The following is a 109,683-nucleotide window of genomic DNA, read 5'->3' on the forward strand; positions in this document are numbered from 1 at the left end:
TTTTATTAAATGTTTTTCTATTAATTTTAGAGTGCTATTAAGCCTCATCCCATTGTTCTATTTTGTCACGGCCCGTCTCGAAATTCATTTATCAGTAGTGTAAAATGACAGCTTTATCCCTGGACAGGAAAATGGTAGTGTGTATGTGTGACATATTGAGACTTAGAGGTTGTTATGTGGTCTTGGATTGGTGACCACGTGGATCACACACACACCACACTTACTCCTTCTCTCTTCTTCCCATGCTCTCTCTCTCATCTCTCAGACTCACTCTCTCATTCTTCTTGTACGAACAAACACCAAGGACTTCTCAAACCTCACAGATCGAGGAAGAAAATGGTACCATTGTGTTCGTGAGGACCCTACGAGTTCAAAGGTATCAATTTCAGGTAAGGAAACCTTCGATTTCACATGGAAACCCTAGCCCCGATTTTGGTCACTATTCATGTGGACGTAAATATGTTGGTTTCAGGGAATTTCAAGCTCATAGAGAGTTTTAGGAGGTCCTAAGGAGGCTCGGGGTGGTTTGTTGGATAAATTTGGACGTCGGGATAGCTAGTTTCGAAGTTTACCGGATTATCGAGCTTCCTCAGGTAAATTCTAGTGGATTTCAAGGCTTAAAAATGGTATAACGTGATTCTACATGTTGTTAGCTTTCCAATTGTTCAAATTTCATGAAAATGGTGCAAAAATGAAGAAGTTAGGATGATTTAAGTATTTTTCCAGAAACCAGCGAAGTCACCGGCGATCGGCGACTCGCCGGAGAAGACAAAGAATAATCCGTCAGTTTTGACGGAATATGCTGACGTCATCAGTTAGTTTGGACGGTTACCGTTGGGTTTTAACGGAATATTCCTAACGGCAGTTAGGGAATCCGTCAAGATTCCCTGCGCGTGGCAGTGTGTTTTGCCATGCACTCGCCAGCGCGTGGGGGTGCGTGAAGTTTCCAAAACATTTTTTGAAAATTTAGGGATGATCCTAAGGTTGTGTAGGTCACTGTGGTATATTCATATACCCAATTTAAGCTATGTATGAGAAGTTATTAGCTAGTTTTGTCTATGTGCTTTAAAATAACGTTTTTATAGTTAATTCGCATATATGTGAGACTTATCCCAAGGACGAACGTATCCACGGGCGACTCGGGGGTTACGACCCGTCGACATACCAGTGAGTAGGCTTTTGATTTTCAATATATATTTATATACTTGATATTTTCCCAGAAATATGTGTTTAAATAATAGTATGCCATAAATGCCATGCATATAAGTTTATAATTCATACGTGAATTGGTATGTGATGCTTTATATATATAAATGTGGTGCTGTGAACGCTCAGGTAAGCTCAGGTAAGTTGGGTTTGGTTATGTGAATCATCGATGATATGATATGTGATTGAATAATGTTGAGTAGGGGTGGGTTCGATTCAAATCGGTTCGGTTTTTTGCCAAAACCGAAACCAAACCGAAATTTTGGTTTGGTTCGGTTCGGTTCGGTTCATTGTTTTTTCGGTTTCTTTCGGTTCGGTTTCGATTTTTTGTTTTTTTTTATTTCAAAAAATGAAAAACATTGAAATTTTAAATTTTAACATCTCTAACACAATCATAACATAAGCATTCTAACTAGAATCAAAGACAATGAAAATAAACATTTAAAGTTGAACTAAAATCATCAATCAAGTCTTCCAAAGTCCAAACTAACAGCCTCACAACACAAAAATCGTACAAATGACTTAGAAAAGTTAAATTGTATGATGTTGTTCAAAGATCAGGGGTGTTAACTTGTAACTGCATGTTGACAACTTGATTAGTAAAAGTAATGTGTGGATGGATTTATTTAGTGTGTGTTGGATTCTTTTCCATCACAAATTACGCAAGTAATCTACCCGAAATAAATGTTTATGGATTCTGTTACATGTTATATGAGAGTAGATTTGGAAAAAAAAGTTGGGGCAAAAGTAGACAGTGCTATGGAGATGGATATAAGTACTTCAGGATGAGGTTTGGTTCCAGAACCTTATATGGGGGAGAAATAATAGGTTAGGGTTTAGAGTTTTTATAGGCCTTTTTTAAATATTTTGAGCTTAAAGTTTGGCAACACTTTGGGTTTAGCACATTTTAACTTACAATTGGGTTTAGAAAATAATACCCAAAACAAATAATTAAATAAATAATTTAATTTAATTAATTCGGTTCGGTTCGGTTTGATTCGGTTTCTAGATCACTAAAACCGAACCGAACCAAAAGAATTCGGTTCGGTTCGGTTTTTTCAATTCGGTTCGGTTTTTTCGGTTTCGGTTTGGTTCGGTTTTCGGTTTTTTGAACCCACCCCTAATGTTGAGCTCATAAATTGCACTTAGGGTGATTGTGATTTAGCCATAGATATGGCCCAGGCTCGTTTATTATGTCACCTTCCGCACCGTATGCTCATATTGGATCCAATTTAGGTGTACAGTCTTGTCGTACAAACCTTATTTATGGTTCCAACTCGTAGGTGACTAGCGATTTATCACCCAACTATTATGTGAGAGTAGTATTGAGCATAATTATATTACACCCATTATTGTCGTATGGACTTTTTTGTGTGGTTCCGACTCTTGTGCAGTATGTTGTTGTATAGGTTATTGTAGTGACTCCGGCTAGAGTAACTTTTGAGCTATGAATTCAGCCGTACAGACTACCATAGGGGTTCCGGCTCACATGTTATATTTCTATGAAACTATTCTTACCTGAATTGCTTCCTCTATTATATCTTGGCATGACATACATTTGAATATGATTATGTGAAGTATAAATTGAATTGATATGATTTCATATATATTTATGTATATGCTTATATCTTGATTCTGGGAAAAATTATACATATTTTACAGTGAGGGGTTTGATATGTTATTAAATGAAATGGTTTTGTAAAACATTTGTTTTTGCCCACTCACGTTTTCTGTTTTGCACCCCTCCAGGTTTAAGGTAAGCTTGTTGTTGGTGGCTTGAGGGCGTCGGCAATTCTGACCTATCTAAATAATAGTGGGACATTCCTGATACTGTATAACTAGTACTTGTCCTACTAGACTGTACCTAGACTTATTATGCTCTGATTATGAGTGTTTACTTTTGTAACTAACTTCTATCACTTCCTATTTAGTAGTGCACTTTAGTAACTTGGTTTCCAATTATTCGTATATTTCCTATCATTATTGCTTCCGCACTGTGCACATGGCTACGTCACTCTTACGTGACGGCCAGCATGCATTGATCTCGATCGGGGTGTGTCAGTTTGGTATCAGAGCCTAGGTTTAGCAGTCCTGTATAATTCTTAAATGTTCTAATCCTTGTGATGTCTTACGTCAGAACTATGCCGCCTCGTAGAGAGTCCCGTCACTCAGCTGAGCCTAGTTTCCCTGATAGTACTCAATTAGGGGAAGCTATAGTGGCTGCCCTTCAGACTGCTTTCCGTCCTCCCTAGAAGACACCTCTTAAGACTGTGTACAACCTGAAACTGAATCACTTCATTGGAAATGAAGGTCATGAGGGGGCAGAAAAGTGGCTTAATCATATTGAGAAGATCTTTCTTGTGATGCAGAGTCAAGGGAATCTTTTTCCTGATAAGTGGGTCGAGACGAATACCTGGTTTTTGAGAGAGCGACCTGCATCCTGGTGGAGACATGAGTCTTACTAGTTGACCCTAGCAGAGATTGCGGACTGGGGAGTATTTAAAAAGTTGTTTTGAAAAAGGTTCATTCCTCCTGAGTATATTGATCGTAAGAAACAAGAGTTTACTCATTTGAAGCAAGGAAAGATGTCAACTAATGAGTATTATAGGATGTTTACTGATCTGTCGAGGTATGATCCAGAGGTTGCTGCTAATCCGGTTGAGATGCTTCGTCGCTTCAGATTGGGTTCTAAAAAGAAATAGTGTTCCATAGCGACATCGACTCACTGTGCCACTTACCAGGAGTTTTATGAGGTTTTATTGCAGAGTAAGGACTCAGAAAACATGCCCAATGAAAGTGAGGATGAGGAAGGAAAGAATGGGGGCCAGAGACGAGATGATAAAGGAAAAGGGCAAGCATTTCAGGGACCTCGCAAGACCCAGAATTTTAAGATGAGTGGTGGCAGTTCCAACTCTTCTAGCAGGGGATTGAGTTCCAGCTCTTCCAGAGGCAGAGAGATTTTAGTGGTCCAGGTGGTTTCGGTGCCCCTTTATGCCATAGGTGTAATAATAGGCATTTTGGGGAGTGTAGGAGAGGCAACAGTGGATGTTTTACTTGTGGTTAGATGGGTCATAGGGCTGCTCAATGCCCTCAAAGTCAGCAGAGACCCCAGCAGCCTTCCTTCCCACCACCTGCACCGACCCAGCAAGCTTTAAGATCTGGTGGTTATACTCAGACTGGGCGAGAAGGTGCCCACCAATATCAGGATGATGCCGCTCCTTACACCTCAGGACAGTAGCAGTACTCCCAGGATCCTCAGTATCAGAGTAGGTACCCTTAGTACCAAGGAGGATCTATGTCTTATCAGCCACATTCAGCCGGAGGATCTTAGTGGTACCAAGGGGGACATCCCCAGCAGGGAGAGATTGCTGTTAGTAGTGCAGGATCTTCGAGGCAGTCGGGTTAACAGAGGCAGGGACGTGGTGTTCATGCCAACAGAGGTTGCGGTAGATGACAACAGAATCAGGCGCGTATCTACAACATGTCACTGCAAGATGCCCAGAATAATCCAGATTTAATCATGGGTACGTTAAATATTCTTGGTCATTTTGCTAGAGTATTGATTGATTGTTAAGTGACGCAACCCCATCCTGGGCATCCCCATCCTACACGTTTTGTTATTCTGGGCATCGTGAGCCAAATATCCCCATCCCCATCCCTGACAACCTTTTGACAACAATACGACAGCAGAATCCTACACATTTTGTTATTTCTCATACATTTGCTCAAGTGACGCAACCTCATCCTACACCTCTAAGATATAATTTAGAGTTTTCTATGCCAAGAGGGGATAAATGTTTTGTGGATCGGGTATATCCAGGATGTACAGTGATAGTAGAGGATGTTGTCATGCTGACTAATCTTATGCCTTTGGATATTATGGATTTTGATGTGATTTTAGGCACTGATTGGTTGCACTATAATTGTGCCAAGATAGACTGTTATAGAAAGATAGTCACATTTCATTGACCTGGATTACCTGAAGTTACATTTGTAGGAGAGCCTAGTGGGGTGAGGCATGGTATTATTTCAACCATGAAAGCAAAAAGATTGTTGTCAAAAGGTTGTCAGGGATATTTGGCTCATGTGGTATTGAACGATGATACTCCTAGTAGTGTGGAGGATGTTCGTGTGGTCAGATATTTTCCAGATGTATTCCCTGAAGATTTGCCTGGATTGCCGCCAGTTAGAGATGTGAAGTTTGTTATTGATTTTCTTCCAAGTATGAATCCTATATCCTTAACTCCTTATAGAATGGCTCCTGCTAAATTAAGGGAATTGAAAGTTCCGTTGCAAGAGTTAGTGGATAAAGGTTTTATTTAGCCTAGTACTTCACCTTGGGGAGCTCCAGTTTTATTTGTGAGAAAGAAAGATGGAACTTTGAGGGTGTGCATCGATTACAGGCAATTGAATCGGGTAACCATTAAGAACCGTTATCCATTGCCTCTTATAGATGATTTATTTGATCAACTCAGAGGTGCCTGTGTATTTTCTAAGATTGACTTGAGGTCAGGTTACTACCAGTTGAAGATTAAAAATGAAGATGTCCCTAAAACCGCATTTAGGACTCGATATGGTCATTATGAGTTCCTTGTGATGTCATTCGGGTTAACTAATGCACCAACAACTTTTATGGATTTGATGAATCGAGTATTCCAGCCATATTTGGATAGGTTTGTTATTGTCTTCATTGACGATATTCTGGTATACTCTAAGTCTAAGGCTGAGCATGCTAGACATCTGAAGTTGTTGTTAAGCAGTTTGAGGGAACACCAGCTATATGCTAAATTTAGCAAATGTGAATTTTGGTTGAATCAAGTGGCATTTTTGGGACATGTCATTTATGCTCAAGGCATTCAAGTGGATTCTCAGAAGGTGGCAGCTGTGGAGAATTGGGAGTAACCTCAAACCGTCACCGAGGTACAGAGTTTTCTTGGCCTAGCAGGCTACTATAGACGTTCGTTAAGGATTTTTCAGTGATTGTTTTGCCATTCACGAGGTTGACTCGAAATGATGTTAAGTTTGAGTGGAATAATAAATGTGAGCAAAGTTTCCAACAGTTGAAGTACTATCTCACTCATGCACCTGTTCTAGTACTTCCAGATGATAGCGGTAATTATGAGGTTTATAGTGATGCTTCTTTAAATGGTTTGGGTTGTGTATTGATGCAACATGGTAGGGTGATTGCTTATGCTTCGAGACAATTGAAACCTCATGAGAAGAATTACCCTACACATGATTTGGAGTTGGCGGCTATCATCTTTGCTTTGATGATTTAGGGACATTATCTTTATGGTGAGAAATGTAAGATCTTCACAGATCATAAGAGTCTTCAGTATCTGTTTACTCAGAGAGATCTTAATCTTCGACAACAGAGGTGGATTAAGTTACTTAGTGACTATGATTGCACGATTGAGTATCATCCTGGTCGTGCAAATGCAGTGGCGGATGCACTTAGTAGGAAGACTCCAGCCAGACTTAATGCCATTTATGATTGTCATGTTCCTCTTCTATCAAATTTGAGATCCACTGGAGTGGAGTTAGGAGTGGAAGATCGAGAAGAAGCCTTACTTGCTAATTTTCAGATTAGGCCAATTTTAATTGATTGTGTGCTTGAGGCTTAGATGAATGATGAGGAGACACGTGATATAATTCAAGCAAGGAATCAAGGCAAAAAGAGAGATTTCGGGATTCGAGAATCTGATGGTATGCTTATGCAGGAAAGTAGAATGTATGTGCCGAATAATGCAGAGTTAAAGAAAGAAATTTTGGATGAAGCACATATTTCAGCATATGCGATGCATCCAGGAGGCACTAAGATGTATCATACCATTAGACCATTTTATTATTGGCTGGGTATGAAAAGAGAAATTGCCGAGTATGTGAGTAGGTATGCCATTTGTCAACAAGTTAAAGCTGAAAGGAAGAAGCTGTTTGGATTGATGCAGCCACTTCCCGTTCCACAGTGGAAATGGGAAAATATTACTATGGATTTTGTGTACAAGCTTCTTCGTACACAAAATGGATATGACGACATTTGGGTGGTAGTTGATCGGCTTACGAAGTCGGCATATTTCATTCCAGTGAGGGAGAAGTATTCGTTAAGCCGATTAGCTAAGTTATCTATATCACAAATTGTGAAGTACCATGGTGTGCCAGTTAATATTATCTCTGATCGGGATCCTAGATTTACTTCCAAGTTCTAGATAGCATTCCAGGAAGCTCTTGGTACGAGATTGCTTTATAGTACGACATATCACCCTCAGACAAATGGACAATCTGAGAGGACGATACAGACATTAGAAGATATGTTGAGATCTTCAGTGCTGCAGTTTGGAGATAGTTGGCATGATTGTTTGGATTTGATGGAGTTCGCCCACAACAACAGTTATCATTCGAGTATTGGTATGGCACCATTTGAGACACTTTATGGGAAATCATGTCATACACCTCTATGTTGGTCAGAGGTTGGCGAAAGAGTTTTAGTGGGCCCTGAGATTGTAGATGTGACTACTCAAAATGTTCAAGTAATTAAGTATAACTTGAAAGCGGCCCAAGATCGACAAAAGAGCTTAGCAGATAAGCAGACCACTGATCGAAAGTATAATGAAGGTGATTGGGTATTTCTGAAGCTATCACCTTGGAAAGGTGTTGTACGATTTGGAAAGAAAGGAAAGTTGAGTGCTAGGTACCTTGGACCATATATGATCATCGAACGAGTCGTTGAGGTTGCTTACAGGCTTGAGTTGCCTCCAAAGTTGTGCAAAGTGCACAATGTGTTTCATGTTTCGATGCTTCGACATTATGTTTCAAATCCTTCACGTGTGATTCCTCCTCAACCTTTGGAAATTAATCCGGATTTAACGTATGATGAGGAACCAGTGACTCTTTTAGATTGGAAGGATAAGGAACTAAGGAATAAGACAGTGCGTTTGGTAAAAGTGTTATGGAGAAATCATTCAGTGGAAGAAGCTACTTGGGAGACAAAGGATCGTATGAGAAAGATGTATCCACGCTTGTTTTATGATTATTAGTGGATGTATTTGTTATGTATAATTTTGAGGACGAAATTTTCTAAGGTGGGGAGATTGTCACAGCCCGTTCCGAAATTCATTTATCAGTGATGTAAAATGACAGCTTTATCCTTGGACGGGAAAATGGTAGTGTGTGTGTGTGACATATTGAGACTTAGAGGTTGTTATGTGGTCTTGGATTGGTGACCACGTGGATCACACACACACCACACTCACTCCTTCTCTCTTCTTCCCGTGCTCTCTCTCATCTCTTAGATTCTCTCTCTCCTTCTTCTTGTACGGACAAACACCAAAGACCTCTCAAACCTCACAGATCGAGGAAGAAAATGGTACCATTGTGTTCGCGAGGACTCTACGAGTTCAAATGTATCAATTTCAGGTAAGGAAACCTTTAATTTCACGTGGAAACCTTAGCCCCGATTTTGGTCACTATTCATGTGGACGTAAATATGTTGGTTCCAGGGAATTTCAAGCTCATAGAGAGCTTTAGAAGGTTCGGGGTGGTTCGTTGGATAAATTTGGACGTCGGGATAGCTAGTTTCAAAGTTGACCAGATTATGAGCTTCCTCAGGTAAATTCTAATGGATTTCAAGGCTTAAAAATGGTATAACGTGATTCTACATGTTAGCTTTCCAATGGTTCAAATTTCATGAAATATGGTGCAAAAATGAAGAAGTTAGGACGATTTAAATATTTTTCCAGAAATCGACAAAGTCACCGGCAACTGGTCACTCGCCAGAGAAGAGAGAGAATAATCCATCAGTTTTGACGGAATATGCTGACGCCGTCAGTTAGTTTGGACGGTTACCGTTGGGTTTTAACGAAATATTCCTAATGGCAGTTAGGGAATCCGCAATTCCCTGCGCGTGGCGGCGTGTTTTGCCATGCACTCGCTAGCGTGTGGGGGCGCGTAAAGCTTCCAAAAAATTTTCTGAAAATGTGGGGATGATCCTGAGGTTGTGTAGGTCACTGTGGTATATTCATATACCCAATTTAAGCTATGTATGAGAAGTTATTAGCTAGTTTTGTCTATGTGCTTTAAAATAACGTTTTTATAGTTAATTCGCATATATGTGAGACTTATCCCGAGGACGAGCGTATCCACGGGCGACTCGGGGGTTACGACCCGTCGACATACCAGTGAGTGGGCTTTTGATTTTCAATATATATTTATATACTTGATATTTTCCCAGAAATATGTGTTTAAATAATAGTATGCTATAAATGCCATGCATATAAGTTTATAATTCATACGTGAATTGGTATGTGATGCTTTATATGTATAAATGTGGTGCTGTGAACGCTCAAGTAAGCTCAGGTAAGTTGGGTTTGGTTATGTGAATCATCGATGATGTGATATGTGATTGAATAATGTTGAGCTCATAAACTGCACTTAGGGTGATTGTGATTTAGCCATAGATATGGCACATGCCTGTTTATTATGTCACCTTCCGCACCGTATGCTCATATTTGATCCAATTTAGGTGCACATTCTTGTCGTACAAACCTTATTTATGGTTCTGACTCGTAGGTGACTAGCGATTTATCGCCCAGCTATTATGTGAGAGTAGTATTAAGTATAATTATATTACACCCATTATTGTCGTATAGACTTTTTTGTGTGGTTCCGACTCTTGTGCAGTATGTTGCCGTATAGGTCATTGTACTGACTCCGGCTAGAGTAACTTTTGAGCTATGAATTCAGCCGTACAGACTACCATAGGGGTTCCGGCTCACATGTTATATTTCTATGAAATTATTCTTATCTGAATTGCTTACTCTATTATATATTGGCATGACATACATTTGAATATGATTATGTGAAGTATAAATTGAATTGATATGATTTCATATATATTTACGTATATGCTTGTATCTTGATTTTGGGAAAAATTATACATGTTTTACAACGATGGGTTAGATATGTTATTAAATGAAATGGTTTTGTAAAATATTTGTTTTTGCCCACTCACGTTTTCTGTTTTGCGCCCCTACAGGTTTTAAGTAAGCTTGTTGTTGGTGGCTTGAGGGCGTCGGTAGTTTTGACCTATCTAAATAATAGTAGGACATTCCTGGTACTGTATAATTAGTACTTGTCCTACTAGACTGCACGTAGACTTATTATGCTTTGATTATGAGTGTTTACTTTTGTAATTAACTCCTATCACTTCCTATTTAGTAGTGCACTCTAGTAACTTGTTTCCAATTATTCGTATATTTCCTATCATTATTGCTTCCGCACTGTGCACATGGCTACGTCACTCTCACGTGACGGCCAGCGTGCCTTGATCTCGGTCGGGGTGTGTCATATTTTCCCACCCATCTTTTAATAAAATATTAAGGCCATTTGTTTTTTTTGTGGTCCCTGTAGTGACACGCCACTTTCAATGTGACCCTTGTGGTGAAAAATCTATTCATTAAACCCCCTGTGGTGAGCCCTGCTAGCAATTGAGGTTCAAATCCAAAGTTCCATTAATCTTCCGTTAAATAAAATCATTGACTATCACATGTGTATCGGTCAAAATTAAGTTTATTTATTTCGGAAAATAAAAAAAACAAAAACATGATTGAATTAAAATAAAATTACAAATAAAAGAAACTTGTAAAGATAAAAAAAAACCCAAGAGTTCCCGTATCTCATCTCAGGCTCCTAGCCACCACCATAGCCACTAATGGACCTCCTCTACCATCACTAACCATCACCCACTTTGATAGCGCATGTATCTCAACCTATATAATGCAGAAAAATCACATATGTACAATAATAACTTAAAGAGTTAAAGACAATGGGTGAAATGCAATATATATGCATTCAAATGGGTGAAAAGCATTGTAGAATTAAAGACAATGGATGAAAGGCATTGCAGAAAATTCAATCTTCATGTCCGCCCTCCACATATGAACTTCAAGAGAGTAAGAAAGTTAAAAGAATTAAAATTCAAAGAAGATTAAGAAAAAAAATGGAAAGGTTGTGTACTGGCCAACTAGGGCCTACATAAAACCACATTACCAATTAAAGACAAAACTGAAAGGCATTTATGCATTCAAACTGGTACAAATTGATAGAAGAATGAAAGTTCAAGTAAGACTAAGACTCTAACTCATGATCAAAGACGTGTTGGCATTGAAAAAAAAAACAATGGTATATTAGAAGTATTAGGATTTCCAAACAAAATTAAACCATACCTAAGAAATTAGGCGCGACTTCACCTTAATCTCTTCTCCTAGCCATAGACGTGGTTTTAAAGGTTTAGTTTCAATCTTCGCATTCAAGCTTCTTTTTTTTAACTTTTTTATTTTTTTGTAAAATCTAATTTCAGTTAAACCCTAAATTATACTAGATGTCCATTGAATAAGATGTGATTTGGATTGAAATGACGAATTTGACCCCTCATGTGATAGTCATGTGAAATTATTTAACAGAAGACTAACGGAAATTTGGATTTGAACCTCAATTGCTAACAACACCCACCACAAGGATTAAATTAAAAGTTTTTTTACTACAAGGATCACATTGAAAATGGTATATCACCACAAGAATCACGAAAAAAATTTGGCCAAATATTAATAACATGTTTACTCTTATAGAAAAAGAACTTTAAGCCCTTATCCCCTTTTTCTCTCCCCTTTGCTTCTCTCTCTTCGGCTTCAACTGCTCTCGGCTACATCGACCGCCACGACATCTCCACCATTGGCCACCGTCTCTCTCTCTTCGTCCCCTGTATATATTTGTGTATATTAGTTCCTCTCTCTCTCTCTCTCTCTCTCTCTCTCTCTCTCTCTCTTCGTCCCTAATAAACGCCATGAACATGATGACACTTTTTAGGTGTCATAGAATTATTTTTTATGGCATTTGATCAACGCCGTAAATCTTTCTTTCTCTCTCTAAATCTGACTTTTCACCAATTTCACTTTATTTTCGAATCTGCAATTTTTCTTCGAAGTTCATTAGATTAGGTTCCATCCAATTTTCTAGGTAGCTCATTGTTGAGTGTATTTGGAATTTTTCAGAATTTTGGAAATATGAATTTAGAAAATTCTTCAAATTATTTCAGAAATTTATGTTGTATTAAATTAGTTTCCATCCAATCATCTACTTTGTCCTATTGACTTGCAGTATGTTGCTAAAAAGGAAGTTCAAGGAATTAGGATTTATAGGGGTGGGGGAATAAGATTTTAATTTTTTTTTTTAATTTTTATGGTGAGTGAGTTTATAAAATGGGTGAAAAAATAGAACACTGAAGTGGGTCTATTCATCAATAGCCACATGGGCCTTGGCCAATTTCCTTTTTCTGGTTTTTTTTTTTTAAAATATATTTTATTTATTAAATTAGATGGTAATTGGAATTTAATCAATTGTTGCGGGTAATTTCCCCATTACCAACTAGGGGTTCTTCATTTTTCATTATTATTTTTTATTTGACATATTTATGTATTTTTCAATTTAAATCCATTGGCATTGACCCTTTTCTCCACCTTAGCAAACTTTCCTTATTAGGATGACATCAATTTTAGTTAGATGGAAGGGAAATAAGACATTTTCAATGGGAAATTACTTATATGAATGGAGAATTTCACTGGGGTGCTCCTATTTCCCTTCCATTGTTCCTTCCTTCTTAATTAAAAGGGATTTCAGTACATATATAAGGAAAGGGATCCTCTCCGGATCCCTTCCTCCTAATCCACGAAATTCATATTGTTGAAAATTGATCCAACGGCTACAAATAGGAGCCAACTTTAAAAGTTATAATAACTTCAATCATTGAATCAAATTTTAACAGCATGGATTCCCTGATTTGGTTGATTAGGAGGATGAGATCCTGAGAGATCCCTTTCCTACATATAAATTCATAACTCAGCTATATATATATATATATATATATTCAAAATCCGTCTTTAATTACATTTTACTGAATCATTCGTACATGTCTACTCTTTGTTCTTTATTCAGAAACATATACCAGAAAGAAAATGAACAAACAGATATTCGGATTTGCATTCAAACGAGTCACATCCCCTAACCGCGCGACAAGGATGCTTCCTAGGCTGAACTCAAACCTCTAATTTCAAAACTTCATGTTGTGTGCCACAACTTCTTAATTTCCTTTTCGGAGTTTCCTATCAAGTCTATTGGTCAGAAGCCAGAGTTTTTTTCAACTCTTTCTTGTTCACCTGCGATCAGATATACAATGTTAATACGCCTTACTAGTCTACGAGTAAATAAACAAGAGAGTACAATGCTTTTACAGAAAACATGGAAATCAAAAAGTAAATTACCTTTCCCATAGCATTCCGAGGTAGTGAATCCCACAGAATCAGTTGCGTTGGTATCTGGAAACGTGTAATGTAGATCCCGTTATTTGTAGTGCGAATATAGTTCCATTGTTTGAAATATATGTGTTTGTAAAGGATACGTTAAATGCTTTTTCATCAAGAATTTGTTTAGGTAATACTGTTTTAATCCCCCACCACCTCCATTAACCCTCCCCAATTACAAAAAGGAATAAAGGTACATGGATGAAGGCGGGGAACTTGACCTAGCAACTTCATACACTAAAAGGCATAGTGGAATTGCCGACTTTACTTCATGCTGACAATAAATAATGTTGGAGCTTTTGGAAAGGGGCTTTGTGTTATGAGATGAGCATTTGGAAGTTAATCATGATTCATGGTATCATCAGTCATGATTATTGAATGTTTATAACTAGATAACTGAAGCGAAGGCTACAATCGACAAAACAAGAGTGGTCTTATAGCTCTAATTGGACGAAGAAAAACAAAAAGTGAATGATGATCAATAATACCTTGTATGGTGCAAGTTTGTCTTTAGCCCAAAAGGATAGTTCCTCCAAGCTTATAGCAGGTTTCAGTTCTTCCCTTTGCTTCCTCTTTGTTTCCACCTCTGGCACAATTATTGCACAAACAGCTTCTCCATAGTCTTTGTTCGGTAAGCCCAACACACAACACTCCTCCACAGCTGGGTGCTACACAGAAACGGGTGGTTTTAGTTAGAAAGATTCAATGCTTCATTCATCACTTTACTTGTTTTTTGTTTCTATAGATTGACTCGCAAAGAAAACAAAATTGTTGCACATCTATAACAAAACAGCCTAAACAGGAATATAGGTGAAAAAACCCACCTGTAAAAGAACTGATTCAATTTCTAACGCAGATAACTTGTATCCACCAACCTTCATGATATCAGCACTGGTACCTGATAAACGTCATAAAAAAAAGGAGAGGAGAGGAGAAGAAAAATGAATTCATAAGTTAGAGGTCCTTTAATTATCTGCATTGTTAACCAACAACAACAACAACAACAACAACAAAGCCTTTTCCCACTAAGTGGGGTCGGCTATATGAATCCTAGAACGCCATTGCGCTCGGTTTTGTGTCATGTCCTCCGTTAGATCCAAGTACTCTAAGCCTTTTCTTAGAGTCTCTTCCAAAGTTTTCCTAGGTCTTCCTCTACCCCTTCGGCCCTGAACCTCTGTCCCGTAGTCACATCTTCGAACCGGAGCGTCAGTCGGCCTTCTTTGCACATGTCCAAATCACCGGAACCGATTTTCTCTCATCTTTCCTTCAATTTCGGCTACTCCTACTTTACCTCGGATATCCTCATTCTCAATCTTATCCTTTCTCGTGTGCCCACACATCCCACGAAGCATCCTCATCTCTGCTACACCCATTTTGTGTACGTGTTGATGTTTCACCGCCCAACATTCTGTGCCATACAACATCGCTGGCCTTATTGCCGTCTTATAAAATTTTCCCTTGAGCTTCAGTGGCCTACGACGGTCACACAACATGCTGGATGCACTCTTACACTTCATCCATCCAGCTCGTATTCTATGGTTGAGATCTCCATCTAATTCTCCGTTCTCTTGTAAGATAGATCCTAGGTAGCGAAAACGGTCGCTTTTTGTGATCTTCGCTAAATTGCTCCGGTCATTAGTGTGGATAAGTATATAAATGGATAGAGATAGGAAAGCAAACACAAGATGTACGTGGTTCACCCAGATTGGCTACGTCCACGGAATAGAAGAGTTCTCATTAATTGTGAAGGGTTTACACAAGTACATAGGTTCAAGCTCTCCTTTAGTGAGTACAAGTGAATGATTTAGTACAAATGACATTAGAGTACAAATGACATTAGGAAATATTGTGGGAGAATGATCTCGTAATCACGAAACTTCTAAGTATCGGAGTGTGGTATCATCTTGACTTGCCTTATCTGTCTCATAGGTAGATGTGGCAGCTTCTCTGGAAGTACTCTTCCTCCATCCAGGGGTGGTATCTTTAACTGGTGGAGATGCACAAGGTAATGTATCAATTTCACTTGAAGCTTACTTGTAGTTTCAGGCTTGGTCAAGCGCGATACAAACCATGTAGTAGGAGTCCCCCAAGTCGCCGAGCTAGGGGATTTGCTGAAAGAGGTGACAGACAAGGTAAGCAATCAGAGCTCCGGCTGATTGTTCACCTTCTCCCCATCTTGCAGCAGCATGAAGGATAAAGAGAAGAAAAATGAGAAGAGATGATATGGGATACTTTTGCTTTTGAAGAAGTAACTTTCCACAGGCTTATTCTTGAACTGAGCTGGAGGGTTTTCTGGTTTCCTCCAGAGTATAAGGCCGACTGAAGAATTTGAGGGTCAAAACAAGTCCATCAAATCTAGAGTACGTTCGACCTTGCTGATATGGGATACTTTTGCTTTTGACAGAGTAATGGATGGATCGGCACGTGTGCTGTTACGCTTGTCTCCACATGCTTCCTTGTATCCTTCGCACTTGCCCTATCTGTTCCTCAAGCAGATGCGGTATCTTCCCTGGCAACATAAGATGTTGAAGATGAGTACTCGAGAGCAATGCCAGGTAAGTAATCAGGTAAGGGGTTCCAGGCTGTCAGTTCCTGGCTGGGAGCTTGATTTCAAGTGCTGACTGATTGCTCTCTTTCTCCTTATCTTGCAGGTAAAAACAAGGCCAAAGGAAAAGACAGGGAAAAAGCATGATATGGGATACTCTTGCTTTTAACCCTGATGATATGAGATATTCTTGCTCTAGTATAGCTTGTTTGCAGAGGTATTATCGGGGGGAAAGAAAGCTGAATATTTCGAAAGGCTTCGTTGGGAGTGCCCTCTCAGATATGAGGAAGGGTTGAGCATTTTTGCAGGTCTGCCTGTCCGTTGGGGATGGAGGTCGACATATATAGGAGTCTCCCTAACAACAAGTAGTAATGCTATTCCTTTACCCTGCTTGGTCATAGCACGGTAGTGGGAGCTGCCAGCTTCACATGTTTTAACTCTGTCAGAGCACTTTGAAAAAGTGGTATGTGGTATCTGGCTCTCGAGATTCGGAGAACGATGCTTCTTCGATTTTTGAGAAAGCAATCATGGTGGGGGTCTGGCTCTCGAGATTCGGGGAGCAGTGTCTCTTCGATTTTTGAGAAAGTAATCATGTTGGGAGTCTGGCTCTCGAGATTCGGAAGGCGGTGCCTCTTCGATTTTGGAGTAAGCAATCTTGTTGGGAGTGTTTTCTCGGATGTGAGTAAAGGTTGGGCATGTTTGCTAGTCTACCTTGCCACGAAGCACGGAGGTTGACACACAGGGACTTTCCAATTATCCAGCAGTGGTACTGTTCCTTTACCCTTGTGGGTAATAATATGGTAGCTAGACCTTCAAAATTTATGTGTCTAAACTTTGTTAGTGCTGTTTCTTTGCTATTCTTTTACCTTTCTTGGTCAGAGCGATGTAGTGGGAGCTGCAAGCTTCACGTGCTCAACTTTGGCAGAGACTTTGACAAAGTTATCTGTGGTACCCATGAGCTATTGTTGCGTGTGGGAAGTGGGTGATTGAACAGTAAGATTCATGTGCTTTCTACTTCACCAGAAGTCTTCGACAGAATGCCCATAATTTCCGCAAAGCTGAGTGTGCGTGTGACAGGTGCTGACAAGGCTAGAAAAGAAGGTGCCTCTTCGATTTCTGAGATCGGCCCTCGTGGTCTCTGAGCAGCCCAGCTTTTGAGAAAGCGAGCGCCTCTTCGATTGATTCGGAGAACGATGCCTCTTCGATTTTTGAGAAAGCAATCATGCTGGGGGTCTGGCTCTCGAGATTCGGGGAGCAGTGTCTCTTCGATTTTTGAGAAAGTAATCATGTTGGGAGTCTGGCTCTCGAGATTCGGAGGGCGGTGCCTCTTCGATTTTGGAGCAAGCAATCTTGTTGGGAGTGTTTTCTCGAATGTGAGTAAAGGTTGGGCATGTTTGCTAGTCTACCTTGCCACGAAGCACAGAGGTTGACACACAGGGACTTTCCAATTATCCAGCAATGGTACTGTTCCTTTACCTTCTCTTCGATTTTTGAGAAAGTAGTCATGTTGGGAGTCTGGCTCTCGAGATTCGGAGGACGGTGCCTCTTCGATTTTGGAGCAAGCAATCTTATTGGGAGTGTTTTCTCGAATGTGAGTAAAGGTTGGGCATGTTTGCTAGTCTACCCTGCCACGAAGCACGGAGGTTGACACACAGGGACTTTCCAATTATCCAACAGTGGTACTGTTCCTTTACCCTTGTGGGTAATAATATGGTAGCTAGACCTTCAAAATTTATGGGTCTAAACTTTGTTAGTGCTGTTTCTTTGCTATTCTTTTACCCTTCTTGGTCAGAGCGATGTAGTGGGAGCTGCAAGCTTCACGTGCTCAACTTTGGCAGAGAACTTTGGCAAAGTTATCTATGGTACCCATGAGCTATTGCTGCGTGTGGGAAGTGGGTGATTGGATAGTAAGATTCATGTGTTTTCTACTTCCCCAGAAGTCTTCGACAGAATACCCATAATTTCCGCAAAGCTGAGTGTGCGTGTGACAGGTGCTGACAAGGCTGGAAAAGTAGGTGCCTCTTCGATTTCTAAGATCGGCCCTCGTGGTCTCTGAGGAGCCCAGCTTTTGAGGAAGCGAGCGCCTCTTCGATTTCTGAGATCGGCTTTCGTGGTCTTTGAGCAGCCCAACTTTTGAGAAAGCAAACACCTCTTCGATTTATGAGATCAACCCTCGTGGTCTCTAAGCAGCCCAGCTTTTGAGAAAGCAAACGCCTCTTCGATTTCTGAGCAGGCGCCTCTTCGATGTCTAAAGCTCCGTCGAGTGCAGCTTTTTATAGGGGCTGGCATTAAGTTCCAAAGCACACTTGAATCTCCACCAGTAGAAGCTCCATTCTTGCACTTCTAAGATCTTGATTTGTCCGACCTCTTCTCTCTTCAATACCTTTGAAAATGTCTGGCCCCTCCGACCGTCGTTTTGACTTGAACCTTGTTGAAGAGGCAGCCCCGCCTTCTCCAGACAACATATGGCGCCCATCCTTCGTCTCCCCTACTGGTCCTCTTACCGTTGGGGATTCCGTGATGAAGAATGATATGACCGCTGCGGTGGTGGCCAGGAACCTTCTCACTCCCAAAGATAACAGACTACTTTCCAAACGGTCTGATGAGTTAGCTGTTAAGGATTCACTGGCTCTCAGTGTTCAGTGTGCAGGTTCTGTGTCTAATATGGCCCAACGCCTATTTGCTCGAACCCGCCAAGTTGAATCATTGGCGGCCGAAGTGATGAGTCTCAAACAGGAGATTAGAGGGCTCAAGCATGAGAATAAACAGTTGCACCGGCTCGCACATGACTATGCTACAAACATGAAGAGGAAGCTTGACCAGATGAAGGAAACTGATGGTCAGGTTTTACTTGATCATCAGAGATTTGTGGGTTTGTTCCAAAGGCATTTATTGCCTTCGTCTTCTGGGGCTGTACCGCGTAATGAAGCTCCAAATGATCAACCTCTGATGCCTCCTCCGTCTAGGGTTCTGTCCAGTACTGAGGCTCCGAATGATCCCCCTCTGATGCCTTCTCTTTCTGGGGCTCTACCGACTGCTGAGACTTCTCCTAAGCAACCTTTGTGAAGGCTCCATCTTGTTTGTTTATTTTGACTCATGTATATGTACATATTTGTAGCTTATCGGGGATATCAATAAATAAGTTTTCCTTCATTTCAACGTATTGTGTTAAATACACCAAAGCCTTCTTCGCTAAGTTCTTTGAATTTTCTTTTGTTGAAGCTTGTATGTTGAAGCTTTCTGAGTGGAGCATGTAGGTTGGGGTAGTGTTCCCTTAATTTTTCGAGTGAGGAAAACTTCTCGGTTGGAGACTTGGAAAATCTAAGTCACTGAGTGGGATCGGCTATATAAATCTTAGAACGCCATTGTGCTCGGTCCTGTGTCATGTCCTTCGTTAGATCCAAGTACTCTAAGTCTTTTCTTAGAGTCTCTTCCAAAGTTTTCCTAGGTCTTCCTCTACCCCTTCGGCCCTGAACCTCTGTCCCATAGTCGCATCTTCTAATCGGAGCGTCAGTAGGCCTTCTTTGCACATGTCCAAACCACCGTAACCGATTTTCTCTCATCTTTCCTTCAATTTCGGCTACTCCTACTTTACCCCGGATATCCTCATTCCTAATCTTATCCTTTCTCGTGTGCCCACACATCCAACGAAGCATCCTCATCTCCGCTACACCCATTTTGTGTACGTGTTGATGCTTCACCGCCCAACATTCTGTGCCATACAGCATCGCCGGCCTTATTGCCGTCCTATAAAATTTTCCCTTGAGCTTCAGTGGCATACGGCGGTCACACAACACGCCAGATGCACTCTTCCACTTCATCCATCCAGCTTGTATTCTATGGTTGAGATCTCCATCTAATTCTCCGTTCTTTTGCAAGATAGATCCTAGGTAACGAAAACGGTCGCTCTTTGGTATTTCTTGATCTCCGATCCTCACCCCTAACTCGTTTTGGCCTCCATCTGCACTGAACTTGCACTCCATATATTCTGTCTTTGATCGGCTTAGGCGAAGACCTTTAGATTCCAACACTTCTCTCCAAAGGTTAAGCTTTGCATTTACCCCTTCCTGAGTTTCATCTATCAACACTATATCGTCTGCGAAAAGCATACACCAAGGAATATCATCTTGAATATGTCCTGTTAACTCATCCATTACCAACGCAAAAAGGTAAGGACTTAAGGATGAGCCTTGATGTAATCCTACAGTTATGGGAAAGCTTTCGGTTTGTCCTTCATGAGTTCTTACGGCAGTCTTTGCTCCTTCATACATATCCTTTATAGCTTGGATATATGCTACTCGTACTCCTTTCTTCTCTAAGATCCTCCAAAGAATGTCTCTTGGGACCCTATCATACGCTTTTTCCAAATCTATAAAGACCATGTGTAAATCCTTTTTCCCATCTCTATATCTTTCCATCAATCTTCGTAAGAGATAGATTGCCTCCATGGTTGAGCGCCCTGGCATGAACCCGAATTGATTGTCCGAAACCCGTGTCTCTTGCCTCAATCTATGCTCAATGACTCTCTCCCAGAGCTTCATTGTATGACTCATTAACTTAATACCCCTATAGTTCATGCAATTTTGTACGTCGCCCTTATTCTTGTAGATAGGCACCAAAGTGCTCGTTCGCCACTCATTTGGCATCTTCTTCGTTTTCAAAATCCTATTGAAAAGGTCAGTGAGCCATGTTATACCTGTCTCTCCCAAAACTTTCCACACTTCGATTGGTATATCGTCTGGGCCTATTGCTTTTCTATGCTTCATCTTCTTCAAAGCTACAACCACTTCTTCCTTCCGGATTCGACGATAAAAAGAGTAGTTTCTACACTCTTCTGAGTTACTCAACTCCCCTAAAGAAGCACTCCTTTCATGTCCTTCATTGAAAAGATTATGAAAATAACCTCTCCATCTGTCTTTAACCGCGTTCTCTGTAGCAAGAACCTTTCCATCCTCATCCTTGATGCACCTCACTTGGTTTAGGTCCCTTGTCTTCTTTTCCCTTGCTCTAGCTAGTTTATAGATATCCAACTCTCCTTCTTTGGTATCTAGTCGTTTATACATATCGTCGTAAGCCGCTAACTTAGCTTCTCTGACCGCTTTCTTCGCCTCTTGCTTCGCTTTTCTATACCTTTCACCATTTTCATCGGTCCTCTCCTTGTATAAGGCTTTACAACATTCCTTCTTAGCCTTCACCTTTGTTTGTACCTCCTCATTCCACCACCAAGATTCCTTTTGGTGTGGGGCAAAGCCCTTGGACTCTCCTAATACCTCTTTTGCTACTTTTCGGATACAACTAGCCATGGAATCCCACATTTGGCTAGCTTCCCCCTCTCTATCCCACACACATTGGGTGATTACCTTCTCTTTGAAAATGGCTTGTTTTTCTTCTTTTAGATTCCACCATCTAGTCCTTGGGCACTTCCAAGTCTTGTTCTTTTGTCTCCCTCTTTTGATATGTACATCCATCACCAACAAGCGATGTTGATTAGCCACGCTCTCTCCTGGTATAACTTTGCAATCCTTACAAGTTATACGATCCCCTTTCCTCATTAGAAGAAAATCTATTTGTGTTTTTGACGACCCACTCTTGTAGGTGATCACATGTTCTTTTCTCTTCTTAAAGAAGGTGTTGGCTAAGAAGAGATCATATGCCATTGCAAAATCCAAGATAGCTTCCCCATCCTCGTTTCTCTCCCCAAAACCATGGCCACCATGAAAACCTCCATAGTTGCCTGTCTCCCTGCCCACGTGTCCATTTAGATCTCCTCCTATAAATAACTTCTCCGTCTGAGCAATTCCTTGCACCAAGTCTCCAAGGTCTTCCCAAAATTTCTCCTTCGAACTCGTATCCAACCCTACTTGAGGTGCGTACGCACTAATCACATTGATAAGTTCTTGTCCTATTACAATCTTGATTGCCATGATTCTATCTCCTACCCTCTTGACATCTACAACATCTTGTGTCAAGGTCTTGTCCACGATGATGCCAACACCGTTTCTCGTTCTATTTGTGCCCGAATACCAAAGGTTAAACCCTGAGTTTTCTAGATCCTTTGCCTTACTACCAACCCACTTAGTTTCTTGTAGGCACATAATATTTATCCTTCTCCTCACCATAACTTCCACTACTTCCATAGATTTTCCCGTTAAGGTTCCTATATTCCACGTTCCACGTTCCTAAACGCATCTGCATTGTTAACCAGAAGCAACAAAATCACAGGGACGCGACAAATTTTTTATGCCATCATTTTTTTAATGGTCCATCTCGTACAGGATAATCTGAGACTTGTAAAAGTAAAAATTGAAAGAATGCATCAATTGGAGTATCATGCGCGAGTTATAGATATCCTTACGTCCTAATATGATGTAGTACCCATCTTCGTCCACTGTACCAGCATCTCCAGTTCTGAAATACCCATCACTTGTAAATGATTGCTTTGTTACCTAGACTACGATCACAACGGTGTAAGAGAAATTTGTTGAGACCCTTCAAAATATCATTCTGCCATATATGTATAATAGATATACCCCATTTTACAATCTTCAATCAGAAGTTAATACTATTGGACAACTCACATACATATATGCGCAAGGTGTGTGCGTGTGTGAGTGGGTGTGCAGTGTATGGGTATTTTATCGCATGTAGCATCAACTTTATGATATGAGAAATCACCTCAGGAAGCTTCCAATATTCCTTGAATAATGAAGGACTTTTGACACACAGCTCACCAACACCTGTAGCATCACTTCCACTTTCATCTTCAGCAACAATCTTTACCTATAACAGATGATGATTTATATAGACAAAGTCCAACATAAATATATGTGTGTGTATATATAATATGTATATAATTTGTAGTTACTTCTTGTTAAGATGGTATAAACTCCAATCTGTGAGACATGACACCACATTCTATCAACAATTTACTGGATGTTTAGAGGACCAGGCTAATTATTCTTTGTGAATAAGCAACAAGAAGTCCACCAATTAAATGCTCATGATTTCGCTATTATCAGTGGTTTCCTTCAGTTCGAGGGCCACTATTAAAAATTCTGTATAAGCAAAAGCTTCCTTCACAAGGCTTTTAAAAGTTATACTGCTACCAGAAGTATATTTTGCAAACTGTAGCCCACTCACCTCCACACCCGGAAATGGTTTTCCTACCGTGCCTGCTTTCCGCTCACCTCTTAAGGGGTTTGATATTGCCATGACAAACTAAAAACATCAGAAACCATATATATATAAGCTTAGCTTATCTTTTCAGTTTGGAAAATATTAAAGAGCATGAACCTCTTCAAAAAGTGATAATAGTAATTAAAAGTAAATGAAACTAGATATCGCTTACCTCTGTCATGCCATAACGTTCCAAAAGACGATGTCCTGTGATGGTTTCCCATTTTTGCATTACAGGAAGAGGGAGTGCAGAGGAACCACACATCTATGAGAAAGACATAAGGTTCTTAGCCATGGGCATTCACCAAAGACTCTAATACAGAGGAAGGACCAAATCTGAATTTAAAGAACAATTTGCACAACAGTAGGGCAGTTCACTGCAGGCGTTATAGCTGTTAGTATCTAAATAATAAACTGTCATATGCATTTCTGGTAAAGATCCAGTAATAAATATTTTAAAAAAAAACATCTTACTTCATAATACAAATTAAAAACAAAAATGTTACTGGGGCAAGAAACAGCTTTCAGGCTACTTACCATTAGACGCAACTGTTTTGCAGCATAGGCAGAGGCAACTTTTAGCTCTTGATCCATTGCATTGTGAGCTTGTATCAATCGAGCATACATGGTTGGAACCTACACAAAACAAAGCTAATATAACTTGCAGTCCAACTAAATAAAGATAACTATTTTGCAACTAAACCAGTATGCAGAGACATGCAATGCAATAGATGCATAACAAGTTTACTCTTCAATTTACGTATTGAAGATTATAAAACAAATGAACAACCAGCAGATAACTGATATAAGATGACATTTCCCAAAGTTTTGAATTCCTATGAAATTATAATATGTGCAATAGACCTTCATGTTGCATGCAATGCAATAGATGCATAACAAGTTTACTCTTCAATTTACGTATTGAAGATTATAAAACAAATGAACAACCAGCAGATAACTGATATAAGATGACATTTCCCAAAGTTTTGAATTCCTATGAAATTATAATATGTGCAATAGACCTTCATGTTGCATAGATAGCGAGTTTCTTTAGCATCAAAATCGTTGACATACAAAGTGCACTTACTCCAGTAAAGACTGTTATGCCATCATCTGCATTAGATCCACTAACTGGATATGCTTCCCGCCACCTCTGCCAAATTTCCCTTACGCTAAATTTTGGCATAAACTCAACCTTCAACAATACAAACAGAACAACTAGAACTATCATGAATAGCGCAGCAAGACACGTGCACAAAAACATGCACGCACCCAAGAAGACAATGGAAAAGCCTACAATTGACAAAGCAACCAAAGGAAAAAAAAAGACTCATACCGTGGAACCTGCATAGAGGGGAGCAAGTACAGCATTAAAAAGCCCATGTACATGTATTTTATAGGTCAAGGATCCATTAAAGCATGTTTCAAACCACTTATCCAATCCACATACCAACTAGATCCGCAACTAAAAATTTCAAATCAAATTTCTAACAGAAACAGAAGACATTGAAGACATCAGCTAAAAGTAAGCAAAGACTGCATTTGAAAACTATACGATTTTGCAAGCAAATACACAAAAACTGAAGGATATGATGTAGAGGTAAACAATTCAAAAATTGATCGGCAGATGTATACCCCCAAGCTTCTGCCAAGGTTTGGACCTGAAATTGAGTCAACATCAGGGAAAAATTGAGAACCATAAGTAACACCAATCGATATCCTACACCTAACCAGACAACTATTCTATTGGTGAAACAAAATATAGCTAAATCTTTGCTTGAAAGGATAGATAAAGTGCATACTTGTGCACCGATGCTTTTGTGCGTGTGAACAACTCCTTTCGGTTTTCCTGTTGTGCCACTAGTGTATATGACTAATGCAGGATCCTCACCTGCGCAACAAAAAATGAAAGCATGACAATAAAAATGACAGCATCCTAATACAGAAAATAAATTCACATAATTCTTAAAGACAAAATATCTCTCTTACTTGTTTGTTTTATATTCCGGTGAAAAATTGCATCTGCATCGAGTCCTCCTGCTTGTAAACTACCAGCTGCACTTTCTGGTGAAGAACTACTGGGAACTGGTGGAATAAGAGAGGTTTGGGCAGTACATTTAGCAGCAACATTTTCCATGAGTTGCATATGATCTTCAGTACTCAGTATCATTGAGACGTCCTGTAAATGTAGATAATGATTAAAGGCCGGTAGATTTATGACCAAAACAAAAGGCAAAAAGGCAGGATGAAGATAAGGTACGGCGGCATGAACTAAGACTAGTTAGTGCATATATAGCCTTTTCTATTTCCAACTTAGGACATGTGTTTCAGAGATCATACCAAGTTAATCTATACAGCAAGCTTTCTGAATCTGCACTTAAAAGAAAATTTAGAAACAAAAATATAGAAGAAACTCTTATCAAAATACTAGTATGGTATCAGGCAGACATAATTCGGTTTGAATATGAACAACAACATTATTGCTCAAAACCCATGTCCGCTACAACAGTTTTAAATCCAAGATTCAAAATTTAGAGATCATGAAAAATATGTTGCATCCATAAAAGAAAGAGAATAATTTTTAATAAGAAACTAATTCAATTAATAGTGCTGAGAAAAACAAAAGTTGTTGAGACAGAAAAGTAAAAAGACGGGAATTTGGGGACTCACTGAGTCATTTATGACATGCAAGAGCTCAGCTTCAGGATAGCTGAGAGCGAGTGGAACTGCAACACCTCCACAAAGCCATGTCCCAAGTATACCAGCGACAAACTCAGCCGAGGGCTTAGCCACAATTCCTATTCTAGCCCCTCCAAGATGCCCTTGTCCCTTCCCACCATCAATCAATGCTGAAGAAGTCTGTACACCAAAGACACCAAAGATTAAGCTAAAATATTGTTCCGAAGGGGAAGAATGGGGCGGAGGAGGAGGGGGAAATAATAAATATTCGAGGGAAAAGTAAAAACTAAAACTCACAGCATTAAATTCACCGGTAGATAACAATCTGGATATCCTTGATGCAGATGAGATTAGTTGGTTGTAACTGTAACTCTTGTGATTAGATCGAATAGCAATAGTATCATGAGTATCAGACCCTTGATTAGCTACCTTTGACTCCTCCATATATGAACCAGATTGCAATGCTGCAATGGATTGAAAATGCAAGAAAAAAAAAAAAAAAAAAAAGGAAACAGCTAATTATATAGAAAACTAAGTTTGTAACAAAAATAAATACATAACATCTAATTTCTAGCTTCCTATAGGAATAATGATAAACAATCAATAAGCAAACATTGCACCTGCATTTTCGATAGAGACATAAAAAGAGGATTCTTTACAAATTATGGTATAACATGTATCTCCAAACTTAATTCCGCAGTGTAACTTGAAAACTGAATTCCACTTCATATTCACAACAAAGTGCACTCCTAGCAGAAACAAATTTTGGAGAAGGGGTGAAGGACATTTGAAGGGGCACATCGTGTTCATCCGAAAATCCAAAGACAAAAATAAAGTTTCAATGCGTTAAAGTAAAAAATTCCAAGTGACTGGTGCATCTGATAGAAGATATCAACAATCAAATATCGTGCTCAAGGGAATGCAGTAAATTTGATCAACTAGAAGCATCCAATCCAACAGAGGTAAACTAAACTTTCTGGGTTCAAACTCCTAAAATGTGAAGGACTTTTTATTAATTGGATTAAAGCTAGGAGTTCAATACTGAAAATAATTCAGAGCAAAACAGCGGCAAAATCTTGTTTGTGTTGCTACGAAAACATCGAAAAGAAAAGCAGTTGGTCCGTCTGGAAGAGAATTAAAACACAAATTTCCCACAAATGATTCGTCCTTAATATTCACATGCAAGAAATATCAATCCTCTGTTTGATTACCCACTGAAAACATATTATCGAAAACCCATCACGATGGACCACAATCCAGAAAACCGATAAACCCCAATCCTATCCAGACAAAATGATTCGTCCTTCCCTCCAATTTTTCCCAAGAACAGAAAAAATGACAGCATTTCCCCTCATTTTCTTTCATTCTCTCCAGCTTTCTCAGCAACCAAACAAGCACATTGGAACTAATAAACCAACAACATAGAGTAACGAACTTACAGGAGAAATGCGGAGAGTGTGACCAGCAGAGCAAAGGGTGGGTGCGTCTGAGAGAAGGTGGGTAGGAGGAGGAGGAGGAGAAGAGTGACCTCAAAAGTTGCTGGTTGAGGTGATTAAATGGCGCGGTGGATCGCAAATACAGGTGGAGGTGGAGCATATTAATGGGTGGCAGATTTTGGTGTGTGTCACTGTCAGTGAATAATCAATCAGTTGATGTTGGTTGTTGGAGTCGTAGGTGGAGGGGAGATTGGTTTGGCCGGCATTCAAGCCTCACTCGAGAAGTTCATGGTTTGGTTTGTGAAGGACTTGTATACCGTACGAGATGCTGCTATAAAAACACGCAACCTTGCGAGGGGACCCGGCATTATATGCGTGTGCTTAATCCCTTGGTTTTGCTTGTGATGGTAGGCAATTTGGTATTTGATAGCTTTTTACTAAAACGGTTTTATTGGGTTTAGAAAGTAGCAAGCTGTAAAGTAAACCACTTGAACGTTTGGTAAATTGTACTTGCAAGTGTTCTAGATATGCAAAACAGTGTCATGACATTTGGGCTTTTTAGCCAAAATAATCTTTGAGATTGGTCGAACTCTTTATTTAGTATTTTTGAATTCGATAGAATTAGTCGCTGAGTTTATTCACCGTCAATCATTTTGGTATTTCATGAAAAATCTTCATTAAATAAAGATAAAACGGCAAAAAACTCTCAATTTTGTCAAATCATTTTGGACCATTATTTTTTTAAATTGAGAGTATTTTGTCATTGTGATCCTTATTTAACAGAATGCTTTACGGAATGACTAAAATGATGAATGCTGGACAAACTCAAGGACCACTTCTATCGATTTCAAATCTTATGAACCAACGTGAGGAGTTATGTCAATCTTAAGAATCATTTTGGCTAAAAAGTCTAACTTTTGGTTGAAATTGACTTGCTTTTGTGGTTAAAAGGTGGGTGGCAAAGGTAGTGGAAGGTCAGTGGGTGGCGATGATGGTCAATGGTGTTCGGGTGGCATGGTGGCAAAAATAGTGGTGGAGGTTGTTAAGGGTAACGGTGACGCTAGTCATGTTTTTGTGGTGGTTGAAATGGTTAATTGTCATGTAAAGGCAACATTGATTGTGTGGTAATGGCAACAATAGTGGTAGGTGGTGGGGGTGCAAATGGTGGAAATTATGCTTGCCGCCAAATTTTTAAGGGTGTGTTTGTTTGCCCTCACTAACTTTCATTGGATATGATTGAACTAAGTGTTAGTATAGTCCCTTACTTGCTTCTCGCATGGACTAGCTTTAATGAGATTCGTCTCGACTAAATTCAACTAAACACTACGCTAGAGGGTCTTAGAGAAACTCCCCGAAATCGAGCACACCGCTAATACCAACTCTGCTCGGCTTCGCCCCTCCCATCTACTTCTCTCTCACTTCCCAGAACCATTTGAAACCCAATCCAACACCCAAAATTCGAACCTATAATACCTAGAAACCCCAAAAAGATTTGCAATGGGATGAGCTTGAAATCAACAACTACAGACCTTCCCCATCTCCAGAAAATCCTGCTTGCAGACTTCCTCATCTCCCACCTTCAAACCAATCACACATGCACTCAACCTCCAACTCTTAAATTTTCAATCTCTTTCTTACCTCATCCCTTTCCTTCATCTCAGAAGAGTCACCAAGTCTACAATTACCCTCAGCCACCCACTTCCCAAACCAATAGCCACCTCCAAATCTCTCTCATCTCTATCTGAACCGATAGAATCCGACGCATAAGGCACCAAGCCCCAATTGACCAAAACCAAGTCGCAAAGTAGTAGGGAAGTATGTGATCATGTGTGGGTAGATAGACCCCCATCTTCCTTGGTTCATGTTTTGTGTAACGATGGTCTACCTTGTCCCCTTAAGGGTTTATGGTAATGCGTGGAGGGACGCTCTAGCATTAGATGCAGCGTCGTGTTAACTCTGTAACCTCCTCGCACTACTCTTTCCTAGTAGTTATTGGTTGTTTGCCTCGGTGTAGGCTCTCTTTGTACTGATTTGGCATCTTTGCCCGCTTATTGATATTTCCTGATTTCAAAAAAAAAAAAAAAAACCATCCACATCAAAGCCTAAGAAGAGGAAGACTAGAGAGTTGTCGTCCCAACCATTCAAACTCCAAGTTTGAGCCTTTGCATGAGGGCATGGGTTCAAATATCGTCAGTGACTAATCTAATCTCTAAGCTAACAAAATCTATCGTTTGACAAAAAGAAATCTCACTATACCAAACGCTTTACTAAGTCAGTCTTGCCTTGTTCACATCATTAGTTGAATATTAATGAGGAGTTTTCAATAGGGATTTTGAGGGATTTTAATGGTTAAATGATTTCTAGAGATTTTGTATAAATTTTGAGTGAATTCCCTCAAAATTCTTAGGGGTAGAGGTGAAATTGAGAATGTTTAAAATACACCACGAAATCTTTCTAATTCCCTCGAATTCTCTAATTTTTTTTTAAAAATGCCTTAAAATCATTTTCTAATTGAATATACCTAAAATTTTATAATTGAAAAACTTACTTAATTATTCTCAAATATGTTCTTTTAAATAATTTTCTTATATTTCTATTTTTTTTAACTTGTTCAATATTCTTTCTAATTTAATTTGTACCTATATATATTTTTTTGTCACATTTGATTTTTTTAACTGTGATTTGTACCTGCACTTTTAAATTGTGTTATTTACCATATTTTTTAATAGGGTCTTTTCATGTGGGCCCAACTTTATAAACCTGTTTTAAATGAAACCACTAATCTTACACAAACAAAAATAGGGTCTAGTAAGTACAACAATCATCCATGTCAACAATTAAAGTACACATAATTTAAAAACAAATTACATCAATTGTCATTAAATGTTTTATCATGACTCTTGCAGAGATAAGTTACAAATTAAATCTCATTGTTTCTTCAAAAACCTTATTTGACTTTTATCTTTCAATTTTTTGGCATTTCCTGCGAATTCGTAACCAAAATTTGAGTTTTAAATTTGTATGAAAACTATAAAGCTCTTCTCTGTAGATGCTGAAAACAAAATGTACGAATATCTGATTTTAGTTTTCTAGTATTGGATGCCTGGATAAGAGGTGTTGCAATTTCTCACACTATTTGAATTTGATGTTTTCGATCTTGATACCTTGATAATAAGTACTACACTCCCTTGTACAATTTCAATAAAAGTATTTGATACCTAGTTAGTTTTGTTTTTTTTGTCTTCTGTTTTAGCTGTTTGGATTTATGCTTTTTTTATTTGTGAAGTTTGATACCTGGATTACAGACATTGCAGTTCTTTAACCAATTTCAATACGATATGTATTGATACTGAACATCTCACTTTGTTTATCTGGTTGTTTAGTTTGATGTTTTTGGTATTTGAAACCTAGATTATAGGTAATTAAAATATAAATATAGTTTAGCCTATAAAGGTACTTATATGATAATTAGTTTAGATTGTTAGATTAGTCTCTTTTTATCATTACTTATACTAGCATATGGGCACACACAAAGTGTGTGAGAAAATTTTTTATTTTTGCTTTTGAAATAAAAGGAGAGAGGAAGAGAGTGATAGAGAATGTGGGAGTGGGAAGTTTTATTTTTTTATTTATAATTAGAGATATATTAGGATTATATGTAGGTGAGGCTTTGAAAAAAAGCTGAAAAATTTGGTTGTGTGAAATTACATTTTTGCCTATATTTCTTATTCATGTTCTATTTTAATTATAGGGTTAAACTGGTAATTTCATAGGTTTTGGTTGACAATGGGTGTTTTATTAATTAGTAAAGATAAATATGAAAGGTAATTTGGCTTGATATGTCATCCTTTTTTTTTTTTTTGCATTATTTAATATGTTTTGGGATAATGTTGTTTACAACATACTTTGTTTTGCTTGTAGTTGAAGATGTTTTGCATAGAGAGAAAAAAAAAGGATAAGCTTGGAGTACATGTCTAATCGTTTGAACTTTCGTCATGTTATGGAAGAAATGAGAAGTAGTGTGACAAATGTGTATCTGAAGTTAATGGGTCATACACCATTTGGGGGGTTGTTCAAAGCATACCATGATAACTTGATCATTGATGGTGCTTCCAGGAAATGGGATGCAAATATCGTGTCGATATTGAAGTGCTACGACCTAGTACAAAAAATATTTAATTTTGGTGGAACAACTACAACAATAATTGCCAAAGATGTAGCTGAGATTTTTGGTTTGCCTGATGAAGGGAATAGATCAACCTCAATAGTAGGAAAAGAAAAAGTGTGTTGACAAGTTTTTATGGGAGAGGTCTTGCAAACATCAAATATATAAGTAAGAAGATTGGAAGAAAGGATTTTGAGAGTGGTTAAGTTGCAGGTAGTGTTCCTGAGGGTGATTTTGTGCTTGACATTATTTTCCAGTACGAGTGAAAATAATTGATTACTATGGGAGAACATTATGAAAGTGTAATTGGTTGTGTAATTGGATCATTGGTATGTTAATATATATATTAATTGATCTTATTCTATTTGTGTATGATGAAATAACATTTTAATATGTTATTGATGCAGTTCTGGTTTTGAGAGTATGCCCATTTGATAAATCTAATTAGCAGAAGGCAACATATACCTCTTAAGGTTGCTAAATAGAACTTGTCGAATTGTATGCAAAGATGAAAATTATGAAAATCTATGAGTTGGAGTTATATTGTGTTTTTTTTTAACTCATTATGTAACTAAAGCCTTATGTGCTTTAATAAAAATAATCATGGTGTGCTTATGTTAAAGGAAGTTGTACAGGTAGGTGGGGGTAGTCTAACAAAAATCCTAGAAAAGAGAAAAAAAATCGCACATGTGCATTCAATGGTGGGGGGATAACTGTGGAGCCTCACAAAATGTCAGATGAATAATTTTCCCAATATTTCAGATATTGCCTTCCGAATTTATGGAAATCAACTTGGGAGATCCTTCTAGCAATAAGATAAACCTTAATGACCTGTAAAGGAAATTACAAGAGACGAGTCTTTTGGTGGAGGACTACCAATAAAAAATTATGAAGCTTACTATTGAAAATGATAATCTAAAGGAGGAGCTGAAATGTAAGGAAAATTATAGGGCGAAAGACAAATCTTCAAAACAAAACTCAATGATTTTGTAGGTGAAATCAAAACAAAGGAATCTCTTATTGATGTCACATTACAAGTATGATGCTTGTGTTATGAAAAAGATGAAAGTTGATAATGTGGATACAAATTTTGTTGGTCTACGAGCAGTTCAAATGCATGGATATGGGACCACAAAAAAATTGCACTGGTGAAGACAATAGTTGTGTGTAGGTTACGAGTAGGCAAGTGTCTTCCAATAACTTAAGCAATACAATTATATTTGGATGAAAGGTTTACAAATGATTCATAAATGTTTGGTTCTTTATGTAGGTTGTGATTATTTCTTCAAGATTTTGGGTGAGGTAGGGTTACAAAAGATCAGTTGAAATTTGAGTTTTGTGCCGACATTTACGTGGGTGAGTAAATTTTAGTTCTTTAAACATTGTAGTTATAGCTTGTATTTTGATGCTTTCTACTTAAGAATTATATTGGTGTTTCATGATATTTTGATGGCTTTCATTGTTCTCAACATTGTGTTTATACTAAAAGAAAAAAGCTCATCTACCATGGTTAACATCGTGGCAAGTTGCAATCCACCACATGCAAGGTGTTCGTTAGTACTTTGGACGTGATAAAAACTTTTAGTTTTAACCACCGGCAATACCCGTTGTCAAATGCGATGTAACCATGGATTGTGCATATGGTAGATTGGAATCTAACACCATGTGCTATGGCCATTTGTGAGTTACAAATTACCACCGACAATGCCTGTTATAAAAAAAAATATTCCAAAATAAAAAATAATAATAAATGTACAAATCTTTTTTTTATAATAATTGCACATTAACTTCATAAAAATTCACATATTCAAATATTACACTAAAGCCAACAACAAAACCAATGAATTACAGTAATAAATACCAAACTGTTATACTACAATTATGTAACAAAAGATGTACATACTTTGTTTCATACTCTATAACAAAACTCAATTCCTAGTTTCAAACTTGGTCTTCCAATGATATTCGTTTTCTTTTCATTTGTTACACACATCTTCAGCACACCAATACCCACTTCAAATTTGCAGGTGCCTGTAAATATAGTAGTTGATATTTGAGTTATAATCCTTCATGGATTATAACCACCAACCACCTACGAGATAAACAAAGAAAAATATAAACTTATAAATCAAAAAATCATGTCTCGAAGACACATAAAAATTCAAATCCACGATCAGTTACATAAAATGCAAGCAATTATGATATAATGAAAAGCGATAAACCTACACTATTTTCAGCAAGAAAGGTCGTCTGAAACCAAATCATGAAGAAGATTTGGTGGTGGCAAAGCCTCGGCTTTATAGTTCCACCTTTTTTATCCCAACCGCCACCACAATGCGCTGTTTGTTTTCGAATAAGCAATGACAACTGAAAATAAACAAATAACAAAGAACGTAAATACTCGGTCATCTCAACATATCCATATCCATCTGAATATTAAGATCAGTATCATTAATTACTCGGTCATCTTAACATGCTCTTGCTTGTGATCCCTCATTCTTAAGACTGTTGCTATGTAAAAGTAAACATACAAATTTACAGTATGCACTCCAATCACTGCACGATCACAATGAGTGAAACCATCAATAAATTAATAAAACAACTTGCATAATGAAATTTAAAGATTCAAAGAATTTTTATGAATTAAAATGAAAAGGTTGGTGTTGCTATATTTTATGGGTGGTTTTACTGGAACAACTGGATTACGAGGATGTGCAAGTATAAAAGGAAGTAAAAAAGATTGAGGAAATGGTAAAGATTTCACTTAAATTTGTGTGAGAATATTGTGAATTTCAAAGATTTGAAATTTTGAGAATTTTTTTAATCTTGCCTCTTGAATTTTTTTTTTTTTTGGTTTTTTTTTTGACATAGGGTGTAACTGCAACATATTTAACATCAATGGTCGATAAAAACATGCAGTGTGGTTACTAACAATATTCACCGGGGCAAGGCCCGTGACAGAATAGAATGGGACGAAACAAAATAGGATGGAACAGATGTTCCGTGCTATATTTGGTACGCGCAAGACGAAACGGGACTATTGTTCCGTTCCGCGTTTGGTAAGCCCATGACGAACTAGAACCAAAATATTAAATGACTAACACACCCCTATTTTGTCTATTGTTTGGTACAATGTTTATGCAATGAAATGGAACGAGACAAGATAGTTTTTTTAGTTGTTCATATTTGAGCACATATGTTTATTTATTATATATATATATAATTTTTTTTTTTTTTACACTAGCACTAATTGAATATCAATACTTTATTTTAAAAATGACTAGGTAATGAAGAGCTTTGATATATTGATTGCAACATAGATGGTGCTTGAATATTCGTTCTTACTTAAAAAAAATGAAATATCCATAACTTAAACATGAAATATCTGAAATTGAACATTTGTTCTGACTTTAGAAAAAAGATAATGTCTTACTAAAACATAATGAAAGCACCACACATTAATATAGTTATCATACTAAACCCCAAAATGGTCAGAGGTAATCCACAAACGTCTTAATGAAATATAGCTTGTATGAGTCATCCAAGGTACACCAAATACGCATCAGATCAGTATCTTTGACTAACTTCATTAAAACTTGTAGCACTTGATCGTATAAGAGACCCATGACCTAAAGCTCAAAAGGTAACTTAGCTTTCGCTTCTTCGAAAGTAAAACTTTCACCTAACTTCTTCATTTCAATAATTGTTTTATCCCAATTTGCATCCATAATAGATGCAAGATCTCCACCGCCATCATTCCTCTTCATCTTCTTAATAAGTGTAGATGCATCTAATTCAAACTTTTAAAACATCTAATTGAGAAAGAACAAGAAACAAAATGCACCTTCAACTAATTTTGTAGTATTTCAGAACTATCCACAACAACACATTTTTTCTCATCATCCCAACCAAATCCAGAGGTATTCATTGTGTCATATGCAGAGGAATACTTTTATTTATGATGCTTCACTTTATTTTGTATATGTTTCGCCTCTATAAAAATGCTAGGAATATTTTCTCGCATCTTGGAGGCAACCGCTACAAAAGTACCAACCCTAAAACTGTCTGTCTCACACTTAACACCATGAGCAACCATCTCCTTGAGAATGGTAAGTAGTACACCCTTCTCATGATTATTCCAATTGCGTGAGGTCACCATATAATATATCAAATAAGCCATACATTACATAAGTAACAAAAAGAAACAAATTGTTATCAGAAGTCATATATCATTGAAAAATAAATTATTATAAGAAATAAATTGTCTTCAAACAATTATAACAATCATCTCAATAGTAAACAATAAAAAACAATTACAACACTTTTTTTTTTTTTGAAAAGCTGCGACATTAGTTTCATTTAAAGAGAATCCAAAATAGATTCATAACCAAGTATAAAAAGTTGGGGTAAGTTTTAACAAAGCTAACCAACATCAACAATTACATTTGTCAGAAAGCTAAACATCACATATAGTCATTCAACAAACTGTCATCAAATAATAAAAAACAATTACAACAACTAACATTTCAACCAATTTTCAAGCCCTCATTCCTCTCCACTCATCATATATTTCTTTTGCAAGATCATTCCTTCATTGAGTTCATATTTAGCTTGACTCAACGATTTCAATGTAGGCTAATAATTCTGGTAAGTCTTCTCTATATGCAATTCATCAAATGCAAGCCTTACTTGTTCCTCAAGGTCAACTGTCATAAAATTATGAAGTAAACTACATGATGTAATCATTTGTCCCTGAATCCTGATTAGATAGTAGAGAAGACTCCACAAGATAGGCCAACATCTTTTGAGGAGGCTAAAACATCTCTCAATGACATTCCTATCATGTAAGTGTTTCGTATTAAAATATTCTTCATGATTCGTAAGTGCACGGAAATTGTCTCACCACTCTTGCAAATGGTATATAATACATCTATATGGTGCCAAAAAACTTTCACCAGTTATTTATCCAGGGTCAACAAATAGTATGTGTTGAAAATTTGAGTAGTTTGAGTAGAAATTTCTATGTCCCACATTGGTCATTCCCAAAAGATTTCATCCCTTTATAAGGCTTTGTCCTATATAGAAAGTGATTGGAGTAATAGGTCTTGAAGAATACAATTGGGCTCACCCTTGGGGTTGGGCTTTGGGGTGCACTAATTAATTGGTAATTAATATATAATTAATTGAATTCTGTCTGTTAGAATTATTTTAATTCAAAATAAAAAAAGTACTTCTGAATTGATCTCATCCTTTCTTTAATTTAATAATTTCAATTCTTCTTTGTTTAGTAATAACTTAACTGTTCAATAAAATACTTCTTGTAAAAATATCAATAACCCGTTCACGTACGAAAAAAAAATCTATATTCATTAATGAATTATGACACAAATTCTATATCTATTAATATGTATATGGGAAAGAATAAAAGTAACAAATAAGGGCTCTTGGGCTCTGAAAATTAAATTCTTTAATTAATTGTTTTTAATTAATTTCGAATTTAATTAAATTATTTTTTATTTGAACAGACTCATCTTTTCAGATGAAGTCTGAAGTCAATGAAAAACGCAGAGAGCACAACACCCCATCTGAAGAGATGTCTCCCAACAATCAAATCCAATTCTCATACATGTTGCGAACAGGCATAATCCCACTATATATACATCCATCTGCATGGCATTTAGAACATAGAAAACATAAATCTCCTTTTATAATCCATAGCATTCTTACTGAGAGTACCACAAAGAAATTTGTCAGAAGTTAAGTTTTCCGGTGCTGGAATTCTAACTTGATCGTTGAATCCTGGTGAAACAGACGTCTAGAGAACTACAAGCACTGAGTATGGGCGAAATTTCTGTTTCAATGACATTGCGGTACGCAAGCCTCGATCTTCAATATTTCTGTTTAATATTAGTTCATTGTTCATACACTGTTTATTTATTAGAATATATAAATTTATCACAGATTGTTGACATATATCCAACAGTATGTTCCTATATTAGTTAATAATAATTTTTAGTTGTTGGCCAACAAAAGTAAGGAAGAAAACTAGATACTTGTCTATCATACCGGTTGGGACCCTGAGGCCATTAGCTCCAGTAACAATGTCACCAAAAATTCTCGAATCAGTAGCCGATCCCTCCCAATCGAATAACACATACGAATTTGAGATCATGTGTGCATACGCCTAACACATTAGTTACTATGTGACCCTTCCTTGTTTGATATCTTGGTCTATCGACCTCAGGCACAATGACCCATATGTATGTTTCATCTAGCGCTCTTACACTCCTACATTGCTTACTTTAAAACATCTCCATCTTGCTTCCGTGGAATCATTTGGGATGGTCTGTCACTTTGCAATTTATATGTAAGACTTAACCTGCACAATATGGTTGTGTGACACCATTTGCACATTTAAATATCAAATTATTAAGTAGAAAACAATAATAATAATAATAATAATTTGCACAACAAGATCTTTTGTATTTGTTTAAATCAGACAGATGACTCTCCAGAACATTCCAATAAACCCATTATTTTCTCAGAATCATCCTATTTTCCCAGAAAATTGAAAATTTCCATTGAAAAATGAAGAACACGAAAAACCCATTATTTCCCACATCACCAGTCGTAAAAAAAAAAAAAAAAAAAAAAAAAAACTCAATCCCAACACAATCAAACGCAGGATTCAATCGTTTTTCCATATAAACAAAAAGTAAAACCCAAACAAGAAAAGCAAAATAAAGAATTTACAGAGCAAAATCGAACCCTGGAACCTGAAGACGCAAAGATGCAATCCCACTTTGTAGGGAAGAAGAGAGGCTACAAGAGAGGAAGATGATGGATGGGAGAGAAAAGATGATAGAATTAGGGTTTGTTTTATAATTTAGAAACTGAAAATATTGAAAAAGATAAAGGACATATTTTCTCAAAAATTTATAATTTTGTGTTCCACGGGGTAGAACAAGTTCGTTCTAGGGGGAGGGTGGAATGAAAATTTAACCAAAATCCGTTCCAGGGGATAACGCGTCTCAGGGGATTTGGTGTACTAAACGTGCGATGGGCACGTTTCGTCTCATCCCACATATCATATGGTACCTGATATCAAATTGTAGATATCAAATAGTTCCTATGCATATGGTTTAATATCATGTGACATTTTCATCTGTCATGCAGAGCAATGAAAGCAATTTTGTGTTGTGCAATACTTTTATTTTTTTGTTTTGGTAGGAGATTGTGGATGAATTAGCTTTTGCGGTAAAAGTATATTTATCTTGAGCTTCTACTAAAAAAGGTGCAGGAGAACAACTTTGTTTTTTTTTCTTTTCAATGAACAATTTTAAAGGAGTGCATTATACTTTGTTAGTGTTAAACAAACAAAGTGGATGGTGGGAACATTACAACACATTACAAACCAAGTTGAACATGTATGTGGATCCTTATTTCGAAAAGGCTAAAAAATTGGTAAGTCGATAATTATGTAGTAAACCTCTTATCCTTTAAGTTTTGTTTTACACCCTAAATTCATAATTTTTGTTTGTTTTTGTTTTGTCTTTTTCGAAGCACGTGAAAATTTTTGATTACTTTAAGTACATGAAATATAGTGTTTTGAGAATGAGAACTCTATTTGCAAACATATCATGAAAAGTGATAAGATTTAGATGTTATTGTACAAGCTTAGCCGTGATGACAGAGAATTTCTCATGTCTCATGTGGCTGAGGCAAACTAATGTTGGGTATCCATTGATATGCTCACAACAATTTCCTAACGTGTAAGTTTTAATTTCATCCATATTATGCATGTTTGTTGATAACTTTGTGATAAAATGTAATATTTCCTATTATCTTTATTGAAGCATCAACAGTAACACGCTTACTATCCTTATTTGCATAGACATACTTGAAACCCTTCAACTGCATACCTCATCAATCTTTGTTTGAACTCATTGGCACCACTTGGAAATTCTATACCAACATGACTAATGTAGTTTATCCACTCTTGGGACAAATATGTCTTCCCATGAGAAGTGGCAAACTTCCCTAAACATGCAAAATCATCTGAGGGTTTTATGCTTTCATAGGTAAATTCTATTTGTCATGGGGAACTTAGAAATAGGACCAAGTTGCTCAAATTGTTCAGCCATGGAAACACTTACAGCAATAAATGCTATGTTTTCAACACAACATGAAAATTTCATTACACTCACATCCATGTCAGGTTGCAGCAAACAAGATTCTAGTTGTCCTAGAAAGTACATCAACTCCATGACTTTAGGACTTAATCCCCGAAATCGGGAGCAAATTTATTCAATAATGTTTGTGTACTTAGTATGGTTAAATAATGGAATTTGTTGATGCACAAAACCGGAGGTCTTGGAACAACGTAAATCCGGCCGTGAATTTGCAAGAAAGTAAATAACACAAGATGTATCGTGGTTCACCCCAAGGTTTGGGCTACGTCCACACTGATGATGTATTTATCTAAGAGGTGAGGGAGAGAACCTCTGTAATGAGAGGATATGTGAGAAGGGTGAGAAGGCTCCAGAAATGGCCTCCCCTAATTGTGAGGGTGAGGGGTCCTTTTATAGAATAAGGACTCATCACTTATTACATATTTGCCCATTCCTTTATTACATAATTACATTTAAGTCCCCCAAGTATTTATACGAGGTCTAAATACGAGGCCCTAAATATGGTATAAACAGTAGTCCCCCAAGTCTTCAGTCAAGAGAGTCTTTTGGCTGGAGACTTGAAATTCAGTCCATATGTGGGCCGAAGTAACTAGATGTTGTCTTGAACTGATGCTCGATATGAGGCGATGCTCAATCTGAAATGATGCTCAACTAGAAGTAGCACACGCTGCGGTGCTGCGAGGCTCGTGGCTTATATTGCCTTGGTTGGCTCGACTTGTGGCGTTTGACGGTGAGGGAGTCATTTTTATAGAATAAGGGCTCGTTCCTCAATATATGAATGATGGGCTAGAGTTGGTGCTTTCTAATGAAAGTGAGGGAGTCCCTTTTATAGAATAAGGGCTCGCTCCTTAATACATGAATGATGGGCTAGAGTCCCCCAAGTATTTTTCATGAGGCCCAGTTGAGGCCCAATATATGGTACATAATATAGTCCCCCAGGTCTTCGGTCAATAGAGTCTGTTGGCTGGAGACTTCAAATTGAATCCATGTATGGGCCGAAGTGGCGGTTATTCGGAGGCGGTATTTGTATACCCTGCACTGAAGCTTTGTAGGTGAAGCTTTGCAAGTGAAGCTTTGAAGCTAGAGCTCTGTAAATGAAGTTTTCGAAGCTGGAGCTTTTGTAAATGAAGTTTTTGAAGCTAGAGCTCTGTAAATGAAGCTTTTGAAGCTGATTGACATGAGTGATGCTCATGAATGTTTATGTTGATTGACATAAGTGATGCTCATGGATGTTGTCATGAGTGATGCTCATGAATGTTGACATGAATGATGGTCATGAATGTTTATGTATGATTGTCATGAGTGATGCTCATGAATGTTTATGTATGAATGACATGAGTAATGCTCATGTATAATTTGGGGTACTGGGCGTACTTTTGATCACCTGGTTGATGGCATGAAGGGGAGTACAGGTTGTACATTTCATCACCTGGTTGGTGGCATGAATGGCTAGTTGCCAAATGATTTTAGAGTACGGGTTGTACATTTCATCACCTGGTTGGTGACATGAATGGCTAGTTGCCAAATGATATTAGAGTACGGGTTGTACATTTCATCACCTGGTTGGTGGTAATAGCAGCAGGTTGCCGAATAATTTTGGAGTACTGGGCGTAGTTTTGATCACCTGGTTGGTGATAATAGAGGCAGGTTGCCGAATAATTTTGGAGTATTGGGCGTATTTTTGATCACCTGGTTGGTGGTAATAGCGGCAGGTTGCCGAATAATTGTGGAGTATTGGGCGTACTTTTGATCACCTGGTTGGTAGTAATAGCAGCAGGTTGCCGAATAATTGTGGAGTACTGGGCGTAGTTTTGATCACCTGGTTAGTGCTATTTTGGGCCTATGGGCCTTCGCCCTCTACACAACATTCCAGCCCATTTATTTTGGGCTTGACCTTTTTTTTTTTTTACCCTCTGATGGGGGGGTTTATACAGATATCTCTGAAAGATACGGAAAATAAATTACATCAGTCAAAAACAAGAAAAGTAAATCACATCATTCTGGTGGGATGTTTATTCCTTAGTTTTACTTTCTCTTTTGCTTTCGTTTTTTCTGCTTTACTTTTGCTTTCCCATATGTTCTTTTCTTTTGTGCTTTTGCCACTCCATTTCTTTGCCCACCCATGTTCCCCATCCCTGTCTGATGCAATCCTTTAGGCGTAAATTTTGATAATCTTCAAATCCTTAAAGTTAGATCATCACTGCAAGTAATCATTTTGTCTCCATTTTGCTGTCATGAATGTGCAGACAATAACCTCCATCACTGCAGCCACAAATCGTAGTGGGTGAGTTGAGAGGAGTGAGTGGGGGGCTGAGTCGAGCAATGGGTCGGGGACGAGTTGGCCGAGTCAAGCAGTGAGTCGGGGACGAGTTGGCATCCAGAACTGGGGTTGTGAGCTTCAAGTCCTTGCCTCTGTTGAGGCGGGTGAGCTTCTTCCAAGTTTGAATTGCAGACTGCTTCTTCCAAGTTTGAATGGAATGCCCGAGCCCACGCTTCATAAACATGTGGGCGGAGAGAGACTGGAATTTCCACACTCGTCAATAATCCCCAATATTTGGAAATGGAGCACAGAGGCAGCGACCTTAAAAATTTAGATTTTACATCTGGTTGAAACTCAAGTTCAGCTCTATTCTCTCGGCCCAGGTTTCGTTGGTGGCGCTCAGCCCATGATCCTTCCTGTAAGTTTTGTGATAATCTTTAAGGAAGCAGAGCTTGCTGCTCATGGGCATCTGCTCAATGGTGAGCTGCATGTAATCCGACATCAAATCGAGCACCGACTTTAGATTGCTCTTGGGTGGCATGTAAACGTACTCATCCACATCAAAGAAGAACATCTATTTCGCCATGAATTTATACCAAAACAAGCATTTTCTTCGATGCAGCAACCGCTAAAGATGGCAAATTAGAATCATACGAAGGCTTCCAACAAAGATCTTCCAAGAGAATGAGGTGTTGGAGAGGAAGAGAGAGAGGCCGGAGGTCCTCTGACCGCCATTGAAGTTGGAATGCGAGGTGTAGACGGAAGCTAGGAGAGGGAAGTGAATCCCCGAGAGAGTCGAGACCATTTCTTTTTCCACCTTTTGTTATCAGATCGACCGAAGTGCGCGAGAAGGATTGATCGATCGAAACAACAGCAGCATCAGTTTCGTTTTGCGGAGTTTCGAAACTCGCCTCCCGGGAGAAACGTTGAGTGAGTGAATGATGCAACAGTGAAATCGTGAGTGATGCTACCATGAACTGGTTGTGATGGTACCCATCGAACCTCTCCTGGTCCATGATATCCTGCAACGTCCTGTATCCGAGCTCCATCTATGGTTTCAGCACCTCCAGCACCGACTTTAGGATCCCACCGGCGTCGTGGATGACGAAGTGGGATCTGGGCCCGAAGAGCTGGACGTGGTAAGCAATCCATTCCTTCACTCTCTGGGGACTCAGATTTCCGTTCAACGAAGAGCCACAATACAAATAGTGGTTGGTGGTGTTGAACTTCCGGTCGTTGCCGCCTTCGGTGGTGGTTAATAGGAGGAGTTTTACCACTGGACTTGGGCGAGGATAAGGGCCTGGACTTGGGCGGTCGAGGCTACAAATTTGGGGCGAGATCGATCCTGACATGAACCCGGACTGACCCGGTTTCTTGAGTATGGGTCCTCCGACTTATACTCCAGATCCGAGTCGAGGTAATCTTTCAAAAAGTCATCGAGTCCCTTCTTCAACTCTGGCCATGGATCAGCTCTCATTCTTGATATTCTCCCTCCATGTTCACGCAAGAAAGCAAATTTACAGAAAAGAAAACGACTCATAGATCAAATCGATCCCATGTTACTGTGGATCAGATAAGATGAAAGAGAGGGATCGAGATTTCTAGAATCCAATGTTGGATGCTATTGGGAGTAGTGCAGAATGTGTGTGTCTCTACTTGTGGGTGGTTTGGTACTTGGGTTTCTGCAGATTTCCGGTGGAGGTTGTGGTGAGGTTTCACGGTAGAGGTAAAAAAATGAAAGAGAACCGACATAGTTTTTTGTGTCGATTTCCACAGACGGCGCCAAATGTTGATGCACAAAACCGGAGGTCTTGGAATAACGTAAATCTGGCCGTGAATCTGCAAGAAAGTAAATAACACAAGATATATCGTGGTTCACCCCAAGGTTTGGGCTACGTCCACACTGATGATGTATTTATCTAAGAGGTGAGGGAGAGAACCTCTGTAATGAGAGGAGATGTGAGAAGGGTGAGAAGGCTCCAGAAATGGCCTCCCTTAATTGTGAGGGTGAGGGGTCATTTTATAGAATAAGGACTCCTCACTTATTACATATTTGCCCCTTCCTTTATTACATAATTACATTTAAGTCCCCCAAGTATTTATACGAGGTCTAAATACGAGGCCCTAAATATGGTATAAACAGAATTAATAGGGTTTTGCTCTCAAAAGTGCATTTCGCAATGATAGCTCATTCCATAACCAAACAATATAAAACTTAGGAAAAAACATTAAATATAATAGGTTGAACTCTGGGAATCATGAATTGGGTTACTGAAAATAAAAGAGAAAACAATTTTAAAAAAGGCATAAGATACAAATTCCTTTTGTTAAGTACCAGGTTTAATGTTTGGCTTCCCTTGTAAAAAAATTGTAAATGTTACCTCACATGCTCATAATTTAGAGTTAGAATACAATGCCGATTTGGGATTTCTATTGGGATTGAACTTGTTAAAGCACTAGCCTTATACAATACAAAAGGTTTGAATCATAAATTTGCATTTGCATATCAAGCTTATTTTTCTAGATTCTTTTTGTCTAGTGCAGTTGTCTAGTAAAAAAATTTGTCTGTTATCCAACTGTCTAGGCACACAAATTAAGACAGCTTACATGGGCCATCTGACATTTTTTTTCTTGAAAATGGATTTTCAGCCCTAGATCTTTATGGGTTGATTTTACACATGACATATGGCTTTTCATCCCCTCTTTGTTTGAAACTCATCTTTCTGGGTTCATTTGTTGTTGGGGTTTGAGATTGGAAAAGTTTTTGATAGTTTTTTTTTTCTTTTCATCTTCATCTTATATCTCCTAGGAGCATCAAACATATTTTATGGGTAATGTTCTTCACCCAATATTTCTAAACTTATCTTTGAGTTTGCTTGCTTAAATTCGTTTTATATGCTCGTTTGTTTTGGTTAGGAGTTTTACATTTTAGAAAAGAGTTGATTTTTAGCTTTAAGCTACCTCTTGTGTTCTTACTTGAAAACCCTAGCCACAAAATCACACTAATGCACTAAAACCCACATCATTGCATAGGGTGACATTGTTTTTGTGATTTTGATTTCTATTTTAGGTCAAGTTTTTTTCCAAGTTTCATATCTGTGAACTGACCTGTTTTGGATTCTCATTAGTTTCATCTTTCAAGTGTTTGATTGGTGAAACTGACTAGACATCAAATCCCATATCATTGTCATATCATCATATGTATAGTTTGTGTGTTGGTCTCAGTGCCACAAGGTGAAGAGTTCAGGATGAGCTGCCATCTTGTGAAGACTGGAGACGACACTATTTCAGTGCCATAATGTGAAGAGCTCAAAAGGAGCTGCCACTTCGTGAAAACCGAAGGAATCCATCTCGTGTAAGGCAATTTTACACAAAGGTAAAGCTACTCCGTAGATAAGGATCTAGGAATTGAGCTTGTGTGGTCTTTATATGAACCTTGATTATACTAGCGGATTGGACTCAGTGGAGAGTCCCTGGTTTTTTAACCCAGAGGTGGATTTTTCCAGCCAAAAAACTTCCTTGTGTTCAATATTATACATAGCATTCTTTATGACCAAATAACCATTGCTAGAGATAAACATTGTAGAGTTTGCTAATATTGACACGTTGTTAACCAAGTACACATAACTCAAGAATCAAGGCTAAAACATAACTGGAGATCACACTGTCTTGTTTTAGTTTTATTAGTTTGCTAGGTTTATATTCTTGTGGCCACCTAACAATCTATACTCAGTTGACTAGTACATTTGACTAGTCAGTACAATTGATTTCAAAGTTTACACTACATGTTATGAGCAATGAACTGAATTGTTGTTGACTAGGATAACTTGTAGTGAACTAAGTTTCATTCGTAGATTTGTGTTTGTTTAATAGATACAAATTTGTACTTAGTTGACTGGTGAGATTGACTAGTCAATCCAGCATGCTTTAATTCCTAATTGCTTTGTCATTGCTGTTTGCATAATGAACTGATATGTAAATGTGTTCAAGCATATGGATTAGTGTCGTGAAACTAATATGGGCATACTCTAATTAGTTGAACATATTAGCCAGTTGGGTTTTACTCCTGCAACTGCACTTTTTATCACTGACTAACTTGTAACTAGTTGACTAGTCTACTGTGCAAAGTTAAATTTTTATTTGTAGGAGATTCTGCCTAATACCCGATTTCACCTTCCATGGACTAGGTTTTTTTTTAAGATAAAAGAGAAGGAAGCATATAGGTTTTTTTGAAAATAAAAGATAAGGAAGCATATCAATGAAAGCGATGATAGAAAGGGATTAAGATAAAGAATTAATGTGGAAAATTGCACAACAAACAATAAAGGAAGGATAAAACATAATGTACCTGACTTGAAAAGTAATTGCATCCAATTTAATGTGTTTTAGTGCTTTGATGACCCATAATATGATGCTTGTATCTCGAGCAAAATTGATTTGTCAAACGATTTTCATTTTTGTTCTACCTAAGTAAATAATATGAGAAAGAAGATAGGTGATTTAGGTCCACTTTAAGATAAAGGGAGAAGGTTGGGTGTAACGACCGGACCCCAATTATTACGATTTTTATAATTTTAAAAAAGTGAATTTACAAAAATGCCATTCGAGGCAAAGTGCTAACTTTTGTTGACTGCTGTGACGTGTCATGTAAGATTCATTTTCTTGGTGTATCCTCGTAGTACTCGTCGCAATTTGGAGTTTTAACGAATGAGATATTAACGTTTAAAGTCGGTGACATTGTAGTAAATTAATAATTTCAAGAAAATTCTAGATTTTTGGAGAAAATTCTGGAATGCCACGTGTGTGGCCCATATTAAAAGAAAGAAGTAATGGGCGATATAGATGGTGTATAAAGGAGAGAAAGGAGGGAGGAACCAACTGGTGAGAAGAGGAGAGAGAAAAGGGTGACCAATGAGTGAGGAGAGAAAGGAGGAGAAGAGAGAAAGAAGGGAGGCACTGGATTAGGATCCCTCGCTTATAAACCCGTGCGACCCGACCCGTCGGGTAGTTTTCCAACGCATTTTTTCGTCGGTTTTCTGGCCCAAATGAAACCTCTCATCTCCCCTACATGAATCCCCCACCTCTTATCTTCCATTTCCACCCAAAATTAGAAGAAATTTGGGTGTGAATTTGTGAAAAACCGATGGTGGGGCTGCGGGCTCATGGCGGCCATTCCTCAAACTATGAAGCTAAATCCTTCAATTACGACCACCAAAACACTTCTCTAGAGTCTAGGAACAAAGCCCAAACAAGTTTGGGGGCATCAGAGCTGCTATGAGGATGAATCAAGATGCACCCATTATAAGGTTCCAACGTGTTTAAACGAAATAGAGGCTTTTCCAGGCCAAATTGGCCTTAGTCACAGGTATGAAAGTTACTCCACTTATTGAGATCTTCATTCCTGTAAAATTTGAGAATTTTTAGAAATAGTAGAATTTTCTTGCGAGCTGGGGCTGCCGACCGCCACCTATGGCGGCGCTTGGGCCGAGACGTCCCTTGACCTTCCTAGACTAAATTTGAATACCCTAATTCCATTGGTGAAGTCCGATTGACGAATTTATGTCGTTTGAACGTAGTTCCTTAAGGTCCACCGCTCGATTATTATAGCAATCAACGATCCGAACGTTGGATCGTCACCAAATTTTGATACATTGTAGTACGTAATATTTGAGGATATTAGAAATTTACGGATCATGAATCTGACGTATGGATCTTCCTAAATAAGAGATGAAAGTTACATGTTCTATTGATAAGAATTCTAAGACATGTTTTGATAATTGTTCTAGGCACCGATCATTTGTGACGCCTTGATGTTTATGCTAGTGAGTTGTAGCGCAGACTTCAGGTGAGTGGGCTTTTGGTTTTCTATATATCCGTATATATGTTTTCCATTTTCCCAGAAATTGTTTTAAATGGATTTACTTTTTAAATGTCATGTCAATTGCATTACATTTTAGTATATGTATTACTATAGCTATTCATATTATTGCATGATGCTATAGACGCCCAGGTAAGCTTCAAGTGAGTATATATTGATGGTAGTCATTGCAGTGTGTATGGTATTGTTTAAAGGCAATTAGTGCTCATTATCTTGCATCCCGGTGTTAGTGCTCCGTCCTGGGCCAGGGCTAGCCTTCACATGATTGTTCACCTCCTGCACCGTACGCTCACTTTGGATCCAAGGCAGGTGTCAACATGTCGTACAGACCACATTAGGTGGTTCCGACTCGTAGGTGACTTGTGATTTATCGCACAACCTTTATGTGATCGTAGCACTTGAGCGTATCTATTTACACCCAGTCTGTCGTACAGACCACATTAGGTGGTTCCGACTCGTGTGCAGGAATTGTTTAATGAGCTATAGGTTCAGTCGTACATGTCATGTTAGGTGACTCCGGCTAGCACATCATTTTACATTGATTTATTTCACTTGGCTTACATATTTCATTGTTGAAATGCTATGACATGGCATACTTGGTTTTTACTGCCTTTGTGCATTGTTTTTACGTATATACGTAGTATTATTTTTTGGGAAATTATACGGGTTTTATGGTGAGGGGTTATTATTTTTGGAAAAAGGAAATGGTTTTCAAAAAGCTTTGTTTTTGCCCACTCAGGTTTTCTGTTTTACACCTCTCCAGGTTTTAAATGCTGACAATTCGTATCGACGAGGATTCGTGGCGAATCTCAGTATATGTGGCTACCTCTGAAGGTGTGATCCTTACTCACACTACTGTACTTTACTTATGCTCTGACGTCGTGTGTGAATGGGTTCACTCCCGCTCACAGCGCACTCTGATCTTTAGACACTTTTAGATTTAAATTTATTCACATTTTCCACATCATTATACTTTATGGCTTCGTTACCTTTCAGGTGTCAGCTAGCACAACTCAATTCGGAGTCCTAGTGGACATTTTGGGTCGGGGTGTGTCATTGGGTATGGTCAAAACAAAAAGGAAAAACATTATCATTTATTGAACTTTGAATAATATGGTCTTCTGAAGAAATCTGCATGGATAAGAATAATATGGTCTTTTGAAGAAATCTGTATGGATAAAACAGACTTAATTTGCATAGAAAGTCAAAAGTGATTAAAACTCTCCTTAAAAAATAGATTGATAAGAAATTCAAATTAAAAAATTATTTTTAAGAAATCGGAGAGGAAGATGAACGAAACTACTCAACAATGAATTTGAATGATGCTAAAACTCTAAAATGTGGAAAATATATGGAGAACGTGCAAAAGCTATTGGAGGGTAAAATAGTAGGAACAATGCAAAAAAACCAACCTAATCAGAAAAAGTGCTGACCTGGAGTCCTAATCATTCGAGCTAAGCCAAAAGTAACTAAAAAGTGGACTAATCTTGAATTAGACCTATTTCAAGTTTCTCCTTTTTTAATTTACTTTGTACCAAACAATGTACCATGAAATTGATTTCGCTAAACTTATGGATACAAAATTAGATATAGGATAATGTATCCAAAACTATTTTGGTGTTATGGACAACTTTATAAAAAAAGGAAAGCAAGAGTGCAGCAAGAGAGAGAGAGTGAAGAGAATAAGACGTAGGGAAATTGTAGGATGTCAGTTCTCCTATGCCAGTGCCTTTACCTATAGTAAACCATGGGGAGAGAAATTTGCTCTCTAAGTAATACAAAGTCTAATAAAAAAGAATCACTAGAATAAAGAGTAATCTTAAACCTAATCTACATATGATTTACACAAGCACAAATGTAATAAATATTAATTACAACACTCCCCCTTGAGTATGAAAATACTCAAACAGGTATCACATAAGATCTTGCAAAGATAACTGATGAAGTTGTCTTATCGACACTAATAGAGTAACATATTAGTCTTAAATAAGGAACTTGCATATTGAAATAGTCTCACAAAACATGGCTATGGTAAAACCTAAGATGAGACAAATACCCATAGTCCAAGGAAGTTAATGCAGTGCAAAGTCAATATTAAACGTCTACTAAGATGTATACGAGGGTTTGACCATCCAAAGATAAGTGCCTCGTTAAACCTAGTTAGGTAGCCAAAAACCAAAGTAAAGATGCTTCCAATCGTAGGGAAAAAAGTACATTAAGGTCAAGTGAGTATACTTTAGGATATTCTCCCTAAGTTTGACATAACTTCAAAGAGAACTAACAATGTTGCAAATCAGAATGTTTACACATATCAATTTTTTGAACAAACTTCTGGAAAGTAGACTTTGGCATTGACTTGGTGAAGGGGTTGGCTAAGTTGTATTGGGAATAAGTTTACTTGACTTCAATCTTTCAATGTTCTTGTTGCTGATGGGAGAAGAAGAATTTCGGCTCAATATGCTTGGTGTCGTCTTATTTGATGTATCATTTCTTGATCTGTTCGATATGCGACATTATCTTCATATCATTGTAGGGACGTCAACGAGGGAAGAAAGCCCACAATTGCTTTGAATATGCTCAATAACAGCTCTCAACCAGAAGCATTCACACGTGACTTTGTGCAATGTGAGAATATTAGCATGATCTGAATAAGTCGCAATTAAGGTATGTTTGGTTGGTCTTTTTTTACGGTAAAGACGTAACTTATTTGAGAATGTCCATTGTGCGAGTCAGATAAGTAACCTGCATCAACATAACCAACAAGACAAGCATCATTCGAAAGACCAAGATGGTGTGATATATTCTAAGATGCATAAGGATAGAATAAACCCAAATCCGAGGTGCCCTTAAAGTAACAAAAGATGTCTTTAACACCAATTTAGTGCCTGCATTTAGGCAAGTTGCTATATCTTGCTAAAGGATCAACATCGAAGGACATATTTGGTCTAATACATTGAGCTAAGTACAATAAAGCGCCAATTGCACTAAGGTATAGAACTTCAAGCTTTAAAACCTCTTCTTCATCATCTTTAGGATGGAAATTATCTCATTTGCATCTAGCGTTTAGAGGACCACATGAGTACTCGAAGGCTTCACTTTATCATCATTAAAGTATCATAACACCTTCTGAGTGTAGTTTGATTGATGTACTAAGATACCATCTGAACAATGCTCGATCTCTATACTAAAACAATATTGAGTTTTCCCAAGATCTTTCATCTAAATTCTGACTTTAGGTGCGCAATAGTTTTATCAAGCTCTTCAGAAGTCCCAATGAAATTTATGTCATCAACATAAACTACCACAATCATAAATCTGGAATATAACTTCTAAGTAAACACGCACAGACATAATTCATTATTTACATATTCTTGACTAATAAAATACTCTTTCATATGGTTATACCACATTTGCCCGGATTGCTTCATTTTGTAGAGTGAACGCCTCAATCTAATTAAGAGGGTGATCTGTGGTCTAAAATTATTTGATACATTAAATGCATGTCTTCAAGAACTTTCATATAGATTTATGTATCAGATAATCAAGGTAGTGAGCCCTTTGCTTAATAATTTGATTTAAGAGTTTCGAGAATACCACATTTTGTGTCGACAAAATGCACATGTGTGACCAACGTGTATAAGGATTAACGAATATGATAAAGTATCTAAATGGTCCCCATAATGGTTGAATGGATCCACAAATGTCTCCCTTAATCCTTTGAAGAAAGGTTAAACAATCCATTTGGATCTTGTCTGCAAATGGGCGCGTAATAAGCTTATCCAACAAACAGGCTTGGCATGTAAAGTTACGTTCAATGTCGCCTAAACTTCAGGTTAGGGATGCTTATGTGAAGCTTTGAGGATACGACGCATCATAATACATCCAGAGTGTCCCAAACGATCATGGCAACCAAAGTTTTCCATGCAAGCCCCGATGCAGAGCCAACCACATGGTGGCTTTCAATGGAGTCGATGGTTACGTACAAGCCATTCAGAAGACGCTCCATCTTTTCTAGAATATGCTTCTGGCCATATTCATAGAAAGCTATGCAAAGGAATTCAACTTCATTTTTTAAGAGGATTCAACGTGATAATTATTATCCTGAATGTCTTTAAAGCTCAACATCATTCTTTCAGATTGGGGTGCGTAAAGAGCCTCACAAATAATTCATAAATTAATATCTAAAAGTTTAAAACAAACACCACACAAATAATCCAAATAAATAAAATTGTTCTACCAATAAAATAAAAGGGGTCCGTCCATATAGGGAAATTCGTCCAACATGGTAAATTCTACCAACATATAGGCCCATATCTAAGAATCTAATCTTCCATTGGAGCATATGCCTTCTAAAGTCAGAAAATCCATCTTAGTATATTCGGGATTCTCTACTTGGGCAGAATTGATCTCAAGCTTTTCACGACGTGAATGATACCCAACTACAACTCTAGTGGAATCTTGGCAAACACGGGTCCAATGGTTCTTTGAACCACATCGATAACACATATCCGCTTCCATAGTGGTAGGTGCTTAGTCTTTATTCTTGAAGTTTGAGGTTTTAGGAGAGAGATTGTCGCGCTTCGGGGCTGTGTTTCCTTTCTTGGATGGGCCATAACTCTGTTAACCTTGGGCCTTCAACTTAAGGTTGGAACCCTGGTCGTGCCTGCCACGCGGTTTGGGCCTTAATTTGTGTTAGCATGTGCTTTAGGCACAACAGACAAGCCCCTGCACCTAGCTTCATGATTTTTCATCTACAGTTAGTCGTGTTTTTCAGCAAGTAGCAAGATAGAGGTCAAATCCGAGAATTTTGTAAACTTTTATACCCTATATTGTTGATGTAGAGGTTGAATAGGTCTTCCCAAGGAGGTCATGTTAGGTCAAATCCTCTTAGTAGAACTTGAGTAGTGATTAGATTCGACAAACTTCAAAACTATATTCTTTCACAAACTCAAAATCCTGGAAACGTAAATGTTGCCAGTTGTGTCTTGTTCTAGGCAAGAAGACATTTCTTTGATGATCAAAACACTCTTCTAGAGTAAGCCATAAAGCTTGTGGGTCCTCTTCAACAAGGTATTTAGTCTGCAGTGCATTCTGCATATGCCTTCGTATAAAAATCATAGAGGTTGCTTTATCAGCTTCGCTAGTCGGGATCGCCGTCTTTGCTTCAATGGTAGCCCTAAGACTCTTTGCTGTGAGGTGGAACTTCACATCTTAGATCCACTTAATGTAGTTTCTTTCGTAGACTTCCAAATCGGTAAAGTCCAGTTTGTCCAGATTTGACATGTTGTTGTCATAAAAGGGAACAAGATTGTGGTTAGTATTATGGAGAAAAAGTAATCCATACACAAGGCGTAGAACATTCAGGTTCTATTAGACATGTTTTGGCTTAAATTTTCATGAAAAACTATGGGTTTCATACGTGTAGTGTTTTAAGAAAACTTCAAGCTTTTATGGAACTTACTTGAAACTTCAAGTTTGAATTTTGTGAACCACAAGTTCATAGGTAAAGCAAACACAATATATACAGAATAATAATAGCAAAGCTTTTTTATTTTGCCTATTTATAACACTCTATAACCACAAAGTTCTTACCCTAACCAATTTCCATTTCCTTTGAAGCAAAATGTTTTCCATAATTTGTGATCCCTCGCCACCACAATGAAGATCTGTTACCACCATGCCTTATGTATTATGTATTCATTTCTCACTTTTTTTCTTTATATTCATTTCTCATTTTTTTCTTCTATATTCATGTTATTTATTTAACACAAATAAAAAGAACAAGACGAAATGATACATTGATCCTACTCTACTCCGATCTCTAACAAATTTTCTCTTTTAACTATTTATAATATGGAAGTTATTTTCTAGTATTAAAAAAATGAGGAAATTGTACCAATAGTCCCTCAACTTTAACCCAATTGAAGCAATGGTCATTCGATTGAAAATTCATGACCATTGATCTTTTAACTCATCAAAACGTGCAATTATAGTCCTTTTTGTCAACTCCTTTAGAACTTTTGTCAAAATAGTCACATGTCACGCACATGAGGCTAATGGCTGGTTTGGTATTGCTATGCTTTGAAAAAAATTGTTTCTACTGTGCTGTGAGAATAAGCTCAATTTTTGCTGCTTCACATTTTCAGTTTTTATTTCACCAAAAACTGTGAAAATAAGCTGTTTTTAAGTGTTTACCAAACACCTTTTTGAGCTCAGCTTTTTTTTATACTACATTTTATAAAAGCACCTTAGTACCAAATCAATAATAAATCAAGGGGCAAATATGGAAAACTAAATGAAAACAAATTGTAGCAAAGATCCTTCAACTTTAACCCAATTGGAGCAATGGTTTTTCAACTTTTACCCAATTGGAGCAATGATCATTCCAACATGAGTTATTTTGAAGGAATTCTGACGGAGTAAGAAAATGACTATATTTGCATATTTTGATGAGTTAAAGGATCAATAGTCATAAATTTTTAGTTAAGTGACCATCACTCTAATTGAGTTCCTCTTAAAAAGTATTTTTTTCCTTAAAAGAAAATTCTTTTCATATTTTAGTTTTACGTAGGGCGAAAACGGCGCCGTGCATCTTGTCATGATGGAACTCAGTACTTCGAATTTTCTAGTTTTTTATGAGCAATCATAATTCGGATCAACCGTCTCTCTCTCTCTCTCTCTCTCTCTCTCTCTCTCATTTTACTGGTCCTGAACTAAACCCGAATCACAGAGAAGCTTCTTCCTTCAGCTCAACTAAGCATACCACCATGATTTGATCCCCAAATCCGCCGGCATTAATTTACCCCCACAACCAGGTTCCTTTCTCTTCCGTTCCTCTCCGATTCCACCCGTTTCGAATCGGATCCTGATCAATTTTTATGTTTTATTCCAATTCCGATGGGCTTTTGTTTGTTTGGTTTTTGGAAATTGAAGGTGAATTTAATCTGATTCGGTTCGTTTTTGCTTACAGAGAATGGCGTGGTTCAGTGGGAAAGTCTCTTTGGGGAACTTTCCCGATCTCGCCGGGGCCGTGAATAAGCTCCAGGAGAGCGTGAAGAACATCGAGAAGAATTTCGATAGTGCCCTCGGATTCGAAGAAAGAGAGAAAGCCGAATCCGGCCATGAAGGTGGTTCTCAACCTCACACATTGTTCATATTTGTATCACTTCATTTATTATTATTATTATTTTGGTATTCTATTACATGAGAAGTATGGTATTGCTTATCCGGTTGAAATATGAGCTACATTCCATGTTTTACTAAATAAAATGGTGTCGTGGTTTGTGTTGAGCAACTTAAAACTGCTTTGCTCAACCAATCCAAAAGGAAAATAAAGACCGTTTAGAGCTTATATAGATTGCATATTTGGTTGGTAGTAAATTATGATTTCTCCCAGTGTATTTAATTGCATTGTGTTTGATGGGTTTTGTTTTTGGTTGGAAATCGTGTACGCTATAAGTGGCTAAAAGAGATTTTAAATAATAAGAATTATTCGGTAGTTATTTATGGTCTCTGATTCTCTATTTTGGACGGAAATTGAAAACGAGATGTCCTCTCTATATGTACGACAGCTTCAGGATTATGGCCTTCATCTAGTGAAAGGATTATGTCCTTTATGGGGCAACAAAATGAGGAAAGTAATGTTGAATCATCAGAGAAAGCCGAGTCTTCTGATTCTCCACCTAAGGTTGACAAATCACCTGGGGAAACTGAATCTCTACAGCTAACGTCTACTGTTGAGGATAAAGAAGGGGTCAAGGCTGAAACTTTGCAACAATCTACAACTGAACAGATGGCTGCTAAGGAGGAAAATGAAGTTGTAAAGGAAGAAAAAGATGATAACCCTGCTGCGGTTGTGGGGGAAACAAAGACTGTGATAGCAGAGTCTGAAAAATCTGAATCCGAGTCACCTTCAGTGCTGGTTGAACAACCTGAATCCACTGTTAAGAATGCTGGCCCATCCGATTCTGTTTATTCTCAAGAAGACAACAAGATTTCTGTAGCGGGACCCCCAGAAAATTCAGAATCATTGCAAGAAAAGTCAGGATTTCTTGCAGTAGATCAAGTTGAGGAAGGTAGTACTGCTCTGCTGGGTGAGGAACATTATATAGTCGATATGCATGAGAATTTGGATGAACATAAACCACAAGTAGAGAAGGATGGACATATGACACAGGTTGAAGAGAATGTTGATATGATTTCTCCAGTCAAAGCTGAGCCATCGACTGATAGTCAGCCTGGAGGTTTGGATGAGCCCTCCGTTGAGATTCATACCGTTGGTAGATTATCTACTAATCAACTACCCAGTGTGCATCATTCTGATGATGCTTCGCATACCGTTTCTGAATTGGCTTTGAAAGAGCATAATGCTGTTGTTGAGGAACCTGAAGTTGATCAACGAGCTGATGAGAATGAAGCTGACGTTAAAGAGCAGCATTTGAGCTCAGGAGAAAATGCATCTGACTCTTCAGAGGCTTTGATTGAATTGGAGAAGCTAAAGGTGGAGATGAAAATGATGGAAGCTGCATTGCAAGGTGCTGCAAGACAAGCTCAGGTACACAATGAAATCAATAGGTAGCATCTTATTCGAGAGCTTTTAATACTTTAACCATTTGTTTATTGTTGTTGTCATTTTGGTGGATAGACACTTCAGACGCTGCTACTGAACTTCTTGACTGAATCTTTTTTAATTTAGTAGTGTCATATAGTGTCGACACACACACACACACACACATATAGGGTGGTGCCATCCACACACCCCTTTTACCTTCCACTCACCCCCTGTTAATTTATTTCCTTTGATCCTCTTTAATTCATTTGAGACGACTGGAAATTGAGTGGGGTGTGTGGAAGGTAAAATGGGTGTGTGGATAGAACTACTCTATATATATAGGTTAGGATCCCGGGACACACGCTTTTGACACACGTTTTTGTGGGGCCCATTTCGTAATGTATTTCAACGATCTGAACCGTCTATCTTTTAGGTCTTCCCTCTAAGATCATATGTACCAAAAATACTCAAATCCGAACCATATAACCATTGGATTAAATTTAGTGTTACTTTGTAGAACTGTTTTCTTTTGTTTCTTCACTACACAGGAATGTCTTAATGGTTTTGGATTTGCCTAATTTTTTGCAAGGATGATCTATGATGTACTAAAATATAGTTGGTTTGATCGTTGACACTCATTAAAAAGTGGGCTCTACAAAATGTGTGTCAAAAGCATGTGTCCCCGGATCCAAACCCTATATATTTATACATGTTTATGAAAGTTGGATAGTTAACCTGATCACCTTGTACTTTTAGCTACGTGTCTGTGTTGCTTTAGGGAAAAAGAAACATTACCTAATTCTGTATATGGGAACTAGATAAGGTACCTAAAATATGAAAAACAATAGTAAAATTTCTAATGTTGTCTATCCTCTGTGGTTCTCTTGGCGTGCATTTATGTTTCATTGTTCATGTTCATTTCATTATTTGTCTTCTGTTATGACATCTATATTTTATTCCTTTTCCAGGCAAAAGCTGATGAGATTGCAAAGTTTATGAACGAAAATGAGCAATTAAAAGCTGCAATTGAGGATTTGAAGGTATATGTATTTGTAAATTTTTATTCTTTACGATTGGGTAGATTTGATAATTACTGTTCCTGTATGCTTGTGCTTTGATTTGTTCAGACTTGGTTTATAATGCACTTGTATTCGCTACCATCTTCCATATATACCCTTCTCTTCACATTTAGTTTGGCTGCAACTATGGGCAATTAGGGAAATTCCCACAAAGAGGCAGTTTGCCCCCGTGGCTTGTCACTGAAGCATTTATTGAAAAATGATGGGCGAAATTGTATCAGCCACATTATGCTAATTCTTCTTATCATTACTTATGTTGATTTATTATTTTAAAATTAAATGCATTATTCTTTCAATTATGGTTTATTTATTTTTATGTAAATGAAACTTAAAAGCATATATTTATTTTGATTGTTCATTTTGTGTATTGGGAGGCATTCATGATGCTTTATCACTTTCAGTGTAATTATCATGTTATGGATTTATAACTTACCAGTTTTTACATACAATCTCATGGTTGTCCTTATTTATATGTTTGATGTTTGGACAAACTTCTGGTCTTTCTTGAAACCAACCATGGCTGACTGGTTCACCTTGTCATGATCAATTTATTATTTTCCCCCTTGAATTGCTTTATCAGCCTTGCAACAATTATAATAAAGTACTTGTTATAGTTTTTGATGGCAAGTGCCTTCGCCCATGAGCGGTAGGTCTCGGGTTCGAGACTTGGGAGCAGCCTCTCCATAAATGGGGGTAAGGCTAGCCGACATTCACCTCTCCCAGACCCTGCGTAAAGCGGGAGCCTTGTGCACTGGGTACGACCTTTTTTTACTTGTTATAGTTTTTCACATTTTTTAACTGGTGAAAGTAATTGAACAGAGAAAATCCAGTGATGCAGAAGTTGAGTCTCTGCGAGAGGAATATCATCAAAGGGTTGCAACACTTGAAAGGAAGGTAGGTCTTCTCATGAGTTCTTGTTTATAGTTGTCCTGGGATTGATCTAAGAGTTAACTGTGCCCTTCATGTTTTTGATGATATGCTAACTTGGCTTTTGTATTGTTTGTTTAAAATTTTGGATTGATCCTTTTTTTCTCCATTGTATGATTGCAGGTTTATGCTCTTACTAAGGAAAGGGACACGCTTCGGCGGGAACAGAATAAGAAAAGTGACGCTGCTGCTCTTCTGAAGGAAAAGGATGAAATAATTAATCAAGTTATGGCTGAAGGTATAGATATTATTTTCCCTCCATATTTGGTTCATTTTACTACACGTTATATATATTTCTTGACAAAAATGTATTGGAAATATTTATTTTTTGTTTAATATATATGAAGCTATTTTGTTTATGTTTAGGTATAAATGTTTCCTTGTTAGTTCCCAGATTTGTCAACAACTTATAGCAGTCTGTTAAGTTTTCTTGTACAAGATGGAAATTTATGGTGGTCTTTGTCAAAGAAAAAATAATTGTTAAGTATTCTGGGGAACTGATAATACTCCGGTTCGTATACTTGGTTAAGGTTGCTGCATTGGTTATTATGAAAATTTTTAGTTTTTCCAATGATTTACAGTTGCTTTCATGATATTTCTTGAGTAAGATTGGTAAAGTACAGTTTTCAATAATTTTTCTTTTCTTAGTTAGATATTGCTCCATGGATGACTTGATCTGTGTCGGTAGAACAAACAAATTACAAAGTTGTAAGGATGTGAAGGGCGACTTGGCTTTAGTTTAGGGTAGGTATCATAATACATCGGTTTACAGTTGCTTTCATGATTGCCTCAAGTAAGTTTGGTGAAGTACAGCTTTCAGTCATTTTTCTGTTCTTAGTTAAATATGGCTCCATTCTATGTTGATGGAGCAAGCAAATAACAAAGTTGTGAAGGATGAGGGGGGCCACTTCGCTTTAGGGTAGGGTAGGAAATGATTGCATAAAATGTAGACAAAGAGCAAATGACAAATCAGACATTAAGTAGGCTTGGGTTAGAAAGATTGTGAATCATTGCAACATTGATTGAAAGGCTAAAATGAATTTGTCCTTGGAGCATTAAGAATTTTTACTGAACTGACTTTTTCTGGAGTCTTTAAGAACATCTCTCTCTCTCTCTCTCTCTCTCTATATATATATATATGTGTGTGTGTGTGTGTGTGTGTGTGTGTGTGTGTGTGTGAATCTTTGCATCATATATGTGCGACATATTATATGTGTAATTCCTGATATTGTGTGTTATCTGCTGAACCAGAGGACTTCTGACTAGATTTTATATTTCAATCATTATGAAATTCTTTCATATATGCATTCTTACGTACCAGGCGAAGAGCTATCAAAAAAGCAGGCTGCTCAAGAAGCTCAAATTAGGAAATTAAGGGCTCAGGTATGACAGCATGTCTACTTATTGTCTGATTGGTCATTCTTTTATCCTTCATTTCTAGCTATTCTTATCCTTTTCTACTGAATACTAGATCAGAGAGTTTGAAGAAGAGAAGAAAGGGCTGAGTACTAAACTTCAGGTAATTCAAGTTAGCATCCTTAACTAAACTTCAGGTAATTCAAGTTAGCATCCTTAAAATTGTGGTTCTCTGATTTAATTGTTCAAAGTAAACTCTTTTAGTCATCATAAAGTTTGAAATTGCATTGATGCTATGCTATGAAACTTAAATTGGTCAGCCCTTGTTTTTCTTTCAAAGCTGCAAGGTTGAAACAATCAACTATTTACAAAGGAACGTTATTTTTCTAATTCTTATGTTTATATGGTATTATACATATGGATAATGAGTTTGCATCTAGTGAATTGGTTTTCATTATTTCGTGAAAATGGCTGTCATTAGTAATATGTATGTGGTTCTTCCTTCAGGTTGAAGAGAATAAAGTAGAGAGCATTAAGAGGGACAAGATGGCTACAGAAAAGTTGCTGCAGGAGACCATTGAAAAGCACCAAATGGAACTTGCATCACAGAAAGAGTATTATACTAATGCTTTGGCTGCTGCCAAGGAGGCAGAAGCTTTGGCCGAGGCACGTGCCAACGATGAAGCCAGATCGGAACTAGAGAGGCGTCTAAAAGAGGCTGAGGAACGTGAGGCTTTGCTAGTTCAGGCACTTGAAGAATTGCGGCAGACTCTAACTAGAAAGGAGCAGCAGGTTTTTGATTTGTCTATTGTCATTGTTGGTTTAAGCTGACCTACCGAAATTCGTTGCTTAAGTTATGTGTACATATATTTTCAGGCAGTATTTAGAGAAGACATGCTTCTCCGTGACATTGAGGATCTTCAGAAACGTTATCAAGTACGTAAAGCTTCCTTTGATTATCATTCACTTTTCTTCTTATATATTTTTTTAGCTCCAAGTGTTGCAAATATATTGCAATTTATTTTATTTCTGTTGTTTTTTTTTTCTAGGCAAGTGAGCGCCGATGTGAGGAGTTGATTACCCAAGTACCGGAATCTACCAGGCCTCTTCTTAGGCAGATTGAAGCTATGCAGGTGAAGGAAGAGTTGAATGCTTCTTTGGGACATATTCTGAGGATTTTAATGCACTTTGGATGCTGGTCTTTAATTTGCTTGAGTCAGGATGGAGTTTGATTACAGTCTTGACTCTTGTTTGTTTCCTTGGTAACAGGAAACAAATTCAAGAAGGGCAGAAGCTTGGGCAGCTGTTGAGAGGTCTCTTAACTCTCGACTCCAGGTTTGTGGAATGTCTTAACAAGTTATGATTTAGAATTTGAAATATGCATATGTCATTTATCTTTAGTGCTTCTACAGGAAGCAGAGGCCAAAGCTGCAGCTGCTGAGGAAAGAGAACGATCTGTTAATGAGCGCTTGTCTCAAACGTTATCTAGAATTAACGTCCTTGAGGCTCAGGTTGGATTTCTATGGGTTGTATCACTGAGAATTCTCAGTTTTTTGTTATCAATTCACTAACTTATACCAGAAATATATCTCAGATTTCCTGTCTTAGAGCTGAGCAATCCCAGTTAAGTAAGTCTGTTGAAAAGGAGAGACAAAGAGCAGCTGAAAATAGGCAGGAGTACCTTGCAGCAAAGGAGGAAGCTGACACTCAAGAAGGCCGTGCAAACCAGCTTGAAGAAGAAATTAGGGAACTCAGGCGAAAACATAAGCAAGATTTACAAGATGCATTGATGCATAGGGAACTGCTACAGCAGGTGATACTTCTTGGTTCATTGATAATTATTTTATATCAATTCTATGAAAGTGGCCTTGCTTCTGATATTTATGTCTGATTGTTAAGTGAAATTGCTCCTTTAATATTTGTAATAGCAAGAGTTGATGGATGTATCTAAATTCTAAATGAGGAGTAAGGCAACTGAAAGGAAATTGTTGAACCATATGTGCTTAAATTGTTTAGAGAACTCTCATTGTTTTGGTTTGATTGATTCCTCTCCTAGTCGCAATCTTTTGATCTTGACAGTAAGAAACAGCATCCATTAACGAAAAGCATCCGGTACTGTTCACTTTAACGACAAACCACATTTTTACACTAAAAAGTCAATCCTGGTACTATTCACTTTACCCTTTATTTTGTCCTTATCATTAAAACTCAAAGTTTTCAAGCCCTTTTCATTAGTTTTCCTTAAAAAAAAAGGCATTACGAAACAGGAACTTCTCCTGATAGTGTTAGACATAGTCTATTGTTATTACTATTCTCTTTTCGGTTACTAAGTTATGATTAGTATTTCATATTAGATGCAAACTCCCATTGTATCGGTTTGATTGATTCCTTTCCTCGGTCACAATCTTTTATTCTTTACAGTAAGAAACAGAATTCACTAAAATAGGCAGTAAGAAACAGGAACTTTATCTGATAGTGTTAGAAGTAGTCTATTATTATTACTATTGGGCGTTTGTTTGCCCTCACTAAGTGGGACTGGACTGGACTGGGCTAGCTGTTAGTCCAATACTGTGTTTGTTCCATGCTGGGACTAACATTAATGAGACTAAAGGGGACTAGCATGGACAAAACCCTTCACTAAGAGGTCTTAGCGAGACCCCCCAATAACCATGGGACTAGCTAAGACTATCCTCTCTCGTCCTCGTCATGCTCAACAACCACTCCCGATAGACTCCTCGTCATCTCCGGTCACCTAGATCATAATAAAATATTAATAATTTATATATTAAATAATATAATATTAGAATTTATTATTATCCAGCTTCTTAGTCCAACACTGCACCAAACGCTTCACTAAGTTAGTCCAGCTTAGTCTAGTCTAAGCCAGTCCAGCTTAGTCCTTGAAGCTAGTCCAGTCCGAGATAGTCCAGCGCAACAAACGCCCAGTATTTTCTTTTCGTTTACAGATTATGATTAGTATTTCATATTAGATGCAGCAAAGAAGTTATTCATACTATATAGACAAAAGCCGTTGATCTAAAACTTATATGAGCATACAAAATTGAGTTCCTTATTCAGTATACGATATTAGTGATCATTAGCTTCCCTGACTTAGGCTTTTGATTTTGACAGGAGGTAGAAAGGGAGAAAGCTGCTAAGTTAGAGTTGGAAAAGACAGCTCGTGTCCGCTCTGCTACTGTATCTGAACAGACTACTATAACAAGGCACAATTCGGCTTTAGAGAATGGTGTGATTTGGTTTGTGTAAATTATGTTACATCTGTCAATTGTCTGTCGGCTATGGTATAATTTTGTAACGTTTTACAGGAAGCTTGAGCCGAAAACTCTCAAGTGCTAGCAGCCTGGGGAGTATGGAGGAAAGCTATTTTCTGCAAGCATCTTTGGACTCATCCGATGGTTTCTCTGAGAGGAGAAATGCTGGAGAGGCAACTATGAGTCCGTACTATATGAAGAGTATGACACCTAGTGCTTTTGAAGCTTCTCTTCGTCAGAAGGAGGGTGAACTTGCATCTTACATGTCTCGTTTGGTGTGTATTAATTTCCAAGCTCCTCATATACAATAATGCCACTGAGAACTACATCGCATTTATAGTATTGTTTGCTATTATAACTAATATTCCAGATTAATTTAGGCGTTACACCTTAAAAAAACAAAATACCAAATGAACTAGCATGGACTCTTAAGTTCCCTAGAAAATGTTTATTACTGTGCTTTTGTCTAATATGTTTTTCTTCAATGTTACTTCAGGCATCCATGGAATCTATTCGTGATTCTCTTGCTGAGGAGTTAGTCAAAATGACAGAACAGGTGAGTTTGAATCTGTAATAAATATTGTGCAGAGGTTTCTTGCTTGTAACTGAGCTTGAGATTGATTATGTTGCTGCAGTGTGAAAAGTTACGGGCAGAGGCTGGCATGTTGCCTGGTATGCGAGCAGAGCTAGAGGCACTAAGGAGACGGCACTCTGCTGCACTGGAGCTAATGGGCGAACGTGATGAGGAGGTACAATTAAGTTTCAATTTTTTTACCTATAAATTTTGATGCTCAGCCTCGTTAAAATTCCTTTAAGACTTGAAAATGTAGCTAATGTGTGCATTGACGGGTTAATAATCTTTCTTGAGGTGTTAGCTTTATCCAATATAGCAGCAGCTGAATTTCCTGAATTATGATGTGGATTTAGTGATCCAAAACTCCTAGGTGATAGAACTCTGAATTCCTAATGTTTAGATAAGGAGTCATACATAAGCCATAAAAAGTTGGTGTCTTAAAACCAATTCACCATTTCACATGCAATTTTTTCGGTTTATAAACTGTTATTATTATCATTTAGCTTCCCTAAAACTGTAGATCAATGATATTCAATGGACACCTCTCTGCCTTCCAAAGTTACCGTATTGGCATGGAGAATGAATAGGGAAGCAGTTTATTGGTCTCCTGTGGTGCTGTAATATGATTATGTTATGTGTGTGTATACTCACTCTCTCTCTCTCTCTCTCTCTCTCTCTCTCTCTCTCTCTCTCTCTCTCTCTCTCTCTCTCTTGTTTTCAATGTTTATAGATTGGATGGTAACTAGAAGAGAGACAGCATGAGTCTGAGAGTGCTAAATTTTAGCTCTAGTCGTTTTTTTTTCTGTTCACTTTTAATCTATTCCTACTTATGCTGCTTCTGTTTTACTCTCTAACATTTTATTAAACAGAGAAGTTAAGGTAGCCTCCTTTGACAAACTTAATTGAGTCGAGACTTGTGCTGTATAACTTGGAGAACGAAAAGAAAAAAAAGGTTTAGATTGGATAGATGGAGGCTTTATTTAATCTACCATCGTATTTGTTTGTATGCTATTTTTCTTTGTCTAGAGAAACCCCTTTCAATTTTTAGTATTTGAAATATTCGATAACAGTCCACATGAACCATTTTCCTTAAGCATGTATGACTAGTTGCACCAAAGTGAAGATTTCCCTATTCCCATTCCTTAATTATCATTTTCCAATTATTCTGTTTATCTACTTTTAATTTGGGGAGCATGAAAATTGACTCTACGGCTAGTCCTGATTTTAAAGTGGCTGCATGTGTAGCTGGAGGAGCTTCGTGCGGATATTGTGGACTTGAAGGAGATGTATAGAGAGCAAGTGAACTTGCTTGTCAACAAGGTAATATTTTGCTCATTGAAGTCCAATTTTTCTCCACCTAAAAAACTCACGATTTTCCGTCTCTAACGTTATGCAACTATATATGGCCTCGTATATCTACAGATCCAGATAATGAGTTCATCGGTTGGAGCCTAGCCGGTATGTTATAGTGCTCGTCTACTAATTCATGATCTTCATGATATATACAATACACAATGGGTAAAAATGGGAATGGAATTGTCTGTTCAAAGATGTATTCGTGGGTTCCGGGTCTCCTAAACTTTGTTTTGGTCTGAGAGTTTGGTAGCAACAACTGAAATGGTATTTACCCAACCGCGCTTGTAAGTAAAACATGTATGTAATTCAAGGGGGGAATTGTTGTATAGCATGAATTCTGCTGTCAGAAGTTTTGTGTTACTGTGTTTTACCTACAAATAATATGAATTCACATTTATTTTTTATCCCTCTTTTGCTATGGCATAGGCATGGTTGTGTCGCATGAACTTCCTAGTATTTTACGGCTGTTTATTCCCACCTAGCATTTATGCTTTTCCTCAAGCAAAAGTTTGAGCTCCGATCCCATGTCCGTGTGAGTTTGGGCCTTTTGAAAAATGATCCCGTTACGTTATATGAGTTGTCAAGTTTGGGCCGCTACACGAGCATGTAAAATCTTTCTCATCACAATTTTCATTTTTTTTTTGGTTTACATTTTTTGAAAACTGAAACTTGTCGGGTAATAACTTTTAGTTTTTAGTTCTAAAAAAATATATGAAAATTGAAAGTTAAATTTTGAAAACTCAAAAAGTAGCTTTTAGTTTATTTGAAAACAAAAAGTAACCATTAAATAAGTTTTTAGTCATCAATTTCAAAAATAGAATGAAAAATTAAAATGAAATAATTATCAAATAAGTCATTTTTCGCAACGTACGTGTTACGCACAAGTCACAATTCATGAGTTGTAATATGTGTGCAGCAATGCATATTGGTATGTTATGATTTGCAGATGCCAACCACGTAATAATAATAGTTGTTGATCCAAAAATAAATATATAAACAAGTAATATTATTATTGCAACTTACCAACCACCGAAAGTCTTTGTCCATCACTAGAGTGAGTCTAAAAGTATTCCCATATGGGCAAATTTCAATGATGCCACCAAGGTTTTCTAACTACATCAACCAACATCCCAACGTTATAATAACCTTATCATAATTAGTTAATGTCCTAAGTAGCGTTCTAACATTCTTTCCATTTGGACTTTCATACTTCTGTTCCTAAGATAACGTTAAAATTGAACTAATTCCTTAATGATTGTATGAGTCAATTCAAATTTACTATTTTTTTCCGTATCTACATGAACGATTCTAAATAGTAGAATTTCAAAGAACTTTGTGCTCAACTTCGCACAAGCACCCTAAAATCACATCTCCCAAAACTACTCACGTATGATAAACTCATGAACAGAAGTACAAGTTGTCGAGCCTTTGTTTTTGCTCCATCAACCAGGAAATACTTGAATAATCAAGCTCTCTATTGATCAAGTCAGTAATGAAGAATTAGTACTTCGGTAGTTGGTTGCTTGTGTGAAGTGTCGACATGCTATTGGTCGAACTAGAGTTGTCTGTCACCTGCGATACACAAGTTCCATATGATCCGCACTGCATAGGTGTTGATCTCACGAGCTTTCATTGGTAAATCTCTCTCTTTGCGTAATAGCTAAACCAGCGATACCATGTGCGATTCAACTGAAATTTCAAAGTTAATTAAATTAAGGGTTTATAAAAGGGAATTTTAACGAAAAGCTCTCAATATTGTTCATTTTAACGAAAAATCACATTTTTATACTAAAAAGTCAATCCTGGTATTATTACTTTACCCTTTATTTTGACTTTATCGTTAAAACTCAAAGTTTTTAAGTTATTTTCTTTAGTTTTCATTTTATAAAAACGTTGATTTCTTAGACCTTGCATATTTAAAAGTTACAAAACTCTGCTCTAGCAATTGTTAAATTAAAGTTTATAAACACAGCAATAAGGGCGCTGATTGCGACTCTCTAATAAACAAAAAAAATATGAGAGGTTTTGGTTTCGATGTTCTGAGCTGGCGAGTCTGATTGCCTATGGCCAAGGACAGATTGAAATTCTCCTTAACTTTTTAGGTCTGGAAGAAGTGAATAATCGTGGCTTACCACTAGTTTTCCCCCTTTATACAAAAAAAAAAGTAAAATAAAAAGCACTTGACACATACACCCCAAGCATACATTAGCATTGGGCCGTGTGTCCCCTCGCTCTCTCTATCGAGAAATTTTTCCTCTTTAATCTCTCCCAATACGAGAAAATTTTCCTCTCTAATCTCTCCCAGTATGAGAAATTTTTAATTGTGACGAGTATACGGATGGTACACCACGTGTTTTTATGCAAATGGTGGAAAATTTTAATTTTTAAGTTATTAACCTTTTAACACATATAATTCACCATTTAGACTAACTCCAATGATAGGCTAAAAGCCAAATTTCTCCATTTATTCCCCCCCCCCAAAACACCACCCAACCCATGCTAAAACATTGGGCTAAAAGCCAAATGCCAAAGTTGGGCCCAAATTCCCCCTCGTGCGAGTGGACTCGCTGACACTTGGGCCAATCTCGGCCCGCCCACGCTCTAACGCGCCCCCACGTGGTTGGCTTGCAAGGCTTTCCCGACAAGGGTGGGCCCCATTGTCAGTTGTGTGTCGGCGAACATCATCATCCCAACGACTATAATTTTAATCCAAGGGCTGGGCTTTAAGGACTATTGGTTGATCCAATGGTCCAGATTCAAATTTAATTTTTTAGAATATGTTATTTTAAAATACATTGAATTCAACGGCTGAGATTGAATATAATCAAATCTAACAGTAAAAAAAAGATCTAACGGTCCAAATTTAAATCCAAAGGCTAAAATAATTAAAAATATATATTTAACTCAAAATTCACCCAAAAACTCTATAAATATCTATGTATTTGTTCAAACATCCACACAAAACTCAATTTTCTCCTACAATTCTTCCAATTTATCTTTCTACCATTTCTTTCCATTTCCAAATTGTTCAACATGGCAAGAGAGCATATTAGAGGTCATAATTAGACCTGTTAGGAAGATGTTGCTTTATGCTTGGCATGAGTTTCTGTTAGCGAAGATGGTGCAGTTGGCACAAATCAAAATAAGAAGGTTTTGTGGGATAAAATCATTGCAAAGTTTCAAGAAAACTGCAATGGCGGCGGGCGGGATGGTGATGGTGTTTATGATCGATGGAAGACTATCAACAAAGCATGCACTTTATGGAAAGGAAGCTTGGAGAGAGTCATGGTTGGCATAGCAATGAGTGCCACAGAAATTGTGAGTTTTGTTGTTGATATTTTATTTGTCATGTACATAATATTATTTTGCAACTAATTATGTTTATGTATTTTTTGCATAGGATGACAAAGCAATGAAAATTTACAAGACAAGAGTAACACAGGGTTGACAAAGCAACGGTTGGTGAATTGAAAGTTAGCTCAGGGTTGAAAGATTGGTGAAAGTTGAAGGCTTGTTTTGTGGAAAATTTAGTGATTTTTCAATATTTATCGGAATTTAAATATTTTTAGATTAAAATGTTCATAAAATTAATTTACGATAATTTACATATTTATTTATTTTTTAAAATTTAATTTAAGAAAAAAAAATAGTCTAAGTTCATTCTTTAATAATCCCGAGCTAAAATTTTAGGTCAAAAGGATTGGAACAGAAAAGCTGTTTCTGGGCTAAAAACTAAGGGCCTGTTTGGTATTGGATTTGAGTCCAAAGTTTTTAACTCAAAAACAATTTTTAAGTTTTAATGTAAAAAAACCTGTTTGGTAAGCCTATTTTGCAAAACTGAACTAAAAAAAATTTAAAAACAACCCATTATAATTTGAAAACAACAAAAGTCAGGTTTTAGGGTTTTTGTTTTCACGAATTCATATCCCTGCGTTGCGACTCGCGATGGAGGTCTGAGACCTGCGCTACGCAAACCACTCCTTGCGCCTCACTAACGACGAACGACCAAGAGATTCCGGCCAATAGGGTGAAGGTTCCGGTGAATAACTTTAAGCCTCGAATCTCTGAGTGCTTGATTGGGGACAAAATTGGGCCATTCTCTTCACTGCAAGAAACGACCAAGGTAATGAGTCTGTCTTTTACTGTTTTGTTTTGTGCCTTTGAAAATGGAGGAAATGATGTGAAAGTTGATTCATGTGTTTTGTTTGTTGGGTTGTCAAAAATTGAGTTTATCTATCTAATTGGTATGATTCATTTGTGTACTGTGTGTATATATTACCCTAACTGAGCTCGATCAAGCTCATAGCTTGGTAATTAATCTGAAAACTCTTCTATTTATGTTTTCTGATGTGCCAATGAGGATTGATTTGTGAATTGAATTTGTTGTGATGTGGGTTTTCTCCGATTTGGGATATTTCAGTCATACTGTCATTTTTGTGGACTGAATTTGTTGTCAAGTCTAACTGATTTTGGGTTGAATGAGATGTTACTTAAGGTTCGATTACTGTTTTCGAATGTAACTTATAATCATGTGGCTCTTCTTGTGTTGTGTTTATCATGAAAGGATTTAATGCTAACCCGGTACCATTGCATAGATTGATTTGGTGTTGTGACTTTAGGGGCAAACATTTCCATGCCAACCCTTTTCTAGATGTTTTTCATGTGTTGTTGAGTATCATATTTGTTCATAGACTTAATCTGGTTATGTGAAGTTGAATCTATTTCAACTTTGCCTAAGTTACTTGAGGTGGAGTAGCCTCATACTGTTTTCTCTGATCTGGAATATTTCAATCATAATTGCCCCCTCAATTTAGTATGTTATGTTGTTTGGAAACAATCCTATTTGCCCTTTAATTTCTTGACTTTTTGCAACGAGGTGCACAACTTCTAAAACTAGGGGATTTTGAAGCCTTTCCTTTTTGTTTCCTTTCATGATTCTAGTTCAAGACTGTTACGTATTATACCATGTGTTATTTGCGATATTAGGATTAAGTCGATCAACATTTCAATGCATAGGGAGAAGTGCATGAAAGAGAACATTTTAAGTATTAAAACGTCCAAGGAAGCAAACCTTAAATTCAATATCTCCTTGTGTTATTTGCGATATTAGGATAAAAAATGCACGATTACATTACATGAAGAGTGATGAAAAGGTCGTGAGAAAAACTACGTTATATTTGTAAAATCTTACAAATAAGATCTCCTTCACCTGAAGTTTGATTACTTACTGTCACTCTTTGAGTTAGTAGCAAGTTCTGTTAGAAAAGATCAAAAAGTGATATCTTTTCTACCATGTTTCTTTCTAATTGTAGTTGTTTCTATGTGAACCAGTGCATCCATAGTCTGCTTAGAAATTTTGGCTTTAAGTATTGACATCACAATATTTTGATTCATGTGTAGTTTTATATTGTTTTTGTGTTTTGTACATTCATACCTTAAGTTTTAATATTATACTTTAGCATTAACATTCGTAAGTGAATGTAGCTTTTAGCTTTGTATTAATTTTTTATATTTCTGTTTACATTGTTCTAGTACGTGTCTGAAAGATGTCAAATAAAGACTTTGAAAATGACCTTAATGATAAAGCTAATTGGCCAAAACCTATTGAAGACTACGTTATTAGTTTGTTGTATGAAGAGACAAAAAAAGGCTTGCAAACCAACACTTTAGAAAAGAATCAATGGGATGCGATTGACATGAAGTTGTTTGACAAATATGGTAAGAGATACACTCGTGAAAAATTGAAGCAAAAATATAATCGGTTGCGAAAAATTCACCGTGAGTTTGCCAAGCTTGTTAATCATACTGGGATGGGTTGAGGCCTTGTTGCAAACACTGTTCAAGCATCTGATGAAGTTTGGTCAACTTATATTAAGGTATTTATTGCATTATATAATGTATTTTCTTTATAGATATGCATTATATAATATTATTTTCTAAGTGTGGTCAACCTATTTTAAAATTTTACAGAAAAACAAGTTTGCTATCCGTTTCAGTAGCAAATGTTGTTCTCATTATGAGGTGCTTGGACAGATTTTCAATAATACCACTGCTACTGGTCAAATGCAACATGCATCCACCAATTCTCCTCCAAATTCTGATTCTGAGAGAGAGTTAGAAGCTGGATTTCTTACCACTGGTGCACACATTAGAAAAAGCACCGAAAGTGGTTCAAAGGCTTTTAGTGAGGGACATGAAGGAACCAGTACCAAGCGTTGTGCTCTTTTCCCTCCAAGTGATCTTTCCTCAAAGTCAAAGTCATCCAAGTCAACCAAAATGGACGAAGCTCTTGTAGCTTGGGTAAAGTCACTTGATGCCAAGACTGAGGCTACATTGGAAAAGGTTAAGCGTAAAAGAGAGAAGGAAGTATCCTCCCCATTGAGAGAGTTAAGTACCATTGAAGATTGTATGGAAGTACTTGAGGGCATGGAAGATGTTGATGATATCGCTTATTTGAAAGCTTTGGAGAAGTTCACTAACTCGGATTGGAGGAGGATGTTTATGAAGATGTCTGAATCGAGGAAAAAATTATGGCTCAATAGTCTAAAATGAATAGTTATAGCCCTAGTAAGAAAGCTCAATGGTCCAAGTTGGTTGTTAGTTAGTGTGTTGGTAATATGATGAATAGTAAGACTATGGATATGTTTTTGTGTTTAGTATTGAGATCTTTTGTTTTATGATGAACTATAATTAAATGAGTATGGAAATGACTTGTGTTGGTAATATGATTAATGTTATGTTATTATCATATAGTATTGTCTTGTCACTTTGTTTAGCTATTAATTACTTGATAGTTGTAAAATATAATTATTTGTTTGTCTATATAGGATGGATTCAAATGAAGTGGACAAAAATGGTTCAAGTTCAGAAAGTGATTCATCATCTGATTTGGATGATTCACTTGGAGAGTTGCTTTTAGTTACAAGATTATATGATCATTACTCACGTTTAAATAAAGAGCCATGCATGACTTCACATTTTTTCAGGCCGCCAATATGTGATAGATTTATTGAATGGACATCCACATAGGTTATTTGATATTATAAGGATAGATAAAAACACGTTCAGGAATTTGTGCTCAACATTGAGAGAATTGAACTTTCTACAAGATGATAGATCAGTTTGTGTGGAAGAGGCCGTATGCATGTTCTTGTTTACTATCAGTCATACAATCCGCAACAGAGTAATTGCTGAAACTTTTCAACATTCTAAAGAGACTGTGCCAAGACAATTTAACCGAGGTCTCAAAGCAATATGTCGACTTGGTACTCGTATAATTCAACCTCCAAATATGGATGCGACACCTTCTGAGATTTTGGGAAATCCGAAGTACGATCCATAGTTTCAGGTAATATATTTATAAAGTACATTTTATTATTTAGTTAGATCATGACTATTATTTTTCTACAGTACCTAGAAAGATACATGTTTAAAGCTCTAGAATAACAACTTAGGTTGAAGTAAACTATATTTTGTGTACTAACATGTTATGAATTGAATTATAAAATGGTAGAATTGCATTGGCGCTATTGATGGAACACATATCAGTGCATGGGCTCCTTAATCAAAACAAATTTCATACTGAGGTAGAAAAGTTAGTGTGACACAAAATATTATGTTGGCATGTTCATTTGACATGATGTTCACATATGTCTACACCGGATGGGAAGGAACGTCTAATGACTCGAGAGTGTTGTTGAATGCAATAACAAGAGAAGAGAATAGGTTTCCAATGCCAAAAGAAGGTACGAAGTCATTGAAACATATCAAATTACTTGTAATTTTTTTCTTATTGTATTTTGTTCAAGTGAAATAATTATATGCATTGTTCTTGGAATAGGTAAATATTATGTTGTTGATTCCGGCTATGCCAACATGAGTGGGTTTCTTGCACCATATCGCAAAGTGCGTTATCACTTGCGTGATTTTAGAGGAAGAGGTTAACGTATAAGAGGAGCAATGGAATTGTTCGACTTTAGGCACTCATCACTACGTAATGTTGTTGGATGATGCATTGGAGTGCTTAAGAATCGTTTTCCTATTCTAAAGTTGATGCCAAATTATCCAATTAGGAAGCAAAGACGCATTCCCGTTGCATGTTGTGCCGTGCACAATTTCATTAGAATGCAATGATACTTTGTTTTAACAATTTGAAGATAATGATGTTGATGTGGTAGATGAAAAAAGCTCGGGGGCTAATCAAGAAAAGGCAAACATGCATTTGAATGACGATAATGTTATGAATGATGTTAGAGACCACATAGCTGGATCAATGTGGCTTGATTACATCAATAACAATTAGTCTCAAAGTATATTGGTTTTCTAGACTGTTTTAATGTAATGTTTATTATCTAAGACTTGAAGTTTAATTTGATTATCGAGCATATATGTGTTGTATTAGCACATGAATATCAAAATAGTATGTTTAAGGTTTCATTTCAAATGTTTTGTATATCTTAAAAATACATAATTAAAAAAATAAAAAAAATAAAAAAACTAAAAAACTGTTTTCAAGAGTTAAACCAAACAAGTTTTCAAATTTTTTGATTCAAAAATAGTTTTTAAGTTCAATGCCAAACAAGTTTTTGAAACTTAAAAAAAATTGTTTCTAAGAGATGATCCTGAAAATTAATTTTAAGAACAATTCAAGTTTTTAAGTAGGGTATCAAATATGCTCTAAATTTTTTGAATTAAAAAATTTAACTTTTTAACTTAACCATTAAAGTTGATCTTATATAAAAGCACATACTATACTATCACTGTGACGTGAAATATCTCTCCTCCGAATATACAGGGGACGGTTTCGAGAAGCTCGCTTAGACTTACTTGTCTTGAGTTGCAGAGCTGACGGTGACGCATAACCAGTGCCTCTGCTTCTCCTCTCACCTCCCACCGCCGGAGTTTAGTCTCCTCCACCACCTCCGCCTCCTTCTCCACCTACGTCTTCTTCAATCTCTCTCTCCCCTCTCGCTGTCAGATCGTTTTCCACCTCCGCATTTTACACAGGTACTCAATTTCTCTCTGTCTTATGTAAATGCATCATGCATGTGTATACCTATGTATATTTGCATTTTATAGGTCACAGTTGATTCACCAGAATCCTAGAAAATTCTGTCTACAGCTGAAAGTTCTCTCTGCTCTACTTTTTCTCATTTATTTATTTGAGAAAATGGTGAGTTTTCTGCTTTCCCATTACTGTGACATCCGAAACGCCACCGTTTCGCATGTGAAGCTCAATTTTCTTCGTTTCTAGCAAGATCTCTCCTGCGTATGATCATGATTTCTCACATTTGCATGCTTATATAATATATATATATATATATATATATATATATTTGATGTGGATATCGTATGCTTGTTGTATGATGAATGGATGGTGCAAATTTGAAGTTATAGTCCGTGATGTACCGGATCGGATATTCTATCACTCAAGTTTGTACTTTGTACTGTGATTTGTGTGTTAATTTGGCAATGCGGCTCTTGGTTTTCCAGATTGGTTCGCACTTAGCAATGTATGAGGTAAAAAATGATGAATTAGTTAGAATTTAATTGGTCAGTTTTGTCTGGTGGTTGCAGTCGGCTGCACAATTTTCTGTGTTAAATTTTGGACAAGGCTTCTATAATTTTGCTATGCGGGGTCGTCATGTCGATGCCTACTCGGCATACAAGCGTGTGGCGTCCAAGGACCATATCAATGCTTATGATAGAGAAGAAAGTGCAGGTACTCACGGATTGCTCTGTCACAGTTTTTTATGTTTTGTTGTTTCTATGTCCGGGGTGCTACATTGCTTTACCGTTTTCTCCTACATGGTTTGTACATAATTCTTTAGAAGTTTCATTGAAATGGGATTTTAATAAATTTTGAAAGCAGTATTAGATAATTTGGTTTTGTAAATGGTACGTGCGTTTGTGGCTGATTCCTTGTATGGGTTTTAGTAGGTTTAGTGAATGGAAAAGGTATTGGAAACCCTTCATGGAAGCGCTCCTTGCCGCATATGCTTGTGGCAGCTCTTTCTTCGTTCCTATATGGCTACCATCTCGGGTGACATCCCTACTCCTGAAAAACTCAGAATTTTTTTTTCCGTCTTTCTGATTGATATGTTTTTCTAACTTGAATAGTATACTCTTTGTTGGTTTTACTAATGCAGAGTGGTTAACGAGACACTAGATAGCATTTCTTTGGACCTTGGCTTCAGTGGGAATCCTTTGGCAAAGGGTAATAAGTGTTATTGGATATCAGATCTTTTCTCAGCTAAAAGTATTTCATTATTTGACCTGATATTGTTTCTATTTCAATGAAGGTCTAGTAGTGAGTACATGTTTAGGTGGTGCTTTTGTTGGATCTCTATTTAGTGGTTGGATTCTAGATGGAGTGGGGCATCGAAGGGCATTCCAGATGTGTGCATTGCCGATGATAATCGGTGCATCAATGAGGTAACACTGTTATCATAATATCAATCATGTGCACTTAAAATAAAAGGTAAGTGTGACTGTGTGACCAACTGAGAAACGTTAAGAACTTAAATGGACAAGTCACACTGAAATTGTACAAAGAGAAAACTGAACATGGACAAATTAAAGATGAAGAATTACTAATGACCCCATTTTCATGCTTGTCCCTATTATTTCTTGCACTCAAAAGTTTCCAGATAAACCATTAAGTGCCTTGCTTCAACTGTTCTTATGAGCGCTCTAAACCCTAAACCTTATACAAAGTACTGAGAATGAAGTTGTCAAGTACTTATGCTTACCTTTTACATGATCCAAACTTGCACGTTTTTCCTTCTTATGCCTCTCACTCAAAGTTTGTCCTGATAAATAGAAATATTCCCTTGCCAAAATTAGAAATTCGTTTACTTTTTTTTTTACATCCATTACAATAGGAGAAAGGGTCAATGTCACAAACTCCACATATAGTAAACCATATGATTCATACTAAATAATTTTGTATGTGAATTTGCAGTGCAACAACCAAAAGTCTATGGGGCATGCTTCTAGGGAGGATATTCGTTGGAACTGGGATGGGAATTGGCCCACCTGTTGCTGCTATCTATGTGTCAGAGGTATATAAGAAATTAAATTTGTTGTTTTCTCTGCAAATGTTAATTGACATTGCTTAGTTTGCATCAAATCTTATTAAATGTTTAAGTATGCTTTGTTTACATGAGCAGATTTCACCAGCTTTTGTAAGGGGTGCTTTTGGGAGCTTCACACAAATTTCTACGTGTCTTGGACTTATGGGGTCTCTCTTTATTGGACTCCCTGCCAAGGATATAGTGGGTTGGTAAGATATTCTTATGGGGTCATGGAAAAATCCTGAAGACTTTTCATTTCAAGTTTTGATCCGTTTTTTCTTATGTTAAGCGTCTTCTTTATTTTCCAACAGTTATCTAATGAATACAATTTTCTATCAACACCGTTGATGCTTAGGTGGCGAGTTTGTTTTTGGGTATCTACTGTTCCTGCTGCAGTGCTAGCTGTTTGCATGGAGTTCTGTGCAGAGAGTCCTCAGTGGCTTTTCAAGGTTATGTGCTCTCATTCCTTAATCATTGACCTTTAAAACATTAGGCCAAGTTAGTTCTCGTGTTTGTACTCAATATAAACTGTCCTATATGTAGTCTTGATTCCTGAATTGGTTGAGCTCTATGCAGCTTTAGTGAAATTGGCTTCTTGTTAATTTCTGACATCTAGGATATTAACATATTATTACTTATATATAGTATTATGTATATTTTGGTATAAACGTACCTGTTGTGTAGTATAATGCACATACCATATATATAGATATGCAATGATCCGGATTAGTAATTGTGTCCAGTTCTGGCTCAAAGGAGGATTTGAAATTTGTTCACTCACTTTCTTCTTTTGTCTTTCTTTCTTTCTCTCTGTTGTTGCCAGTAGAGAAAAGGTTCATTTTCTCTTTGTATTGCAAATGTGTAATGGTAGTGCTCATTATTACTCCTTGGGGAAACTGGCGTCTCTTTGTTCTTTTAGCTGGTTCTTTTCTCCCATATGTATACATGCCTTGTGGGTGATATTATCCAAGGATTATAAGAACTTTCATCAGTTACTCACCTTACAGTGCTTGGTATGAGTATGCTTCATTTTATTTTTGACCCATTGAAGGCTACTTATCAATATTGATGCTAACAGTTGTTTTTGAATTCGTTCAGAGAGGAAGAGGTACTGAAGCTGAAGCTGAATTTGAGAAACTTTTAGGAGCAGCACATGTTAAATTTGCAATGGCAGAACTGTCAAAGTCTGACAGGGGGGATGAACTAGAGACAATAAAGTTTTCAGAGCTACTGTATGGCCGACATTTCAAAAGTATATTTTCAACTCATTAGTATATGAGTTGTTCAGGATTGAATTTACGTGCTTCCTTCTGTATGATTACCTTATCACCTCCATGTTTTGCAGTGGTTTTCATTGGGTCTACCATTTTTGCTTTACAACAGCTGTCAGGCATAAATGCTGTGTTCTATTTCTCTTCAACTGTCTTTAAAAGCTTTGGGGTGCCTTCAGATCTGGCAAACACATGTGTTGGAATTGCAAATCTGTCGGGTATGGTTGGGTTTATTCTCAAGTATCTTATTTGTCCCTATTTGAGATTTGCTTATATGTTTCCTTATTACCATTCTTCTTATTTTTTGGTCTATCTCTATACTATTCTAGGGTCAATTCTTGCAATGATCCTGATGGATAAGCTTGGAAGAAAGGTACTTCTTCTTGGAAGCTTTTCTGGCATGGTAAGCTCCTAAAATACTCTGAATATTTGATGCAAGCTTTTGAGCTAAAATATTAAATGTTAGTTATGTCTGTTTTATGGAATCAGTGGTACCCATATTGCATGTGGTCCAACTGAGGTTCTCTCCTTTTTGTTTGCATCAAGTAGACAGTATGATATCTTATCTAACCTTTTATGCATTTCTTGATTTAGGCAGTGGCAATGGGTCTTCAAGTAACTGGAGCAAGTTCTTATACGTCGGGATCTGGAGCATTGAGTCTATCTGTTGGCGGCATGCTGCTGTGAGTAGTTGGGTCCAAACAGTAGTATATCAGCTCCAGTCTTGTTTATAGATAGAGAAAAGCTATGTTATTATAAGTATAAGATAAAATAACGAAAAAAAAATGCTGTTAGGATAAGACAGATCCTTGAATGGTTTGGGAATTTTAAATCAGTCTTGCACTGGGATAATTAAAAGGGTATAAGTGAATTCATTTTAGTTAGCCATTCTGGTTTCTTTCTTTTTCTATATTTAAACCCAATTGTTGCCTAATGATACTGTAAAAATTTGACACAATTGAGTGAATATAACATATTATCATGCGATGCGCCATTTCTGCACAGATTTTTTACTTTAATGCATTGTGCATGCATGTCTATACTTCCACATGCCATATTTAAATGACTTTGAGATTATAAAGCAAATATGCACAGAAGCTTTGGGTGTGTGGTTGTTATGATAATCTAGATTATCAAATGGTTTTTGCAGGTTTGTGTTGATGTTTGCTCTTGGAGCTGGTCCAGTTCCTGGTCTTCTCCTTTCAGAAATTCTTCCTGGCCGTATTAGGGCAAAAGCAATGGCAGTTTGCATGGCCGTGCATTGGGTAATTGTCTTCTATATTTTTTCAAGATATGACTCATTGCACCTTTTATTTTCTCCACTGTGGGAGCTGACTGATGGCTTATCATACTCACATACCAAACATAGTTTTATGAACGTGATCAATTTCAGTCTATGAAAGCAAGTTTTGGTATTAACACGTAGTCATGGCTGCAGGGGCAGTCAGTCTAAAACATCCTACGATTTAGTGTAAACAGCTCCTCCACAGTCCACCCCCTTTATCCGAAACAAAATTTTGACGACCCACCATGTACATTGAATTTGACTATCAATTACTACTTTTTCACCTTAATGATAAAGTGTAGGTTGCTTTTTCATCTACAGTGACTTAGAATCTCTGCATAATAATGTTCCTTCTCAAGTTCTAATCTTTAATTAAAAACTTAAAATTGTAAGCTGGTAAAAGACTTTGGGATTACGTGAGAACATATTTAGCTTTAGAAAATGAGAGTTAATGGGATTCTACTGAAATCCGACAGAACTTTTCATTGAAAAAGATCAATTATCTTTTCTTTGGAATCCAGCCCCAACAACTGTCGTGGCTGGGCCATCGCATGGTTGTTTTTATTTTCAAACTAGGCCATTGCGTGGTTGATAAAGTAGTATTGTGATCTTGAATTTGGAAGTAATTCAAAGATTAACCTTGCAAGAATGCACTCCTGTTTGTATACTGATAGGCTAATATCATTATGGCTTGCTGCAATTATATTTGTTGAATGTGGCTGTTCTTGTAAGAATCCGTTCTTGCGAGTTGAATTTGAGGTCTCATTAATATTGCTTCTGTTTGCTTGTAGTGAATATGCTACTTTCTTCTATGAACAGAAATTCCATTCTCTAAACTTCTAAATTTTAATGCCATCTCGCTGTAACGAATTTTGTGCCTTCAACAGGTGATAAATTTCTTTGTTGGCCTGTTGTTTTTACCCTTGCTGGAGCAAATTGGGCCACAAATTCTGTATACAGTCTTTGCTACCTTTTGTTTACTGGCTGTTGTTTTTGTGAAGAGAAATGTAATAGAAACAAAAGGAAAGTCCCTCCAAGAAATTGAAATTGCACTTATTCCGCCTCAATGAAGGTATTTATTCTTGTTATTTTATTTGGTGGTTCTCTATTTCTATTATACCAACCCGTTAAATATTTTGGTTTCGTTTAGTTTCATAATAGGTGCTGGCAATTTGCAGTTGGCATTCCCTCATGTTACCTGTATTCTAATCATATAATTGTTTTCTCAGTATCTCATAATTTTTAGCAATTATCGTAAAAGGTTACATTTTGAGGGTAGTTCTCGGATCTAAAGAAATGTAGTTTCTAGTTGCTTCTTTGCGGCCAAATTTTGACCCCTTTGTCAAACCCCCAATTAAAATGAGTTAAAACCAGGTTTAAGCTTAACTGCTGAAAGCAACAAGAGGGCCTAAATAACTGCCCCAAGAAGTGTAAATCCGGAGGTCAAAACCTAACTTGTGTAATAAGCTCTCTGGGGCTACCCCTGGCTCACAATTGCTGGACGCATGTGTGGATTTTTGGGTGGGTGGGGGGGGGGGGGGGGGCTGTATACCTTCTCAATTTAGGGAAAAGGAAGCGTGCTTTAATTTAAGAAATAATGTAAAGTGCACATAAAATACATGCACATTATTTTTGTCATGCACTATAAAGTTATAAACAGATGGATGTTCTGTGCTAATTAGATGCTAAGATATCATTTTTATCTCATCAAAATTATTTTCTAGACACAAATTCAGTGTTTTCTTTTCATGCTTTAAGTATTTATCTTAAAAATGATGCTGTATTTTAGATTGCATATCATGCATATCTACTGAATTTACAAACTTTTCGTTTCCATATCTTTTATCCAAAAATTTCATCCTATTTGAAGTGTGTTTTTTTATGATTATGCCGGTGTTGGTTTGGCAGAGCTATGGGACAGAATTCGGGTTTTGTCTGCCCATTGGGCTTCCATTTCCCCCGAGTTCAGGGGAATCACTCTTTCCTTAATTTGTTCAGTAACCGTAACTAATATCTCTTTATTTGATTTATCGTTGGAAGACTAAGTCAAGATCATTTTTCTTTTCGAGTTGTTTGCTTGTCTCTGTAGGTTCTTCAAGAAAACTAGATTACTCTTACACAAAGCTGAAGTCCCCTTACTAATGATGGAACTAATGACTCACTTTTGCCCGTAGTGTATTTGCCATGTTCAGCTGAGTTGAGTTTCCACTTACCGTTTTTCCTTAACATCCTCGATTACCTGAATAACTTTTGTAGACCATCAGAAAATGCTGCTTTCTAGAAAAATGTCTGGGTAACGACTCCGTGAGGGGTATAGTGAAGGGGATAACTTTAGTTTATGTCTCTTCAAATTTCGTCTTTGTCAGTTTCCTTCAAGATTTAACTTTCAGAATGGTTGTCTTTAATCTCCAGTTACTTCCCATTCTTTTTCCAACTAGATGATTGGTCACAACAATTTTGTCAACTTGTCCTAAATCTCTAGGTTACCGATATCTGCTGTCAAATTATTGAAGTTATTCATGACCTCGAAGTTGATTCTCTAGTTCAAGCTATGCCACCTTCAAATGGCAGAAACAAAGTTTATTTATTGATTGGCTTGTATTTTACGTTCATCCAAATTCATGTATTGTGTTGATTTTCAGGGAAATAGTGAAGAATAAGGTAGTATGGAAACGTCTGCCCGGATTCCGGTTGAAGTCATCAGCATCGTGTTGGCTGGGAAGTTTGGGAACTAATTACCAGGTGCTCACTCTGAAAGGCCTTTGTAAATTATGAGAGCTGTTTTTTTCCTTCATTTGTGAGCTTTTAAACCTGCAATACAGTGTAATACATGAAGGACCTGACTTCCCGAACAATATAATACAAGTGTTCCATCAAAATTATGACATGATAAAAAAGACTTGAATTTGATTAGGTTTGAACTCACCTGCTGAATTAAAACCCTTTTTTTTTTTGGGACTTTCGAATCAGAAAATGCAAAGCTTTGTAAGCCTGGGCTGATGTAGCCTTTACTTGGCGGTTTTTTTTTTAATTTTTTTAATTTTTTTTTTGTTGATGCACAAAATCAGTGAGGACTTTGGTATAATAGGAAGTGTTAAGTTTGTGACCTTCACTAGATTGTTCCGGTCATTAGTGTGGATAAGTATGCAAATGGATAGAGACAGGAAAGCAAATACAAGATGTACGTGGTTCACCCAGATTGGCTACATCCACGGAGTAGAGGAGTTCTCATTAATTGTGAAAGGTTTACACAAGTACATAGGTTCAAGCTCTCATTTTGTTAGTACAAGTGAATGATTTAGTACAAATGACATTAGGAAATATTGTGAGAGAATGATCTCTATTTATAGAAGAGAGTTTCTAGTTTCATTCTAACATTGACATATGTCGTGTTGTGATTGGCTTGTGATGTTGATACGTGTCGCGCTATGATTGGTTTCTGATGTCGACACGTGTCGCGTTGTGATTGGCCTCCTGGTTGGAGGGAAACTCTTATGGGTCCTTGACGGTATAACGTTGACCGATGCTCAGTAGTTTTGGGGTTGGTCAAGTATGGTATAAGCAGTCATATCATTTTTCATCACAGAGTCCCCAACGGTAAGAGAACCAGTAGGGGATAAGAAGAATAGGCGCCATATGTTGTCTTAAGAAGGCATGACTACCTCTTCATCAAAGTTCAAGTCAAAACGACAGTCGGATGGGCTAGACATTCTCAAAGTGATGAAGGAGAAATGAGGTGCAATAAATCTCTGAAGTAAGGGGAAAATTCTTACAAGCAATAACTCTCTGAATGTACTTCTTGCACACAATTGGTGCCCTTATAAAAGAAAAGGCAACAGGGCCGTTGGTTCAAAAATCAAAGAGGCACCACTTTCCGGATTCCAAAGAGGCACCACTTTCCACACGCAACATCAGCTCCTCGGGTACTATAGATAACTTTGCCAAAGATCTCTGACAAAGTTTAGACATAAATTTTGAAGGTCTAACTACCGTACAATTACCCATAAGGGTAAATGAACAGCACCACTGCTTGATAACTAGAAAGTCTCAATGTATGTCAACCTCCGTGCTCCGTGGTAAGACATACTGGCAAAATTGCCCAACCTTTACTCACATTCGAGAAAGCACTCCCAACAAAATTGCTTGCTAAAAAATCGAAGAGGCATCGCCTTTCGAGTCTCAAGAGCCAGACTCCCAACAGGATTACTTTCTCAAAAATCAAAGAGACTGCTCTCCGAATCTCGAGAGTCAGACTCCCAACAGGATTACGTGCTAAAAAATCGAAAAGGCACCGCCCTCCAAATCTTGAGAACCAAACTCCCAACAGGATTACGTGCTCAAAAATCGAAAAGGCACCACTCTCCAAATCTTGAGAACCAGACTCCCAACAGGATTACTTTCTCAAAAATTGAAGAGACACTGCTATCCGAATCTCAAGAGTCAGACTCCCAACAGGATTGCTTTCTCAAAAATCGAAGAAGCACCATTCTCTGAATCTCGAAAGCTAGATCCCCAACAGGATTGCTTGTTCGAAAATCGAAGAGGCACCGCTCTCCGAACTTTGAGAGCCAGATTTCCTTGGATAAAGCTTGTCTGCAATCTTCACACGCAACATCAGTTTTCCAGATACCACAGACCACTTTTTCAAAGTGCTTTGACAAAGTTAAAACACGTGAAGTTTGCAGCTCTCACTATATTGCTATGACCAAGAAGGGTAAAGGAACAGTGATGCGAAAATTATCTTACCACACAAATTTAATCCTCTTTTACCGGGGATTAGGAGGGCTTGCTAATAACCTCTAAACTGACTTAAAAACATAAAACTAAACTTAAAATTACTTAACAAGACTCAAAACAAACTTAAAATACTCAAAACAGCTTAAAATAACTAAACTTAAATTAGACATTAGGAATGACTTTGGACAAAAATTGACTTTTACTTGAATCAAAACATTTAAAAACACAAATTAAAACAGATTCTAACTAATTAGACACACTACAGTAAAGGGGGATTGAGTTTTGGACGAAGTTGAAACAAACAAACAAGTATGAAAAACTAGACAGATTGTAAAACAAATTTGAGAAATAAGATGATGGATGAGATAGATAGATGTTTTTTCTCCACACATGACATGTATGCAAATAACTCGATTTCCAGTTACTCCTTCATTGAATTATGAACGACAATGCTCCAAATTAACCGTGACATCACTAGTTAACTTTCATATTTTTCTTGTTTTATTGGATTGGATGACATCATTTGACAACCTAAAATATTTTTCTAAAGTTCGCTACATGACATCATAATAGAGATACAATAAAAGATCATTACGTTTAATGAAAATCATAAGCATTGACAAAGCACTTGCAACTATGACATCATGTCACTCAGGCTAGGAATTGAACTTAACGCGATCGTTTATAAGCGACATTCATTACATGTGAATATAAGTTTGTAACGATTATGTGAAACTTCCTTGTATTCTGGCAACGGATTTATGCATGTCAATTAAGTGTCGACCCTTAATTAACATATACAAATAAGTTATCAATCAAATAGTTAAGCCAACTGCATTCACGATTCAAGAGTTCATAACTGGAATTTATCAAATTATATTGCACACATAATCATGGCTTTGAAATCACCCCTAGCCAAGAGGGGTTTAGCCACTCATATTCACAACAAAACAAAAGAAAATGAATTTAAACATTGAAAACAAAAGAAAGAAAACACCTAAACGTTCCAACGATCCAAGTTGGACAGCAAGTACGTCCAAGCACTTTCCTTCCCTTCCTTTGCTACGGCACAAGGTGTTGGTAAGTGGTTGAAGGTTTGTTTGTATAGAGGAATGAATGTGAAGATGAATGGATGTGTTTGGATGAAGGTTGTATTGAATGCGGCAAAGAGTGGAGAATTGTGTAGATGATGTGTGTTTTGGATTGTTTTTTTCTCCCTTGTTATGGTGAAGGGTGGATGTATTTATAGGCTAGGGAGAGGATCATCTAATTAAGGTGGTAGTGGTGTATGTTGTGGTAATGAGTGGATGTAATGGGTGTAGTGGGTGAGTGTTTGGTAATGAGTGGATGTAATGGGTGTAGTGGATGGATGTTTGGTAATGAGTGGATGTAATGAGTGTAGTGGGTGAGTGTTGTGGTAATGAGTGAATGTAATAGGTGTAGTGGGTGAATGTTTGGTAATGAGTGGATGTAATGGGTGTATTGGGTGTAGTGGGTGAGTGTTTGGTAATGAGTGGATGTAATGGGTGTAGTGGATGAATGTTTGGTAATGAGTGGATGTAATGAGTGTAGTGGGTGAGTGTTGTGGTAATGAGTGGATGTAATGGGTGTAGTGGATGGATGTTTGGTAATGAGTGGATGTAATGAGTGTATTGGATGGATGTTTGTAGTTGTAGGTCAACACACTTGCACACATACATGTTGATTTCTAGCCTTCAAATCTTCAAAAACGTCTATCCTCATGTCTCCATGCTTGCACTATCCAATCTTGGCCCAAAAATGCTCCAAAATGCTCCAAATAGCACTTTGTTGCTAACTTTGTTATTTGAACTTACAAACACACGAAAATAGCTTAAAGTACTAAAATAACTAGAATTAAACTAAGTAAATGCCAAGAAACAAGCTAACTAAGTTGCATAAATATTCTCCTATCAAATTCCCCTACACTTAGCTTTTGCTAGTCCTCGAGCAAAACAAAAGAAACAAAACAAACAAAACACAACCTAACCTTCCAACATTTGCCTCAGGGATTTTTAATGAAACATGACGTGTTAAAAATCATCATTCCTGCAGATTTTGGTCATCCTTACACTTGAGCACATACTTAATCACAGTCACCACTTACTAGTTCACAATTAACCAATTAAAACGATGTTTTGAATGTAGTAACATGCCTTAGGGAGTTTGCTCAATTCCTTACAAGATACTCTCTATTTTCACACACATTTTCTGACTACACACCCTACACTAGTATATGTGAGAAGATTGATGTAAACACGAAAGATTAGGACTCACATATGTTATAACAAAGAAAGCAATTTTCTAGAGTTATTAAGCATGTTTAGATATGATCTCATGAATGAAATGCTACTACTTAGATGCGAGAACCAGTGACACCATATGCTCATACCAATTTCGAACTCCACAAATTGAAACACACAACACTTAAGATTGAAGTCAATGGTTGTAACAGGGCTTGGGGGTAATGGCTAACAAAGAAAGGATATGGATAACAAACGTTCTTAAAGTGATAGCAAGCAAAGCAATGAAATAGACACTTGGAAATCACTTTAGAATGCAGAATCAACTTTTACATACAAAGGGAAGATTCATGCAACACTTAGGGCCGAATTCAAAGTTTTGGACTCTTTTTTAACAAACAACATTTTAGAGCTCTTTTTCATACTTTTTTTTTCTTTTCTCTACTCGTGCCTTATTAAGAACTCTAGTACACACACACATAAGAATCACTTCCCCCAAACTTGCTTTCTGCAATACATTGATAAAAAAGGAGTTCATTTTAAGTCATGCTTTACTATGCTTCAAGAACAAGGGTATGGATGGTCCTAACACTAGGCTAGGTAAGGATAGTGTGGGTTAACAAAGAACATAGGCTTAACAATGCTCAATGGGGTTAAACTTAAACACATAATGAAATAGGGGCACGACAATTTGGCTTTGGTGGTCACTACACAACTTCATCTTGAATATGTGTTATGCAAATCAATAGCATGCTTTGAATGAAATAGGCATGAGTTCTAGCATTTGGAATTAAATGATAAAACGCCTTCTAAGTAGTAACCAAGCAAAGAATAATGAGATCATGCAACGACTTTAGAAAACAATGATGCACAAATTATTAACTCTCCAAATAAACGTTTAGGCTCAAGTCTCACAAGGTTGTAGCATTCATTTGAGTTCCTTCTTTCAAGCATGTTACAAAAACTGATTTTTCCTTTATAATTGCATGTAAATTCATAAATTATAACCACAACCAAGCATACACCAAAGAGTAAATCAAATTTTCATCCATGTTTATAACTCTCTTTAACAGTCATGTAATTAAAAACCAAATCCTCATCATTGTGTTGGAAGGTACCATAAGACAAACAAACACACAACAACTCTTTTTAGGTTTTTCAAAACAATTTTTCAAATTTTTATGAGATTTTCGGATTTTTATGTCAAAACACACTAAAACACTTCAAAACAGCATAAAAACACTTAAAAATAGTAAGGAACAACACTGTAAGTAATGGGTGATAAATTTCCACGAATTTCATGCAAAACAACTTGGTTACCCCCCCACACTTAAATCGAACATTATCCTCAATGTTTCAAGCATAAACTCACACAAACATAAGCAAACAATCAAACAAACAACGAATAAACATGACAAGTATGACAAAGTAAAAACCAGACAAAGTAGAGTTTAAGAACGCAAATCTGGTTTTGGAGATAGATGATCTTGTTGTCTTTCCACAGCTTTGATCTCGAACTGGTTCGGAATTCTGAGCAAGAGTTCCTTGGTTTCAAATTAGACTTCTTCTGCTGGGTTGATTTGATTGTGTAGTCTGCATTCTTCTCTGCTTGTTTCTTCTGCACGGCAAGCAGGCACGAGGTAGAGGTGATGGTCTATTTCTTTCTTCAATCTTTCCAAGTGCCCACCTTTTGCTTTCTTTCTCCTTGTCCCTAGCTGAGGATGAATTAGCACATTGTCTCCACATGCTTTGAGGTATCATTTTCACTTCCCTTATATGTTCCCTAGGCAGATGTGGTAAACGAAGAGGAAGCATAAAATGTTGAAGATGAGTACTCAAGAGCAGGGCTAGGTAAGCAATCAGGAAGGGGTTCCAGGCAGTCGGTTTCAGATCGGAAGATTGATACCAAGTGCTGGCTGATTGCTCTCTTTCTCCTTGTCCCGCAGATGAAAACAACGACAAGGAGAATGACAGGGAGAAAGCATGATATAAGATACTCTTGCTTTCAACCTTCATGATATGAAATACTTTTTCTTTGGATAAGTTGTTTGCAGAGGTACCCCAAGGAATAAGGAACACTGAGTGACTCGAGAGGCTTCGTTGGGAAGGCATTCTCAGAGATGACGGAAGGTTATGTATGTATGTCTGCCTTGCTATGGAGGGTGAAGGTCGACATTTATAGGAAATAATAACCGGTACTATTCTTTCACTCTTGTCGGCAACCGTTGGATGATTGAACAGTAAACTTCACGTGCTTTCTACTTCACCAGAAATCTTCGACAGATTGCCCGTAATTTCCGCAAGGCTGAGTGTATGTGACAGATGTTGACACGTTTGGATAAAGTTGATGCATCTTCGATATCTGGAATCGGCGCTTCGACAAACTGCCCGTGATTTCCGCAAAGCTGAGTGTGTATGTGACAGGCGCTGACACGTTTGGAAAAGCAGACGCCTCTCCGATTTCTGAGCTTGCCTCTTCGAGTTCTGAGCTCGCCTCTTCGAGTTTTGAGCTCCGTCGAGTGCAGAGGTTGCATGTGACAAGTGCGGACAAATCTGGAAAAGAAGATTGACCTGTGGTTTCTAAGCAAGCCCAGCTTTTGAGAAAGCTAGCGCTTCTTCGATTTTTGAATTGGCCTCTTCGATTTCTGAGCTTGCCTCTTCGATCTCTGAAATCTCATCGAGTGTTGGTTTTTATAAAGGCGCGCATTACGTTTCAAAGCACACTTGAATTTCTGCCTGTAGAAACTCCCTTCTTGCACTTCTACAATCTTGACTTGTCCGACCTCTTCTTTCTTTAACACCTTTGAAAATGTCTAGCCCTTCCGACCGTCGTTTTGACTTGAACCTTGGTGAAGAGGCAGCCATGCCTTCTCCAGACAACATATGGCGCCCATCCTTCATATCCCATCCTTCAGTGTGCAGGTTCTGTGTCTAATATGGCCCAACGCTTATTTGCTCGAACCCGTCAAGTTGAATCATTGGCGACTGAAGTGATGAGTCTCAAACAGGAGATTAGAGGGCTCAAGCGTGAGAATAAACAGTTGCACAGGCTCGCACATAACTATGCTATAAACATGAAGAGGAAGATTGACCAGATGCATGAATCTGATGGTCAGATTTTACTTGATCATTAGAGGTTTGTGGGTTTGTTCCAACAACATTTGCCTTCGTCTTCTGGGGCTGTACCGTGTAATGAAGCTCCAAATGATCAACCTCCGATGCCTCCTCCTTCTGGGGTTCCGCCGACTGTTGATGCTCCGCCGACTACTGAGACTTCTCCTAAGCAGCCTTTGTGAAGGCTCTCTCTTGTATTTTTCGGCTTAATGTTCCTTTTTTTTTTATGAAAATGAATATAAAATACCTTGCATATCTGTTAATGTTTCAAAAATAAACCTACACAAAAAACAATTAAACAAGCAACAAATAAAAATGACAATCATGGCAAAATAAAATTGCAAAAAATGAAGGTTTTTAGAAACGTAAAACTGATTGTGGAGTGATTAAAAAATCTTCCTCATTTTTGAATACATGGGTTGCTTCCTAAGAAGCGCTTGCTTTAACGTCTTCCAGCCGGACGAAACTTCTTTCTAAGCCTGATAGGGCCCATAGCATGAAATTGATCCTTGAATGGAAGGTGATACTTGACGTGATCCGGCAATGGTTTAAATTCTAGTGTAGGTGCCTGAATCATCAAAATCAACAAGTTAGTATAAAATAAAATCGAAGTTGGAGAAGATGGCTTACTTGCTTGCTTTGACACAAACCCAATTACAAACACCACATCTTTGAAGGTTGCAGGGATATGGGATTTGGCCAGATTTGGTGTTTTGAGAGTTATGACTTGTCCCGTGTCATAAAATCCAACTTCTTTAGGATTTTTCGTCTCAAGTGTATCTTCTTTGATGAATTCTAGACATTCCCGATCCACTTCTTGCTTTTGATTCTTTGGAACGGTTTTGAAGATGCCTTTCTCACCCTCTTCTTCCTTGGATTGCTTGATCCTACAAGGAATAAGGATATTTGGTGAAATGGGGTTAAGACGAATTGAATTTAGGCTTACCTTGGTTGTAGTGGACGGCATAGAGGGCATATGGGGCTGTGGCAAGGGTGGTTTTTCACTTACCGTGGCCATGTTATTCTCCTCTTCTTCGAGCATCAGCTGTTCATCCATGTTTTGGCTTGGTTTGGATGTCTTGGGTTTACCTCCAACCTCCATAGCACTTCCCAAAGTGATAGCATCATGGATTTCAAAATCTTCCTTCAAATTTTCAATAGTTGAGTTGGATAGTTCACTTTGCTCTTGAATTTGTATCGTGAACTCCATAATCTCTCCAAGTTTATTTTTCAATTCGCTTATCTCTTTAGCTTGATTGAGCATTGTTTCATTTTGATTTTGCTGCCCCTGCACTAAAGAGGTTAGTAATTGAAAATTTTGATCACTATCCGTGGACATACTTGAATTTGATTGGAATTGTTGTAGGGGAAGCTGTGGTGGCTGCATAGGTGTTAAATAAAACTCCTCAGATTGCTACCAATATCCATCTTGTTGAGCCTCCTTAGTTTGATTTTGTGAGCCTTGCACCAAAGAATTTATTTCATAAAAAATTCGATCATAATCTATTGACGAACCTGAGTTTGATTGAGCATATTGTATATGAGGTTGTGATGTCTGCATAGGTCTTGAATGGAACTTCTCTTCTTGCTGCTAATATCCATCTTGTTGGAATTGTTGAGGTTCTATGTAATCTGAATAATATCTCAAATCCGAATTGTAAGCGGTGGAAAACATGTTGTCCCATGATTGGCTATGGCCTTGATAACCCCAAGCATTTTCATTCGCAGCGAATTGAGAATATTGCTGAGTTGGATATCCTTGCTCATATGACACACCACATGTACGGACACTTTGCATTGTGGTCTTTTCGGCATATTGTGACAATTGAGAAGTAAGTTCCGCCAATTGAGCTTGAATGGTAGCAAAATCCATGTCTTACTTCTCTAGTACCTGAAATCAAGGAAACAAAACTAAATCAAATATCAAAAGTAAAAAAAAAAAAAAAAACACAAACAGAAACAAAGTCAGTAACTAAAAACAAAAGACACGAAAATAAACAAAAAGAAATAACAAGGGATTAGAAAAGTTGCTAATCCCCGGCAGCGGCGTCAAAAACTTTATGCAAAAATTATCTTACCACACAAATTTAACCCTCTTTTATCAATTGTAGTAAAGAATGTAAGTAGGGATCGTTCTGGACCGGGGATTAGGAGGGCTTGCTAATAACTTCTAAACTGACTTAAAAACATAAAACTAAACTTAAAATTACTTAACAAGACTCAAAGCAAACTTAAAATACTCAAAATAACTTAAAACAACTAAATAAACTTAAACTAGACACTAGGAATGACTTTGGACGAAAATTGACTTTTACTTGAATCAAAACATTTAAAAACACAAATTAAAACAGATTCTAACTAATTAGACACACTACAGTAAAGGGGGATTGAGTTTTGGACGAAGTTGAAACAAACAAACAAGTATGAAAAACTAGACAGATTGTAAAACAAATTTGAGAAATAAGATGATGGATGAGATAGCTAGAGACTTTTTCTCCACACATGACACGTATGCAAATAACTCGATTTCCAGTTACTACTTCATTGAATTATGAACGATAATGCTCCAAATTAATCGTGACATCACTAGTTAACTTTCAGATTTTCCTTGTTTTATTGGATTGGATGACATCATTTGACAACCCAAAACATTCTTCTAAAGTTCGCTACATGACATCATAATAGAGATACAATAAAAGATCATTACATTTAATGAAAATCATAAGCATTGACAAAGCACTTGCAACTATGACATCATGTCACTCATGCTAGGAATTGAACTTAACGTGATCGTTTATAAGCGACCTTCACTACATGTGAATATAAGTTTATAACGATTATGTGAAACTTCCTTATATTCTAGTAACGGATTTATGCATGCCAATTAAGTGTCGACCCTTAATTAAAAAATAAAAATAAGTTATCAATCAAATAGTTAAGCCAACTGCATTCACGATTCAAGAGTTCATAACTGGAATTTATCAAATTATATTGCACACATAATCATGGCTTTGAAATTACCCCTAGCCAAGAGGGGTTTAGCCACTTATATTCACAACAAAACAAAAGAAAATGAATTTAAACATTGGAAACAAAAGAAAGAAAACACCTAAACGCTCCAACGATCCAAGTTGGACAGCAAGCACGTCCAAGCACTTTCATTCCATTCCTTTGCTACGGTACAAGGTGTTGGTAAGTGATTGAAGGTTTGTTTGTATAGAGGAATGGATGTGAAGATGAATGGATGTGTTTGGATGAAGGTTGTATTGAATGCGGCAAAGAGTGGAGAATTGTGTAGATGATGTGTGTGTGTTTTGGATGGATTTTTTTCTCCCTTGTTATGGTGAAGGGTGGATGTATTTATAGGCTAGGGAGAGGATCACCATCTAATTAAGGTGGTAGTGGTGTATGTTGTGGTAATGAGTGGATGTAATGGGTGTAGTGGGTGAATGTTTGGTAATGAGTGGATGTAATGGGTGTATTGGGTGTAGTGGGTGAGTGTTTGGTAATGAGTGGATGTAATGGGTGTAGTGGATGGATGTTTGGTAATGAGTGGATGTAATGGGTGTAGTGGGTGAGTGTTGTGGTAATGAGTGGATGTAATAGGTGTAGTGGATGGATGTTTGGTAATGAGTGGATGTAATGGGTGTAGTGGATGGATGTTTGTAGTTGTAGGTCAACACACTTGCACACATACATGCTGATTTCTAGCCTTCAAATCTTCAAAAACATCCATCCTCATGTCTCCATGCTTGCACTATCCAATATTGGCCAAAAAATGCTCCAAAATGCTCCAAATAGCACTTTGTTGCTAACTTTGTTATTTGAACCTACAAACACACGAAAATAGCTTAAAGTACTAAAATAACTAGAATTAAACTAAGTAAATGCCAAGAAACAAGCTAACTAAGTTGCATAAATATGCTTCTATCAAATAGCACCACTACTTGTTGTTTGGGAAACTCCTATATATGTCGACCTCCATCCTCCATAGCCAGGCAGACCTGTAAATAAAAAAAATGCTCAACTTTTCTTCACATCCGAGAAGGCACTCGCAGCAGAGTCTCTCAAAATACTCAACTTCTTTTCCTCCCGATAATACCTCTGCAAACAAGCCACACCAAAGTAAGAGTATCTTATATCATCAGGGTTAAAAGTAAGAGTATCCCATATCATGTTTTTTCCCTGTCTTTTCCTTTGGCCTTGTTCTTACCTGTAAGACAAGGAGAAAAAGAGCAATCAGTCAGCATTTGGAATCAAGCTTCCAGTCAGGAACTGACTACCTGGAACCCCTTGCCTGATTACTTATCTGGCATTACTCTCGAGTACTCATCTTCAACATCTTACGCTTCCAGAGAAGATACCACATCTGCCTGAGGAACAGATAAGGCAAGTGAGAAGGATACAAGGAAGTATGTGAAGACAAGTGTAACAGAAAACGTGCCGATACATCCACTACTTTGTCAACAGCAAAAGTATTTCATATCATCAAGTTCGAACGTACTCTAGATTTGATGGACTTGTTTTGACCCTCAAATTCTTGAGTCGACCTTATATTTTGGAGGAAACCAGAAAACCCTCTAGCCCAGTTCAAGAATAAGCCTGTGGAAAATTATTTCTTCAAAAGCAAAAGTATCTCATATCATCTCTTCTCCATTTGCTTCTCCTTATCCTTGTTGCTGTTTACGACACAAGGAGAATGAGAACAATCAACCGGAAGCCGAAGTCGAATCTTCGATCCAGGTTGCTTGCTTGGAAGTCTGATTGCTTACCTTGTTTGTTACCTCATTCGGCAAATCTCCTAGCTCGGTGACTTTGGGGACGCCTACTATAGGGTTTGTATCGCACTTCACCAAGCCCGAAACTACAAGTAAGCTTCAAGTGAAATTGATACATTACCTTGTGCATCTTCATCGGTTAAAGATACCACCCCTGGACGGGGGAAAAGTACTTCCACAAAAGATGCCACATCTACATATGAGACAGATAAGGCAAGTGAAAATAATACCACATTTCGGTACTTAGAAGTTTCGTGATTACTCAATGGCTTGGATTTTGCAAGTCCCCAACCAAGGAACTTCCCTCACTCGGGAAATTAGGGGAGCACTGTTTGTACCATACTTGACCAATCCCGAAACTACTGAGCACCAGTCAACGTTATATCGTCAAGGACCCAGAAGAGTTTCCCTCCAACCAGGAGGCTAATCACAGCGCGACATGTGTCGACATCAGAAGCCAATCATAGCGCGACACATGTCAACATCAGAAGCCAATCACAACACGACACGTGTCAATGTCAGAATGAAACTAGAAACTCTCTTCTATAAATAGAGATCATTCTCTCACAATATTTCATAATGTCATTTGTACTAAATCATTCACTTGTACTAACAAAATGAGGCTTGAACCTATGTACTTGTATAAACCCTTCACAATTAATAAGAACTCCTCTACTCCGTGGACGTAGCCAATCTGGGTGAACCACGTACATTTTGTGTTTGCATCCTGTTTCTATCCATTTGCATACTTATCCACATTAGTGATTGGATCAATCTAGCGAAGGTCACAAACTTAAAACTTTATGTTGTACCAAAGTCCTCACTGATTTTGTACATCAACATTTTTAATTTTAATTTTAAATACATCAGTACATTTACGCTAATGAATAAGGGACTGGGATATGCCGCACAATGTGTAAATCATAATAATTTCATTCAAATTCAGAGTCGAACTTAACATTTAATAATTCAACACGGTTGGTTCCTCCAATAATTCAACACTTCCAAATATTTCTCTACGAACAAACAAATAGAATTTGCATTGATAAGTACGATACTTTTAATTTCATATGGTTTTAAAAAATTTTAAATTTTTAAGTTGAGCTTTTTATTTAATACACATGGCATCATATGATTGGTTTTGTGCCCCCACACGGCTGTTAGATCATCACATTAACATATTTTCTAACAGAAAAAGATGGTAGAGACAATTTTGATGGCCAAAGCAATAGATGAAAAACCGCTGATGAGTTTGAAACGTAAAAGACCAAGCTGATGAATTGTCAAAACATAAAGATCAAGCTGATGAATTGTCAAGTTGCGATTTCGAAGGTGCGGACAGAGGTTTGAGGACTGTGCATGTGGACGGAATGTGGACCATATGATTAAATTTGAACGGCTAAAAATGAATCTATTAGAAAGGGCTTAGTGTGAAACTGGGTTAAAAAAAGACCCGTGAGTTAATGAAAATGGTACCCACGAGAATTCAAAAAATAAGGAATTAAACTCTCCCCCTCCCTCCCCATGACAACAATCGTTGAAACCAGAAATTTTCTTCTCCTCCCAAAAATCTCATTCTCACCCTATCATTGTGCTCATTCAAAACTTTGGCAGCGTTCGAAATGTTCGTTGTCGTTCGAAACCCGGTCAGAGTATTGTTGTGGTTGTTGTCTCTAGGCTCAGTGCACTTCGACATTCATGCATCTTTTGGTTTGAGGGTGACTGCTTACACAGGAAAAATCAATGGTTCCTTGATTGGAGTAGGTTTAGAGTCGTTGCTTCTACGAAAGTCGACGGCAAACTTGACTCTGGAAACTAAATTTGAAATTTGGAACCCTAGAAAAATAATTTTGTTATGTATGTAAAATTGTGTACCTTTTTAGTGTTTATGGTTAATATGCAAGTGGGTTCATGAAATTAGTTGATGTGGAAGTACCTGAAAAATTTGGTGAGATATAGGTTTATGAAATGTGGTCGACAGGTTGTGTATAAGATATATGTGCTTCAATTTGTTTTATTGAATTGTTCAGTTGGGAATGATTTTTGTCGATGAATCTTTGTTATTTTATGAATTAATTTGGTATTTCTTAACTCATGAAAGTATAGATGTATAGTTATGAGAACTTGTTGATAGGTTGTGTCAATAATAAACATTGTTGTATTTGGTTGTTATCAGGTTATATGTTGTTCAATTTGGTTGTGATGAATGCTTGTATTGTTATGTGTATAGGAGGTGGCAAATTAGTGGATTGAGCTCGTAGCTAAAGATGAAGAATATTATAGAGGAACGGTTAACAACCTTTCTCAAGCTAGTCATGTATAATGAGACTTGCGTCACACGTTTAATGATGCACAACTTGTTGATTTTAGGGCCTTATGCTTTGGACACTTGGAGAGTATCAATAGATTAGCCTTTAATGGGCAGCAGGTGCATGAATTATCGATCTATGGAGTGTCAAATCAAGGGGTGAAGGACCTAGTGGTACTCAAATATTTAATAGGTTGTGAGGTCACCAGGTTCACGAAGGACTTTTGCCTTATTATGGGGCTTCATTATGACGAACCCTACGATCTAGAGGTTGAGCCTTCCAACGTTAGGCTGTTGACCAAGTATTTTCCTCAAAAGTTTGGTTTTGCTGAGAGAGTAGCAAAGGTAAGGGTGTGAAGGGCAAAGGTAAAGTGAGGACCACCCCCAAGAAAGCTACAAAAAATGTTTAAGTGACATGTGCCGAGCTGCAAAGGGCGTTTAAAGAATGCGAGGATGAGGATGATGCATTGAAGATAGGGCTGGTTTATTTCGCCGAAGGTGTGTTGATAGGGGCAAAGAGTAATGTGGGTGTCAACCTATAGTGCTTAGACCTCGTAGAGTACATGTATATGTTCAATAATATTTATTTTTTATCGTTTTTGTTTCATTAGAATTTTATTCCACTGGATCAAACCTATGAGGCTTAAGGAATGATGGAACACTTATTCATGAGGTGTAAAATCGTTTTAACAACTACGTGACATCCTCTGTTTGTTGATGCTATGAGAAGGAGAGGAAAAGGGGATGGTGATGCTGAAGGGGATGATGAGGATGAAGATGAACAATTAAGAGGAAGTAAGAGGAGGCAGAGATTCGGATGGGGCTACAAAGGGTTCAGTTATGCCTTTAAGAAAAAATTTGTTGGTTTGATTGAGTACTAATAAGGATAAATTATTGTGTTTGTGATGAACACTAATTAAATGTAAGTGCAAGTGTGGGCATACGAAAAAATTGTGCAACTGAAGAAGCCACTACGCTATTGCAAGATGACTGATTCAGCAGCTATCCCAAAAATTCTTTGGTGATCGACAACAAATAAGCAGTTAATCCATGGACATTTGTAGATGTACATAACTATGTATGAATTCTTGTATTGAGAAATGTCTATAAGGGCAGAGAGGTATGACCTTATTTCAAAAGTTCATAACTTTATGAAGGATTGTGAAAATATTTGAATATCTGTGTGAATTTTGGTGAATAGTTTTGAATGTTTATGAATGATTATTTTCAGAAATGTAATTATGATGACTAGCAGTAAATGGTAGACGATGAAGTCGGGAGATAGTGCCCATTGAAGTAGAGAGGAACTCAGGCTACTGGACATAGAACGATGATGATGATGTCGTGATGCCAGAAACCCTGACTCCAGATACAAATGATGTCGGAGAGTTTAAAGTAGAAATTAAGGAATTGAAGGTGGATGTGGGGCGTTTGGTCCATGAGACGGATATTTTTCAGATGAATGGTGATGAAGAAGATGATGATGAAAAGGGGGGAAAATAGGTAAAAAACAGGAAAAAGAAGAAGATGGTGGTGAAAGATGCGGTGGTGTATGAAATGGTGTCTAGGAAACCAAAGAAGAATCATAGGGTGGTCAAAATGGGGGTAGAAGGCAAATGGGGGAAGCCGAGGGTTCAAAAGGGAATGAGGTTATGAGAAGTGTGAAGGAAGTAGATTTCCATGAACTTGTAGGGATTGTTGATTTGGAAAGTCCCACATAAGTGTGTGATAAGGTGCTTGCACTGGTCAGAGAAAGGATAGCGCACGAGCACGTAGAAGTCTAAAGTTCCAATGATGATGATGTTGCTATTTCCACACCTGAAGGTAAGCATGTTGGAATGAAGAGGAAAGCTTACTACATTAGGGTGGCGGTGGCAAGAACTGGGGGCAACAAAGGAGGGGGCAAAGAAGAAGACGAAAGTCGTGCATCACACGACATTGACATTTGATGTGACAAAGTGCAAAAAAACTCCAAGACGGTGAGCCGAGGGAGCATGTTCTACAAAGGGGAACGCCACTTAAAGCAATCCACTCAGGCTGTGTGGTTGAGGTGCTTCATTATTTCTATCAATTTCATAGTTTGAAGAATGCCAATAACAAGTAAATAATCATTGTGTTTTACTTTTGGTGTTTTGGAATTTATATACAATAAACGACTAGAATGATGACAATCAATTTTTTTTTTGTAACATTGTTAGTCTGGTTGCCCTGTTGGAGAATATGATAGTTGGAGACACAAACTTTTGGAGATGCCTCCTTGACAAAGGGTGGTTGTCAACTGATGTAAGTCTTTTAACCCTGTTCTTGATGGACTATTTCCATGCCATCGGGGCTCGACTTTAACCTAACCTGGAGCTCGTCATTTTGTATGGTTCTAACATTGTGGTGGAAAGGTGCAGTGGAAGAATTTTGGTGGTATGGTGTGGATGATTTGATTGCTGCGAGGGGGGATAGTGTTTTGATTCCCGTGCATTGCACAATGGAGGGTGGAAAGGGATAGGTTGGTCAGGGAAGATGGGTGTTTGGAATTGGGAAGGCCTGCACTTTGTTTTTTATTTTTAAATAAATATAAAAATAAAAAATAAATCATAATAATTTGAAGTAATATTTTTAATAATTAAACCTTTTTATTTGTTTTTTATTCACATAGCACAAATTTGATAGCCATATCATCAAATAATGCCACTTATTTTTGCTGCATCATCACTTAACTTAACGGTTAATTTAACGAATTGACTAACATAAGAATGACACTGAAATGAATTCGCAAGTTGATGTATAATTAGGGGTGGGTTTGGTTACAATCGGTTCGGTTATTTGGCAAAACCAAAACCAAACCCAAATTTTGGTTCGGTTCAAATTTTTTTTTTATTTGGTTCGGTGTAATTTCGGTTCAGTTCGGTTTCTTTTTATAGAATTTTTTTTTTAGTTTGAAAATTGGTCTATACTCTACAACTTTGCTTATAGTTTTTCCATTTCAAAGAAAGTAAAGGAAGAAAAAAAGAGAAAGAGAAAGAAGATGCAAGAAGAAACAAAGAGAAAGAAGATGCATGGAGGTTTGGGTGGTGGTTGGTGATAAGAGCATATTTATGCGACTGAGTTAGCTTGTTCTCATGCATTTATGTTGTTATTTCTTAGTTAATTATGTATTTTAAGCTATTTTCATGTGTTTGTAGGTCCATAGGCCTTATGAAGCAATAAGATGCATTTTGGTGCATTTTGGAGCAGTTTTGGGCTTGGAATGAATAGCACATGCATGGAGCAAGGTGGATGGACGAAATTGAAGACTAAAGAGGCTAGAAATGTGTTAAAGAAAAAGAAGAATTAATGTAAAAAGGACAAAGAGCTCAGCCACAAATCACTCCACCATTCACCTTTCCATCATTGTCGTGCATCACCATTGCACTCCCTTTGGATTCCTATGTCGTGCATCATCATCCATGTTCCCTCCATTGACTCATTTGTTGCATCATTCCACCTCCCTTTCCTTTCTCTACCATGTGCACAATCATTCATGTTCCCTAGATGCAATACCACTCCATTTTACCTCCATGCTTTGCATCATCACTTCACTTTCACCTTTGAATCATTTCAAACACCACTCATTGCACTCAATTGCTACACCATTCCTTGTTCCCTCCATCATTTCAAATTTCATGCATCATTACATTGAATCATTGCACTCAATTGCTACACCATTCCTTGTTCCCTCCATCATTTCAGATTTCATGCATCATTGCACTCAATTGCTACACCACTTCATGTTCCCCTCCATTGCCATGCACTTCCTCTATAAAAGAAGTGTTTGTAACATAAATTTAGTTCATACTTTGTTAGATCATTCATCCCCAATTCAATACAACCTTCATCCAAACACATCCATTCATCTTCACATCCATTCCTCCATACAAACAAACCTTCAAACACTCACCAACACCTTGTGACGTAGCAAAGGAAGGGAAGGAAAGTGCTTGGACGTGCTTGCTGTCCAACTTGGATCGTTGGAGCGTTTAGGTGTTTTTTTTCTTTTGTTTCCAATGTTTAAATTAATTTTCTTTCGTTTTGTTGTGAACATGAGTGGCTAAACCCCTCTTAGCTAGGGGTGATTTCAAAGCCATGATTATGTGTGTAATATGATTTAATAGATTCTAGTTATGAACTCTTGAATCGTGAATGCAATTGGCTTAACTATTTGATTGATAACTTATTTATATTTGTTGATTAAGGGTCGACACTTAATTGACATGCATAAATCCGATGCTAGAATATAAGAAAGTTTCACATAATCGTTACAAACTTATATTCATAAGTAGTGGAGGTCACTTATAAATGATCGCGTTAAGTTTAATTCTAGCATGAGTGACATGATGTCATAGTTGCAAGTGCTTTGTCAATGTTTATGATTTTCATTAAACGTAATGATCTTTGATTGTATCTCTATTATGATGTCATGTAGGGAACTTTTGAATAATGTTTTGAGTTGTCGAATGATGTCATCCAATCCAATAAAACAAGGAAAATATGAGGGTTAACTAGTGATGTCATAGTTAATTTGGGGCATTGTCGTTCATAATTCAATGAAGTAGTAACTGGAAATCGAGTTATTTGCATACATGTCATGTGTGGAGAAAAAGCCTCTAGCTATCCCATCCATCATCTTATTTCTCAAATTCGTTTTACAATTTGTCTAGTTTTTCATACTTGTTTGTTTGTTTCAACTTCATCCAAATCAAAACCCCCCCCCCTTTTAGTTTCTTGTTTCAAAGTGTTCAAATCTGTTTTTGTTTGTGGTTTTTATTGTTTTAGGTGAAGCCCAAACCCAATTTTCGTTCAAAGTTGTGTTTAGAGTTAGAAACTGCCCAACAAGTGTTTTTAGGCAGTTTTGAGTGTTTTTAAGTTGTTTTAAGTCTTTTGAACCTGTTTTTAGTCCCTTGAGTCTATTCAAACGTTTTTAACTTTGTTTTTATGTTTTTGAGTCAGTTTAGAGGTTATTAGCAAGCCCTCCTAATCCCCGGTCCAGAACGATCCCTACTTATACTTATACTACAATTGTCAAAAGAGGGTTAAATTTGTGTGTTAAGTAAAATTTTCGCATCAGTTGGGTGGGGAGAAAAAAAAGGAAGAAAGCAAAGGGTCAGATGGGGATAAAAAAAAAGGGAAGAAAGAAGAGGGTTGGGTGGGGAGAAGAAAAATAACTTAGATTATGGGTCAATAGTTGGCCTAAAACAAAAACTTAAAACTTCTAAACTTAAATTGGGTTTGGAGTATAAACACTTAAATATTAAATAAATAAATAAACTTAATTATATTTAATTTGGTTCGGTTTGTTTTTGGTTTGATTTTTGAATCACCGAAACCGAACTAATAACTTTCGGTTCGATTCGGTTTTCTTACTTCGGTTCAGTTTTTTTTTGGGTTCGGGTCTTTTCGGTTTGGTATTCAGTTCAGTTGTGGGTTTTTCCAACCCACCCCTATGTATAACATCACAATTTAAAAAAAATGATGTATGAGTTTGCTTTGTAATCCAAAATTGAGTTTGTTTTTTAATTATATTAACTTGATTTTTTATTTTTTTATTTTTAGAAAAGGGATACGGGGTGGCAAGGCATGGTTATCCACCCCTTTAAGGCCCGGAGAGGCTATGAAAATTTTTACCATGCCTATGTCAAAGGTCAAACAGACTCACTAGCTAGGAGTATCGAACCGGGCCCTCCTACATTTTTTTTGTTTATTGGAGAGCTGCGGTCCGTGCCTTTACCATTGGGTCACTTGGTATGGTTAACATTAACTTGATTTTTGAGGTGGTACAATGAAATTGACTGTTTTGAACAAAAAAAAAAGAATGTAATTAACCTTTAGAAAGGCATTCAAAACTGACCCACCCCAACCCAAAACCCAATAGCCTCCTTGGGTTGTTAAACCCCAATCCCAAAGTCGAAAGTCGGCCTTTATGAACCGAAACCCTTATCGTCCTTCCCCACCCACCATGGCCACTCTCTTCGAAGCTTAGGCTGTCAAGTCCCTCAACAAATCCCTTGGACACCACTGTTGTGTTGTAAGCCATTTTTCTCACGTTCTGCAAAACACAGCAAAAGGAAATCCACAACTTGACCTTGTTAGATGAAACACCTGAAAGAGTGTCAAGGATTCAAGGTTTTCTGCATGGAATTATCAACAAGTGGGTTGAGGTTTTAAAGGGTATTGTAATGGGAACTCATCATCTACGATAATTCATAAAGCTGACTTGGCTTTGCGGTGAGGAATCCGAATCATCAACTGCATTCCCCAAGCAGTAGAATCCGAAAATGATTCATCTTGTTAAAGTATTTGATAGATGCATATGATCAAATTCTCATGATTAAAGCTGGTAAATTACCTCATCTTTTGTTATTAGTTTGTTGCTTGATAATTCTTTAATGCCTTGATTCTTTCTGCTTCAAGTGTAATATCCAACTTTATACTTCTATTAGTGGTACTCAAGACTCATCTATTAGAATGCATTATTATTTTTATCAGTATTTTCTTATTTTCACCTTATCCACACTAATGATCGGAGCAATCTAGCGAAGGTCGCAAACTTAATACTTTCTATTGTATCAAAATCCTCACTGATTTTGTGCATCAACAATCCTTAAGTCTTTACCTTTTTGCATTGGTAATGAATGAGTTAACAGGACATATTCAAGATGTTATTCCTTAGTGTATGCTTTTCGCAGACGATATAGGGTTGATAGATGAAACTCAGGAAGGGGTAAATGCGAAGCTTAACCTTTGGAGAGAAGTGTTGGAATCTAAAGGTCTTCGCCTAAGCCGATCAAAGACAGAATATATGGAATACAAGCGGGATGGATGAAGTGGAAGAATGCATCCGGCGTGTTGTGTGACCGTCGTATGCCACTGAAGCTCAAGGGAAAATTTTATAGGACGGTAATAAGGTCGGCAATGCTATATGGCACAGAATATTGGGCGGTGAAGCATCAACACGTACACAAAATGGGTGTAGCGGAGATGAGGATGCTTTGTTGGAGGTGTGGGCTCACGAGAAAGGATAAGATTAGGAATGAGTGGGTTGGACATGTGCAAAAAAGGCCTACTGACGCTCCAGTTCGAAGATGTGACTACGGGACAGAGGTTCAGGGCCGAAAGGGTAGAGGAAGACCTAGGAAAACTTTGGAAGAGACCCTAAGAAAAGACTTAGAGTACTTGGATCTAACGGAGGACATGACATAAAACCGAGCGCAATGACGTTCTAGGATTCACATAGCCGACCCCACTTAGTGGGAAAAGGCTTTGTTGTTGTTGTTGTTGTTGTTGTTGTAGACAGTATTGCAGGCTTTCCTAAGCACACTTGGGAGAGCCTATTTGGTGCAAAATGATGCGTGGTAAAAAAAATCTAAGCTTGACAAAACAAGCAAATTTTTGCATCTTGGAAAAAGACACAAATCATATACACAAAGTACTGGTTGTTGTTATTGAAGTAAAAAACTTCCTCTGTAAGTTTTCAATTGTATTGACTAAATAATCAATTGCACATGTGTGGATATATATATAGCCTTTGGCTATTTACATAGATACCCTTAACTGCCTTAGCTAATCTCTTAACTACCCTAACTAATCACAACAATTAACAAAACTAATTACATCCGGTTTTAACAAACTATTTAACAGTAACTGAAATAGATGACTTGTCATTCTCCCTAATACACCCCCTTAAGCGAGAAGGGGAATCAGAGATGATTCCAATGGGAAGCTTAGAACATAGATAAGTAAATATGGTTTTGGACAAGGAGCCAATTGGTCTTCACTGCAAACAAACTGCACTTTAAGGAGATTTGCTAGAACCAATTCTCGAATATAGTGGTAGTCTATCTCAACATGCTTGGTTCTAGTATGAAAAACAGGATTAGATGCTAAGAAGATTGCTGAAATATTGTCACACCAGAGTGTAGGCAGTTAAGGTAGAGGAAAATGAAGATCTCTAAGAATTTTGCAAACCCAAGTGATTTATGTAGTTGTGTGAGCTATGGAACAATATTCAGCTTCTGTGGATGAACGAACAATAGTGCTTTGTTTCTTGACACTTCAGCTGATGAGATTAAAGCCTAGGAACACAGTAAAGGCAAGGTTCGATCGAGTCCAAGTACGATATTGTAATCCGCCAATTATAGAACGATATTCAGTGGGATTGGATCAGAGTGGCCCACTGTGATCCAGTTTCTTGGAACCAAGAGGAGTGTATCAGGGTTTTGCACCCTCCAGGTTTGTTTTCTTGAGAAGATCAAGCAAGTACTTGGTTTGATGAAGAAAGATTCTTTTCGTGATATGTGTACTTCTAATACGAAGAAATAATGTAAGGGACCAATATCTTTCACTGGAAATTGAGCACTGAGTTGCTGAATAAAGTGTTGACAGAGTTGAAAGTCTGGTCCAGCGACTAAGATATCTTCAACATAAAACAAGGACAATAACCAATTGAGAACCATTGAGAACAAATAAAGAAGCATCAGATGAAGATTGTTTGAACCCAAGTGAATGAAGAACCTGAAACAGTTTATCAAACCAAGCTCAAGGGCTTGTTTGAGACCATACAATGATTTTTTTAACTTGCAAACATAATTGGGAGAGAGAGGATCAACAAAACCTAGAGGTTGTTGCATGTAAACATCATTCTTTAAATCTCCGTGAAGAAAGGTATTGCTGACGTCTAATTAGTTTAAAAACCAATTATATTGAACATCAAGTGTAAGAAGAATCCGAATTGTAACCGGTTTGGCAACTGGACTAAGGGATTCTTGAAAATCAATGCCTTCTTGTTGATGAAAGCCCTTTGCCACAAGTCGGGCTTTGTACCTATCAACAGTGCCATTTGGCTTTTTCTTAGTTCGAAACACAGGGAACTGTAGACCAAGTGCCTGTAGACAACAAAGCATTATATTCATCTTGCATAGCAGTTCTCTAGTGAGCATACTTAGAAGCTTGCAAGTAAGTGCTGGGAACATATTCAAGGTTAACTGGAAGTGGATGCTTTGTTGCTGCATAAGCCTTAAACTTGTATATCCCAACATTAGATTTTATAATCATGGGATGGGAATTAACAGTAATTAGTAGATGACTTGGCTAAATTGGTGGTAAAGGTAAGGGTTCTGAAATATAAACAGAACTGGAAGAAGCATCCACTAAGATGGTACCAGTGGAGGATGAACTCTGAGTGGTGGGAACATGGGCAGAAGTACATGGTGGCATTGAAGATGCACTACTGGTAGGATTATTTTAAATGTGGTTGCTAAATTGAAGATCCAGAGATAGAGAACATATGAAGACAAAGCATTTTGGCTTGGATTCTGGAGCTGCAATGACTGAAATGGATAAGTACCTTCATTAAATACTACATGTCATGAGATGTAGATTCGATTTGTGATGGATCAAGACACCGATAGCCTTTATGTTGAAGATAATATCCCAAAAAGACACAACTTTTGCTCTTGGCATCCACTTTGCTATGGACATAAGGTTTAAGCCAAGGAAAACATTGATAACCAAACACTTTGAGTTTAGAGTAGTCCGGATGCTGATTAAACAAAAGTTCCCAAGGTGACTTTGAAACACTAGAGATGGGAAGTTTATTAATAATATACATGGTAGTGGAGAATGCTTCAATCCAAAAGACATGAGAAACATGAGAGGTGACAAGCAAAGTTCGAACTGTCTTAACAAGATGCTTGTGCTTTCTCTCGGCACAACCATTTTGTTCAGGGGTATGGGGACAATTGAAATAATGTAGTATGCCATGTTATTGAGAAATTATGCAAATGAATGACTAGTAAATTCACCCCCAGAATCTGAACGCAGAACTTTGATTTTATTTCCAAGTTTTCTACATAGGTTTTGAACGTAGAAAATACATCTAACTTTGATTTCAATGGAAAGAACCAACCATATTTGCTAAAGTTATCAACAAGTAGTAAGTAATACTTGAAATCACTACTGGATGTAATAAATGCAGGTCCCCACATATCACAGCGCAGAAGTTGAAGACTTTGAGTTGTTGAGGAAGAAGCCATTCCAAATGGAAGTTTGTGGTTCTTAGCAAGTGCACAATCTAAATAGAAAAAAAAATCAACAGTAGACATGCCTTGTAGTGCAAGATTCTTAGTAGATATTACCCTTCTAAAAATGGAGGAATGATGACCCAAGCACTTATGCCATACTTTGACAGAAGCTTTAATACTGAGCAAAGCTAAATGTGGAGAAGTATGAGGGCTGCTGGAACCTTGAAGAAGGTAGAATCCATCTCTAATCGATCCCTTCAAAAGCATCTTCCCTGAAATACGATCCTTGACGGTGGATCCATAAAGGTCAAGTGTCAATGAACAATCATTATCCTTAAGAAATTGATAAGCAGACGAGATTATGTTTCATGTAAGGAACATGTAAAACATTTCTCAACTGAAATGAAGTATGAGGAGTGTGCAAAGATGATGAACCAACATTATGAATAAACAGACCCTTACTATCTCTAATATACACTTTATCCTCGCCAGTGTAGGGAGTGGGGGAAGAAATATTAGCAACATCATTGGTGATGTGAGAAGTGGCACCTTAGTCAGTCAACCAAGATTGAGGTGGTTTAGCAGAGTGGTGTGCACATATTGCAGCAAGTTTGGCTGGAGGAATTCAACCACAAATGTCTGGATTCATATGATCAAAACAATCAATCACCTCATGACTGGCAGAACCACATATCTAACAAGGAACTTTGAAGTTGGAAGAACCTTGATTATTGTGAGAGCTTTGATAATTGTGATTGCCATGGTTGTTGGTAAGGGTACCACAATTGTTATGAAAATTACGATTGCCTCTATTGGAAAAGAAATTACCTCGAGTGTTCTTGCCACGATTGGAGTTAAGCCGAGATGCAGAATGAAGGGGTTGATTTTGAGCAACAAAGCAGATGGAGTGGGAAGTAAAGGAGGCCGAGATTGCACTAAGAAAGCTTGGAAAGGTTCAGTTGCAGATGATGAGTTAACATTCTTGAATTGAGCCATAGATAGTTTTTTAGCGAGTAAGAGACCGTGGAGTTCATCAAGAGATGTAGAGGACAGTCGTAGCATGATAGAGTCAATGAAAGACTTGAATTCATCATGTAATCCATTTAATGTGGTTGCAATGAGATATTGATCGGACACGGAAGCACCAGCTGCTTGCAAGGAATCTGTAATTTCCTTAATTTCTTAAAGATACTCAAAAGATAGAATGAGATCTTTTCTGAATCGATTGAAGACGTGATTGCAATTGATGGACGTAAGCCTTTGAAGTTCCACCAAATCGTTGTTTAAGCTTCACCCAAAGCTTTCGAGAAGATGAAACCCCAACCAGGAACAAAATGATTTCTTCAGATAGTGTAGAATTTAACCAGATCAAAAGGTTTTGATCCTTTTCATACCATTCCTCAAAGTCAGGGTTTATCGAACAATCAAGCAAGAATGGCGATGGACAGACTTTAGTACCATCAATTATGCCAAGAAGCTTGTAATGCCTGAAAATTGGGCCAAACAGCGCGCGCCATGGCATATAGTTTGATCTTTTGAGCTTAATCGGCACCATACTGCCGATGTTGTGAATCGTAAAAGATGTGTATGAGTTCAGAGGACTTGGATTGCAAGAAGAATTAGGGTTTTGAATCAAATGAGAGATGATTGGAGAAAACAATCTAGACGGTGGCGAAACAGATTGAGTATCCATAACTTGCAAAAATCAAGATGCAAGAGATATCGAAGATGAAGAATCGAAGAATTAGAGGAGAAAGAGAGCAAGAATCAATCAAGTATCAATCGATTCAACAAGTGGAAGCATGGATCGATGCTGTTAAGCAAAAGAGCGAGATACCATATTGAAACAGAAAGCTTTCTTTGTAAGTTTTCAATTGTATTGACTAAATAATCAATTACACATGTGTAGATATATATAGCATTTGGCTATTTACATAAATACCCTTAACTGCCTTAGCTAATCTCTTAACTACCCTAACTAATCACAACAATTAACAAAACTAATTACATTCAGTTTTAACAAACTATTTAACAGTAACTGAAATGGATGACTTGTCATTCTCCCTAATAGCTGTTGTTGATTTTTTGGATTCCATATATGGGTGTGGATATTTCTGTAATGTAGGTTTTCTCCCTTGTAAAAGTTCATTTTAGTATTGAGTTATAAACCTGTTATGTATAAAATCATGCATTATGTAACCTCTTGCTATTACAACTATTAGGCCTATGACGGAAGAAGACACTGAGTCTAGAACTTATCATCCAAAACTAAAAGCAGATATGGCTGTAGAGGCTTTTGACATATTTGCTGACAATTTTTGCCACTCGAACAAAGAGATTCGTGCTTCAATTCTTCGAATACTGTGCCAATTTGAAACTCTAAATTGCAATACATTTACAGAAGATGAGCCAATTGTAAAGAAAATGAGAACTAAATTTTCTCCTACTTGTGATGTCAATAAATGAGGCTTTAATGTATGCTTCTATCTTCATGCAATTCTTGTTAGAATCAATATTCTATTTATCAATTTCCATACTGATTTTGCTTCAAATTTCAGAATCTTGTGCTCATTCTCTCCATTGAGTCAACTCCTTTTTCAATTTCTACCAGCAGGAAAGTTACTCTCTTAATTTCTAGAATACAAATGGCCCTTTTTTATGGCAGAATAGTTCAAGCTTATCTGCCCCTTGTTTTGAATGAGATGATTGGTATGTTCCATAGCCGGTTTAGTTATCTTTGGAATCCTGCATCACAGTTATCTTGTGGTCATTTAATTAGGTTTCTTACTTTCCTTGTTTTCCAGTCAACTTTCTTAAGTTTAGGAAATTCTCTTTGTGCAGGATAATTGAAAAAAATACGTCTAGAGGGATCATGGTACTAATAAGCAGGTTGTGGATTATTAGCAACAAGTTACTTCAATTTCTTTCTGCTTTTGTTTTTATGAGCAATATTCTACCTATAAGTTTTCATGGTATTGGTTGGACATGATCCCTTTGTATAGTTAACATAGTCCCATATCGTAAGAGTATAAACACACAAGCACCCTTTATTTATAAGCTGATTTTCTTGGAGCAGTTCTACCCTAGGATTTAATATGGCATTATCATAGGTAGACGGGAAGGATGAGTTGGGTTTGGTGGCACTCGCCCTGTTTGGAAAAGGAGAGCTAACTAACGTTGCCACTTAGGTGGCGTGTTGGAATACACATTCCCTAGGTATCTTTAAGATGCTTATTTTGTAGTGTATAAATGCATGGCATCTTTAGTAACCAATTTTGAAGGTTGACTTCTACCCATCAGTTTATCATATATATTCAACTCTGAAACGCAATCGAGTTATTCTCTTGTATGCTCAGCGTTATCCTTTTTCGGAGCCTTTAAGAGCAATTTGGTTGTCTGGTTTTTGTCCTTTTGGAGTCCTTGCTCGTTTTGTTGTGTGTGTGAATGCGAGTACGTACTTGTATATGCTCAAAACACAGTTTATTTCTCATTTGGTACCTTAATGTACTAGTTTTCCTTACGGCAAGATATTTGTAAATTGCCTTTTTGCTGGTTGCCTTCAATATTTTCCGCTTTCGATGAAGCAAGTTTTATTGTCTATCTGGAGATCTCCACAGTTTTTGAGGCAGCAAAAACTATCTCCTTGGTTCTTGACAAATATGAAGATCACGATTTTAGTAAATTGATCGTTTCGAGCAGGAAAGATATAGTGGCTAGAAACCTAGTTCGCAAAGAAAGAAACCCAGTTATAAATTCAAAGATTTTCATTTTGTTCCAAATTCCAGTATGGTCAGTAAAAAGAA

At 37.4% G+C, this 109,683-nt stretch overlaps 4 protein-coding genes across 8 annotated transcripts; 3 read left to right on the forward strand and 1 right to left on the reverse strand.

Moving 5' to 3' along the window:
- The first annotated feature begins 5,241 nt into the window (after positions 1–5,241).
- On the forward strand, positions 5,242–8,240 carry LOC139187815 (uncharacterized). Its single transcript, XM_070804413.1, has 2 exons — positions 5,242–5,518; positions 7,672–8,240. Exons 1-2 carry the CDS (start codon positions 5,242–5,244, stop codon positions 8,238–8,240), a joined length of 846 nt encoding a protein of 281 aa, XP_070660514.1.
- Positions 8,241–13,120: 4,880 nt separating this feature from the next.
- On the reverse strand, positions 13,121–27,789 carry LOC103421837 (probable CoA ligase CCL8). Of its 2 annotated transcripts, none has more exons than XR_011571029.1 (17): positions 27,396–27,789; positions 26,254–26,420; positions 25,948–26,136; positions 25,267–25,456; positions 25,080–25,168; positions 24,867–24,938; positions 24,614–24,664; positions 24,365–24,472; positions 23,815–23,913; positions 23,450–23,542; positions 23,242–23,319; positions 22,777–22,881; positions 22,457–22,605; positions 14,381–14,454; positions 14,045–14,224; positions 13,518–13,571; positions 13,121–13,412 (listed from the first exon to the last, which is right to left on the reverse strand). XR_011571029.1 is itself a non-coding variant. In XM_029108365.2 (17 exons), the coding sequence occupies exons 1-17, from the start codon at positions 27,550–27,552 to the stop codon at positions 13,368–13,370; spliced, it is 1,842 nt and encodes a 613-aa protein (XP_028964198.2). In that variant the 5' UTR covers positions 27,553–27,789; the 3' UTR covers positions 13,121–13,367. The 2 variants fall into 2 exon arrangements, 1 of the variants encoding a protein (XP_028964198.2); XM_029108365.2 differs by having other exon boundaries at positions 22,457–22,547; positions 24,614–24,666; positions 24,869–24,938.
- A 26,641-nt stretch (positions 27,790–54,430) lies between these two features.
- LOC103443788 (golgin candidate 5-like) lies at positions 54,431–65,406 on the forward strand. The gene is made up of 20 exons (XM_070804571.1): positions 54,431–54,702; positions 54,858–55,014; positions 55,459–56,441; positions 57,407–57,478; positions 58,337–58,411; positions 58,568–58,682; positions 59,766–59,827; positions 59,916–59,963; positions 60,308–60,592; positions 60,677–60,736; positions 60,850–60,933; positions 61,070–61,135; positions 61,213–61,311; positions 61,395–61,613; positions 62,933–63,047; positions 63,127–63,347; positions 63,569–63,628; positions 63,708–63,821; positions 64,892–64,966; positions 65,069–65,406. Exons 2-20 carry the CDS (start codon positions 54,861–54,863, stop codon positions 65,099–65,101), a joined length of 2,940 nt encoding a protein of 979 aa, XP_070660672.1. The 5' UTR covers positions 54,431–54,702; positions 54,858–54,860; the 3' UTR covers positions 65,102–65,406.
- Positions 65,407–73,761: 8,355 nt separating this feature from the next.
- On the forward strand, positions 73,762–81,558 carry LOC103421838 (probable plastidic glucose transporter 3). Of its 4 annotated transcripts, none has more exons than XR_003776248.2 (16): positions 73,766–74,008; positions 74,579–74,723; positions 74,939–75,044; positions 75,151–75,218; positions 75,304–75,436; positions 75,966–76,065; positions 76,174–76,286; positions 76,433–76,526; positions 77,176–77,329; positions 77,423–77,566; positions 77,678–77,751; positions 77,943–78,031; positions 78,499–78,613; positions 79,521–79,705; positions 80,703–80,829; positions 81,276–81,558. XR_003776248.2 is itself a non-coding variant. In XM_008359872.4 (15 exons), exons 2-14 carry the CDS (start codon positions 74,633–74,635, stop codon positions 79,701–79,703), a joined length of 1,461 nt encoding a protein of 486 aa, XP_008358094.1. In that variant the 5' UTR covers positions 73,762–74,008; positions 74,579–74,632; the 3' UTR covers positions 79,704–79,705; positions 81,276–81,558. The 4 variants fall into 4 exon arrangements, 2 of the variants coding, with proteins under 2 accessions (XP_008358094.1, XP_017184047.1); XR_001788378.3 differs by having other exon boundaries at positions 80,723–80,829; XM_008359872.4 differs by lacking the exon at positions 80,703–80,829 and having other exon boundaries at positions 73,762–74,008; positions 74,942–75,044.
- The last annotated feature ends 28,125 nt before the right edge of the window (positions 81,559–109,683 follow it).

This window comes from Malus domestica, chromosome 09 (genome assembly GCF_042453785.1).
Source record: "Malus domestica chromosome 09, GDT2T_hap1".
NCBI lineage: Eukaryota > Viridiplantae > Streptophyta > Magnoliopsida > Rosales > Rosaceae > Malus > Malus domestica.

Excerpts from the sequence above, each read along its gene's own strand:
- LOC139187815 (XM_070804413.1), top strand. The coding sequence starts at position 5,242 with ATGAAAGCAAAAAGATTGTTGTCAAAAGGTTGTCAGGGATATTTGGCT. Across the intron at positions 5,519-7,671 it reads GCAAGAGTTAGTGGATAAAG|AGGTTGGCGAAAGAGTTTTA; the intron begins GTTTTATTTAGC and ends TATGTTGGTCAG.
- LOC103421837 (XM_029108365.2), bottom strand. The coding sequence starts at position 27,552 with ATGCTCCACCTCCACCTGTATTTGCGATCCACCGCGCCATTTAATCAC. Across the intron at positions 14,455-22,456 it reads GTACTACATCATATTAGGAC|GTACCAGTGCTGATATCATG; the intron begins GTAAGGATATCT and ends GACGTTTATCAG. Across the intron at positions 13,413-13,517 it reads CTCGGAATGCTATGGGAAAG|GTGAACAAGAAAGAGTTGAA; the intron begins GTAATTTACTTT and ends ATCTGATCGCAG.
- LOC103443788 (XM_070804571.1), top strand. The coding sequence starts at position 54,861 with ATGGCGTGGTTCAGTGGGAAAGTCTCTTTGGGGAACTTTCCCGATCTC. Across the intron at positions 57,479-58,336 it reads CTGCAATTGAGGATTTGAAG|AGAAAATCCAGTGATGCAGA; the intron begins GTATATGTATTT and ends GTAATTGAACAG. Across the intron at positions 60,737-60,849 it reads ATCTTCAGAAACGTTATCAA|GCAAGTGAGCGCCGATGTGA; the intron begins GTACGTAAAGCT and ends TTTTTTTTCTAG.
- LOC103421838 (XM_017328558.3), top strand. The coding sequence starts at position 74,633 with ATGCGGGGTCGTCATGTCGATGCCTACTCGGCATACAAGCGTGTGGCG. Across the intron at positions 77,330-77,422 it reads GTATGGCCGACATTTCAAAA|TGGTTTTCATTGGGTCTACC; the intron begins GTATATTTTCAA and ends CATGTTTTGCAG. Across the intron at positions 77,752-77,942 it reads TTGGAAGCTTTTCTGGCATG|GCAGTGGCAATGGGTCTTCA; the intron begins GTAAGCTCCTAA and ends TTCTTGATTTAG.